The following is a 144179-nucleotide window of genomic DNA, read 5'->3' on the forward strand; positions in this document are numbered from 1 at the left end:
CTAAATGTAACAGAAGAGAATGTGGGAAATACCCTGGAGTGCATTGGTACAGGAGACAATGTCCTGAACAGAACACTTATGGCTCAGGCTCTAAGATCAACAGTTGACAAATGGAACCTCATGAAACCGATAAGCTTCTGTAAGGTCAGAGACACTGTCAATAGGACAATACGTCAACCTACAAGTTGGGAAAAGATTTTCACTAACCCTATATCCAACAGAGGGCTAATATCCAAAATATATAAGGAACTCAAGAAGTGAGACATGAACAACCTAAATAACCCAATGAAAACATGGGGTACACAGCTAAACAGAGAATTTTCAACAGGGGAATCTCAAATGGCTAAGAAGCACTTTAAAAAAATGGTCAAAGTACTTAGTCATTAGGGAAATGCAAATCAAAACGACCAGGAAATTCCACCTTATACCAATTAGAATAGTGGCAATCAGAGACTCAAGGAACAGCCCATGTTGGTAAGGATGTGGAGCAAGGGGGAAACTCCTCCGTTGCTGGTGGCATGAAGTTACTTACTTACAGAATTCTCTTCTGTGCACTTCTTGAGACTGAGAACAAAAGGCTGGACATCTTTGGTAAGTCAGTATCCATTGTGCTGTGCTGGGGAAGGACTTTCCCAATAGCCTCCATGTTGAATAGATGAGATCTTAGTTCTTCACACTTTTCTCCCTCACATCCTTCATTCTGACAATTTAAAATTAAACAAACTTTATTGTGTGTCTGTTTCTTATGCTGCTGTTTTTGTTTTATAATTTGCAAGGCAATGTGCCCAGCCAGCTCTGGTCAAAAGAATTTCTTTATAGTTTTCAAATAACTTAAGTCTATATTTTCTCACATAATTTTGGTTGCTTAAATAAGTATAGATGAAAGATATAACCTGTGCACTGAAGTACACACTACAATCAAACACACCAGTGGCTTCTTTCTCCCTTAGGGTATTTCAAATAGTCCTGTGTAGAGATCTGAAAAAGATAAAGTATACTTCTAATTTGACACTTGCTTAAATAGATCCATGACTTCACTTTCAGATAGTTGAAAATTTTTATCTATAGTGATTTTTTTTAATTTTAAAATTCCCAGACACTTCCTGTTAATAGTGGTGATAGCCATCGAAAACATTTTAAGCTTTTCCATTTTCAATTTCATTTTATCCTGATTAATTTGATAATTTGCTAAGTTCCTTTTCTGCCCATTGACTTGGTTACAATTGCTACATAGCAAAAAGAAAAATGGGATAACATTATAGTAAATTTTGAAGGAAATCTAAGGATAATCTAATCTAACCCTTTATTTTAAAAATGAAACTGAGGCCAAGGTTAAGTGACTCATCTTGGGGTCACACTGCTCCTTAGAGACAGATATTCTGACACTAAATCAATCATACTTGTTAACAAATCACACTGCCCACATCCAGCATGGGCTTTCCAAAACTGTGCTGAGATCTGTGGGTTGCAGCATGAATTACCCAGTCTGACTCCCACTGTGGCTGGAATGCTCTGCTCACTGCTGAGGTATTTCACTTCCCCAGTTTTTATTTGTGTGTGTGTGTGTGTGTGTGTGTGTGTCTGTCTGTCTGTCTCTGCATATGTGTGTGTTTGTGTGCCTGTGTCTGTGTGTATGCCTTTATGTGTGTGTCTCTGTGTGAGTATATGTCTGTGTCTGTCTGTCTGTCTGTCTGTCTGTCTGTCTGTCTCTCTCTCTCTCTCTCTCTCTGTATTTCTGTGTCTGTGTGTTTGTGTGTGTGTGTGTATGTGTGTGTGTGTGTCTGTATGTGTTGTGCAGAGACCAGAGGTGGACAATGACTGTCTTCCTAAATTGCTCTCTGCCTTATTGCCAGGTCTGCTAGGCTGACTGGCCCCCGAGTTCCTAGGATCCTCTTGTCCTTGCCCCCTGACCCCTGGTGTTAGGCACTGAAACCTTTTCCTCCCCTAATTGCTTTGTTCAGAGTATTTTATCACAGCAGCAACAGGAATGTAACTAGGAAGTGGGCTTATCTAAAACAGCTCTGTTCTGTTTCCTGAGCATTGAGACTCTTTTCCCTGAGTTTATCTTCATTTATTTTAAAGCTCTCTCTCCTTTTGTCAATGGTGACATTCTGTTGGAATCACAGTTATTTATCATTTTTTGGCTTTCTAGATTTGAATTTTTTGGGGGGGGTAGTTGATTTTTATTTTGGTTACAGAATAGAACAATGATGTCCCTACTCCTTATGTGCCATGATAATTATTTCATTTAAATTTATTTGCTTATTTATTTATTAGCATGAGTACACACATGCACAATATATGTGTGTGAATGTGGGCACACACGCATGCCACCGTGTGTATCTAGACAGGCGTTGTAGGCTCAGTCTGTCCTTCTACTGTGGCTTGCAGGCATTGAAGGCAGCTTGCAGGACTGCCTGGAAGATGGTCTTACTTGCTGAACCATCTTTTTAGTCTTGTGAATGTTAGTTTTGATTATCGAGGTAATGGGAATTAAAACCCCCATGCAAACAAAGCTGCATATGTGTTTGAGAATCACATCAATATCACCCACATGATGTTGATGAAGGTGAGAAGACCCATCCTGAAAATAAATATGGGTAGATTCATTCCCTGGGCTGGGATGCTGAGCTGAATCAAAAACAGGGAAGTGGAGTGGAGAGCAAGCATTCATTGTTCTCCATTCTAACCACAGAGCAATGTGGCCACCCTGCCCTGCTCTTACTGTCACATTGTCCCCACCACGATAGACTATATTTTTAAATGCTGAGCCAAAATAAACAATTTTTGTTTGTTTGTTTTCGAGCCAGGGGTTTCTCTGTGTAGCCCTGGCTGTCCTGGAACTCACTCTGTAGACCAGGCTGGCCTCGAACACTTTCTTTCTTAAGTTGCTTTTCACAGACACATTCTACATCAAGGAGAAAAGTCACTAGACAGTGTCCATCTTTAAAATGTTAAAAATGACACTAACTTTAGTCAGATGCTATTTCAGTTTAGAGCCACCAACATCATCCCAGAATTGAGCATCCCCTGTCTGCGTAGTAAAATAATTTTTGTTAATCAGGTTTATATTCAGATTCACCTTAATTTCCAATCTCTCCTCCCAGATGTCAAGAGATTAGACTGATTTCCCATGGCTCAAATGCCCTGCCTTTCAATATTATGGTCATCATTCCCATTTCCTGAAGGTTTATGGGGGCCCATTTTGAGTCGTTCACTAGCATAAACTCCGGTCTAATGTAAGGAACTCACAGACAGCAAGGACTTATGGTACTCAGTACATTCTAAAGATTTAGAGTACATCTCAGAAGTGAGAGGGGAAAAAAACGTCATATCTTTATTATACAAGTGCTATATTGCAAACTGTCTTAGGGTTTTACTGCTGGGAACAAACACCATGACCAAGGCAACTCTTATAAGGACAACATTTAATGTGGCTGGCTTACATGTTTAGAAGTTCAGTCCATTATCATCAAGGCAGGAACATGGCAACATCCCGGTAGGCATGATGCAGGAGTAGGTGAGAGTAATCCTTCTTCATATGAGGACTGTTAGCAGAATACTGACTTCTACGCAGATAGGATGAAGGTCTTGAAGCCCATGCCCACGGTGACATACCTACTCCAACAAGGCCAAACCTTCTAATAGTGCCACTCCCTGGGCTGAGCGTGTACAAACCATCTCACAAACCCTCTCTCTGAAAAGCTTTTAAAAAGGGAAGTTGTTTCCACTCTTCCATGAACTATAACTAGTGATAAACCCAGGTATTGTGTTTGAAGTTACTTATCTGGACCTGTGCAGCCCTTTATATCCACCAGTGTTTGCTTTATGGAAATGCCCCACAGTTCAGCACGTGTAGAGGTACAATTGCTATAGCTGTTTGATTAACAGGAGCTTCCCTTCTTTATCCCATCTAAATAGTTGTTTCTCGGAGTCTTCTTTATCAGGTCTCAGAATGCTGACACCAGCTTGTGGTTAGCTTCCATACATTTCATCCTTTAACTCTCAGTGGTTGTCTTTGCCAGTGAGGTAGATTTCTTGGAGAAATTAGTTATTGGATCTTGCTTTTTAATCTAGTCAGCTAGTCTGCTAGTCTTTTTATTAGTGAGTTGAGGTCATTTACATTCAAGGTTATTATTGAGAGATATTTGCTAACTCTTATAATTTTGTTGTTGTTCTCCTGGTTGGTTGGTTGGTTGGATGATTCTTGGGTTTTCTTCCCTATTCTTTCTGTTTTAGGGATTTGATGGCTTACTGTATTGGGCATGATAGATTCCTTCCTAGTCTGCCTTTGCTTATTTATTTCTCTCATGAAGTTTATTCTTTCCTGTGTTGCAATGGTTGGGATGGTCTTCTTTTTCTGAATGTAGTACGCCCTCAGGTATTTTCTGAAGTCATAATTGTCTTAGTTTCTACTTACTTTGAAGTGTCTTACTTCTCTCTCAACTTAAAGATAGTTTTGATGCATATGGAGATCTTGGTCAGAAGTTATTTATCTTCAGTGTTTAAATTAAATTGATGCATGCTTTGTTGTCTTTTAGGTTTAGTGGTGAAAAACCTAATATGTTCTGAGTTTCACCTTTAGAACTTTGTGTGTGTGTTTGTGTGTGTGTGTTAAGCTGAAGAAGTCTTGAATGAATGTGTGTTGTTGACTGAACACAGCCATGTCACAGACCAAATTCCTTAGATCTATGGGAGTGGCAAAGCCTTCTCCAGGCGAGGCTCAGAGGGATGACAAAAGTCTGAGTGTAGATTTTGACAGTGTGTATAGAAATTATCAGCCCCAGCTCCCTCTTCCAGGATGACTGCAGCCTGTATCTGCTTTCTTACTGAGGCTTCCTATTGAGATCAGCTAAACATGCCTCCTTATTCACCATCGTACAACAAACTCTCCGACCTCACTCGGATGTATTAAATAACTGAGTTGAGATTTTGGGTTGTTGCTATTGTAGTCGGTGCCCTCCATCAGAGCAAGCACAGCCCACCTGATGCCAGCTTTTCTGTGAGAACGTTTGTGTGTCTGTCCTTTCTTTGTTCCCTCATTGTCGCTGTCAGGTCTCAGTTGATGACCTTTCACTGAGCTAAGCCTCCTGCCTTCTGAAATTTTGAGCATGTGATCTCCCACTCCTCAAGATGGCTTCTGAGTGGCTGTCTCTCACCCAGGTATGTGAATGTTTAAATTCAGGCTTCTTGTTCTCTGTTCTCAGGCCCACTTTTTAAAATTATTATTATTATTAATTATTATTATTATTGTTATATTATTTACATGTTACATCCCATCTCAATTTCCTGTCCCTCCACTCCACCCAGTGCCCCTCCCCACCTCCCTTCTCTTTTAGATCCACACCTCCTTGTTTACCTTAAAAAGAGAAGAAAACACAAGGAACAGACCCACCAAACACAACAGAAGTAATTACAGTAAAGCTAAAAATCCTCACATCAAGTCTAGACCCAGTAGGAAGGAAAGGGACTCAAGAGTCTGTAAAAGCATCAGAGACATTGCCCACCCCCACTGTTAGGAGTCGCAGAAGAACACTAAGCTATACAACTTTAACATCTATGCAGAGGACCTAGTGCAGACCTATACAGGGACTGTCATTGCTGCTTCATTTTCTGTGAGCCCCTATGATGAACCCTGCGAGGTTGGTTCTATGGACCACGTTCTTGCGGTGAACTTGACCCTTCTGTTTCCTAGAATTCTTCCTTCCATTCCCCTCTTTTGCAGGGTTCTGCTATCTTTGTCTAGTATTTGGCTGTGTGTCTCTCCATCTGCTCCCATTAGTTGCTGTACAAAACCTCTCTGATGACCATTGGGCTAGGCAACAATTGATTTTTTAAATCAATAGCATCTCTCTCAAGGTGGTGCCTAGGGACTTCTCTAATTAGTATCCAGGTGGGAGATCACCTCCCAAACGTGCAACTGGGTATAAGACTTGTTTTCCCCAAGGGGTAGGACTGCCAGTCTCTCTTCACATCTCACCTTTATGTGGAATAGACTCTGCTTTTCCTTACCCAACTGCATGGAAGTTTCTAGCGCTCCTAGCTCCCTGAAGCCTATTTCATAGATAACAAACAATAGGCATCTATCAGCCCTACAGGGTTTTAGATGAGGAGAATTCAAGAAAGAGATATGCATATGTACTGTTCGATATGTATATGTATACATATCAAATGATATGTATATGAACTGTTTGCTGATGATAAGCAGAATTTAATCTACTCTTTAGAATATTTTACTTTGACCAAAAATCCCACTGACTGCTGTGGGGGTGGGTATCACAAGGCAACCTACAGCTGTGAAAGCTTTGATAGCTGACCAGTTCTCAGTACAAACTCTCTGGTGTGGGTAAGAAATTAATATTCGGGTGGGAAATATTAGACTATAGAAATTTGGGAGGAAAGTTCAGAACTGGATTTATTTTGTGTTTGGTGGTTATATTACCCAACACTGTGAACATATTTTATTTTGTTTACAAAAATGAATGCTGCTTTTGTGGGAGGATACCGTTTCATGTGGTGCTGAAATTATTCCCCTACGAACTGTATTTTATCTCGGGAAGTGATTGGTGTCAAAAGTATTGCTCGTATCAAGGTACATGTGCAGAGTGGAGGCTGCTGGGTAATATATTGCGCCCCAGTGCTTCATGCTGGTGGTATGCTGACATGATTTACATCAGCCATTCTTTTTTACCTTGAACTGTAAGGTGTATTAGCAGCTGGATTTATATTTGTAAGACTTTTAACCATTTAGGTGTTATTTTTAACAAATGCACACATATTTATGGTATGCTAGTTCTGAGTTGAAAATAAATACAAAATGGTGTTGCTTTCCGGGACATGAGCTGGTATAGAGAGAGGTTTGACAGGCAACAGTTCAAATGGGAGTCGTGACTACTCACTGATGATTGTTATTATTTTGTGTGTGTGGAGAGAATGCATGCCACTGGCTGCTTGTGGATGTCATATGACTTGATGGAGTCAGTTATCTCCTTCCATTCCATGGGTGGACCTTGGGTTCCTATCTTGGTGGCAAGCATCTTTATCCACGGATGCATCTTACTAAACTAAACATGACCTCTCATGATGGAGGATGGTGTAAGAACCAAGCACCCAGACTCTGGAGTCAGTGCCCAGGTTTGAATCCCAACCTATTGATAGACATATGGCCTAGGCCTGGTTGTGGAACTCATCATACCTCTGTTCTTTAAAATTGAAATTAGGGAAAAGAATATTATTATTTTCAAGACTAAATTGGATAACAGAGAAAACACATAAACTGGTAAGTGAATATTTTAATAATGGTGCTTTACAATAGCTCTAGTTCTTCTTTTAAGATGAAATTTTTATTTTTATATCCATGAATGTGTATGAATGTATGTTTTGTGTGTGTTTGTGTATGTGTGTGTAGTATGTGTGTTTGTGTATGTGTATGTGTGTGTGTGTGTGTGTGTGTGTGTGTGTGTGTATGTGTGTGTGTACTGTAGGGCTGAAGAGATGGCTCAGCAGCTAAGAGCACTTGTCGCTCTTGCAGAAGACTGGGTTCAGTTCCGAGCCCCCACATAGTGGCTTACAAACCAACCACAACTTCAGTTCCAGGGAGTCTGATGCCCTCTCTAACCTCCGTGGGTACCAGGTACATGTGTAGTGCACATACCTGCATAAGGCAAAATGCACATCAAAATTTTAAAAATCTATAAGTATTTAAAATTGATATTTGTGAAACACCTCTGTGTCTCCTCTGTTTCTGGACTGGTTACCGTTCTTCTTATCTACAGGACTGTGACAACTCTGGGTACGTTATGTAAATGGGATCATACAAAATTTGAGGTCCGTTGGGCGTGGTGGCACACACCTTTAATCCCAGCACACGGGAGGCAGAGGTAGGCAGATTTCTGAGTTCGAGGCCAGCCTGGTCTACAAAGTGAGTTCCAGAACAGCCAGGGCTATACAGAGAAGCCCTGTCTTGAAAAACCAAAAATAAAAGAAAAAGAAAGAAAGAAAGAAAAAAAGAAAGAAAGAAAGACTATTGAGGACAGCAAAGTCCTTAAAGTTTACTCACACCATAGTACGTGTCAGAATTTGTGTATTCATTTTGGGGATTTTTTTTTTTGTTGTTTTTCGAGACAGGGTTTCTCTGTGTAGCCCTGGCTGTCCTGGAACTCACTTTGTAGACCAGGCTGGCCTCAAACTCAGAAATCCGCCTGCCTCTGCCTCCCAAGTGCTGGGATTAAAGGCGTGCACAACCACGCCCGGCTGCCCAATGTGTTCTTATCACAATCTTGGTTGCTTTTTCCCTTCAAAATATAGATGTGGAGTGGGATCTCAGAGAAGTTCAGTACTGTGGTCATTAACAAGAGCTAGGGATTGAAAGGGATGGTTAGCTGGCCACTGTGGCTCTCAAAGTATGCAGCATGCTGAAAGGATGAGGCAGGGGGATCTTGAGCTTGAGAGATACATAATAAGATCATACCTCCAAACCACACCGAGGAAAACGAACTCAGCCAGAAATGAGTGCCCCAAACTGGAGCTACTTCCTCTCACTTTCTACAGCAGAGCTTGAAAGCAAACAGCATAGGAATAACTAAGCTCAATTCTCATGAAGGATCTTAACCCCAGATAAACAAATTATCTATTCTGTGTGGAAAGAAACTAATATGTGGCCTATAAACGTGTTATTTGGGGGAGGAAGGTTAATATTATTACAGAGGCATAAGTGTAAAATTTATGCAATATGGTCAAATTGGAATTTATTGTAATTTAGCGAAATTTGGAAGGATTTTATGAGCATGGATATTGCACACAAACTGTCACACACTCTAGAGCCAGTTTTAATTATGTGCACATGGATTACCCAATCTATTAGCTCTGGGAAATCTTGCTTTAAGTGCTCAGTAATGTAAATACCCATTTGGCTTCTTTCCCTTTTGGGAATCAGGAAGGGATCCTTTCTCTTCCACACTGCCCCTCGTACCTCCCAACCCTATGGTGGCAAACCCACTGGAATTGCTTCTTCAACAGCCCTCTCACTGTTGGGTTGAACACCGTGCGTTGGAGAGAGCTGGAATCCTTTATCCACTCTCCACATTTTCTGAGCTGTTTAGAGTTACCCCTGCCTGAGTGCTAGCTGTCTTTCTGCCACTTAACCCGCAGGTAGCTGTAGTTTGGCACAGAACACAATTGCAATACTAATTGTGTGCACATTGTTTGTGATGTTAGAGAGAAACAAATCAGTGATGGAAAAAACCTTATGGGATTTTTCAAAAGTTGGGAAGGCAGCAGAATGCTTTGTGATATCTTTATATTGAGATAGCCATATCAAGTTTTGACCTTTTCTTGTGGAACACCTTGTCTGCAGTGACTTTCCCCACCCAAGACAGATGAATTGGTTTCTTTTAAACAATTGTTGGTTCACACATATTTCTGCACATTTTTAGCGACCAGATTTTTTTCACTACCTTGAGTTGATTTTTCTTCCCTTCAACCCTTGGCCTCATTTCCATGCCATTTCTGTTTTATCTTTTATAAGTTTTCTATTATTATTAACTTTGCTGTTTTGGATGCCTTTACTATGTGGTTATAGGCAATGAAACATTTTCCTATTTTTGTTTAGATTGTTTTTTGGCTTATGTAAATAACATCCCTATATAAATTCCTAAGCATCTGTGTTCATTTTCATGAGTAGAACTTCAAGTTGCAAAATTTCTGCCATGTGGCATCCATAGCTTTTAAAGGTTTCAGATATACAACAGTATGTTTATTTTTGAGAGTTTACCAATTTATTTGCCCATCACTAATATGATAGTATTTACCTCACTAGAGATTGATTATAATCTAAAATAATTTTGTCAACTCAATAGATAAATTGCTACAGTGATTTCTCCCCTGCGCCCCGTATGTTTATTGTATTATAACCCAGGTTGGTCTTTAACTCTAGATCCTCCTAGTGATGGAAGTCTAAATGTGCTCACTGTATGAAGTGTAAGGTGTGTGATGCTTTTTTTTTAAAGTGGTAATGAGGGTGAACATTTTTGCAGGTCTGTGGCTTGTATCTCTAATACTTATAGCTTGTGACGCTTTGAAAATGTATTTTTTACCTTAATTATAAAACTGTTTTCTATTCTGAATTCCATGGATTTTTTTAATACTAAGATTCTGTCTTCTATAGTCTAAGAATGTGCACATATTATTATTCCTATTTTATAGCAATATGAAATTCAAACATTTGTCTCTTCAATTCATCTGAAATCCACTGTAGTAACTGTCTACTGCATTTCTAAAACTGATCAAATTAATTTTTTTTACAAATATACAATATTTCCTTAAAATTATAGAATGTTTACTGTTTATGATACATTGTACTTGGCCGGCATCTGATTACTTCCATTGATCAGTCTGATGGTTCTGCACAGGCTCATAACTTGTTTTGATACTGAAGATATCTTGTTTTACTGACGATAACTTGTTTTCGATACGTTGCATTTTGATATTTGATACATACCTGCTCACTATTTTGAAGCACTGTTTATATTTCATGTCTGTGTTGTCCATTCATCCAGAATTGGAGAATAACTTTATCACCTCCTTTCTAGAATATCCCATTAGGAACTACACATTCAAAGTATTTGTACCTTCTCATTTTGTTAGATAGTTTATGTTTTCCAGTGAAGTTGACTATTTTTAAACATGTAAGTACATTTTTATATTGACCTATAGCTTTTTTAAAACATAAATTTACTACAATTCTGAATGAGTCCCCCCCCCCCCCCCGTATATTTGCAAGCTCAATTTACTGGCACACATCTTTTACATAGTTTTTCTATAGTTGATTGAATAATTACCACTGTTGATTCTAGCACCAGAAGGAGCTGTAATATAGAGGGAAGAGCCCCCCCCCCCAAGGTGAGCAAGATGGAGTTGGAGGCCATGTTCTGTGAGCTGTCCCCGATCTTGACCAAATCATAAAATGGAAGCATTCCTCCCACCTCTCACACAGGGCTCAGCAAATCCTTTCAGCATGCCAGTGTTTGTGAATCCCTTAGAGGACCTGCAGGGACTGAGGACCAGAAGGGAGTGAAGAGGAACTTGGACTATATAGTGGGGTTGGGGTGGAGTTAGTCTGCATAGGTATTAGGTGAGAGTTAGTGGGGAATATATTGCTATCAGGAGGTGGGAGGAAAGAAACATCATTGGTGCCATTGAAGATTCCATGCAGCAGTCAGCTTCACGCTCCAGTTTTATGCATTGTAAATATCACTGTCAGTGAGATGGCAGGTGAGCTCCTCATCATGACTGTGGGACAGGTAGCTACCGGGAAGCCATGAAACAGGAGGTCTGGTCTCTGCTGTTCCCTCCTGTTGCATATACCTAGTCAGACCTCACTTGACTACTATATAGAGTAAAGTTTCCAGGGGGAGTCAAGACGTAGAGAAAAGAGTTATTGTCTCTGCAAATAAAATTAGAATGGTAGTGGCTTACTTGGCTTATTCTGCACATGCTCAATGGCTCTCTGTATTGTTTCCCAGTGGCTTGGTGTGGAAATAGGTTACCTCATTTGGGTGCATTTAAAGTCATCCTCAGGGTAGGTCAAAACCCATGGATCTTCTGAGAATGCCTTATTACACGACACACCCACACACCCATGAATGCATGTGTGCACACATACACATGCACACACACACATGGATATACAGTAATACTGAAAGGATGATAGTTGTTTTTGGTTTAAATATATTTTTAAGAAGTTGTCCAATCTTTCGTGTCTTTTAGCCTATGAGAGTGTTGATGAATTCTTCACCACAGCCTTGTGATGGGTAACAGTAAAGCCCAATGAATAATATCCACAGATCCAGGGCCACAGAGGAGATTATCACTCATTACCATTGTGAGAAAAGGATGATTAAACTAATAGTTACAGGGAGACCTTTCTGGTGACAGGTAGCTATGATGAAAATAAACGCACTTCAATATACACTTGGAACCACAGATAATGGGACATGGCAGAAAGCCAATAAATGAACGTGGCCCTCTGCTCTGATCAATGAATTACTTTCCTCCTTCTCTACTTTCTCTGGAGAGCAGCACAAGAGCCCTAATGAAAAATCAATAGCCCTCTGTAATTCAAAAATGGGATCAATCATTTGACTTGACTCTTTTCCCCCTTGCTAAGAGAATGGCTTAGTGCCAGAAAGAGTTCAGTTGTAAAGAGCAGTTCTTTAAAAAAAAAAATCCTATAGAAGACACCTGACATCAGTCCATAGCAATTTGTATGTTCTATGGACAGGGCTTTCCTCCCTCACCATCTTAAAGACAGATGAATCTGTTAGTTAATTCTCCCCTCTGACTTCTATTTCTGGTTCCTATCTTTAGAAGGATAGGCAACCATCATCTGTTTGATTTTCTTAATGGTTCTCATGGCAGTTATTGTTGTTAGTGTTGTTGATGTTTTAAGACATAGTTTATAGCTCTTGGTCCTATTGTTGGACCCATCAGGATGGAATGGGAACTCTATTCCTAGAAGTTCCTCTGGAAACCTTCCTTTGCATCTTTTAGCCATCACCTATGTGCTTAGAACAACACAAGGATCATGTGTCTGTGACATAAAAGCAACCAGGACAAGTGACAGGAATCTGGAGTGCTTGTTTAAAAATCATAGGCTACTTTTCATTTATAAGTCAATAGCATCTGTACTAGCTCAGATGCGGTGGTGTAGGGCAAAACTTTAGTCACTGGCTTTCAAGGTGGGGATAGTCCAGCTGTGAATTTCTGCAATATTAATAGTCCACCATGACTAATTTGGCGTTATCATAGTGAGCATTAATAAATATATGGTTAGGAGATAATAAAAATGGGCACACTTGGTGACTAGTGTGAGCATGCCACAGCACACCACAGTGGCCATTTGGTACCTTTACATGAATTAGAACCCAATAGGCTTTTCTGGGCAGATACTGAATGGCTTGGTGAGCTGTGTTGGGGTAGGTTTCAGTCTGCACACTGTCCACTGGCAAAATGACCCGCTGCTTATGCAGGTTAAAACTCTTAATCTTGGGTTCCCCAAAGGTTGCATGGATAGGTTTCCAATAGTCTACAGCTTTTTGTAAAGACAACTATGAGTGTGTCCATGTGGGGTGGGGTATGGTGAGGCTTTTGGAGAGGCTGGGGGCTTTTGTCAGATTTTTACAACAATTCTTAAGTTAAATCCTGAAAGTTTTCAATGAGATTGGTAGGAAGCTGCAGCTCTGGAACACTACTGCAGTGCAATGCAGCCCCAAAGGCTGTAAAGATGCACGACCAAGGAAGGGTCCTGACCTCGCAGTTTTCTAGGAAGAAAGAGAATGTAACTTTAAAGTTAGAGGCAAATGTGAAAGTTTGGTAGGCACAACCATTTCTGAATGCCTCACTGTTATATGTGGCTGTTATATTCTCCGTAATGAGTCAGCCAGAGGGCTTCTAGCAAATGTTAATCTCAACAGCATATACCAAGAGAACAGAAACGATTTCCACCTTTCTGTCTCCTCTAAACAACATGAAAAGAGCTCCCCAAGAGTCACAGAGTCCTTGTTTGCCTCTGCTCCAGGGCTGGGCTCATACCCAGTTCATGGACATCTTGGGCAAGATGGGTATTTGAAAACAATTTCTTTTGGCGTCTCTTTGGAGGAAAGCCATGAGAAAGGGAAGCCACTGATATTTGGTCTGGTGGATGAAAGTGCACAAATCCGAAATAAGATCTGAAGGTATCAGTATAAAGAAATTAAAACAAGTATTTCTGATGTGTTTTCTATTTTTTTCATGTCATCATTCAATGATGAGACTAACTAGGGGAGGTCTCTCCATCACCATTTATTTGAAATTCAGGAACGGAGATTGAGGAAATGTAAGACCACGCACAAGCAAGCCAGAGGACCCCACGTAGAACCATAAACCACTCTTCCCACAACACAGAGCCACAGAACAATCTCTATTCTGCAACTACCTTTGCACTGCGATGGGCAAGTCCCAGCCTGGAAGAATAAAGCCACCCTGTGTGCTGGTTTGGTGAAGGAAGGATGTGCTGATGGTGAACATTAGGACTGCTGAATGGAGAATGTAGGGTAATTTTAATATTCCTGATAAGTTTCTTCATACAGCATCTTTTATGACAAGGTTTGTGGGCCTGCCCTTTACTGGTTTCTGCACTCTGAGCCTCCCATCTTCTTTTGTGTGAGATGGGGTCATAGCATTCTCCTGATGACTCTAGTGAAGATGAATAGACACAAAGCACTTGGGCCCTGTCTCAAAGAACATAGTAAATATTCGCTCAGTGGCAGCCACGCTCATTCTTACTCTGGGCTTATAGTCTGATCGCTTTTTAATGGAAACAGCAGTACTCCAACTGCAGGGCGATGACCGCCACTTATTAGAAAGTTTTATTTTAAAACATCCACACTAAAATATGGATGTTTTAAAATAAAAATAAACTTGCAAACCAAATCTTTGATTCTACTCTGACACACTAATTAAGGCTATTCCACAGGAGCTCAATGGAACAACAACAGCAGCAGCAACAACAACCACAACAACAACAACCACAACAACAAACTTTCTACTCTTTCACACTGCAGCCCTTCAGGCACTGGAGCCTTTATTTCTGGTCCTGACTAAGTCTGGAAAGCTATGTCTGTTGTCTCTGCTTGCATTTGTGTGTGTGGGGGGGTTCTCTGCTGTGTTTACATTGGATGAATTGAATGCCTATAGGATACATATATTTCACATTTTTTTGCTAAGTTATAATTGTTTTCTCTCATGCTAAATACTCTGCTGCTACCCCAGAACCCCTACCTTCTGTCTTTTTCTCTGATAGTACTGGGATTGAACCTATGGTGCTATGCAATTGACACAGCTTGTATCTTGAATCAGAGCCCCAGCCCTCCTGGGAGTCTAGTCCTATCTCTCTTGACTCCATGGATATACAGAAGGTGTCTCCTCTCCAGAAGGATCATTTCTGCTTTGGTGCCTGCTGCGTGTGCTGAGCGTCTGGGCTGTAGGTAAGGAGAAAGCTTCCCCCTCACTGGCACGAAGCTGAGCACACTTATCCTAGCCAAATGACACTGCAACACTACCCTCCCATATTCTAGGCTTCCTGGTGTCTTCTCCCTTGACATCTTCTTAAGCCCAAGCAGGGAGTAGCAGTGTTTGAAGTGTTTGAGATTCAGAGGCAGATGGATGCATTCCTGGGAGGGAGGCCTTGTGAGCTGGCTCAAACAGGCTGGATCTGCGGTCCTTTCTCCTCCACTAAACTCATAATGGTGTTCACTTGGCACCAAGCCCTGCTTCTTCAATAAATAAAATCAGTTCCAGCTGTTTAAAAGATCGGCTTCCATTCTTGTGGAGCAGTTCTCAGATTTGTTCTGCATTTTAGAGGCAACAGCTATCTGACTTCCTCCCCCTTCAATCCCCCCTTCGTCTCTTCTTCCCTTCCTTCTCTCCTTCCATTTGGGATTCACAGTTTGAGATCATGGACTTTGGAAACAGACAGCTTGCGTCTGAATCCTAAGCCTCCACTCAGCATCTCTGTTATCACTGAAGTTATTAGACATCTCCATGACTCAGTGTAGTCACTTGTAAAATTCCAGGAAAGAGGCAAACTGAATTTGTAGGGCAGTGTGGGGGTGAAGAGAGTTACTGTTGCAGTGAGCAGTGCTGGCTATTCTTGCTCTTCATTATTTATTTACAGTTATCATCTAGGACCATGTCAATGTCCAACAAAAATCACATTTAAGATGCAATATGAAGGCAATACTAGTCATGTCAGCTATCAGGAGGCCAAGGCGGGTAATGGCTATGTGTTCAAGGCTAGTCTGTATTACCTAGTAAGTTCTGGGCCAGCTTGGGATATAGTGTGAAGTCTTGCCTCAACAATTAAATGAAAAACAAACAAACAAATGTAAGTGCAATTCATTTAAATGTTTTCTGTGTATATTGACTCTGTAGAGAAAAATTCAAAACATGTATTTTAATAAAATCACTTGTCAGAATGCTGACATTCCTACAAGTGAGAAGGCACTGTGAGTCAGCCCTGAACACTGTTGACTTTGACTGTGAGCATTAAGCTAAAATATACAGGTAAGTAAATGCGGCTGCAGATTTTTTCATTAGAATCTGCTCTATAGAGGTGTTTTGGTTTTAGTGCCAGCTGTTCTGTGTATACTTAGCTAAGTAATGTGGCTATGGAAGAGTAGGTGTTATGTCTATTTATAAAGGTGCATTGTTTTAGGTACTGTGCATGCATGTTCCATTTCCTTTGAATAAATAGAACTCAATCAAGACAACTGCATGTAGAACACATACGCATTAGATCCAGAGGTTTTTTCTTAAGCTTTTCCAAAAGCAAGACCACAGGCAAGAACTTTTTTCTACTCTGTGTGTGTATGTGCGTGCATATGTGTATGTGTGTGCATGCATGTGTGTGGATATGTGTATATGTGTGTACATGTATGTGCATGTATGTGTGTATGTGTGCGTGTGCATGTTTGTATATGTGAGCATAAGTATGTGTATGTTAGTGTGTATGTGTATGGATGTGTGCGTGTGCATGTGTGTGTATAAAACCATGTAGGCCTTCTTAGAGTTGTCACTAGCAGTTCTTTCACATTAGACAGTGGATCCCTCCACACAGGAGCTTTTAAAATATTTGATAAATTTCTCTCTCTGTGACCTCTTCACTCATCAGTATCCTGCCTGCACAGTGGAGGGAGGATGCTCATGTGTCTTGTCTCACCAGTTTGTCAAAGCTTAACAATCTGCCAGTCAAGTTAAAGACTTTTTTTCCCCTTTGAGACGATACTTCCAAATTATCACCATACATAGATACTAGGTAAGGCACATTTTTTTTTGTTCATATGCCGGGGAAATGAATATTTAAAATTAAAACTAAATTATCAAGTGATGTATAAACACAGCAAACACCAAAGTGTCTTTTTAATACTTTGTATATTCACAATGAGGCCCTGCCAATCAGCTCCTCTTTATGGATATCAGCTGGTTTCCGTCTCCCGTTAAGAACAAATGCCCTTTATTTTAATCAGTTTCCACTTGCCGACAGCTTCCTTTTTATGAATTCCAAGTGCACTATATTATGGAGAGTTCCTGGTTGCCAAACTGTGCCCACGTAAAATCATATTGGTCCTGTCAACTGATAGACAGAACGTATGAAAAGGAAACTCTAGGCTGGAAGGCGCAGAAGCTGAAAGTTGGCCATCAGTAAGATTACGTTTGCTTCCAACTCGGAGGTCTGGTTTTGATGCGTGCGAGAATGGAGGCTGCAGTTTCTGTGAGAAATATTTTTGGTCGGTACTAAAACATACACGGTATACCTTATTTACATTCTGCTCCCAAGAGTGAAATCCCCGGTGTTGTTTGGGGCTGAACAAGAGGAAAAAGGAGGGGGTCTGGATGATCCTGGACATGGGTATCAAGTGGTACAATCAAGCCACCTGCAGGGTTGTAGGCGTAGAAATGGGACAGAGGGCCTTTCACTGCAAATTGACTGTTTAAAATCTGGGCTGAGTCAGAAGTGATCTCTAGCCAGTAGTATTCTATCTGTGACCATGGCCCTACTGGAAACAAAATAAGCTTGAAATGGGCTTAGTGCCATGGTTGAAGCTCTCTCTCAGAGCTATCTCTCCATGCTGTACTTACTAACAATATCTTTGACGATAGACAATGGAGCAAGCCATGTTCTGACCATTCCTTTTCATTACGAATAGACCGAGGTGATGAGATAAAGCTTGATAGCCACGCCTGTTGACAGCCATAGGAGTGGTGAGTCCCAGGGACCCTCCTTGTCGACCTTTCCCAGATGAGAAACTTCACAAAGCATGCAGTAGTGTGGTTGGCAGAGCTGCTGACCTTAGGGGTACCTGAGCGACAGTGTGCTTTCAATTAGAGGGTGAGCTCCAAGGAGAAGCAGGTCTCATTAACATGCTAGCACTGAGTAACACTCCCCATGCATGTGGTCCTGCGGACACAGGGGAGGAAGTCAGCCACACTGGAATCTCAGCTGTTGACTAGTTTTAAGAGCCAGGCAGATCTATTTATTTATTTATTTATTTAATTTAGATTTGTTGAGACAGGGTTTCTCTCTGTAGCCCTGGCTGTCCTGGATTTCACTGTGTAGACCAGGCTGGCCTTGAACTCAGAAATCCACCTGCCTCTGCCTCCCAAGTGCTGGGATTAAAGGCGTGTGCCATCACCAGGCAGATCTTCTCTACATGGATTCCATAGATTTACTCCTTGCCCTTATGGACACATGCTTACTATAGAAAGCAGAGTGCTATTTTTTTTTTTTTTTTAATGATAAGGATACATTGATAAAACTAGGGCTACAGTGAGCCATTCCAAGATTCTAATGAGTTGGGAGCACTTTTTCTCATCTTTTATAATGCCATACATTCCCCCTGTTCACTTCACCTGCCCGTCACTTTACCTGTCCACTGTAATGCGTGTGATTACGTCATGGCCTGAATAAAAGGCAGAGACCCTCGACTCCTTGCCCTTTCTTCTTCTTTGTTATTCCTCTTCTCTTCCATGGTTTCCCCCAATAAACCTTTCCTGTGGAGTTGTGCTGAACTGGTATGATCTGACCCCGTATGAGCAGTCTTTCTGAAACAACAATGGGGACTACAATATTGCAACTACCGATGTCTGAACCTGGAAAGGGCTCAGGAGGGCGGCTTGATAGAACACACCAAGCTCAGATCTGGGTAGCAGGAGACTTTTCCCTTGGATTCTGGTGGCCCATCCTAGAAACTGAGCAAGAGTAAGAGCTATCTTAATTTTCCTGCCTTCTCCTGCTGATGAAAATGACCTGTGATCTCCCTTACGAATTGGGTTTTCCCCAGAGCATCATCAGCATGGTGGCCATGCTGGTGGGAAATGTTACCTGGGGCTTTATTTAAGCACTCTAATTTCTAATAACCTTTCTTTGTATTTCTCTTCCCAGGCAATCTTATCACTTCTTGTATTTTGGGGGGTGGGGGTGGGAGAGATGTGTGAAGAAAATGATAAATTGGGGAAAAAACAATACAACAATAAAGACAGAAAGAGGCAGAAGGAGTCATAAGATGTCAGGTAGGTTGCCAAGCTGATGTCCACACTCCAGATCAGCCTCCATGTCACCTGATGTCCTGGCAGTAGAAAGGAGTACCCCAGAAGGAGGGCCAAGGCGGTGTTCTCAGTCACAGGTACAGAGCAGCCTAGGGTTACAGCTTCCAGTTATTTGTTAAACAAAAGGAGATAATTAAAGGAATTATAAACATTCCCCTCCAGGTCCGTACTTTCTCGTACACTGGCTCCATTTATTAACTGATGCAGGTTTCCGGTTCAGTTCACCCAGTGTTCGTGGTTGGAGGATGATTTGTGTGGTCAGAGTATGTGACCGTGGTGGGCTGGGCTCCTGTCTTGCACGGAGTGAAGTAGGGTTTCTTTTCCCTAGAAAGTCAGTCATGGTGATGAAGACAGGAATCCAGATATTTAGGGCACGCAGGAGAGCGAGTGGGAGGAAGGCAGGTCTGCAGTCTCTTCTGAGACCCCCTGTTGCCCTCCGTCTTTTTCTTGTTCATGTTTTCCTGGTTCATTTTATGCTCCCTTTTTCTTCTCCCCCGTTCCCTTAAGTAGAGGTGACACAGATCAATACCTTTGATGGAAAGTAATAATCAGGCCTATTAAGTGACAAAGGTTTACTCTGTAACAGCTGTGCTGGCGGGAGAGGAGAGCTTGTCTGACTAATGAATCATGAAACAATCAGGCAGTAGCCATTTGTGTTTAGATCTGTAAATATGGCGTGGTTCAAGTGCCAGACCATGGCCGGCGCTCCAGCTGGGGGCACAGATGGTCTGTATTCAGAGCAGCGCGAGTGTGAAGAAAGGGTTTTTTCCCTTCCTCAGTCCCATGCCGCACCTCTCACCGCCGCTGCCATCCATTATCAGCAAGAGGAACGGAGAGAAAAAGAGTCCCTTAGGCAGGAAATCCTTCCATTGTGGGTTTCAAGGTAGGTTAGCAGGGCCTGAAGATGCCTCAGTGATAACAGAAAATGTTCTGACATGAATACCACTCGGAATGTCTGCTTTGGTTCTGCTAAACCTATTCTCTCAGGCTTTCCTTACACATTAATGTATCTACCCTACTGTTTTGTTGTTCTGTGCTAAAAACTGAAAAAGTTAGAAATTATATATATATATATATATATATATATATATATATATATGTGTGTGTGTGTGTGTGTGTGTGTGTGTGTGTACATATACATACACACACATATATACATTTTATACATTACATACATTATATATACTTGAGATGATGCTATTTATTCATCATGTGTGTTAGATTCCATCTCTTAGATCATCAAGGGAGTATCCTTACCTTCAAGAGATAGTTAATATCAAGAAAGTCTATATCAATGTTTAAGTGAAATCTGGTTGTTCTTCCAGTTATAATATTTGTGACATATTTTAGAGTGCAGAATGGTAATAGAATCACCCCAAGCACACTCTGAGTAATTCTGCCAAGCTGTCTAGGGCTGGCTTACTTTCTTAGGGATGGGGTACCAGGATGATACCTTATGTTTGATTTGAAGTTGGTGAGAAGGGCCCATGGCTATGTTGGCTATGGGATCAGGAAGAGACACGATGAGATGGGGGTTCAAGCACGTAGATATTTTTACCTTTGCTTTCTCACACCATCTCCTCAAGCAACACTGCCCTTGTGGGAGGGAAGGGCCAAGTCTTCCATGCTCACCTTCCTCTTCAGGACTTAGACTGTTGCCACTTCGGTACCACACTTTTGGTATGAAGTAGCTTGTGGTACCACAGCTCTGTTGATTTCATACACTAGCTGGGCTTAGCTCTGAAGTCAAGGGAGGCCATAGTCTTTCTCAAGACTACTCTGGGAACCTCTGGTAATGAGGCCTAACCTGCCCTTCACTGTTCAGCTCCACAGAGTTGACTCCTTCACCATCGTATTTTAAGCACATGGCTGTTCCTGTTCTTGGCAAGCTTGAGACCACCCTGTGTAGACATGTGGCCGTTAGATATTTCAGTTAACTGGTCTGTGTCAGTTAGCAAGACTTAAACATTTTAGGTCACGAATCTCTAATCATTTGAGGGAGCCATGGGCCCTTCTCAGAAACCTGTTTGCTCTGGTATTTCCCTATGTAATGTTGCACAGTAGAGCTTGTAGAGGTTTATAGAGTTCACCCATGGTCCCTACACCAAAAGCATGTGCCTTTATCCTCTTGTGCTCAGCTGCTTGGGCAGACAGGCCTATCTGGTACCAGACTCTAAAGTGTTATTACAAAACCATCCTTTTGTCCCATGATCCCTGATTTTCAGTTTTATTCAGAACTGTATCATTTTGCTTGATCAGCTTTCTTTGTTTCCTTTATTCAGTTTTGCATGAATTTATTGTCATATGACAACTCTACTCTTTTCTTTCTGTCAATTTTATAATAGTTTCATTAGGTTTTTTTGCCTTGGAAAAAAAATGTCCCCAAAAGTACACAACATTTTTGCTAGTCTATGCATGTGTTGTGTGCTTACAAATTGATGATGATGATGACAATGATGGTGATAGTTGATGCAAATGATTGAGGATTTTCTAGTCATTGCTCTTGAGTTCTATCAATACCTACTGCTAATCAGCCTGGGGACCCAGAAAACAAGTGGATTATATTCCACTGTGTTGATTTGGGATCCTAAGCAGCCTTCTACCCAATACTTTCTCTTGTGAAGGAGAATGAGCTTGTTAAAGTAGAATGAGAATCGCATTGCTTGCTGCCTAAAGGCATTTAATCACTTCTGATCAGAAGACAAATAGGCAATCCCCTCATTAAATGGCACTTACAGAAACTGGATGGTTGTCTTGCCTGTGTTCTAGTGTCATCTCCCTCTGTGTCTGTCTCATCTGTGAAAATGCAGAGACAATAACCTGTTCTGTGTTCATGGAACATCCATTTCTATCTCAGGAATATTTTGTTTACTCTGCCTTTTCCTTCTGTTAAATTTCCCTATGGCTGTCTCCTTATTATCTTAGATTAACTTAAGTGTCACTTTGCTAAATGCAACGTAGCCCTCTTTCTTTTGTCTGAGAGAGAGAGAGAGAGAGAGAGAGAGAGAGAGAGAGAGAGAGAGAGAGAGAGAGATATTTTACTCTATGGCTACTGTCATTGGAATAGGTGAGCAGTGGGGTAGCACCAGATATGAAATATGAGAAGTCTGGATTATTCTGTATTTACAACATTTGTGATGTTTGCCACCTTGATAAATCATACAATTTGCTTTGATTTTGTGTGTGTGTGTGTCTGTGTGTGTGTGAGAGAGAGAGACTTCAATATTCACTTTTAGACCTAATTATTATTGTTCAACATTGAGTTTGTCCTTTCTTATCAAGGTACATCTACAATTGTATAAACTTTATACCTTAAAAACTCTGGACCCATACCTACATAATGGTAAGAGTATTTAAGGCATCGAGAAACACACGAGAAGCACACACTAAAACAATTAATAAAGCGAGACATGTTGATAAGTGCCCTGAAAGGGGAATAGGGAAGTTTCCCAGGTAGGAAAGATGGTTGCAGTGAACAGCTCTGTGAATCCCAGGTCTCGCCTCTTTATCACAAAGGCTGTCCTGAAGTCTAAGTCAGATCCAGCAGCAGAGGGGAAAAGCAGATTAGAAATAAAGAGTTACAAAGATGACAGATATGTTTTAGTGTCTGTTTCTCTCAATGGAATATAATTAAGTCTGAAACCTGAATGCTACCCATTTTAGTCACTGTTATATTCTTGGTGCTTGGGGACAAAAAGATGTCTGATATGTAGTAAATGTTCAAAAAACATTTGTTGGGACAATGGGGACAGCTCAGTGGGTAAGAGTGCTTGTTTGCAAACATGAGGACTTGAGTTAGAATCCCGAGCATCTTGTAAAGAACTGGACATGGCTGCATGGGTCTGGAAGCACAATTGAGGGTGGACACAAGTGGATTCTGGCAGCTCATTGGCCAGCCTGATGAAGCTGAAATAATAACTGAGCCTGTGGAAAGTGAGAGATGCCTTCCTCCAGCCTTCCGATGCATGTGCCCTGTACTTATCTGCAAATACCACACATAGAACACCACACCCCCTGCTTTTTCTGTTAATGAATTAATGCAGATGCCTATAGACGGACTGTGGCAAGATGCCATACTATTAAATCAAGGTTCAACTTAAAGTATACATCCCTTGCTTCTTACACTGAACATCTACCACCCCCTTTCCACCTCTATGTCCCTGCCATATCTTACCACTGAACTGATCATTAATGGGGTAGAAATTAATTCATTAATAAAGCATTTGAATTTAATCATTCAAGGAGAGCATGATTTTTCTGCTTTTTTTTTTCTTCAGTTTTCAAGACAGGGATTCTCTGTGTAGCCCAGGCTGTCTTGGAACTCACTCTATAGACCAGGCTATCCTTGAACTCAGAAATCTGCCTGCCTCTGTCCCCCAAATGCTGAGACTAAAGGCATACAACACCACTGCTATCCCTATTTCCTACTTTTGAAAAGTGTTATTTTATTACATTGTTGTTATAAAAAATATATTTTTGGTTGTGAGCCTAGCCTTGAACAGCTGACCCATCCTGACAAATACAGAGGTGGATGCTTGCAACCATTGGATTGAGCACAGGGTTCCCAATGGAGGAGTTAGAGAAAGGACTAAAGGGGTTTGCAACCCCATAGGAAGAACAATAATATCAACCAATCAGGCCCCCCCCCCCAGAGCTCCCAGGGACTAAACCACCAACCAAAGAGTACATATGGATGGATCCATGGCTTCAGCCACATATGTAGCAGAGGATAGCCTTGTCACGCGTCAATGAGAGGAAAGGCTCAATGCCCCAGAGTAGGGGAATGCCAGGACAGGGAAGTGCGTAGTGGGTCTCGGTGGGTGGGAGAACACCGTCATAGAGACGGGGGAGTAGGATGGGATAGGGAGTTTTGCGGTGGGGACCTGCAAAGAGGATAACATTTGAAATCTAAATAAATAAAATATCCAATAAAAAAGAATTTATTATCATAATTATAAATCAAACATGTCAGGGTTATGTAACAGTTTCTTTCCTCTGACTCTACTACTCTGAAAACACTGACCATGGATAGACCCTGTTCTAGAGCCTTCTGAGAATTTTTTCTTCCTTTCAGCCACCGTCATCTAATTAGTCAGACATGCACATTAAGTAGATGGAGGCTTACCCTTAGGAAAAGAATGTATGGCGTATGACCTTGGGGAATATAAAACTCATATACAGACTTAGTCTATGAAGAAAATACCTTTGAACATATTTGTAGGTGTTCACCAATTAACTTCACAAAGATGAGGGACAGGGAGTGTTAGAGGACAAAGCCAACCAAGCAAATGAAGCCAAATGAGATGAACTGAAGAGTCTCTGCTACCCCAGATGATGACAGAATACTTTTCACAACACTTTTCCTCCAAACTGTAACAAGTTTACACATAAATTCTCCTCATAGAGTAGGTAATTTTAAAGAGAGGTTATTCCTTCTTCAATATGTGACTACCATGGCTGTAAATCTTAAATTACCCTAAATAACTATTTCTCAGTCATGCTAAAAGGATATATAACTGGTGAATAAAATTCTGTCCATCCTTCTATAACCAAGAAGAGAGAAAGAAGTCCTCTTGGGTAGCATGGCTAAGGCTTTACTTCTATGTAGATTATAATTTAAAATTGACTTCTGAATTTGTTAAGCCTTTTGACCCGTATTCAGAGTGTTGTGAGAGGGCTCATGCCAACAAGTAACAATACTGTATTTATCAGCAGCCACCTGCAAGGCTTTAGAATTCAGCTGCTGGTGTTTTTTTTCCACAGGCCATAGACACTTTTTATCTAACATCGTTGCACACCCAACAGCATTGACTAAGAAAAGAAAGCCAAAGGGTAGATTTCCTGAAAACCACTATTTTTATCGGAACAAAGGAGCAAAGTTTTCTGAATCAGTCTTAAGAAGTACAGATATTGAACATGCTGACAATACTAGTGTTATTCTGAAAGCCACATTACACCCCACCTCACTGGGTCTATTGATTGGAAAGTCGTCCAGAATGAAAGGACATAAAAAAAGGCCAAACTGCTTCGTCTAACAAGGTGCCATCAATAATGCCCACATAGGAGACCATTCTCTGATTTAAGACCTTGTCTCTTCGTGCATCCACTTAAAGCTGTGAGGGTAGAGGAAAGCTCGCACACCCAAAGAGAAAGTTAGGAGAAGGCTGTCCAGTTCCTCACACAGCCACTGTCTTCTGGCTTTCCTCCTTAGAGCATTCATTCTCATGGGCTAGGATGAACCAGCGCTCAGTGCCCTATGTGTATCAGCACTCCCGTACTTAGATATGCACATGTATATTTATATAAAGAGGAAGCTTTGTTCTGATTTGTACATACATAGGGAAATTTGGGCTTTTTGAAGACATCTTCTTAGGAAGATCAATCAAGGTTGAACACAGCTGGCTTTTGAAAGCTGAGTTTCTAACTGAAAGTTTCCTGCTATTATCTTGACAATCTTATTATTATCAAAGCATTTTAATATTGGGTATGACAAGGAACACTCACTGCAGGGAAGAGTGGGTCAGGATCATTGATGGGAGGGGAACACTAACAACTGTGCCCCCTGTAGCCGCCATAATAATTTAATACTGTCATACTGGGAGGCTTCATTTTGCTTGGCCCACATTGAGCCTCCCAGTATATTGTTTCCTTTTGGCCAACTATCAGGGTCTCCCTTGAACAGCCTGAAAGACTTCAAATGAAGAATCCTGCTGATAATTGCCTAAGGGTAGGATTTTTGTTTTGCCTGAAAGTCGGTAATTTAAGCATTATTTTAAATCAGGCTTCTGGGTTTGGGACAGAATTTATTTCAAGGTTGTATTAAAGTTGTTAGTAGATCAATAATTTTTCTTCCCATTGACTACTTGTCTCCTCCCCACACCTAGGGATGGCATGTTCACTAAATGGTACAGACTAGCTATATTGGAGCTGCCACACGCCAGCATCCTTTCTGTTTGCTTTGTATTTTAAGGCTGATACTTCTTTTTTTCCCTATTGGGCTTAACTCTTTCACCTACATTTCTGCTCAGTATCAAAAAACATTTAGAGCCATTGTATCCAGGAAGAGGCCAGTTGTTCTTTGTTACAAGGGAAGGTTCTATTCATGGGATTTTTCCTGGTATCTATGCAGAAGATAACTAAATTCACAGAAGTCTTAAACTCACGAACATTCTAGAAAGGAATTTAGGAGTCCAGTGAATCTCGGAGTAATACAGTATAGAATGTATTTTGAGCAGAATTTGTCTTAGGTGCTGAATGACCTGGAAGATTGTGTTTTTATAACATACTATCATATGACTAAAAACATTTGTGAGACTCTTATTATAATAAAAGAGAAACAGCAAAAAAAAAATAATCGAATCAAGGTAGATTTCGTTTTTTCTCTAGAGCTGATTTATACAGAGATACAGAATTCATCCTAGGCCGTGGATGCTAACAAAATGATGTCTTAAATTATTGTGAACCGGTCACTCTGTGGTTTTGATTTTCATGGGTTGTCTCCAAGACATACTTTCAAAAGAACAAGAAATATTAGTAGAGCTGTTAGCCATTTGCTGCTTTGTTTTGATTCCCTTTCTAAATAGTGGGATGCTCTGACAAAAAAATGCCTCACCTCGATTGCTTATAATGCCACGGCACCATGGGAAGGTGGATATTTCAATTGCTTTTTTCAACCACTGAATTTATTTTCAGATTTTGTAGTCTTGTCTGTTGATTAGACGTTTTTCCTTGGCATATACCTCTGACCAGTTTAACCACTGTGAGCTCAAAAAAGTAGAGCTGGGTCTTAATTTGAAAGGTGTCTTTGTGATTTCCATGACCACAGGGGTCTTATCTCTTGCTTTGGAGCCCATGACCTTTGACACAGAGGTCAGAGGTCATAACATGTTCTGCATCTGTTGTCTGCATCTCTCTACTTGGGATGGTGAAAAATAACCTGCTCTGAACAGCCTTCCTTTCCAAGTTGGGTTGACAGAACGTTTGCATTCTTGTTACTGGTATTCGAATGTGGCATTCCCAGTGGAGGGAACAGACTCATTAGGAGACAAGTCCTGGTGGTTAATGTGACCATTATCATAAAAACAAATGATGTAGTTCAGGTTCAGGAACAGACTGTCAAGATAAACACCCTCTCCATAACCCAGAGTCACCTGGTATCTTAGGGTTTCCACTGCTGCTAAGAGACTCCATGACCAAGGCACCTCTTATGAAGGACATTTCATTGGGGCTGGCTTACGTGTTCAGGGGTCTAGTCCTTTATTGTCATGGCAGGAAGCATGAAGGTAAGCAGGCAGACATGATGATGAAGTAAGAGCTGAGGGTTCTACTTCTGGCTTGGTAGGCAGCAGAAAAAGAGAGTCAGTGGGCCTGGCTTGAGCTTCTGGAAGCATGAAGGCCCCCCCCCCCCCCCCCCCCCAGTGAAACACTTCCTTTTACAAGGCCACACCTATTCCAACAAGGCCATAATCTCCCTAGAGTGCCACTCCCAGGTGACAAAAGATTCAAATCTTTGAGTCTCTGAAGGCCATTCTTATTCAAACCACCTCACAAGAGAAAAGGAAGCCTCAGTGGAGGAATTACCTCCATCAGATTGGCCTGTGGGCGTGTGTGGGGCATTTGCTTAATTATTGATAGGCATTTGAAGGTGTAACCCATGGTGGAGTTACCATCCCTGGGCAGGTGAACCTGTTTTTTGTTTTTTGGGTTTTTTTCTTTTTTTCTTCTTTTCTCTTTCTCTCTCTCTCTCTCTCTCTCTCTCTCTCTCTCTCTCTCTCTTTCCTTCCTTCCTTCCTTCCTTCCTTCTTTCCCCCCTCTCTTTCTTTCTTTCTCTCTTTCTTTCTTTCTTTCTTTCTTTCTTTCTTTCTTTCTTTCTTTCTTTCTTTCATTAGAAAGCTCACTGAGTAAGCCAGAGGAAACCAGCCAGTAAGCAGTGTTTCTCTGTGCTCTCTGCTTTAGTGCCTCCATCCAGGTTCCTGTTAGGGTTCACTCCAGAATGGACTGTAACCTGTAAGATGAAGTAAGCCATTCCCTCCCTGAGCTGTTTTTGGCCAGTGTTTTATCACCACAACAGAAAGCAAACTAGGACAGTAAGTGTCATCTTACAGAATAAAGTTGGCACAGATATTACAGCTAAAAGCTATCACAGTCACCAGTGCCTAGGCTCTGGATCTGACTATTCTGGGCTCAATCCCAGGTCCATCTGGTTAGATCTACCTGTGCCATAGTTTTCTTCACCAAGAGAGATTGTTATAAAGATAGAATAGGTCACTATCTAGACAGTGCTGTCATACTTAGCACATTCCATGTTACTCCCTGGTATCCATAGGGGGTGTATACTTCGATTATAGCAGATGCTAAAACCCAGACACAAGTCTCTAAGTGACACGCATTTGCAAATACATCCTCCTGTGTGTGATCACCCCAAGGTTACTTGTAAAATTTAATGTCAACATTTGTTCTCTTGTTTTGTTTAATATGACTATAATAATAAGGAAAGGTGGCCTGCGCACTTTTGGTGCAAGGCACAGCTTCCCCTCACATTTCTGAGACGGTTGTCTAAATCTTTCATGTAGAACCCATGGATTTCTGGACCAACTGTAAATCCTTTAGGTCTCTGTGCTTTTTTTTTTAACTTATCTACAAAGTAGAGAGAGTAATGGTATTTTTAACATAGAAATCTAAGATACTGGATTAATGACATACATAAATAGTGCTTTGAATTGTATCTCGTGTTATATAATTGTCAGTAACTATCATTTTTCAGAATTATAGATGAGATTTTTTTTTCAAATTTCAACTTTGTTCTTTTAGGAAACTTAATTCACTTAACTTAGGAAACTAACTTCAAGAGGGAGGATGCTCTGTTCCCATATAATCCTTTTCTTTTTTTTTTTTTTAAAGAAAACTAAATGAAAAAAAATGAACCTTTTTAAGGACATATTCCCAACATCCCCACTTGATTTCATGTTGACTTGAGTACATTCTGGTGAACTTGGTGACTTTATGACCCAAAGAGCACACAGTTATTAAAGCCCTTTGCGTTTTAACATAGCATGTTCAATGCTGAGCCTTCACACTACAGGATGGGCATTAATGTAGAAAGGGAAGCTATGCGGGGAAAGTGCCCAAAGGAAGAGAAGACTGGAAACAAGAGAGAAAAACTGAACAAATAAATGCATCCTGAAAACAGAAGGGGGATAGTTGAGGGCGCAGGAGACCAGCAAGAGAGGAGACAGGGTAGAGTTGTGGGGCAGGGTGAGCAAGGACAAGACATAATGTCATATACGTTTGAGGATGTTACAATAAAGGACTGCGAGATGGCTCAGTAATTCAGAGCACGTGCTTTTGCAGAGAACCCAGGCTCTGTTCCCACCACACACAGAGTGGATCACAACTGCCTATAACGTTGGTTCTAGGGATCTGTTGTATTTGCATCAGCCACACCCATGATGCCACACCCATGATACTCAGATGTGCATGCAGGCAACACACACACACACACACACACACACACATTAAAATTAAAGAAAATATTACAATGGAACTAATTCCATTGTGTGCTGCTCGAGGTTATTACTATGATAACCATACACAACTCATTCATTTACTCAAAAGGCAGTATTAGGATTCTCATGGACATGACACCAAGTATGGACACTAGGTATGGGCATCTTACTCCAATGAATGTATGGGTTCCATACTGTCACTTGTGACTGGTTAGAAGGTATAAAAGGCGCCTGATAGATGGTGATGGAATTTTGTTTGAAAAAGAAAATACAAAATTAAGAAGAACAGAGTTCACTAAAAATAGCATCAATATTCAAAAATAAGTTTTCAGTATCTATCTGTAACACTCACATGTACAGACATAAAATGATGACTTTGGATTGTCATCCAGAAGGTTTTAAAGCCTTTGTCTTCAGCAACATTATCAGTCTTTCTATATTTGCCCACACCTGTCCAGTCCCTCCTTCTGCTCCAGACAGGCCCCTTAGCTCTCCTTCACCTGGCCTTAAACATTCCCAGAAAGGAGCTTTTCATTCATGATCAGCTGCCATCCATGTCCTTTGGGTTGCACAGATCTCACTGTCTTGGGAATCCTTGTGGTCGTCACTGTCACTTTACCAAGCAGCACACCATTGTTCTAGTCCTGCACCTCATGTTTGATCCCATTTCATAAGCCCTGACTCATTGCTGAAAACCTGAGCTCACTGACATGTGACCAATCTTGCTTCTGTCTACTCTTTCTGGCTTCGTGAGAATGAGCCAACATTGGTTCTGAGCCTTCTGCTTATCACTGTACATCTCAGACATCTAGAACCCCTCCTTACTTGTAGCAGATGCTAAAAATGTTTTTGAAAAGGAGGAAAGACTAACAGGCAGCGTTAAAGTGGCAACCTCGCTTCTTCTTTTACTGTGTAAAACACAGGAAGAACCGCTCACTTACACAACCACAGATGAGTTGACTGAATGAAAAAAAAAAAAGAAATAAAAAAGAAAGGCCATGCCTATTCCTAAAGTGGAGGAGAAGGTGTATTGTGGGTATGTGGGTGTGGGAGAGCATAGAGTCAGACACAAATAAGGAAGGGAGAAGGGGGTCTCAAAAGAGAGAAAGGTAACCAAAATGGTTGGATTATATAGGAAAGGGCAGCTGGGGGAAGGGCAACCCAGGCTCTGGGCTGGAAAAGTTTAGGGTAGGGGGCAGGGCATGTCCCCCATATCCTGCAACAGGTAGGGACTGATGGACCTGGGAGAACCTGGCTGTCAGGTCTGCTTTTCTGTGTTAGGGAGGTACTTCAGCCTTTTGCCCTGCATTTGAAACCTAGCATTGACCTTCATGGCTCTCTGGTTTTATAGATTGCTTTATCTCTTCCATTTCTTGTTCCCCATGCTCATGATTGCTGTGAATCAAAAACTTGAGACCCATCCCATGGGCAAGCACCAATCCCTGACACTATTAATGATACTCTGTTATGCTTGCAGATAGGAGTCTAGCACAGCTGTCCTCTGAGAGGCAGCTGACTCAGACAGATGCATAGACCTACAGCCAAACAGTGGATGGAGCTTGGGGACTCTTACAGAAGAATAAGAAGAAGGATGGTGGGCCCTGAAGGATCTAGGAACTCCACAGAAAGACCAACAGAGTAAAATAACCTGGACCCTTGCAGCTCTCAGAAGACTTGAACGACCAACCAAAGAGCTTACCCAGGTTGGACCTGGGCCTCTCTGCACATATATAACAGATGTGCAGCTTGGTCTTCATGTAGGTCCAAACCACTGGAGCAGGGGGCTATCCCAAAAGCTGTTGCCTGTGTATAAAATATATTCTTCTAGCTGACTGTCTTTTCTAGCCTCAGTGGGAGAGGAAGCATCTAGCTTCACTGAGACTTGGTGTGCAAGGGTGTGGGAGTGACACACAGAGGACACCTACCTGCTCAGAGGAGAAAGGGGTGAGGATTGTGGGAGGGGGTGACTGAAAGGGAAGCAGTGAGGTGCACATAAAGTGAAAGTAAAAACAAAACAAAACAAAACAAAAAACAATTTAAAGATGTCTGGATTTTCAAATACATAAAACTGTGTCACGCGCCAGCCCCTTGTTCTTTCCTTTTTCTGTCACCCGGAGCCACTTTCCATCCACTCTTACTGCCTCACCAGATTGACTGTCAGCTCTCCAAGATTTTGAACCTCGTATTTCTTTACGCTACCCTTGTCTGGGAAGTGCCTTATCCTGTAAGCTTCAATGGCAGGGGTGCAATTTCAATTTCTGCTTGTACCTCCTTGCTTGTGAGTTACATGAGTGGTGAGGCACACAGGAGCTCATGTTCCTCCACACCCCACAGAGCCTTGCAGAGAATGGGGACTTGATAGATAGTTGCTGAACCAGAAGAAAACATGGAGGAGTAATGAGGGGAGGTATTGGTAAGTATGGGACTGGAAAGAGAGGATGGGGGAGGGCTATGAACGGGACATAAAGTGAATTTAAGAAAAAGAGAAGAGAGTAAAGAAAAAAAATAAAACCATCACTGCTTGTCCTAAAAAAATATTCAGGCACATTGTTTCTTAATTGATTGGTACTTTATTTTCTTGATATTAACAACTAATCTTTGGCAAGTGTTAGAAGATCCTCAAATGATTAACAAAGACTGCCCATTTTCAGGAGAGTTCTGTTGTTTTTCACTTCTTGAAAAATTAATTTGAGTGAGAGAGGAAGTTAGATGATGTGGGTGGAGGGAAAGGACCGAGAGGCAAGCCACACCCTCTTTCAGACCCATGTGTCCACTGAGCTTCTTTGGTTATCTGAAGATGGGGAGCCTACAGGTGAATTCTTCATGGCTTCCTTTTTTTCTTGTTATAACTACAACTTGAGAATTCATCTCTGAAGAGAATAGGGTGTGCCCAAATGTGAGGTTGTCTTTGAGAATACTCTGGGGAGAATATGTGGATAAAATGGATACTATAAGATCACCCATGCCTTGCATTTATATGTAATGTTTTATATTCTTTCCTGCACATGATTCGGGGTTGACCCCACATGTCAACTGCTCACACATCTTTATGTTTTGCCAATATCTTGTTTTGAAGAAGAAACAACGCAAGTAAGCAAACAAACAAAAAGCCTCAGGGAAGATTCCAACAGGCTGGAACTTTAGTAGGTCATTTCAGCTGGCGCTTCCCTGATAACACCAAGAAGACAATGCAGCGATCAAAAGCAGTGATGAGATTTTTTAGCAGCATTAACCATCATGACCTAGCAAAATGAAAGAAAATGGTTTAACTGAACTGTCAGCTTCAATCTAGCTAATAAAGGCATGGATAAATGTTTATTACATAGCGGAGACAGATCATTTCTGTGCTGAAATGGAGGATGACCTTTACCGATAACTCTTATCTGCCTGTTATCCCGAGAGAGAGGGAGAGGGAGCAGGCAAGAGAAGCATATTTGCTGATATTTAAAAGGAGAAATTACCATTTGCAAATAAAACACTTTAGTGCTGGTGAATATGTCAAGTCACCCTTCTGCCCTCTCTTCTGCCCTGGCACACAGAGATTTCCCCCTAGTAGGCTATGACAGTGGCTTTACTAAATCCTGTAAATCCACTATTTTAAAAGCACAAAAATAATAGAAACACATAGAATGACTAAATTATAGCCTCTTTATTTCTACAACATTGCAGAGGAATTACCCTTACATTGTTACCTTTTAAATAAGAAGGTCTCATTCTAACTATGAGTTTCAGGAAAAGCAATCATGAATCCAAGGCTGTTCCTTCACTATACTTTAATTATTGATTCTATGTATTTAGACCTTTCCAATTACATTGTTTTTAAAGCACTCTCAAACCCTGGTGTAAGTGTTTTTTACTCCTCAAGGCCTCAAGGAAACTGTTCTGGTGGAGGTGGACAGGAATGTGGAAGAGTTTCATGGATGTGTGTGTGTATTTATAATCGTAAGAGATTTTTTTAATATTTTGGTTCAAACTGCAATTTGAATTGTCATCCATGCAGTAAATAATGTTTGTTGCAGAATTTGGATAATTAGGAGAAAAGAAGTAGATAATTTGCCTGAACTATTTAAACTTAAAATTATTTAAAGCTATCTATCTATCTATCTATCTATCTATCTATCTATCTATCTATCTATCTATCTTTCTATCTAATCTACCTACCTATCTACCTACCTGGGGATTGTCTTTCCTTTTTAATAATAGTTTATTTGACCAGTTTTGACAGTTCCATGTAGGTATGTAATGTGTTCTGGTTATTCTCAACCCGTCCTCCTCTCTCTCTCATCATTTCTACTAACCATCCTGGGGGATTTGAAATGTGCTTTGATGATGTTTTGAAGTGTGCATGTATATATAAAGCTTATTTCAGCCCAGACTTAGTTTTACAGGAAGCCTAGACCTTAACATACATAGTAGGTTACGTGTGAGAAGAACATACGTGCAGCAAATGGAGTTCATGTCATGTCATGTTGAGCTTCTTACTTATTTTAATCTATTTGATTTAGTAACAGTGACAGCACTTGAAATCTCCTATTCACTGAGCTCAACAGCTTAATATAGCATCTTTATATTTAAAAACTATTTGCACATGTGTATGATGCGTATGTGAATGCTCAAATGTATGAATATGAGTACACACGTGCCTGTGTTAGAAGGTCCCGATGTGGTGCATCTTTCATCCTGTTTGCTGCTGGCCCACAACCCTCCAGGGATTCTCCTGTCTCTATCTCCCATTTTGTCACAGGAGTACTGGGAGTGTGGATGCCCTACCGTGTTGAGTCTCAAACGGTGCCTAGAAAGCTGATGGTCACAGAGAGCCCTTTCATTCCCTTCTTCCTACCTACCATCCCTTCAGAACTCTAAAGAGCACTAGATAAAGTCATAATGGGCAGAGTTGCCATGGAGGAGTCACCATAAAAGGTTTTCATTGGAGTAACCTCTGATCTAGTCATAATTTTCTGTTGAAGTTTAACATATGTTAATATACATTGCAAGAATGTATATTAACATGTATATTGACTTGCTGTCATGAAAACTGAAAGTCTTAGCAACTTTTTCAATTAATTATCAAAAATGTTTTTCCTTAATGAGTGCTGTTCTATTTTCTTTTCCTATTGCTGTGATAAAAAACAAATCTGGAAAAAAAAATAAGTTTAAGGGTGAAGGTCTTACTTGTCTCACAAATCCATTGCAACGAATACACCAGAGAAGCCATGGCAGCAGAAGCTGGGGAGAGCCCGTCATATCCATGGGTCTGCAGAGAGGAATGAATCGAAGTGTGCTTCTCAGTGCTCAGCATGAGTGCTCGGCTCCCACACAATCCTGTATCCCATGACCGTAAAATGGTATCACCCACATCTGATGGGTCTACCCACTGATCAAGATAATTCCTCAAAGGCACATGCACAGGCTGACCCGAGCTTGACAGCCAGCCCCCTTTTGAAACTTTCTTCTCAGATGAGCCTAGATTGAATCAAGTTCACAATAAAAACACAAGCTTAGGATCTTTTTGCCAGGACAAATGAGTCAGGCAGTAGGTAGGACTGTCCAAGACCAGGGTCACAGATCTGATGTCATGATTATAATACATATGAATCAAAAAGTAAATCTGCTGCATGCTCTGAATAACAGCATCTTTAGTATGTATTTTCCTTTTACACCATTAGCATTCTATGGGTTCCTTCTTATAGGTGTTTTGAAGATTTGCTGCATATGTACTTTATGTTTGAGTAGACAGACACATATGTTCCTTGTTACTGGTTCTATAGGTAGTTAGATTCCTAATCCCTGGCTGTATCTTCCTCTAATGTAACAATGAATTGGACCAGAGTGAATGTGTTTAAAATACATTGTATGAAATTTCCTCAAATTACTAAAGATATTGTTTTAAAGCCATACCTTTATAATAGAGTGTAGCAGAATGCACAGAGCTTTGAGAAGTATGGTCTGAGTAACAGTTGGAAAAGAACAGTAAATGACTGTGACACAGTAAATGCCTGGAGCTGGGACACGAAGGCAAGGTGAAATAACACCTCCCTTTTCTGTGCTTATGAGACTGGAGTGAGAACAGGTTGCAAAATATCTTATCTTTGGTAGATGAGAGGGCACAGCCTGTAAAGGTGCTTCCCATTGCATCCAATGACATGACATGAGATCCTTTGAGCACACAGGTAAAAGCAGAACATTGATTACATCCACATTGCCCTTCAACCCCACCTTTCAAGTGTCAGCACTCATGTATACATGCACACATGCATACTTTCACATGCATGTAAATGCACGAGTATATACACATGCACACATGCATACTTTCACATGCATGTAAATGCACGAGTATATACACATACACACATGCATACTTTCACATGCATGTAAATGCATGAGTATATACACACCCATGCATACTTTCACGTGCATGTACATGCATGAGTACATACACATACACACATGCATACATTCACATGCATGCATATGCACAAATACATATATATGTACACACATGCACACTAAATAATTGTAAAAATGGGTGCCTTTGTTACTCCAATTTTTAGTACTATTTTGTTCCCTGGATTGATATCTATGTGTCTTTTTCTGTTAGTTTCTTCCTGTCAGCCTTCATGAGGGTCCAGGACTCACACAGAGCCCATAGCCCAGTAGGGAGATATGGCTAGCCAACAATTACATGAAAAGAAAATATACTGATGCCCTACTATCCTCACCCCCACTACATGGGAAGTAGAAGTAGGATCCATACTTGGATTAGCAAGGCCAGGCTAGGATGCTTGGATAAAAATTTGGAGTAAGAGACAAAGAAATAATAAATTTATAGTCTTTTAAAAGTTTTTATTAAATTATTTTATTTACATTCCAAATGTTGCCCCCCTTCCTGGTTCCCCCTTCCAGAGTTCTACATCCCATCTCCCCTGTTTTCCTCTGAGAAGTTGCTCCCCACTACCCACATCCCCTTACCTCACCTTCTCCAGCATCCCCCTTCCCTGGGGCATCAAGTCTCTATAGGATTAGGCATATCCTTTCCCACTGGAGTCCTCTGCTACATATGTGCTGGGAGCATGGACCAGCCCATGTATACTCTTTGGTTGGTGGCTTGGTCTCTGAGAGCTTTGAGGGGTCCAGGTTAGTTGATACCGCTGTTCTGCCTGTGGGGTTGCCATCCCCTTCAGCGCCTTCAGTCCTTCCCCTAACTCTTCCATAGAGGTCCCCATCCTAAGTCTAATGATTGGCTGCTAATCTGTCTACATCTGTCTCAGTCAGATGCTGGTTGAGTCTCTCAGAGGACAGCCATGCTAGGCTCCTGTTTGTAAGCACAAAAAGTAATTTCTGATCATAAACATAAGTATTCATTCTGAAAGTTTTAAGAAGTGTTGGAAAGGTAAGAGGAAAAGATCAGTTTTCAAACTCAGGACTGAGGAAAAAAAAAACCCAAAAACCTCAGAAAAAAAATTTGGTATACTTCTAGACATCTTTCTCACCAAGACCTGTGACAGGTTTTGTTTTGTTTTTATGATCTTTGTGTGCTAACAGAAACCTAGGTTGTCTCCATGTATTCACTATCATATTACAATAATCATGAACAACATTAAGCTGTCATGGGCAAAGTTTTGAGTAGGCTGCCATCCTGAAACTCCACTCAATTTTTGTTGACACAGAGTAGAATAATTATGAGTCTTTTGTATATTGTGACCATTGTCAGTCTCATGTAAGAATTGATATGCTCTTGACAAATACTGAGTATCGCAAATTAAAAATGCTATCAATTTTATGCTTTAATAATTTCTTGACAACACAGTGAGTTTTTAAAACTCCCAATAGAACATAGTACAATGAAAAATAAAAAGGTACTACATAGAGATTATCTTAAAATAAGATTTTTGTTTATAGTTGCATTTGGAAAGACTTAAACAATGTTAAAGTCTATCTTGCTTCACATGATATTTCACCATATGTATAAATTGTTTAATGACTAAATTCAGCTAATTAGTGCTTTCATTGCCTCATGTAATTACTTTGTGATTAATTATTTGATATTGACCATCTTTGCAATTTTTAAGAGTTCATGTGAGCACAAAATATTTTTAAATGCATTGATTGTGTGTTTAAGACTACTATATGTGTTTGTAAATATATATAAACATATACAATATAATGTTTATTTTTATTTTATGTGTATAGTTGTTTTGCCTGCATATATGTCTGTACACTACATGTGTAGAGTGCCCACAGAGTCCAAAAGAGAGTGTCAGAATCCCTGAAACTATGGTTGCATATAGTTGTGCACCATGATATGGGTGCCGGGAATTCAATCTGGAACTTTTGGAAGAATGGCCAGTACTGTTATCTTCTGAGCCATCTCTCCAGCTGTGTGTGTGTGTGTGACTAAGTGATTATCTTATTTAATTTTCTTATTACTTTCATGTACTTTTCTGTCTTTTGGAGGTTGTTTGTGAGACAAGTTCTTCTCACTGTGTAGCCATGGCTGGCCTGGATGTCATAGACCAGGATGGCTTCTAACACAGAGAGCCACTTCTGCCTCCTGAGTCCTGGGATCAAAGATGTATGCCACCATGCTTGACTGGGGGCTTCTTTAATATATGCTGTATTTTGCAGAAAGGGTGTGTCTCCCTTTCTCCCTTCATATTCATATTGATTTTGTCTCACTATAGTAGTAAACATTTGTTCCACAGATTTGATAGATTGTACAGCAATTGGGACATCCTTGTTGACCTGAAGGAATGCATATCAATTTTTTTGTACTAATTTGATCTCAACTTCTTCAATTTATTAAAAAATGTTACTTACTTCTTAGGTTCACATACTTCAGTGAGAAGTGTTGCTCTTTCCGTGAAGCCTTCTTAGCCAGTAAGTAGAATGCAGCCTTTCCACAGGTTTTGCTTGGTGAGAGCATGCAACACTGCTAACAAACTAAGGACTAGACTTCAACACTTTAACATCTTAGCTGCATAGAGCTGAATTTGCTTTTTTTTAATATATGTTATCTTTACAAATTTTAACTTCTTTTCTTGTCTTGTTTTCATAAACTTAATTACAGTTTGTTTTTTGTGTGTTCTGGAACCGACACAATCAGTTCCTCAAAAGACTAAAGACTTAATATCCTCATTAAGTACTCTTAGGAATTACCTTTGGGGATCTAAAAATTTATCTTTTTCTGCTCTTTGAGTGCTATGTGTCCTCAGTCATGTTCTTTTTCATGTTTTCTTATGAGGCAAGAGTATCATGAATGTATCAAAGTTAATTTTCTTTCTCTCTCTCTCTTTCTTTCTTTCTTTTTAAGATTTATTTATTATTATACATAAGTACACTGTAGCTGATTTCAGATGCACCAGAAGAGGGCATCCGATCTCATTATGGGTGGTTGTGAGCCACCATGTGGTTGCTGGGATTTGAAATCTGGACCTTCTGAAGAGCAGTCAGAAGTCAGCAGTGCTCTTACCCACTAAGCCATCTTGCCAGTCCCCACCCCCAAGTTAATTTTCTTTTTGCATATAAAGGTGTGTATGTCTATATGAGTGTGTATCTGTGTGTGTTTTATATATCTGTGTTTGTATATGTGTGTATCTATGTGTGTGTATATGTGTATGTGTTGTATGTGGGTGTGCATATATGTTTGCCCAGTAAGATGTATGTAGAGTCTAGAGGATGAGATCAGGCATCTTTCATATTTGCTCAATTGCTCATCATTTATTTTATTGAGGTAGGGTCTCTCACCCCTTCTGAAGCTCACTGTTTGGGTAGAACAGCTGGCCAGTGAGCCTGTAGGTTCATGTGGCCATGCCAGGCTTTTATGTGCATTCTGAAGTGAGGCTTGTGAACATAGACCTTTGACCTACTGAGCCATCGTCTCAGACATTAAATTCATTTTCATAAAACTAGTCACAGACTCTTCCACAGTAACTATTAAATTTTTGTACATCCTTAATTAACTCTGGCAATTAAAAAATAGTTGATTTGTGGAACTTAAGTTGAAATAAATTTTATTGCTATATAGCATAAATACAACAACTGCATGTTTTTTAAATTTATTAAATTTTGACAAATGCACATAGAACCACTCCCATTCATCTATTTTAATATCTCATAAATTATTTCCTTCCTTTATAAAGTTTATTTAAGACTGACCTTTATTTTCCAGTATAGGAATTTTAGCCAATAAATTTACTGTAAGCACTGATTTAGATGCATCCTAAAAAATTAATATGCTTTGTTCTCAGTTTCATTAAGTCAAAATATTTTATGATTTCACCTTTTAATTTTGTATTTACTCCAAAGATTCATTTAGGCAAATTTTATTTAATTTCCAGATATCTTCCCATTTCCAGACTTTTTAATGAACAATTTAAAAAAAATTGACAGTTCCCTATATTTATAAATTGAATTGTAGTCATTTTCTATCCCCATTACTTCATTTATGTTCTTCCTTTCTAGGTGGAAGCCCCCTTTCATCCAGTTACCTATTACTTTCACATCTTCTTTTTGTGTGTGGTCTGCTGAGTTGAACTAGAGTTTCAAATTGCCAGATTTTAAATATTGATTGTCCAGCTCACTTACACTATGGTCATAGTGCATACAATTTCATCACTTGCTAGTTTATTCAAGCTTGCTTGCTGGGCTTTTGTTATGTAACATTAAGTATATCTCCTTGTTTTACTGTCTTTTTTACACTCTTAATATTTATTGCCTGCTTATTCTCCTTATTGGAGTAGAGTATTGAAACTCACAGATGTAATCGTAGGTGTGTCTCTTCTCGGCCTTGCTTTACTATTATTCTGAAATCCATTATTTTGCATCTGGAGCAGAGATTATCAGAGTGTGCCACCATGTCCAGTGTTATAATAATAACTTTTTGCCTTTAGTTTTTTTTTTCTAGATTAATTCTATTGTTTTTACCTTTTTAAAAAATTGCTTTAAATGTTTCACTGCTCTTGTTGCTTGGGTGCATGGGGTTTGGCATTGAAGTTCATTCTGATCTTTGTTACTCTGTGGTATGTAATAGTTTCCTCCTACACTGGCTGTAGTTTTGATTTTTTTTTATGACAACAGTTAAAGCCTCTAGATTATTATGTACCTCAATGTGGTTTTATTAATTTTTAACCTGCCTTTTGAACTCAGAATTGAAACTTACAATTTGCAACTATCTTGAGAAAATTTAAGCATTGTTTCTTTAAATGCTCCCTTTTCAAATATTTTATTCTGTCTCTATCAGTCATTTTTATATTTGATATTCTGTGATATATTATGACCTAATAGTATTTGTTTATAAATTGTTTCAGCCTATATTTAATACAGTATTTCAGAAAATTTAAAAGTAATTAAAGTTGACAGACATCAAGAAAATGTTGGTAATATGTTGTAATCAGACCTAGTATTGGAGTTTCTATTTTTGTACTATTGGAAAGCATAAAATGGAAAAACTTCTGTAGGTGAGGTGACCAGTCAGAGAAAAGTAGTGACATTTCAGCTGGGTATTAAAGAATGAAAGTAAGTATGCTTGCTAGAGAAGGAAGAGACTTTTATCAGAGAAAAAGCAAAACCCTGGAATGGCTTTGCAATGTAAACCAGCTTTGCTTCTTGGGGAATGATGAGCCATTCACTGTTTCAGAAGTTGGCTTGTGAAGAAAGGAATGCTTATCAAGTGGTTCCAGATTGTGGGTATCTTTGATCACTATCCTCATAAGTGTGGATTTGAAATAAAAGTAGAAATTCGACTTTTGTTTGGAAAATTATTTTATGTGAGTGTTAATAGGACAAAGACTCAACCAAAGGAACAAATAATCTTTTTTTTTTTTGGTCTGTCTGTTTGTTTTTTAAGAAATTTAATCTTAAGGATGCTGTCCTGCTCCCAGGTCTCCCAATCTGTCTTTGTTTTACTACTTGGACAAGAATGTAACTATTCAGTAGGCCTTTGTTGGCAGCATCCTCTCATGCTACAAGTGAGAAAATGTAACAGATCAACTGGACACAACTGGACAACTGCTTTAATATTACTCACGTGGTCACTTGGGACAGAACTTAGTCTTTTACATTTCATATATTTGGGGTATAAATAGGCCCCCATTAAAAAAAGTTAATGACTTAACTTACTAAGTAATGAAGGAATGATCTCAAGCTAGCATTGATTCTTACTAAGGATTATCTATGGAAATAGTAGATTTCCCCCATCAGTTTCAATCTTTTTACCAGATAATTTAGAGGAGAAAAGAAATATCCTAAAAATTAATGGCAATTTTGAAATAGAATATTTTGTCAAAATCAAATTCATTTCATTAAATGCATGAGAAGAATGCAACGAGTAAATGAGGTATGAATAACTGTAAGATGGGACAATTACCACCTCAGAAACAATATATTTGTGAAGTTAATTCCTCTTGAACATGAACAATCCCCTTACACTTGACCCCTTCCTATTGCCTCTCCCATGCTTGAACTCTCCTTGAACTTTGAAGATCCATCTTGAGGGTATGATATGGCCATCTCTTTTGCATCTGGTTATTTTAGCTCCAATTTGCAGCCCTAAAATGGCAATTATGGTGATATATTGCTCAAGTCACCCGACATGGATTAGTATCGGGATCAGCACATTTATGCACAGGAGTAGTGAATGGAGACTGTGGCTATGATTTTAAATGACTTGATTAATTCTGAAACAACATTTCAGAGTCCATTAGGTCCAGCAGGTGTTGGGGTGCACATTGTGTTTTTCCCCTAAGCAGCTGATTTGGTTAAAGTGTCAAAGTATTTTGGACTTATGTGTTATGTTTCCTAAGGTTTCTCTTCACTCTGCTAACTCCTTCTAATGCCCACCACCTCTGAAAGACATCCTCAAGTTGTTTAGCCTCAATGTGTCTCCTTTGTCTGTTACTTGTACAATGTGTTCTTTTCTTGTAGCAGAACTAATTTGCATGACAGAAGTCCAAGTACCCCCTTTTGCTAAAAGCCCCTAACCACTCAGGTCAAAATCAGGCCAATTGTGCTGTTTATCCTGAGGGCCATTTTATCAGCAACTTGTGTCAAGGTTAGCAATGTGTCTACTTAATGTCTTGCTTCAATGCTTTCTTTACTACTCGGAATACATGTGCATGACACTATGCATCTCCCCTCTGCCCTCTACTCCATCTGGATGTCACTGGTCTAATAAAAATGTGTATGGATGGGTGTTACATTTAAGGTCTTTGGACAATTAAAACCTTAGAGTCTTTGTTGGTTTTCATTGAATCTAAGGTGACTTCCTTTGAAAAATTCTTACAATGGGCCTTTCATGCTTCATTAGTTCCAATTATTAACAACATAAAGAATCTTATAATGGGTATATAGTACAACATTTGTAGAATAATCTCAAAACATGACTCTGTGAATTGCCCCATTGTTTGATCCCCTGGAATAATGTATGTGTCTCTACCACATTGTGCATCAGCATATATTCTAGAGATTTGTGTATTATTTTCCTCAAGAGTCATATCTTGTTCTATCTTTATGCCTGTGGCATCCTTATCCATCATCCATTCATCTATTTAACACAGAACCATTTTATTGCTGTTATTTAGATCCTGGATTAATATTCAACTAAATACTTTTAATCACATGTACATACAACTTCTTGGCAGCCAAAAATAGGGTAAATCATGCAGTTTTATCCACTTACAGTTAATACTGTCTTTATAAAAACATTGATGTAATGAGAAGGTGATAAGTGTGTAAACATTGTATAGAAATAGAAGAACAAACATTCGTTGGCCAGGATCAGTCTTTTCACTCTTGTCTGAGTAACCCACGGATGCTATATACTCTTTCTCATCATCAAAGTTGAGGTAAAACTATTTGTCCTACCCAATTTATGGAAATGTTGAGGAGGATTTAATGAAAGAATAAATATGAAAACATTTTGAAAACTGTTGAGATGATAGCAATTGAAAGTATCTGTTTAGGTTTCATATATGATATGTCATATATGAATAATATCACCAGTCACAGGAAATTAATGTTATAGAGTGATGCTTTCGTTATCTCTTCTTTCATTCCAGAAATCTAAGGTGGCTGGTTTTAAATGATAGGTGGCCATGTATCTCAAATATCTAAATGGATGCTGATCATTAGGTTGATCACTCACTGTTGAAGTAGATGAAAAATATTTTGTGCATGATATTTTAAAAACTTCCATAATTTTGATAGTGTTTTAATTTTATACAAAATATATAGGTAGAAAAAAGACTAAAATTTGCACACATCTTATGAAGTCATTGTGCCAAGTGCATAGAACATGAAAAGAGACTAAGTGATAAAGTTTTCTATATACTGAATCTAAACAAGTTTATATCACGGTAGAAATACATTGAAATAAGTTCCAATCCTGAGAGGCCAATGGTATAACTCAGAGTCTAAAGCAAAAACTGAGCAGAAGCCTGAACTGTCCCGATAAAAACTAAAGAAAATTAAAGGGAAGCACAATGCCAAAGACATGGATCCAGCCAGTGGGCAGTGCGCTGGATGGACTGGCACACAGAATACATTGAGATATTATACAGCTGGGAATAGCACAACCCCCTACGTTCCCAGCAGAGCTCGGAATAACCATGTTTTTTCATCTGGAATGTGTGGGAGGGAGGAGGAGAATGTATTATAAACATGTTATTTATATTTTATCCCTGAGTTTTCAGTTGGAACAATAGGTTCCTTGTCTCCTTAAATGAGAAACCCAAGTTATTCTAAGTAGGTGAGAGACTCCATAATGAAACCTGAACATCTTTATGCCACAGGGAATTTCCATAGAGTCTCTTTGTATTATAGCATAGCACCATTTCTAGGTTTTTAGTGTTTCTTTAAGCAAAATTAAAGTCCTCATCATTTTTTTCCCAGTTAGAAAAAGAACCAAATTCCATGATGAAAATATCCAACAAGATTGCAGCCTGCATTGAGCATGTTAACTTCAAGCAATCAAATGCTTGTTACACTTTCATTTGCTTCTTAGAGTTTCTTAGTTGTTAACTCATTATAGGATGCTTAAAGTTTGAAATAGATTCAGTGTTAAAGGACAAGCGTCTCTCACCCATCTCAGTAGTGTCTTCTGCTAAAGTGTCTCTCTAACCTCGGGAAGCTTGTTACATCTGGAGCTACCCATCGTTCTGCTGCCTTTGATGGTCAGATGGCTCCTCCGTTGAAAGAAAATCTTACTTCCCTTCTTCCCCAGTCTGGTTTCTGAGCTTCGGACAGGTTGTCCAGAGCCACACTTCTCATCTGTGGACTTGACTTCCTCCAGGGCCTTGACTGTAACTCCAGCATGTTTTTCCTCAGTTCTTCAGATCACTCATGTTCACAATCCTCCAGTCATTCTTTCCTTAGCCTATTTTTCAGAGGTGTCTTAGGGATACTCTTTGTTATGTGCGACTTCATTAATACTGGCATCCCCTCTCTCCTCTCCCATACTTTATATGAAACTATTTTCATTATTTTTATTCATTAACAACTGAAGTGGTGGATATTTTTCCTTTCTCCTTCTCCCTCTCCCTCTTCTTCTCCCTCTCCTTCTCCTCCTTCTTCTCCTTCACCCTCTTCCTCTTCTTCTCCCTCTATTTCTCCTTTTCCTCTTCTTCCTCCTCCTCTGCCTAACTTCCTGTCTTTCAGAGATAGCTTGTCTGCAGAACACAAGCCTCTTCCTGTGTTCAGGAATCTGTTTAGTGGGGTGACTTGAAGGACTGAATAGTGTGACCTTTGCATGTGGTGAGTGGACTCACTTTCAGGGTTTGAGAGGGGAATCAGAGGGAAAGTTGTTTTTTAAGTGGATTGTGCTATGACCCTATTATGGACCGTTTGCTAATCAAACAGTTCCAAGTGGGCCAAAAACACTGGTAGCTCTCTTTTTTTTTTCTTTAACGTTTAGTGGTAAATATTTACAAATGATATGTCTGTCATTCCACAGGATTAAGGTCAGTATTTTCTCTGTAGTAAAGCACCTTGTCCTGAGATTCACCTGGTCTGAAACCATGCTTACTCATTGTTCAGGAATGAATGAAATTAAGAAATGAAAAAGAAACCAACAGACAATGGATACATTTATCACTGAATTTTCCTTGCTTGAGAGTTGAAACACAAATATTAATCATCACCCAGACATAAACATGTAGTCACTATAAAAGAAACTGAGAATCTGACCTGTATGTTAAAATTATCTTGCCCTTTGAGAGTATGTTTCCTTTGGGGGTTTGAATCATAGCGGATTTAGTCAATCAGGAATGAGAAGGTTTCCTTGACGTTCAGTATTAAGGGAGAAGAATCCAAAATAACGTAGACAGATGTTCTAGCGAGTTTAAGGAAACATTCGTATGAGTGGAGGTAAACTGAGTCCTGCCTGCCAAGGGTCAGCAGAAGGTCGGATCTGAGTCTGAAGTGGTGTCTGTATCTTAAGACAAGACTCCTGTGTTCGAAAGCTTCAGTTCATGTCTTCCTCAAAAAAACAGCTACTTCTTAACATGTGTGTCTGCAGAGAATCGGTTGCAGAAGCTGCAGGTCTCTCAAAACAGGGAGAGCCGACTTTCAGGCTGTGATGCACAGCAGAGGGACCCTGTTTCAAGTCTGTGCTAAACTCCTCTGAGCCTTCCCACCATCTTGCCAACCTCCAGCTCCCTGAAACACCACCTGACCCTGCTCTGCTCCTATCCATTGTAAATGAGGAGGGGGGTAGCATCCCATTCTCTGCAGAGCTGTGAATCCCCATTGAAAACGTCTGAGGGAAAATCCCCCAAACACATCCCCCTTTCCACATTCCTCTCTGTTAACCACAGAAGGGGTGGATTTTTAATGCTAGAAACTCAAGAAGAGCATAAAGACTAGCACACAGATATACAAATCCTTATTTTATTATTACTGTGAATTCTTCTTTCTTAGAATTTCCATTTTTTTTTTCTTGGTGGCAGCATAAAGGCAGTTAAAGAGACTTTTGGTGACATTCTCTTTGTTTAATGAAGCTTGGACTTATGGGCAAGTGCCTTGAACTGCCGTTATTATCTGCATGAGTGAAAAGGGCTGAGGGTCCAGATCTGTGCAAAGAGTTTTATTGCAAATAGGCACATTGATCATTCATAATCAGACCTACCAGGTCAGCAGTGCCGCAGAGCAGCAGGCGCTGCAAAAGCTGACCAAGAGAGCAGGCGAACTCGTAGATTAACGCGGCAGTCAAGCAGAATGGGTTTTCTTTTCTCCCACGGTGGTCTTTTCTGCTTTCATCTCGTAGAAAGCGGGTGAGAACCAAACACACTTGAATCTCATCCTATGCAGCCTATCACTGGTCCTCCGAGGGATCTCCATGTTTCGGGAACCCTGCTTTGGTAAAAGGTGCATCCCCGTGACGCAGGTCTGTGATTTGTTTCCTTGTTGTCAGCTATTCAGAACACTGTAGCGCCATTTCGTTGTCAAGAGCTTTTTCTTCATTTGCTCAGAGTCACATTTGGAAAAGACTACAAGAAAAAGGCTCTCATCTGAAGCCTCAGTGTGATCGTGAAAATTAATGTTCTTGTTCATCGTTTGAAATACACTTTTAATACACACGAATTTCATTGAAATTCACCGTTGTGTAGATGGCCGTGCCTGTGGAAGCCTAGGGAGTATGCTTCTGTAATGATCCACTGAGAAGATTTTTCCTCGGGGCTGTGTCTGTGTAGGTATTGGATCGTCAGTAACACTGTGATGGGTGGAGAAGGTGAGAGTCTGCCTAAAAGTTCAGGAGACCTGAAAATACATGCATTCTTAGGTTTTACACCTACCAAGCCTTTGATAAAGAGTATCAGAAGTATCTTCTCAGTGCCTCATTACAGAAAATAACCACAGGAGGCAGAGGGAGGAAGAGACCTGGGTGGGAGAGAGGAGGGGGAGGGGAAAGGGACAGGATCAGGTATGGGGGAGACAGGAGAAAAGTCCAGATGGCCTTAAGAATGAATAGTAATAGGTAGCTATGGCAGGTGGGGGAGGGGGAACCTCTAGCAAGTCCCAGAGACACGGGATGTGAGAGGCTCCCAGGACTCAATGGGGGTGACCTTAGCCAAAATGCTCAACAGTGGGGAGAAGAAACTTGAAGAGACCATCTTCAGTAGATAGACAGGTTCCCAGTGGAGTGAATGGGGCCACCCTCGTATTTTCAAATATTTTGCCCCAGAAATGTTCCTGTCTAAAAGAAAAGCAGTGACAAAAGTGGGACAGAGACTGAAGGAAAGGCCAACCAGTGACTGGCCCAACCTGGGATCCATCCCATTGGTGGTCACTAATCCCTGACATTTCTGATGCCATGTTGTGCTTGCAGACAGGAGCCAAGCATGACTGACCTCTGAGGGGCTCTACCAGCAGATACTCACAGTCAACAACTGAACTGAGGTCAGGGACCCCTATGGAAGAGTTAGGGGAAGGATCGAAGGAGCTGAAGAGGATGGCAACCTCATAGGAAGAACAATAGCATCAACTAACTGGACCACCCAGAGCTCCCAGAGACCAAGCCACCAACTAAACATGGGCTAGTTCCTGCCCCTGACACATATGTAGCAGAGGACTGCATTGTCTGGCCTCAGTGGAAGAGGGTGTGCCTAATCCTGCAGAGACTTGATGCCCCAGGGGAGGGGGATGACGGAGGGGTGAGATGGGGATGAGTAGGTGAATGAGGGAAAAGGGTATGAGATGAAGAACTCTGGGAGGGTAGACCGGGAAGCAGGGGACAACATTCAAAATGTAAAGAAATAAGATAATTTAATAAAAAATAAAATGAAAAAAAGATAGAAAACAAACAAAGGGTAAGGACGTGAGAAGGGAGTTTTCAGTTCTCACCTAATGCTGCAATTGAACTGGCAGGAATATACCTGAACAGAGTTTGAAATCAAGGGGCAAGGATATTATTGAGCAGAGCTTGAAATCTAGGAGAAGGGTTTTCTGTTTCATTTTCTTTTTTTTGCAGACTAAACAGCATATATTGTAAACTTAATTTGGTGTCCTGCATTTGCTCATAAAAGTGATACTTCTAGCCCACTGTACACTGGGTGACTTAGGCCTTCTATTGTTATGACAAAACCACAACCAAAAGCAACTTGAGAATAAAAGGGCTTATTTTCTGTAGGCCCCTCCCTTTATACTCCACCACCAAGGACAGTCAGGACAGGAGCACAGTTAACAACCTGGAGGCAGGAACTGAAGCAGAAGCCATGGAGGAGGGGTGCTGCTTCCTGGCTTCCTTCCCATGGCTTGCTCAGTTTGTTTCCTTACACACATCAGGATTAAACACCAGTCCAGAGAGGCACAACCCGGAGGTGGCCTGGGCCCTCCCATGTCAGTCATTAATAAGAAAATACCCTCCCAGACTCACCTACAGGCCAATATGATATAGACATTTTCTCTATTGAAGTCCTCTCTCCCAGATGACCCTGGCTTATGCCATGTTGACAACAAACAAACAAACAAACAAACAATACCCTCACCCAAAACTAACCAGCAAACTGGATATGCTCTGCTTTATTTTTCTATTGGTGACTAATTGGCAATGAGGTATTCACACATGGCCACTCAATTGACCTAGTGACTTATGCCAATGGATGCCAGATGGTTGGCAAGACTGAAGATTTTACTGAATCATGTAGATGATGACTCCCTTAAGTTTTTGGTGTCCCCTGATAATCAGTATGCTAAATGAACACTGGATACACGGCAGGATTAAGAAGGAAACTAGAACCAGTTTGTCAATCAAACCTCGGACTTGATCCTGCCACTGAGATGTCTACTACCATACTGAGAAATGAATAATGATTTCTATTCTAAAATAACTGAAAGTGCATGCCTTACATATGAAAGTAATTCCTGGTTATTCCATAATATTAAACAAACAAAAAGATGCTAAAGTCATCACAGTCTAGCAATCCTTAGTTAGTCATTTTATGTAGGTAATTGATTAGTCAATACTTAATAGTAATTTTATGTAAGCCATTAAGTAGAGGAAGTTGAACCTTAGGATTTCAAACTAAAACACACTTTATAACTTCAATACTCATAACTAAACGAGCTTAAGGCTGAGACAGGATAAGTGTGAATACATATTGTAACCTACAACAAACCACAAAATATGCACGATAAATTCAAAAAAGTAAGATGACATATTAAAGTGATAGCACCGAGAGCTACTGTGGGTGTAAGTGGAAAAGGAAAACAAAACAAAACAATAAGACCAGTGATCAATATTGATATAATAGGAAAAACAGAACAGTGAAAGATTAGAAAAGGTTACACTAGAGATGGGGCAGGTGATGAGGGGGCTCTGGTCACAGGTAGAATAAAGAGAAGTGAAGAGATCCAATTAAATAATTGAAAACAATCTTGGCTTTCAGGAGGCTGAGGCAGGGCAATCCCCCAAAGCAAACCAGCTTTTATTCCTTGGGAAAACTTAACAAAAGGAACATAAGGATGAAAAGAAAAGAGGAGAGGTTGGGGTGGGCAAAGGGGGGACAGACAATCAGACATCACATCACAGAGTAGGAAAGCTGGCCTGATGAGTAGGCACCATTATTAGGTAAAGGAGCTATGGGTGTGAGAGAAGTGAGAGCTGCTGGGAGCAGAGATCTGAATGTGGCTTCTCATTGCTTGCTGGTGCTGCCCTGGACTCTCAGCATGCATTCTTGAGCTCCCAGATGCGTGTTCTATTCTATAGTCAGGCCCTTAATTTGGTTATGAATACTGTTCCTTCCAGGCTTCCTCAAGGTTAGTGGTTAGCATGTGCCTGAAACCTCTGTCCTGGCATGACCAGGGTTCAACTTTACTAAACACTATGTGGTTCTGACACTACGTTTTTTTTTTTTTTCCTACAGGAAGTCTAGAGGTACTGGCCAATCTTAAGTGTATAGTCCATATGTGATACTTGTTCTGAATTTGGCCAAGCTTCAGTGTGTAGCCCACATATGATGCTTGTTCTGAGTTTTTCTAAGTGTGTGCAATTCATGAGGGTGTGGGGTACCTGAGCCACCAACTCAGTAACTCAGTAGGTATCTTTTAAGAAAGGATATTTAGGGGCTGAAGTGATGGTTCAGAGGTTAAGAGTATATATTCCTCTTGCAGAGGAACTCACTTTGTGTCCCAGCACCCACATAGATGGCTTACTTCTGTTCGTAACACCAGCTCTTGGGAAAATCAATGTCTCTGGCCTCTGTAGGCATCCATACTTATGTGTATATATCCATAAGAATACACACACACACACACACACACACACACACACACATGCACACACACACCTCTTAAAAATGACATTGACTGAGTGCCTGGTTTGCTTTGTACTTCTGCCAGTGCTGTTGTAGTGTTTCTTTGCCTTTTATTCTTCTTCTTTTCTTTAAAATTTCTATAATCTTAGGGAAATAATACCATTATTCCCTTGTTTTTTTTCCAGATATCCTTGGTATTATTTTATCTTCCTTCCTTTTTCCTTTTTTTTATATTGACTTTCCATTTCTGTCTCCAGTTAAAGTGGCCTCACCACCAATTTTACCCATCTTTTTGTTAAAATCATGTGTATCCTGCTATTCCCCTCTCCATATAAGTCTACCTATATACATATATTAATATACATTACACAAAAAAATCCCACTTGGGTTGACAATGCTTCCCCCAAGAGCCTTAGACTATCTAATAAAACCTCCAAAGAGAGAAACCCTTTGCATGAGAAAACCCCCTTTGAATTGTTTATCAGAGACTCCCAAAACAATATAGGCTATTGCTGCTGTTGCCCTTGGTTGCTTTCCAGAGGTTGAAAAGTAGGTCTCTGTCACTGAAGACACCATGATATAAGACCTGGAGAACCTGAACGGGGTCTGACTCAAAGCCCCTTTCCTAAGGACTAGCCTCCATAAAAGGTGTTACATAAGCTGCCGTGGGATGGAAGTAATATTTCTACCCAGCTATGAGCTACAATGATGACTGGCATGGTAATGACAACCCTAAGTGTCATTTATATCTTGATGGTAACTAACATCTCTCTGATTGGACATAAGGGCAACTCAATAGGGAAGAAATCTTTTCTGGAAATGGAAACCTAGCCATCTTTCTGGAGCTAGGCAGGTCATGGATTTTAGAGGAGAACCTATCACTACCAGTTTATAAGTCATCATAAAATCTAACTGTATTAACATTTACCCTATGTCCACAGATAAATGTAGCCCTCACTCATTGTAAATGTATCTTTTTAACAGATGGAGACCATTACAGAAAATTGTAAATAGTCAAAATGCAGAGAGCAAGGGTGGTTGGGAGGCATTCCCTGTCAATGAATCTACAACACAGCTCCTGCCCATGAGGCTCAGGGAACATCATGGAAGAGCAGGAGGAAAGATTTTAGGAGCCAGAGGGCTGTGAAATCTGATGTGAGATCGGATGTTCCATAAATGAAAGAGAAGCTTCATCCATGATATCTCAATCATGTGGCTACCTAAACAAGGACACCAACAGACATGCTAACACAGAAGGGGGAAATCTAATAGGGCCCAACCCAGACACAAAGAATTATAGGCAACTCAAGAGTGTTGTGATCAGGACAGTTCATCTTGGAAAAATAGTCTTCCCTATAGATGAGTTCTCTATTTGATTATTCAATACCAAATGTTCTGTGCTGGAAATATATACATACAAGTAATGTTAAATGTACTGAGAAGGTAGTAGATATAGATATATATATATAGATATGTAGATATCTATCTATATATATGTATACATATATATAGATAGATAGATTAGATAGATAGATAGATAGATAGATAGATAGATAGATAGATAGATAGATATACACCCACATACATATTTAGATGTCTGTCTGGTGTATGTCTGTGTGTAAAACAATAACAAAAAAAATAAGCCGTGATTCCAAGAGGGAATGGGGGTGTACAATGGGTGGGATTGGAATGGAAAGTCCATATTTTCCTTTTTAAAATTAAAAACTCTACGTTACTGAGCACATGAAGATTGCTTGCATCTCCCTCTGAGCCCTGGCTCCTGCTGTCTTCTTGGCTGACTCTCCCTGGGAGAGCAGAGATCATGAATCTCCCCAGTGCTTTCTGGTGGAACTCTAGTCTCTCCCCTGTTCTGTCATAAAGTTTCCCATTTCCCTTTCCGTTCCATGTGGAGATCCTTGTTCAGCATCCACTCTTCTGATGGCTGCTAACCAGCTTCCCCAGATACATTCCTCAGACATTCTCGCAGAAAGTAACTGTGTGATGTCCGCCAGCCTCTCTCTACTGTGATGTCCGCCAGCCTCTCTCTACTGTGATGTCCGCCAGCCTCTCTCTACTCTGCTTTGTTCTTAGTCTTTGGCATTTTCCTGAGCACACTTCTCCCCTTCCAGTGGCTTAGGTGTTGGCATTCCATGTCACACTTTCCTACAGTCAAGTCTGTCCACTTTCTTCCCTTTAATGTGATAAACAGTTATGTCCATTGACACCTTTTATTTTCTTTTTCAAAACAGCTTATATTTATTCTTTTTTCCTCATCATGTCAGAGACTTTGGAATGAGCACTAGGGTAACGGCAAATACTGACTTTCCAATCTTGATACAATTTCAAAATTCATTATTTGGATATGACATCATCTTGATACTTCATGAAAATTAATAATTATATTGTTTTTTGCAATCCAAAACATTTTGAGGGGCTAGAGATATGACTCCATAGTTAAGAGCACCTATTGTTTCATAGAGGCTCTCCTGGAAGACTAGAGTTCAGTTCCCAACACCCACATGTGGAGTCTCAAAATTGTTGCTAACTCCAGCTCCAAGGAGATTGAATGCTTCTGGTCTTCTTGATACCTGTACTCATGTACACACACACTCACACACCACACACATTAACACTCACACACACTTACACATCACATACACTCACATACCACAGAAACACACACCACACACACTCACACACCACACAAACTCACACACTACACATACTCACATACATACGTGCCACACACACACACCATACTCACATAGAGACCACACACACTTATACACTCACACACCATACACACACACACACACACACACACACAAACACACACTCACACAGACACCACACATACTCATTCACTCACACACCATACACACACACACTCACACAGATACTACATACACCACACACACATACCACACACTTGTACACTCATACACATATTTAAAAATAATAAAAAATATTAATAAAAATGTTTTGAATTACTTTTTAGAACCAGGTTAAAGTAAGAAATATGTAATTAATATAAAAGTTCTCAGAATGTAATTAGAATTACAAGGTTATTAGAATGTTATTAGAATTAGGACACAGCTTATGCTAATGAACTGATTCTTCACCTTCCTTTCTTATGTTTCTAGAATCTGAATATCCTTGTCTTCTCCTAAACAATTTTAAGTAACCCTTGTTATTTCTATTCTTTTTCTACATTTACAAGAAGACTTATTTGTACACTTGGTTTTATTTTCAGGTGTAGCTTGCATACACACACACACACACACACACACACACACACACACACACACACACATGTATGTCTTGTGGGCATGCACTTTGCATCCAGAGAAGCAAATCTAGGGCTTTAGCACTGTTGATTAACATCTGTATCTGCTTCACTGTTCTTGGATTCAGTATACTTGCAATGAACAAGGGAACTGACTCACAAGCCCTAAGGCCAACTCTCTTATCTTAAGCCAAAAAGTCTTATGGAGGCTTTTAAAAAGGTATAACATTAATCTATCTATCTATCTATCTATCTATCTATCTATCTATCTATCTATCACCTATCTATAAAATATATGTATATCTATTTTCCTATTACTAGCAAAGTATATGATACTCACATTTTGTCTTGTTTATAAGAACACTATGCTTTGAAAAGGGTTTCTTTTTCCTAAAAACAACTTTTAAATACTAATGGTTATCATTAAGATGTAACATTTCTACTCTTAGGTTGTTTATCTACTGCATTTTCAGATATTCTCAAGCAGGATTTGTAAGCTGTGGCTGCACATAACTTTACAAACGAATGCTGGTGTTTATTGCATGTAACTGTGCTACTTTGCTGCTTTTGAGCCCAGTAGTTCTAATAGGTAACTAATTGACTGCCACTGACACCCATAAAAATGGCACAATGAGAGCGCTCAAACATTTAGATTAGTCTGTTGAGCACTTTGCTTTGTGTGTGAATTATACTCTTCACAGAAATAGGTAAGTGATGTCTACAAGTAATTACCGCCCTGTGCACTACTTTATTTATGAAACATTTAAGAATATGGCTATATATTTGTAATTAAGTACTGATTGAATGCTATGTAAATACTCATCTATTATCTCAATGTTTCCTAAATGATAGGTACTTGAAAGAATTATATAGAAATAATCCTACCTCATCTTTATTTGAATAAGTTCTTTGATATATTTTCTTTTGCAGTAACATTGACATGGCCTACAAGTGCAGATTAATATTTTTTGAAATCTTTAGACAATTTTATGTTCATTGTTCTGACTTTGTGATTTGATCTGTCAATACAATTATTAATTTATACATTTTTATAATTGGTAGATATACCTTTTTGTTTAATTCTGTGCTATTTTTGAAATATTACTTTATCTTCATATCACTACAAACATTTAACTATTGTAGCAAATCTATAGTGATATCCAAAAGAGGGAAATAATTATTTCATGTTGTTCCCTTTACAAAAAAACCAGTGAAATATGCAGATCGGCAGGTATTTCTGGATTTCTTCATTCTCCAGGTGCAGCAGGATTGCATTCACCTGCCCAGCCCCTGCTACTGTATATGACTGTGTATGCTGTATATGTTGTATATGACTGTGAATTTGCTTCTTGTTAAGTGATTTATGTTACATACTTTTGTAAAGACCAAGAACCTGTACTTGTCTTGTGATTCTTTCTCCTCATTGCAAAGATTTTAAAATTATATACTAAGGTTCAATTTTCATCACTAAGTCCTTGAGAAATCTTGATAAATGTATTGCTGTTGGGTTAACAGCCCCATTGCAAGCACATGTTGACGATGAAATATTCCTATATGTGCTAAGCCATGGAGTCATTTTTTTTAAAACACAGCATATCCTACCTTATTACAACAAAACAAAAGTTGGTATCCAAAAGAACATAAGTAAAATTGACTTAGATTTTTGATGGGAAGCAAACAACAAAAACAAAAACAAACAAACAAAAACAAAACATAACAAAACAAAAAACACCCCAAAAAACAAAAATCCCTAACCCAACCAAAACAAACCAAAATAAAACCCCCAAAAACCTAAAAAAACTATTTAGGGATGGTGAATTAAAAAGGGTGTTATGATGCTATGACGTCCTATGATACTTGGGTAAAATTTTTGTTGAAGAAGTTGTGAAACAAGATGACTCAATAACTCTGTAGTTCTCAGGGAAAGGGTTAAAGACATTTTTAGTAGTTTTAGTGGCTGCATCTTTCATATTCCCCAAGGATGGACCACTGGTATGTTGAGAGAATGAAGAAAAGACAGACAGATACATGGACACACAGAAAAGCTCTTATGTGGTCTGGGCTTTTGAATAGAGCATCCTGGAAGCTCGGTGTGTTTGTCATACACAGTTGAGCAGAGTGGTGAGGTGATTACATACAGATGAACGAGGCAGAATGGATAGTATTCAGCTGAATCAAAGAGGCAAGGTCATCTCTGTCAGAGCAGTCTCTGCAGGGGAGGAGTCCTGAAGCCATGAATATTCAGGGGTAGAAAGCTATAGTGCATATTTTCTGCACACACTAGCGACACACTCACTTGACAACTACTTCTACCCTAATTCTTTGCCTTCCTGCTGAGCCTGAGGTTAGAGGGTCTTTGGTGTAACCACACCCACATCAGCAGAGCATGGTCAGTCTGGAATCCACTCACTCAGGAATCCCTCTGCTCTCTACATTTAGTCATGTATGTTGGTTGGTGTTGGGTGCATTGATATGGAATTATATAAAAGAAAAAAGGCAGAAACTTACAGGAATGAATGGAAGTATAATATATGAATATTATGTCCCATAGGGTCCAAAAGGTAACATTTCCCTGAGCTCCAATCAGGAAAACAGAAAATGAGGAAGCTTATGAATCAAAAGAGCTAATGATATCTCAGTCTGGTGGCCATAGTGAAATTCAGATAAATTGCTATGTTTTTTGTTTAGAACCTCCGATTGTATTAAGGTATTGTTTTAGTTAGGGTTCTTATTGTAGTGATAAAAGACCATGGCCAAAAGCAATGTGGAGAAAAAATGGTTTATTTAATCTTATAGCTTGTAGTCTAGAATTCAGGGCAGGAACTCAGGCAAGGAACCTGGAGGCAGGAACTGAAACAGAGGCTCTGGAGGAGTTCTCTTTAGTGGTTTGCTCCTCGTGGCTTGCTCATCCTTCTTTCTTATAGCATCAAGGACCACCAGCCCAGCATTGGCACTGCTCTCAGTGAAATGTGCCCTCCTACATCAATCATCATTCAAGAAGAGAACCATAAACCTATGGCCTATGTCCATGGGCCAATCTGATAAGGGTATCTTCTCAACTGGGGTTCCCTCTCTCAAAATGACTCTCTGATGTCAAGTTGACACAAAACGAGGCAGCACAGAGTAAGGTTCCAACTGAGGGTTAGCTACACTTTCATCATCAATAATAAACACGATGGTTTAGGCATATGGAATTTCCAACAAATTTTTATGGATTCAAATGACAATAATGGCTGAAAATATGGCCAATTGAGGAAATGATTTTAAGAAATAGAAACTATAAAGAACTGTTTAGTACTTGAGGGTAACAAAATGAAATAGATAAAAAAAATTCTATGAATTTTATTAAAGTGGAAAAATTTGGCATGTTTCTACAGAAGGCTTGTGGATTTATACTCTAGTTGGCAGAATTTGATTGACTATCAACTTATATGTCTCAATACTGTTCATCTTAAGCTTGAAGAAAATTCATAATATCATACCACATCACGAGGGATTTTCTATTGATAGTCTTGCTGTGCTGTATTGTAGCCATTTTTAGTACTGAAATAATATCAATGTTTGTTTCACATTGCAAGATTTATAAATTACATACCTAATTATATACATTTATGTATATAAGTTACATATAGAGACTTGAAATTTTCATATAATTTATATATTGGATACTTGATATATATTGATAATATACTATAGCAATTTCAAAGCATTCTGTCAATGTATCTTACCAATGACAATCAGTATGATTTCCAATTGGCATAGATTATGTTCAATATATAGGCTCGATTTCTAGGTATAATTTACACAGTTCTCTATTGTGTTTTAATATTTGAAAGAGGAACTGTTACATATAACCTACGTTACCTTTTGTTTCAAGGGTCACACAGCTGCTGATTCAGAACTCTAGCTTGTGGGCTCTAGAAAACAATCATTGTTGGTCATTTCAAAAGTTAAATATAGGCTTTGATTCTTTTGAAAAAGGGCTATCATAAAGAAAGGCCAGAGTTTCACATTCCCACAAACAAAATGTGCGTCTGTAGTCTACTTTAGAAGGCTCCACCAGGAACCTGAAAGTGGCATCACTGAAAATGTCCACCATAAAACTATTCAAGAGCCACAAGAAGGCAGTGCTGTGTTGATCCTCATCCTCTACTTTTTTCTTGTTCTCTTTCTCCTTCTTTTGCCTTTCCCCCTTATTGTTATTCTTTTGCATTCCCTTTTGATCTTTTTAATGGTTAAAAAATCAAAACAGAATAATGGTACTAATCATATTACTACTAAAATTTGGTTCATAATTATTTTCCCCAAACCATGGTCATAGATGTTTAAGACAAAACTGTGACCATAATAACTGCGTAATATTAACAACTCCTCCAGGAAAAATAAAAGGCTTCCACATAAAATGGTGCCCTGGGTCTAGTAACATAAGTCCAAGAAAATGTAGGCTAATTATTGAGTTTTATGTTTCTGAAATGCCTTTACAAACTCACAGATCTATATCTAATACTAAGCTTTGTGATTTATAGATTAACTAGGTAGCCCCTGACCTTAATAAAAGCAATAAAATTGTTATGGCTTCTTTTGTGCTAATCAGAAAGTCTGCAAGTAACAATTAATGAACTCCAAGTCCATTAAAATTTATAAGGCAAGATATTATCATGTGGTAGTGGAGCTAGGTGAGAGTGCTGTCAGGTTCAGCAAAGGTTGCTGCAGTCTTGTTCAAATGATGCAGTTATAAAACCAAGACAACCTCTAGCTTTTAGAGGGGCCATTGACAGGACTGCCCAAGGTAAGAGTAGGTGGTGACTCAAGGCAAGCCATCACATGATACTTAAATAGTATTCACTATGAATGAGTGAATGAATGAGTGAAATTGTAAGCCAGGGATGGTGGCGTGCACCTCCAGAACTTGGGAGGCTGAGGAAGGAGGACTACAGGTGAGACCAGCCTTCACAGCATAGATAGCTCCTGCCCAGCATGGATTATATATAAGACTGTCTTACAAAGCCTACACAGAAACCAACCAACCAACTAAATACACAAAACAACACATAAAAGCAGGTAATGACCAATTAATATTCATATTAAAATTGTGAGATTATTCCATAATGATCCAAAGATAGAAACAACCCAAAATGCCCAGCAACTGATAAATAAACAAAATGTGATATATATATATATATATATATATATATATATATATGTATATTTGATGGGTTATTAAAGAAACAAAGTACTGATTTTTGCCAACTATGAGTAGACATTGAAATTTTTATGTTAATTAAAAGACGGCAGGTAGAAGAGCACATATAAATGGCCCAGAAAAGGAAAAACTTTAGGTACAGGAAAACAATTAATAATTATCAGAAGGTAGGTGAAGAAGGTAAAAAGGAGTGACTGCTAATATGAGGCTTGCTATTTACAATTACAATATATGATAAGCGTGCCATAAAATTAGATAGCATGAATGGATTTAAATATATTAAATCTATAATATATAAATACTATGTATATTAAAATATGCTGAATTCTATACCTTGAAAGGAAAATTTGGATGAATGAAAGAGAACAATGCCTGTGGATCACACAGCTGATAATCCAGAAGCCTAGCATGTGGGTCACACCTACACAATGACCAGTTAATAGCTCTTGGGAGTTATTCACTCCCAAACATGGCGAGTTCTTTGTATATGCCTGCATGTAAAGACATATTTTTAAACATAAGTATGACCAATATCATGAAGGAGTAATTGAAAGACTGCTATTAATAAAACCAGAAAGGGAATATTTAAAAAAACATAATATAGCAAACCAGAATGGCTAATATGAACAAATCTGAATTAGAAACATTGGAACTGAAAAGGCGTCATACTTGTAATGATTTATTTAGCAGATGGAGTAGGTAAATGGTATACTTAATGCCTAAAACCTAAAGGAGCATTAATAGAGTAAAATAATGAGGAGCTGACAGGGAAGAGAACATGAATGAAACATAACCCTGTAGGGCTAAGGAAAGACATGAAGACCATGTGTGAATGCTTGACAGTTACTTAGGAGGGAAGAAGGGAGTAGAATAAAGAAAGTTGCAAAAGGGAAAAAACAGTATTTGAGTACTTGTCCTGATGTTTAAAATAGTGTGTCCACATAATGTGCACTCAGACTACTATGGTGAATCAATGTCTTGGTAAGACCAGAGCATGTCGCAAACACACAGACATATCTTAATGTGACTGGACAAAGGTTTCTTAGAGAAGAAAGGCAAATAGGACTGACAGGTCCTTGGTAGAAATGTGTCCTACAGAAGAACGGGATGTAGGTTCAATGTGCTAGAGGATGTACCTGCAAATGTAGAGTTCTTTACACCTCAGAGGGAAATGTGGGGAGCGTACAACCTGTAAAGATTTTCCTGAGTGATACAGTCATCCACAAATCAGCAAGAGCAGATGACAGTGACCGAAAGAATGAATCAAAACACCAAGAAACAGGGCTGGCCAACAGAGCAAAGGGGGCGATGAAGCTAGCAACTTCAGTTTTGTTGAAACATGGCAGAAACTTATTTCGGAGAAGAAGAATGGGGTGTTCAGAAAGTGTTTAGAGTGTGCTGATAGCTGTTGTTTTGCAGTGAACATACCAGACGATTCATTAAAGGGCACTTCTCAGTGGACAGGACTGGATCAAAGAGGAAGAAGGCATATCAAGACACAATAGGTTCATGCTCTGGTCCTGTGTAAGTTTCAATGAGACTGGCTAAGTTTACAGAATTCTATCTTTGGTGTCCAAAGTTCAAGGCTCTTGAAAGAAAACTGCATTTAGCCTGTTGCTGAGGCAAATCAGAGGTGGCTATTTACACAGTAAGGTTCCAGGAGACAGTGCAGGTCCCAGACAGAAATGATAGAGTGTATGCAGTGTTTGGAGCAATGCCATTTAAGTGGCAGGCTGCCCTAAGCTTCTAGCTGTGTAGTGGTCAAACTTGGAGTAGAACCACTCAGTGACAATTTCTGAGTAGCAAATTAACCAGGCCATCGGGGAGCAGTATGTCATCTCTGTCCCAGGCACCATCAAAGATGACAAGGCTATCAGCTCTGTGTCTCCTTTACAGATTCTACACACTGCTCTGAACCCTTCCAGCTGACCTGCTTGCTGTGATAACAGGGAGGTTCTGGGGCGAGCAGGAGAAGCTAACATCGATACTGAAAAACAAGAAGATCCTGTCTCCCAACTCATCTCTATCTTCCTAGCTCCAATTCATAAGCACAGGCTTAGTGGCCAGAACTCTGATGACATATTAAAAAGTCTACCAAATACTATGAGAAGAAATCCAAAACCAAACCAAACCAAAACAGCAATCAACAACCAATCAACCAAACAAAAACCAAGTGCACAAAATCCCTGGAGTTTCTAAGGCTAAACATTGAAAAGGGGCCACCCAGACATTAGTGGCCCTGGGAGGGCACAGGAACCTTTGCCTGTCTGGGAGGCAAGAGGGCTGCTGAGGTTCTGATTCTGTTGAGAAACCTGGAGAGCGGGTAGGACCTCAGCTCCATCATTTCCCAGTTCTCTAGATTCAAACCATCTCCTTTCCTTGACAAATGAGCCATGCCTCCTGCAGAAAACAGTCAGCTGCTCCTGCCGAGGTCATCTATCACAACCTCTAGCAACAGCTCCAACAGATAACCAGAGAAGGACATACCTCCCGCAGCATACTGGAGGAAGGCATACCACGCACAAGCGTGCCCCTTCTAGCATTGTCAGAACCCTTGCCTTGCCCTAGCAGGGTCTTTTTCTGCTCTTAACAGACCCAAGCAGTCTGGCTTTGGACAAGAAGCTAAAATGATGACAACCCTTCTGAAGCATCAGTACCATCTCCAGGGATAGATTCACCTCAATACATTTTTGGCGTGGGGTGGGGTGGGAAAGGATGTCCTTTGTAGGGAAGTTCTAGAAATGTCTCCTTTCCTTCTTTTCCTTCACCTCTGTAGAGAAAGCTTTGTTAGCTTTGTATCGTTTCTTGGACAGTTTTGATTCTCATGATCTCTATCCAACTTCAGGCACCTCTGCTGCTAGACTAATGACTCCCAGTCAGTGGGGGAGATGAGTTCTGACCCTGGAAAGGAGAAGGTGGAAAGAGAGAACCAATTAACTCTTCAAGTTGTCCTGCGACTTCCACACCTGAGGCAGCATGCACATACCCCCACACAGGCACACAAGCACTAAGACTTTAAGTCAGTGTCAGTTATTATTGTATCATCATTTAGCTATTCTAAAGCTATACATGGGCCAGCACACTACTGCTATGGTCTCTGGGTTCAACACAATTGGGCCTTCACAGCTCTGTGGTGCTCCAGCCTCCTCAAGAGCTTCTGAATCCCTTTGTCTTTTCTTAGAAAAACAATTTTTCCATTCTTCTTCTACATAGATTTTTCTGGTTCATCAAAAAGACTTGACCCTATTTGCAAGAATTTTCTGTGCAACACTCAAGGTAGAACCTTTCTTTCATTTTACTTCAATGCTTAAATTAAGAACTAAGTCACCGGCTCAGTGGCAGCTTTGATCACAAAAATACTACTGCCCCTGTTGTTGAGATTTCCCGACATGCTCAACAACTCTTGGAAAATTCTAACCAGAAGGAAGTACAAGCATCCTTCAATTTGTATGGTGTCTGTGCTGGTGGAATACTGAGTGCCAATTGTCACCTGTGTGAAAGTTTAGTAGGATGCTTTCCAATTTTTGACCTCACACTTTTACAACAGTTTTCTTCAGTTATGACTTTTTTTGATGCCATCATAGATTTCTAAAATTCTTTCAAACTTAAATGGCATCACCTCTCATTTAGAAGCTACAATTTAAAGTTAAAAATGAAATTACAGTCAGATGGGGTGACCCAGGCCTCTAAGTCCAGCATTTGTGAGATAGAAGCAGGAGGATTGTTTGAAGCCAGCCTGGGCCACATAGTGAGTCCTGTCTCTTTAAGATTCTACATGGATTCATAACATCACATACAGATGATGTGAATGTAGAAGTACAAGTGTGCGGAGGAACAAAAGGAATAATGGAGGAAGAGAGAAGAAAAGGAGACGATGTCAGGGCCTGGGTTGGGGGTTGTTCAAAGTATATTACTTTCAATCCTATGCAACCCAGTAATAAAAGTAGAATTTGAAAGGTTAAAAAAAAAGAACTAAGTCACCATTGTTTCTTGTAAAAATGAATTCTTAAAGAAGAAAGCTAACACTGCTTGCAGAGGGAGATAGCCCCCGTGGGCAAGCTCAGAAAAGCACAGATCTCTGGATCTCTTTTACCATCAAGAACCATGGAGGTTGTCCATCAAGAATCAGAGTCTGGCATGGAGGTTGTCCTGGCCCATCAGCAAACACTTGGAAAGGTCATCAGGTCCAGACTCAGAGACTTCCATGATGACGCATCTAAGCCTTTAAAACTATCACAAAAGCAAAAAGAATTACTCTAAAGGAAAGGCTGATTATCTCCCTGCACACAGAGAGGGCAGAATTATGATTTGGAAAACAAAAATGAATGGGAGGTCTCATCCAAGTGTTACTCCTCTCAGAAAGCAAAGAAACAGAGATATCTTTCTGAATCAACTTGCAGAGTTGGGTAGAAGTGGCCACACAGCGGTTGGGCTCTCCTTGAGCCCTCATTCAGCTTTCACCAAAGCGTTGCTATTTCTAAGCAACCGGAGTCCTTCCTTAAGCTCCAGCACAGTGGGAAGTGTAATGCAAATATTTTCAGATGAGTCACCTCCTTTTATAAGTGGATTCTTAATATTTTGATTTTCTAGGGGATGTGTGGCAAAGCAAGGGGTGTTTCTCAGATACAGAGAATAGGGGAGTATGTACAGGCACCCTGTTGTCTTATAACCTGGTCAGACACTCAACTCTAATTCAAAGTATAGGTGTTACTTTATTCCATAATTTTTAAAAAGTTGCTTATGTGAGTTTTAAATGGGAATTTTCTTGATTCTGGCTGAATATCTTTTCAATTGAAAATTCATTTCCAGAACAAATATCTATTTTTACACTCTTTATTATTCATGATTTTTTTGGCAGTAGAGGTCCAAAAATGTATCTTATTGTTGATGCTATATATTTTGTTCATAGATTGTTATATAGACTCCTAGGGAAGACACATGGCTTAGAACATCCAGATACTCTGGAATGCCAGGATTACCTCCACAGTTGGGGCATATCATCTTGTAAAGTCCTGTGAAGCTAACTATTGAATTACTTCTTCAGGGAAAGGTTGTAGCCCTGAAGAGTATAGTCTTGTTGCATTAGATAACCTCTACCTATTATTTCAGGACACACAAGTTGCTATACATTCTCTCATCACTGGAAACACACACACACACACACACACACACACACACACACTTTCTCTCCTTCCCTCTCTCTCTTTCTCTCATGTGTGTGTGCATACACACATGTGGTATAGATATTCATGTGTATTTACGTGTAGAGACCATAGTTGAATATTATGCACCTTCTTAACCATTGTCCATCTATTTTATGAGACAATGATCCCCATTGATCCTGGAAACCACCAGCTTGCTTAGACCTGCTGGCCAGTGAGTGAGCTCTTAGGAATTTTACAGATCTTTAATTATCACATGCATTCAAGAAGCACAAACTTGCCAGGCATGGTGGTGCATACCTCTAGTTCTAACACTTTTAACACTTGGGAGGCAGAGGCAGGTGGATGCATGTGTCTTCAGGCCAGCATGGCTATTTAGTGAGGCCTTGTCTCAAAAACCAAATAGAAGAAGGAGATGAGGAGGGGTGTAGGAGGACAAGAGGAGGAGAAGAAAGAGGAGGGGGAGAAGATTAAGAGGAAGAAGACAAGAAAGAGGAGAAATAAGAGGAGGGGGATCTAGAGAAGGAGGAGGAAGGAAGTGGAAGAGGAGGAGAAGAAGGAAGAGGAGGAAGGGAAGGAGAAAGAAGGAAAAGGAGGAGGAGGAGGAGGAGGAGGAGGAGGAGGAGGAGGAGGAGAAGAAGAAGAAGAAGAAGAAGAAGAAGAAGAAGAAGAAGAAGAAGAAGAAGAAGAAGAAGAAGAAGAAGAAACAATTACTTTTTCACAGGCTCAATTAAAAAGATTTTACAAATGAAATCAGGAGTCAATTCAATGTCATGGTAAAACATCTAGAAACTACAGTGTGCAAAGTATTTCTCTCTTATTAAGAAGTGGTAATTTATGGTCACTTAATCTTCGACAAGGGAGCTAAAACCATCCAGTGGAAAAATAGACAGCATTTTCAACAAATGGTGCTGGCACAACTGGTGGTTATCATGTAGAAGAATGCGATTGATCCATTCCTATCTCCTTGTACTAAGGTCAAATCAAAGTGGATGAAGGAACTCCACATAAAACCAGAGACACTGAAACTTATAGAGGAGAAAGTGGGGAAAAGCCTCGAAGATATGGGCACAGGGGAAAAATTCCTGAATAGAACAGCAATGGCTTGTGCTGTAAGATCGAGAATTGACAAATGGGACCTCATGAAACTGCAATGCTTCTGCAAGGCTAAAGACACCATCAATAAGACAAAAAAACCACCAACAGATTGGGAAAGGATCTTCACCTATCCTAAATCAGATAAGGGACTAATATCCAATATATATAAAGAACTCAAGAAGGTGGACTCCAGAAAGTCAAATAACCCCATTAAAAAATGGGGCTCAGAACTGAACAAAGAATTCTCACCTGAGGAATACCGAATGGCAGAGAAGCACCTGAAAAACTGTTCAACATCCTTAATCATCAGGGAAATGCAAATCAAAACAACCCTGAGATTCCACCTCACACCAGTCAGAATGGCTAAGATCAAAAATTCAGGTGACAGCAGATGCTGGCGAGGATGTGGAGAAAGAGGAACACTCCTCCATTGTTGGTGGGATTGCAAGCTTGTACAACCACTCTGGAAATCAGTCTGGCGGTTCCTCAGAAAATTGGACATAGTACTACCGGAGGATCCAGCAATACCTCTCCTGGGCATATATCCAGAAGATGTCCCAACCGGTAAAAAAGACATATGCTCCACTATGTTCATAGCAGCCCTATTTATAATAGCCAGAAGCTGGAAAGAACCCAGATGTCCCTCAACAGAGGAATGGATACAGAAATTATGGTACATTTACACAATGGAGTACTACTCAGCTATTAAAAAGAATGAATTTATGAAATTCCTAGCCAAATGGATGGACCTGGAGGGCATCATCTTGAGTGAAGTAACACAATCACAAAAGAACTCACACAATATGTATTCACTGATAAGTGGATATTAGCCCAAAACTTAGGATACCCAAGATATAAGATACAATTTGCTAAACGCATGAAACTCAAGAAGAATGAAGACCAAAGTGTGGACACTGTGCCCCTTCTTAGAATTGGGAACAAAACACCCAGGGAAGAAGTTACAGAGACAAAGTTCGTAGCTGTGATGAAAGGATGGACCATTTAGAGACTGCCGTATCCAGGGATCCATCCCATAAGCAGCTTCTAAACGCTGACACCATTGCATACACTAGCAAGATTTTGCTAAAAGGACCCAAATATAGCTGTCTCTTGTGAGACGATGCCGGGGCCTAGCAAACACAGGAGTGGATGTTCACAGTCAGCTATTGGATGTATCACAGGGCTCCCAATGGAGAAGCTAGAGAAAGTACCCAAGGAGCTAAAGGGATCTGCAACCCTATTGTTGGAACAACATGATGTACTAACCAGAACCCCGGAGCTCTTGTCTCTAGCTGCATATGTATCGAAAGATGGCCTAGTCGGCCATCAATGGAAAGAGAGGCCCATTGGACTTACAAACTTTATATGCCCCAATATAGGGGAATGCCAGGGCCAAAAGAATGGGAATGGGTGGGTAGGGAAGTGGGGGGCGCTATGGGGGACTTTTGGGATAGCATTGGAAATGTAATTGAGGAAAATATGTAATAAAAATATTAAAAATTTAAAAACAAAACAAAACAAACAAACAAAAAAAAGATCGAGAATTGACAAATGGAACCTCACAAAACTGCAAAGCTTCTCTAAGGCAAAAGACATAGTCAATAAGACAAAAAGGCCACCAACAGATTGGGAAAGGATCTTTACCTATCCTAAATCAGATAGGGGACTAATATCCAATATATATATAAAGAACTCAAGAAGGTGGACTCCAGAAAATCAAATAACCCCATTAAATAATGGGGTGCAGAGCTAAACAAAGAATTCTCACCTGAGGAATACCGAATGGCAGAGAAGCACCTGAAAAAATGTTCAGCATCCTTAATCATCAGGGAAATGCAAATCAAAACAACCCTGAGATTCCACCTCACACCAGTCAGAACGGCTAAGATCAAACATTCAGGTGACAACAGATGCTGGCGAGGATGTGGAGAAAGAGGAACACTCCTCCATTGTTGGTGGGATTGCAAGCTTGTACAACCACTCTGGAAATCTGTCTGGTGGTTCCTCAGAAAATTGGACATAGTACTACCGAAGGATCCCGCAAAACCTCTCCTGGGCATATATCCAGAAGATGTTCCAACCGGTAAGAAGGACACATGCTCCACTATGTTCATAGCAGCTTTATTTATAATAGCCAGAAGCTGGAAAGAACCCAGATGCCCCTCAATAGAGGAATGGATACAAAAAATGTGGTACATTTACACAATGGAGTACTACTCAGCTATTAAAAAGAATGAATTTATGAAATTCCTAGGCAAATGGTTGGACCTGGAGGGCATCATCCTGAGTGAGGTAACCCAATCACAAAAGAAGTCAAATGATATGTACTCACTGATAAGTGGATATTAGCCCAAAACTTAGAATATCCAAGATATAAGATACAATTTGGGAAACACATGAAACTCAAAAAGAACGAAGACCAAAGTGTGGACACTTTGCCCCTTCTTAGAATTGGGAACAAAACACCCATGGAAGGAGTTACAGAGACAAAGTTTGGAGCTGAGACAAAAGGATGGACCATCTAGAGACTGCCATATCCAGGGATTCATCCCATAATCAGCCTCCAAACGCTGACACCATTGTACACACTAGCAAGATTTTGCTGAAAGGACCCTGATATAGCTGTCTCATGTGAGACTATGCCGAGGCCTAGCAAACACAGAAGTGTATGCTCACAGTCAGCTATTGGATGGATCACAGGGCCCCCAATGGAAGAGCTAGAGAAAGTATCCAAGGAGCTAAAGAGATCTGCAACCCTGTAGGTGCAACAACATTATGAACTAACCAGTACCCCGGAGCTCTTGACTCTAGCTGCATATGTATCAAAAGATGGCCTAGTCGGCCATCAGTGGAAAGAGAGGCCCATTGGACTTGCAAACTTATATGCCCCAGTACAGGGGAAAGCCAGGTCCAAAAAGTGGGAGTGGGTGGGTAGGGGAGTGGGGGGGGGGTATGAGGGACTTTTTAGATAGCATTGGAAATGTAAATGAGGAAAATACCTAAGTAAAAAAAGTGGTAATTTACTTAATCTTATAGGAATGTAGGAAGATTCCTGCTGAAGCCTCTAGGCCTTACCATCTGTGGGGGTTTGAATGAAGATAGCCCTCAATTGGCTCATAAGGAATGGCATTATTAGGAGATGTGGCCTTTCTGGAGTAGATGTGGCCTTATTGGAGGAACCATGTCACTGGGGGTGGGCTTTGAGGTTACAGATGCTCAAGGCAGGCCAAGTGTCACTCTTCTTGTTGTCTGTCAATCTTGATGTAGAACTCTCAGCTTCTTCTCCAACACCATGTCTGCCTGCATGCTGCCATGACAATAATGGACTAAACGTCTGAACCTGTAAGCCAGCCCCAGTTAAATGTTTTCCTTTATAAGAGCTGCTGTAGTCATGGTATCTCTTCATAGCAGTGAAGGCCTAACTAAGATACTGTCTCTTAGATGCAGACGAAGTTACTACAATCTTAATGCCTGAATTTGGTGTGCAACATTTTGCCGTAAGCCTAACTAACTCTGGGAGTATAGCTACCTCTAGGACCATAGAGGCTTACTCAGAATCCCCACAGGTATACTCTAGCGCTCTCTTTTGGGATCCTATACACCTACATCTTCTGACAGGACCATGATGACATCACCACTGGTAATGGTGCCCCTGCATTTAGTTGCCCTGTTCATTGTCCAACAGCCTGTATGCTAAACCATTAAGTACCCACAGAACGCCACATGGCCACTGGGCTGGTGTAACAACAGGCTGATTTTGACTGAATGTGAAAAATGCACTGAGCTGGACCTCTGTTTCAACATGTCAGTTGCTGAGTGGCACTGCCGATGTCCCATGCCTCACTAAATGTCTGCTCTGTTCTCTTAGGACAGGAGAGAAATAGACACACATTCTCTTCTCTATTACTTTCTCTTTTTCGTCTTTTCTAAAGAATTCCTCATCATAGTGGTTTGCTCTTGATGGATGCAAAATAATTCACACAAATAGATGACCAAGACCCTGTGGCTAGCAATTCAGCAGGCACAGAAGCATTCTATACATTCAAGGACAAATTAACAGGGTGTTGCCATAGAATAGTTCGTAGCTGTGATGAAAGGATGGACCATTTAGAGACTGCTGTATCCAGGGATCCGTCCCATAATCAGCTTCTAAACGCTGACACCATTGCATACACTAGTAAGATCTTGCTGAAAGGACCCAAATATAGCTGTCTCTTGTGAGACGATGCCGGGGCCTAGCAAACACAGGAGTGGATGTTCACAGTCAGCTATTGGATGTATCACAGGGCTCCCAATGGAGAAGCTAGAGAAAGTACCCAAGGAGCTAAAGGGATCTGCAACCCTATTGTTGGAACAACATGATGTACTAACCAGAACCCTGGAGCTCTTGTCTCTAGCTGCATATGTATCGAAAGATGGCCTAGTCGGCCATCAATGGAAAGAGAGGCCCATTGGACTTGCAAACTTTATATGCCCCAATATAGGGGAATGCCAGGGCCAAAAGAATGGGAATGGGTGGGTAGGGAAGTGGGGGGCGCTATGGGGGACTTTTGGGATAGTATTGGAAATGTAATTGAGGAAAATATGTAATAAAAATATTAAAAAAAAAAAGAATAAATCTAAATCTATCGAAGTTAGATTTCACTTCGTAGGTTCGTTTGCAAAGTGAGAGGATGGAACTAGATGACTCACCAAACACCCAAGCTGAGAGAATAACTCATTGTTATTAGAGTATTAGCTAGGCTAAGATAATGTGTAGACAGTGGGGAGGTCAAAAGGCAAGCAAAGAGCACACATGCTTTGAAGGGCAGACATGAGCCTTCTGTAAAGCCCAGGCTACAAATCTTTCAGAAGCCCTGTCCCCTCACCTCCTTTTAGCTAGTCATTCCCGTTTTGTGTGTAAAACCTTAAACCTACTGTAGTCATTGTGAGCCTATGCATCTCCCATTACTAGTAGATAAGTACACTGTGGGATCTGTTGGTATCTCACTTCCTGCCCATTAGCAGTTACAGCACCATGCTTGCAATGGTGCTTAATTATTCTTCAAGTGACTGGAGGTGCCTAGGAAAACACAATTCCTGAACTAATAGAGTCACATGGGTTCTGGCTAGTGATGAATGATGGGAAACATGTTGGTTCTAGATAGAAAACACTACACATGCTCTTTGTCTGTTAGAATAACTCCCCAGTGATTGAGAGAGTGATAATTCAGTTTTTTTGTACTCATTATTTTATGAGCATTGACTGAATACCTACTTGTGCCAGACACCACGATTTCCCACTTTAAAAGTCAAGTAAATGATTTGTACACATACACATGTGAATCTATTATTGCTTTGTTGGCATACTTTTAGGGCTATTTTATTGGGTTCTTATATTTTACCCTTCCAAACCTTATCCTATCTTAATCCATTCCAAACTCCCCACCACTAAGTATGAGAGAAAGAAAGTTAGAGAGGATGGGAGCATAGACCTCTTTCGACCACTTCCTGCTGATTAGGGGTGTTGAGTTCCTTGGGCCAAGTCCAATCTCCATCATCAGGATATGTCTAATCAGCAATCCAGCAATGGCAAAAGCAGCAGCAGGAGCCAGCAGTAGCAGGGACCAACAGCAGTGGGGTAGCAGCAGAGGGAGCAGCAGCCACCCAGGCCTTTCACATCTATACCCTCTCAAACATAAACTATCCGCAGCTGACAAAAATCACACCACTCCTAGAACAGGAGGCAATCACAGTGATTGGGTGTGGACAAGCTGAAGCAGCCCACACCCCACACCTGGGATTAAAACAAAACATTTATGTAACATAACTGGGTTTGTTAAGAGATCAAAATTCTCACTACGTTGCGTGACCCACAGCTTAAGAAGTAATGTATAACCAAGCATTATAATTAAAACTTTTTTTATTCTAACTAAAAAGAAATCCAAGTGGACCGCTGGGTTCTCCTTCAGCTCTGGGGACATTAAAATCTGGATACATGAGCTTGAGGGGACTAAAGTAGTATATCAGCATATTAAAGCACTTGTCTCTAACAGAAAGGTGTAAATGTCTTCTAAGGTAAGAGTCCTTGTTAAAGGAGCAAGTCATAAAAAATGGACATAAGGAATAAGATTCTACCCGTCGGAAAGAAAGAACGATGAAATGAAATAGGAAGCTAACACAGAAAACACAAGGTAATTTAAAAATGATAGCAATATTATGTCCACAAATAGTGAAAATTATCATAGAATTAAATAGATGAGTCAGGTCAATGAAAGTCATACACTCTTAAGATGATTTAGAATGCTAAATAGCACATTTTTCTACAAGAGATATAACTTTTTAAAAGAAATATTGATGATAAAATCATGAGAGCAGGTCTTCCCTAGTCACAAGATTCACATGCATGGATTCAACCAATCATAGAACAAAAATATTTGAAAAAAAACCCTTATTTGTACTGATATATTTCTGTCATTATTTCCTAAACAACATAATTTAGTACCTACTTATTTAATACTTGCATTCAATGAATAATATTTTCCTTGCAAGGAACTGTGAGTGATTTGGAGATGGTATGTGGTGTATGGAAGAATGTGTGCAGTTTATATAGAAATAGGAAACCATTTTACATATGGTGCTTTAACATATCAGGAGCTTAGCCTCCACCAAGGGTCCTAGAAAAAAAGCTGGGTATTTAAGAAAGGAACAAGGAGACAAACAGGTATGTACCTATGTGTGAAGCCCAGAAGACATAATTATAGCATGTACTATATAATATATAGCACACATATTTAATACCTATACACACATATATGTGCATACACATATAACATATATAACATACATATAATATGATATATTATATGTGTGTATATATGCTAATAATATATTATTAGTAACTGATGCTCATACTGTGAAGATTACATTCTCTTTCTTCTCCCAACTCCTCTAGCAGCAACCACTGCTCTATAGTTTGTATGCTATTTATGTTTTTTTTTTTTAATTCTACCAGATTATCACAAAATCAGGGGGTTAAAACATCATATTCATTATCTCATAGCTGTGCCAAGGGTATGAATGGGTGTCCCTTAGCTGGGTCCTTTGCTCTTTGACAAGAATTACGTTAAGAGTTCTTTGGCTGGGCTGTGTTCTCATGAGAACCCCCATGAACACAGGGCTCCTTCCAGATCCTGCAGGATGCCAGCCCAGTTCACCTTCTGGTGACCACAGGACTGAGATTCTGATCTTTGATGGCCTCCAGGCTTGGGGTTTCCCTTGGCTCCTGAAATTCTGTAGCCACTCCAACAGACATGTAGACTGCATATACTTTTGAATTGACCCAAGTGGGACCATGATGCATGGATTAGCCTGCAATCTGATTTTTCTATGCACAATTATATTTTATTCTCTCATGCTCAGATGTAGGTCCCATCCACAGTTGTAATTTTCATTTTTATACTGTAGTCTGTTGCAAAACTGTCTCCAAATCAATTTATCATTCTGCTGCTGATAAAGATTTATTCTAGTTCCAGTTCTTTTTTTCAGCTGTAAAAATATTTTTTTCTATCGGCATTCCAACTCTTACTCTCACTGAAAAAGTGTAATTTTTCAAGGATTATAACCCCTTCTTCACAGAGTGTTCAGGGTAAGTAATCTTTTAAAACGTCGATGGGTTAAAAATTCTCCAGCGACATCTCACTGGGTTTGGGTGAAATCCAAACTGCCTTCCTTCTCTGGCTTCATCTTTTCACTTTGTCCATTTTGTTCCTCTTTTTTTTTCTCCACATCCACAGTTTTTCATGTATCCCCTCAACCCCCAGTTTTTCTTATCCTATTTCTAGTACGTTCTTCTGTAGGGCTTCTGAAGGGTGACTCCATCTTATCATGTAGCTAACCTCAGATAGCCCAGGGCAGCCTGCTCTAGTGAACAGATCTCCAGTGTCATTTAACATTTACTTCCTGTTATATGACTGTGTTCGTTATTTTAATGGAGTCTGTTAACAAATCATAGTTCTCTTCTTCAATTTATTGATGGCCAATGTGGTTATTTTCTGCCTCTGAATGTAGCTGCCCTGAGAGCAGGGATCTCTTTCTTCTGCTTGCAGGTACAGCTAAAATACCCCTCTGGGCTGGTTGGTTGGCTTTAACTTTAACTCGATCAAACCTAGAATCACAAGGGAAGGAAGGGAAGGAAGTCTTAGTGAGGAATTATGGAGAGCAGGTTGGCCCGTTGGGCGTGTCTCTTGGGGATTGTCTTGATTATTAATTGAGGTGAGAAGACCCACCCCTGGACCAATGCAAGAGTAGTGGAAGGTAGCTGAGAGCAGGAAACTAAGCAAAGGCCAGTAGTGGCTTATTCCTCCTCTGCACAAGACAGTGGAGGCGCTGCTTTAGGTTCCTGCCTGAGTTCCCTGTAATCATGTATGTAACTACCTGCAGTTGCATGTGGGACAACCACAACCCCCCCCCCCCCCCCCGGTCAGATTATTTGTTACAGCAGCATTGGGAGGAAACCAGGAGACTGAGTGTGTGTGGTGTTAAAGTATCCAAACGCTATTCCAGCAAATGAATAAAATAACCATGGTCCTCTGGAGGCTCAACGATCCCGAATAAGGGAACGTTAGGGTGCTGAGGCAGAGGTCGGTGGGCAGGTGGGGAGCACCCCCATAGAGGCAGGGGAAAGGGAGTAGGGGAGAGGGGTCTCGTGGAGGGGAAACTGGGAAGGGGGTAATGTTTGAAATGTAAATAAATAAAATAACTAATGAAAAATGAAAAAAAAAACAAACAACAACAACAACAAACTGCCACACCAGTATTTGCCGAAGGGAGTGGCACAGATATAAGGTAATGGGAGGGGGGAGACTGTGGGATCCGCCCAGTGGCCATCTTACCAGGGGCGCTGCCAAAATAGAGAATTTTCTATCCGACACATTCAATTCTAAATTCAGGGGTGGGGGGGAACATAAGAATGCTGGGTGAGTGATTCCAGGCAAGACCTGGGGAAGGCTGTCCTCCAGACCAATCACTTGACATTTAGTTGTTGACAGGTTTCCAGGCTCCCTAATTAGAACTGTAAAATTTCAGGTGAGTGACAGCAGCTTCAACGCTAATTCTGATTTTTGCAGCTGCAATCACTGGGCAGCTAATGGTGTAATTGATGGATGCTGCCAGTTGCTGAGATGGATGGAAATTAATACTTAAATTACCATTGTTGGAGGTCATAATCACATTTCCCATTGCATCCAAAAGCTGTGTGTTTATATCGCCTCAGTCAATAAAATGTCAGATATTTTGGGGGGGACAGAAATGCCTTAAATACATGGGCTGTGGGATATTATAAATATAAATGTAAAACTGCATGCATTACATTTTAATTTCTAATCTGTAATATGTCCAAGTTCTCTCCCATTATCCAATTAATAATCCTCTAAGGAAAAAAAAACACAAGGGGGAAAATTTATTAGATAAATCTTCAAGAAGAAAACTCTTGATTATCTTGAAATTCTTATAAACGTTGCACTTACCTAATAAACAGGAATAGCATACATTCCAAGTTTTAGAGGGAATTAAACTTTCAGGGATCCATTCATAAGGCACTATAACCAGCCTGTGGCTTCTGTATTGGTAACCAGAACTGTCAAACTAGGATGCTGTTGTAGCGGTTAGTCAGCGGTTACTCAGTGGAAGTGTAGCCCTGTAGCTTACAGCTTACTCTTAATACAATGACACTTGCCATATTCGTCTTGTCCTGGTGAATATTAAAGAGTACAGACCAAAGAGGTGGCCTATGTTTTCTTCCTTCTACTTTTCTTCTTACTTCGATAACCATTTCTTTTCCAGTTTTCTCCACGAGTCTTGGGAACACCTTTATTTTTATTGAACCCAGCAATTCCAGCCACTGCTATGCCAATAAACCATGATGTAAGAAGCCAGGAGGAATGCCTGGGCATTCACATTTATTTTTCAGTTGACTCTAACATAGTGGCGTTGAGAACTTGCATCTGTACTGTTTCCCAGGAAAGTCCATGCACTCTCTGCCTTCCAATAGGCACTGTACGGTGATACTTAGATGAAGAATTGGTTTTAACCTTATGTGAATTTCACATTTCCGCACACAATGCATGCTTTCTTTCTCATCTTGGGTAGCCTCGATGCAACAACGTTGAGCTCATCACTTGCCAAGTGCTCTTCCTCTTGTCCCTTGCTCCCTTTTGCCCTTCTTTCCCTGTGGCTTTCCCATCCTGTTTAACAATCTTGCTCTCTTACACTCTAAACGTTTCTCATCTTTTTCTTTCCCCTCACCTCGGCTATTTTTGTTTAGCTAAAATACTTCCTTCTCATTTGTGAGAGAATTAAAATACAGAACAACGTAAAAAAAAATTACCTAGGCTAATTCAGCCAGTAAGAGTTGATTTGGTTTCCTGATGGAAAACCACTTCTATTCCTGAAACATTGTGTTTATTCACTTCCTATTTCTGAAACATTGAACTCCTTCACCAGGGAAACACAGTTGTTGCTGGATTCAGGAGAGCAGTTGATGCTGCCTTCTAGAGAAAACAAAGATTTGAGTTTTTGGTTTGTGAATGCTAAAATGACTTAGTTCTTGTACTGTGCAGAAGGGATCTAATAGCTCTTGACTATTCCTTCAGGCTTTGTTTAGAATGAGAGGAAATTGTGTGAAGGATCGTGGTGAAAATATAAGGACAAACAGAATAGGAATGCAGAATTCACAGAAACCACTGCTGGCCGCTGGGTCACCACTGCACACATTATTATCTTATCATGAGAGGTATACGCTGTTATACCTCTGAGTCTGCCCTCAGGTCTTTCTACAGAATAAAAGCCTCCAGACTTAAAAGACTGCGCTGCTGTATCTAGATGCTGTATTTAAATATAGATGATGGGCAGGTAGCTGGGGAGATGGAACTTGACTGACAGGTCTGGAGGCTGAAGAGGAAGTATTAGGTCCTGAAGCATGTTTTATCCTGAGTCTGCAGGAGATAGGAAGAACAACCTATTTGTTATATTTATTGGAGATATTATTATTTGTTTTATGCCACAGGCAAGGAGGGCCTGAGCTATAATCTATTGGTCATTTAGTTTTATGAAGTTCTCAAATGGGTGATCTGGTATTTTTCTGACAGAGAGGTTATGGTTCCTGAACACCAGTAATAAGGGTGTCATGTCATTTTCTTCTTGTGCTTTTTATTGCTTTTTATTTCCTTGCTGATATTACCTCTCACCCTGCCCCCACACCTCCACGGGAACTGACTCCTGATTTTATTTTCCTTTCTTAGAGCTATGTTTAGGGTCAGCTTGATTAATCTATCAGAAGCCATTCCATGCTTTTAAAAAAGTCTTCCTCTTTGATCCTAGGAAGCTGTCTGCCTACTGCAGTCAGTGTTAGGAAGTCCTTGTTGTAAGCACTATGCTTTCACTGGGGAGAAATAGGTCAGGGAAACAGAGACCAAATGTTCATTTTGTCACTGCAACGTGAGCAGAGGGATGACAGAAGGAAGTGACTGTTCTTGTGGGACTTGGTTTTCTGTGATGTCTTTCAGGCTCTCCTGGATTAAAGGGTGGTACTAGGATCAGGGATGCCTCCATCCTGTCTATCCTGTTACTGTTCAGAGACAAAGGCAGAGAGCTACATTCCTATCTTCCCTTCATTTACCTAGAGATGTGTTAATGAACCAACATCTCATTGAGAAACACCCCTGAAGAGTTCTGTTCTCCACCAGCAACAAATCAGAGGTTGTCAGTGGCCACAATATGGATAAAACTCTTTCCTGCCCTCATGAAGAGTAGGCAATGAATCAGGTAAGATGGCTTCAACCTATAGGTTGGCCACACCTTTGCCTGCAAAGAGAAAGAATATATTAATAAAGCCAAAATCAAGTGTGTCTTTAAAGAATAGCAGGTATACAACAGTACTGGCCACAGCAGGAGTGCCCAGACTAGCAACGCACTAAGCATTGTGAACAACTGTGGGAGGCTGGTGCTATAGCTGAGGAACAACTGCCTAATGTCATTCAACTGGATTGTTTAGCAAAGCTTCATTATGATCGTAATTGTGCGCTTGCACGGGCGCACCACACAGAGGGAGCGTTCAGAGTAAAGGTATGATCATATTGCCCGCTGCCATGCCAATTACTGGATATTAATGGCAGGATGGCATGCATATGCCAGAGAGAGGAAGCAGAAGGTTAATAGACGAACAGCACCAGAAGAGCCCATTTATCAGTTTCTATTTATCTCTCCTTGGGAGGTGGCAGGTTTACAGTAAATACCTTCTGTCCTCCTAATTTCCTAATGATGGGGATAATGATGGAGAATGGTGAAGTCATTAACTGGGACAGGCTCTGTGCATCACTCTGTCAACCACATCTCCCCAAGACCTGCAATGAGAAGTGATGGGCCCCAGCTGTTCACCACGATCCAGGCTCCTCCTCTCCTCCTTCCCTCCCTAAACTGCCGGCTGGGGACATGGTGCTCCAAGTGAAGAGGAGGGAAGCCCAGGGTGAAGGGAGACTTGTGAGAGAAGAGGAACTGGGTACTTCGGGTGGAGAGCAACTTAGCCCTTTGCACAGAACCTCTGTGAAGTAGAGCTTACCCATGCTGACTGGTCCTGAGCCACAGGCACCAGGCAAGGGATGCCAAACCGGAAAAGAGTCAGTCACTGAAGTGAGTGTTCTGGGGTTGGGGTGGGGTGAGTTAGCAGATTTCACCTAGTGTTCCTTTTGCTAAAATGGAAAGAGAATGAAATGACATCTAATTCGTTTTCTTGCCTTCCTTTAAGGAGACTGGAGTTACTGGGAGAAAAGCACCATTTTTAAAGGGTAAAGGTGTTCAGTCCAAGGTCCTGAAGATAAGCTAAAATGTTTTAGCTTGACTTGGGTTTGGCTTTGTTCTTCCTAACAATGAGCGCAAGGTGCCAACTTCAACCAGTTCTACATACACAGAATTTTAGTTCCTGGTTATTGCTTAAAAAAAAATGACTTGGTCATCTACAGAGCTCTCCAAAGCTACAACATTGGTTTTCTAAACACACACACACAAAACAAACTACTTATTGAGGGAGCTTAAAAGCATTATTTATCTATGTGCTTATCTCTTTTGCATGTAAATTATGGACTGAGTATGGTGAAACAAGAAAATACCTCCTAGTGACATCACAGGATCTGGGATGAAGTTAGGCTAATGCTGTCACAGGATCTGGGATGAAGTTGGTTGGGGCTAAGAAGTTGAAAATTATATGAATGCATTAGTTTCCCCCCCCCCCACACTCCATTTCATTTTTCTTTCTTTTCTGCAAACCCACTTTTCATTCTCTTCAGAATACAAGATGGAAAAACTGAGCTCTTTAATGTACCCAATTGAAACCTAGAAGAAATACCAAATTAAACCAGTTTCACCTCTCCTTTGCTCCCTGTCTTCCCTTCCAAAGAGACTGGTTCAGCTTATATCAACAAGACACATTATTCATGTGATTATGTACAGTGGAAACATCATGATGTATGAGGAGTCAACATACATCATGGAGGTAATTGTGTGCTATCTTCAAGGACTGCTTTTGGATATGTAGTCACCTAGTCCTTATGGCAGTAAATGAAAGAGCACAGCCATTCAATCTTGGGAAAAATCACTTCAACAGCATTAGGTACTGTTTCTACCTGGGGAGTCTCATGGGGCAGGCTTATGGACCAGCTGTTCTGAACTCAACACTCTGGAGAGGCTGAGCAGAGATGACAGTAGGGTAGGCAGTCTCTATTTAGGAGGTCCTTTTTACAGAGATGCATTCAGGGCGCATCCTACAGGATGAGAGGGAATCTAAACAGAACTGCTGGGTAGTGTGCCTCTGGCAGACTGCTGTATTCAAAGACCCTTGAGAGTCCTGATGACTTTTGCATCTGTGCTCATTGCAGGAGCCATGATTAAGAAAATTGTTTATAATTAGTGAAATTTTTGGATAAAAAACCTATAAAAATGAGAAGCAAACGTAAAGGGATGTGTTTCTTTCTCTGGAAATAGAGGCACAGAGATTTCCTTTGGTTCGTTACTTGATTTTCTCTTCATTCTGCCCGTGTCTCTCAGTACTTTTGTATCTGTGATCTACCAGATCAGTAGAAGGTGTTTCTTTTTCTAAATTCCATTTTAAAAAAAGAATATACTAGATATTAGAGAAAACCTAGTACATATTAAGATGCTGATGCTTGTAATAAATCAAGGGAAAACTTCCTAGTGACTAATTAAAATGTCTCTGTAAAGTAGCATTTAAATAAGAGAGCATTTTTGAGCTCCCCCACAAGAGTTGGTTTCTGCTTCAATACACACACACACACCTCTATCTATCTATCTATCTATCTATCTATCTATCTATCTATCTATCTATCTTAATGCTATATGCTATGTTCTTTGGAAGAATGACATAGACTGCTTTCCTGATACATTTAAAGTCTGGCTAAAATACAGACTGGTTAAAATACAGACAAGTAAATAGCAATTATATAGATATAATGTAGGAAACATTATGGAGTGGGGGTTGGGAGTTAGATACTTGGAGCATCTGATATGGATTTGGAATAAAACCAGGGATTACTTTCATGTGACTGCTACTATTGGATGGGCTAGGTAGAGCTTATCATTTTGGTGAAAACGTTATGGCGGATTATTTATTTACCTTGTAGCTTATCCCATGATCAGTGATTAATCTTAGATTGCCCTCTCCTCTTTCTCAGGCATGTATTTAGGAACACTTAGCAAATGACAACTGAAAGGCCAAATCTACTGTAAAATACTATTAGCCAAAGTGAATTATGAGAAATAATTCAAATAGCATTTGCTTGATACCCTGCTGAGAAGTTTTAAATAAGAAAGTGACTATTTAAAAGTCTAGAAAGTGAGTTATAATTATTAGGGTTTTACTCTTTCTTCTTTTATGAAGGGAAAGGTCAGCTGGTTCAGCACTTAGGACATTGAGAAGAGTATAAAATGTAGCAATGTGCAAAATGACCTGGAAGAAGTGAAATAAAGACCTTGCCTGTCCTGTGAGTCTTTTTCTAATACTGTGTGTGTGGTTTTATCAATTACACATTGGGAAAACAGCACTTCCAAGGACTCCCAGAGTACTGGATATAATAAGAATAAAGTGGTAGGGAAATGCCATTTCAATAATAAAAATGCCCTCTTGAGACCCATTTGCTGACAATGGAATAATTTCCCTGAATTGTTCTTGAAATTCCCTTTTCAAAGAAAAGTGAATAAGATACCCAAATTGTGTTATAAAATGACATAGTGACCTTTTTCTAAGGGAAGATAGTTTTCTGTGCGAATGCACTCGTTAGTTTTGTCACACACCTTCCCACAGATACCATGCAACTCTTTGTTGTTCCTATTTTCTCCATGTCTCTCTGGTTGTCTGTACACATGAGCTGTATCCAAACACAACACTCAAAACTCATTTCCAGGAATGCTTTCCTTGACACTCCCCCCTGAATACAGATGAAGGGTTTCCAACTGGGACAGTAACACTGTCATCAAGGTTACCAGGCCAGATGTTCAACCTATCCCTATGTTCTTTCTTGGGATAGAGACACTTTCAGACACCAAAGAAGAGTCATCATGCCAGAGACCCTGTATGTAACCCAAGGATCTCAGATTTGTTAGGACTGTGTCTTCATTTGTCTTCCATTAAGGTGTAGATAAAGTGCCCTGGCTCTGAATCTGCCTGCCTGCCTCGGCTACTCACTAAGTTCCCATCTGTACTCATATGATGTCAGCTTACATCATATTCTGGGCTTACATCATAGTTCTGGGCTGTGACATCCAGGAGCTCTTTTGGGAACAAAGGGCTGTGTCACCAGAACTCTTGGCAGGTAGCTCTTACTTGTTATTTCCCTTTAAGAATAATAGTAGGGGCCAACATGGTAGTATTGATGTCTTAGGAGAATCTGGGGGCCCACTGTTGTTAGACTTTGTGTCACTGTCACAGAAAATACCTGACAAATTATTTGTAAGACAAAAGATTTTTGTTGATAGTTGCCTGATGAAATTGGGCAAAACAGTTGTGGCCAGAGTATGTGGCAGAAGAGAGACAAAGAGGGAAGGAGGAGGAGGAGGAGGGAGGGGGGAGGAGGGAGGAGGAGGAGGAGGAGGAAGAGTTTTAGTTAAGATATAGCACCAAGGACACACTCCAGTGATCTACTCTATTTAGCCAAGCTTTATGCATTCAAATTTCTAGGACTTTCCAAATTTGCAGCACTATCTGGATACCAAATGCTTAACCTGTGAGCTGGGTGGGAATACCAGAGCCAAACCAGGAAGCTCATTAGCAGTTGCTCTTGTGAAAGGAGCTTAGACTACACTGGTGTCAGATGCATCATCACCTGATGAACTAGGAGAGCTGCCCTCTCTAGAGACCCTGTTACACCGTGGGTCTCATGAACTGGGTTGACAGGGTTCCAAACAGCCATGGGCAGGTGATGGTTTTTAACCTTCTGTGGACAAAGTGGCCCTGGTTATTGTGACATACAAGTGTGGGGAACAGAGGAAGATGAATCAAGAATGACTAGCATGTTTTCCCCACTGGGTCTCTGTACTGGCTGGTTTTGTGTGTCAACTTGACACAAGCTGGAGTTATCACAGAGAAAGGAGGAAATGCCTCCATGAGTTCCAGCTGTAAGGCATTTTCTCAATTAATGATCAAGGGGGAAAGGCCCCTTGTTGGTGGGACCATCCCTGGGCTGGTAGTCTTGGGTTCTATAAGAAAGCAGGGTGAGCAAGCCAGGGGAGGCAAGCCAGTAAAGAACATCCCTCCATGACCTCTGAATTAATTCCTACTTCCTGACCCGCTTGAGTTCCAGTTATGACTTCCTTTAGTAATGAAGGGCAATGTGGAAGTGTAAGCCGAATAAACCCTTTCCTCCCCAACTTGCTTCTTGGTCATGATGTTTTGTCCAGGACTAGAAACCCTGACTAAGTCAGCCTCCATGTACAACACGCCATTGGGCACAACACTAGAAGGTCTAAGTACGATTTACTAAATATCACCAGGTTCTCTGGTGAGGTGGTACTAGACCTCCTGGAGATTACTTTTCAAGAAATTGAAAGTACAGGATTAAAAACCCAATTTGTAATAAAAGCCTTATTATGATAAATGACCTTATTCCAAATTCCAAGTTTGATGCATTGACTAATTTCATTTTCTCAAATAAAATAAATCTTTAAGCACTTGATAAAGCCAGGCATTCAGCTAATACAAACACAATCATCTACTTCATTATCAGTTAATGTTTTTAAGTTTTTATTTTTATTAATGTTATCTTTAAATAATTATTCAGGAACAGTATTTCAAGGCATACAGAAAATTAAAAGCATCAAAACAAAAAGAAAGCCACCTACCTCACTCTAAATTCTTAGGACCAAAAACCATAGATCAGAATAATTTGGGTAGTTTTAAAAAATTATTAGAGCTAAATAGAAAGCAATCACATAGAGCTGGTAGCTTTACCATTAGTCCTGTGTGGAGCTGGAGATATGGTTCAGCAGTTAGAGCACATGTAGTTCTTCCCAGGGACCCCAGTTCATTTACCAGCACCCACATCAGGTGTCTGTCATACCAGCTCCATGGTTTCTGATACCCTCTTCTCTACTTTAGGTTCCTGAACTTATATGCATACACCCTCCCCCTCATATGCCCACCATTAAAAGAGACAAACTAATCTTTAAAAGCTAAAAATGCATTAATAATACCCTCACTTAACCCTTTCTTCACAACTAGGCCTGCTGAAGCACAGGGCTTAAAACCCTACTTGACAGAATTTCCAGCAGAGCCCTGTCTCCTTACTCTGCTTACTTCAGAGGATGTATGTCCTACCCTTGGTTCATATTGACAGTGTAACCAACCCAAAGCTGCATAGGAATTTTAACAAGACAAGGGGACATAGATTCATAATGAAAGTAAAGGATATATTTGAAGATTTGCCCCAACCCCAATAAGAGACAGGATAATCTATCAGTAATTTGGGTTAGATGAAAATGCAATGAAAAGGAATTGTGGGAGAAATCAGAGAAGCATGAAGATACAGGCAACGGTGATCTTCTACAATGCATCTCCAATCATTCAATCAACCATGCACTGAGCCAGACTCTACAGTAGCTAACGGAGGTGGTGATACTTCTCGGCTGATACCATGTTTCATAGTCTCACTGGGAAGTGTTTAAATACATGAGCTATATTGAAATTGGCCAGTTTGTTACTCGTCATAGGATGATGTCTGTCTTGTTTACAATTTGCCTCAAACCATGGAACAGTGTGTGGTATAGAGTTTGTGCTCCATATATATTTATTTAACAAACTACTACATACCCACACATGAAGGTCAGAATCTAAATTCCCTGGGAGTTTGGAAAGAGAAGAGGTACTGTAGGGTGTAGTCATCTGGGTGAACTTCTCAGGAAATGACAGCTAGGGATAGAAGCAATTCAACCATTGAGAACATAGGAGAGCAGAAGTGTTCAGTATATTTGGTTGGGGACAGTGGATTGGGCATGAATAAAGCCTACTCCTGGACACTGAGATCTGATGGCCGCTTTAGTTATTTTCACTTGGAATAGTATGAAGGGTGCTATTTATAGATTAAGTCAGACTTGAAGACTTCTTGGCCTACAATGGCTCTGAAGTTAGGAAGACCCTGGCCTGAGAGACTGGACAATGGCATCAATGCCTTTGAATTTCCCTGAGGGTTGTCACTTAGGGCCAAGTCTCTGGAGGGGATCTATTGCACAGGAAGACTAGATAGTCAGAAGGCGCTCTCCTCATGCCCCAGCCTCTTTGCTCCGCCCTGGGCTCTTGAACAGCCTACTTCTTGCCGTATCTGACTCCACATTGATATTTGGGCAGGTGCCATAGGTACTGTGGAGAATAATGTATCGCAATTGGACGGGACGATTATCTGGTGAGTGCTGTAGACTAGACAGATTATGACAGTTTGAGAAAATACATCAGGGTTTGAAGAGAAGTTCAAATCGCTTCAAAGATGAAATCTTAGTGCAATTTCTGTAAAACCTGACACTTGGAACTATTTTGATATCTGCTTATGTAGTTCTTAAGTGTGGCATATTCCCGATATTAAGGAATGTTTTTTTAAACAACGGTGAAAGAAAAGGAGATAGGGAATTTCTTTAAAAATATTCACTCACTCCCTGAATATAGCCTTATCTTCGAAAGCCCCACAAGACTGTGGGCTGTGAATTACTGGGAACAATAAAAAGTAAGTCTCAGAAGATACAAGTATTATTCTCTCTGGGGTTGCTGTTCCTTCAGGTCGCAGGCCATTGGCTCAGGCCACGTAGATAGCAGAGGAAATAACAAGAACACTTACATTAAAAAACTCCAGACTTGAGAAGCAAATTACCACAGCTAAGTTACAACCAGTTGCAGTAGCTCACATAGCAATTGCCTTCTTCCTTCAAACATCAAGTATGACAAAGATTAAGATGCACATTAGCTAAGATAGTAAAAAAAAAAAAAATCTGTGAATGCTAAATAAGGGGAATCACATTAGTCACCAGGCAAACAATTCGTGCATTAATTTATACAAAGGCAGAAGGTATCCAGGAACTCAACTCAGATACAAGTAGAAACTGACTTTTCTCTCAATGCAAATAATGTGCAAAAGGAAATGTTTATATGTTTTATTTATTAAGTTAGAGTCTCCTTTAAAGAAAAGGGAAACAGCTGGGTAGTGGTGACACATGCCTTTGATCCCAGCACTTGGGAGGCAGAGGCAGGCCAATCTCTGAGTTTGAGGCCAGCCTGGTCTACAGAGTGAGTTCCAGGACAGCTACACAGAAAAACCCTGTCTCAAAAAAGAAAGAAAGAAAGAAAGAAAGAAAGAAAGAAAGAAAGAAAGAAAGAAAAAAGAAAGGAAGGAAGGAAAGAAAGAAAGAAAGAAAGAAAGAAAGGAAAGAAAGAAAGAAAGAAAGAAAGAAAGAAAGAAAGAAAGAAAGAAAGAAAGAAAGAAAGAAAGAAAGAAGAAGAAAGAAAGGAAAGGAAAGGAAAGGAAAGGAAAGGAAAGGAAAGGAAAGGAAAGGAAAGGAAAGGAAAGGAAAGGAAAGGAAAGGAAAGGAAAGGAAAGGAAAGGAAAGGAAAGGAAAGGAAAGGAAAGGAAAGGAAAGAAAGAAAGAAAGAAAGAAAGAAAGAAAGAAAGAAAGAAAGAAAAGGAGAGGAGAGGGGAGGGGAGGGGAGGGGAGGGGAGGGGAGGGGAGGGGAGGGGAGGGGAGGGGAGGGGAGGGGAGGGGAGGGGAGGGGAGGGGAGGGGAGGGGAGGGAAACAATATCTTTTAGCACCAGAAAATCCTCAAATCTCTAGCAAGTGAACCTCCAAGCATCATAGAAGTCATGAGCTGCCATGGCTGGTCTGTGGCTGTTTGCTGGCTTGTTTCTAGATGGTATCTCTGCTCCTAGAACTTTTGACTGTAGCTGCAACATCTCTCATCCAGATGAGCACCAGGGTTGATTCCACTGCCTGGCTAGGGTGAGTATTCACTCTCTCCATCCTCTTCCTCACCACTCCGTGTCTGTCCCTCCTGAAGCTGCAGGTTCATCTGCTTTCCTGGAATAGAAGAGGCCCTGTTTGTGGTCAAGAATCCAGGAGAAACTGCGTTCCCCTGCCAGGACATCCAAGCTGAGATAGAAAGATGGGTGCCGACTACCCAAGGAAGCAGGAATTCTGATTTTAGGCATAAGCTTTTAAAAGCATTTTTGGTAACTATGTGCCCAAATGCTGTCATTGTTAGCTGATATGTCATCTGTCAGGAAATAAGGACCAGATATGGTATCAATAGAAAATTTTAAGTTATCTTGCTGTTTTCTTTGGATCATATCATCCCCATTTAGTCATCGGAAATTGCAGGTATAGAGTTAAGAGGAAGCAAGTAATGCCTACATTTTCCTTTGTCCTTACTAGTGTGTGTGTGTGTGTGTGTGTGTGTGTGTGTGAGAGAGAGAGAGAGAGAGAGAGAGAGAGAGAGAGAGAGAGAGAGAGAGAGAGAGAGAGAGAGAGAGACATTGTTTGGGAATGTGTTTGTCTTTCTTAGTGTTAGTATGTGTGTGTGCATACTTGCACATGTGTCTACAGATGCACATGTATGTGCGTGTGTGTGTGTGTGTAGATCAGAAGTTATTGTCTAGTACTTTTCTTCCTCCACTTTATATATTCAATTAATTCAGAGCTCACCAATTCAACTAATTCATCTAGTCAGCTTGCTCTGGGGAATTTTTTTTCTGTATCAGGAGGGCCGGGATCCCAGATGGGCCAGTATGCCTCCTGGACATCCGTGTGCGGACTGGGGATTAGAACTCTGACCCACAATCTGACACAGCAAGTAATCTACCAAGTGAATCAGTGCAGCAGCCCTGCCCTAAGTGCAAAACTTATCTCAGGGTTGATATCCAGTGGCTGGTTTGAGCTGTAATTTTTGCCTCATAACCATGAGAATGATATTTTTAGTATTGTTGGTGGAGCAGCTCATTCCTTAGATTGTCCCCATGCAAGTTTCAGCTCTTCTTGTGTTCCTCCTGATACCATGGAGACCTTGAAGCTGAGAGTTCTAACTACAGCGCTCGACAGCTTGAGTATGCAGCCTCTTCAGAGGTGACCACTGCAAAAGATCAGCACCACTGTTATTCTTTAGTCTTATAATTATCTCTCGTTTCTTTTGATAACATTTAATACAATGAGAATTCATGTGGATTCAGCCAAAGGCACTTTTTTTTTTTTAACCTCAGGATAGAAGCTGTGTCTAAGGCTCTCTCTGGATGCTGGGTTATCCTTCCCCATAATTCCAGCTGCTCTTGCTCAAGTAATATGTACAAGATTCCAAGACACTGCCCCTCTGGCTTATAAATTTTTCAGGGTGGACTAATTGTATCTTTTGGTTAAACGTGATCCTTCCTTTAGGAGTATCTAAACTAGGGATTTATCTCACCCTCTTGGGCTTCCAGTTTTGTCATCATTGTTGTTCTGGTCAATATAATAAAATTTACTTAATAAATAAGTTGTATTATTCTTCTTATTATTATTATCCACAAACTAGTCATACAAACCTAGCAGTGCTGTAGTTTACTAAAGAAGGGAATGAGAATGCTGGAGAAAGTAACTGTCATTGTGTGCCTACACTGGAAAATAGAAGTTCAGTCTGCTTCTGTTTTTGAGAGTGGACACTAATTAGCTCATCTGAGGAATGTGATTAATATTAATAGCATGTAAATGATCATACAATTAAATGGATCCACTCTAAGCTCAAATCTGTTGTGTATCACACAAGACTTATGATTATAGCGCACAGAACTGGTCAATGTATCCTGTAGAGAACAGAGAGTGTAGGATGGATTTTTGTGAAGGGAATTATCTCTAAGGAGTGATAATTAATTGTCTCTTTCAAGTTGGCTTCTTGAGAAAATATTTCCTTTAACTTAGATGACAGGCAAAGTTTATTGCTTGTCTTACTATGATTGTGGCCAGGTTTTATAATAACATTTGATAACCAGGTGGAAATCTTATAAAGAGTTGAAGTTAATATGCAAAGGGATAAATAACATTTGAAAATATTTCTCTGTAGGATTATCCCCCATGCTTGGGGAATGGTCTGTGCATCTGAGCAAAGAGTGAAGGGTAAAAATTGAGAAAATGTAGGGACAAATGTCCTTTTATTATTAATATTTAGTAATCTTTGGATCTAATGATCATGACAAATTTTAAATCTCCTTTGCCAACTGCCATGGTCCAGATCTATGAGTACAGCCAAAGTCTGATTTTTTTCTTAGTTTTATTCTTTTATAATCATAAGGTATGTCTTTGAATCCTGGACCTTTTTTTTTTCTTTTTAAAAATAGATGGTATAAGTCTTACATATGAACCATGGAATTGTTAAATTATATATTTAATAATTGCCTAATTGGGGGAAGAATGGGTATTAAATTTAGGATATTTAATATCTTCTCAGATATGAACATATACGTTGCTAGACCAAGTCAGCAACGTATATTTGCAAATGCTCCTTTTGCATATATATAGAACTGCAAAAAAGAGCCCTCCCTCCCCATTTGAAATTCTAGAACTGCCAATCAATGAACTCTGTATATCTGTATTGTCCTAAAACTCTAGTTAAGAGGTTATTAACTAAAGCATCCTGATCTGCACACCCAGTTTTCAGAAGATAGTCTGCAAGACCATTTTATAGAAATCAGTTCTTGCTGTTTTGTATGTGAGTTCAGAAGGTCGGAGTCTTCTGAAGCTTTGAGTAAAATAGCAAAGTGAGAGTTAAGACTGCTGTTCCAAGTGGAAACCTAGATGCAACAGTGAAAACACATTAGCTCCCACTCAAGATGGCAAGAGGGCTTTGGGGTCATACTGAGATCATGTGTGCTCTTTAAGTTAGTATGTTGTAGATGAAATATTGGAGTTTGTCATGATGAGTGAAGAAATGGAATAGCGACCCTTCAGATCTCTCAGACACTGAGCCACCAACCAGGCAACATACAGGAGCTGGTCTGAGACCTCCCCTGCCCCACCCCACCCCACCCCACCCACCTTCAGACACATATACAGCAGAGGACTGCCTGGTCTGGCCTCAGTGAGAAAAGATGCTCCTAACCCTTGAGAGACATGAGGCCCTGGGGAGTGGGGAAGCCTTGTGGAGGTGGGGGGTTGGGGACATTGTCTTGGAGACAGAGGAGGTGGAGAAATGGGAAGAGGAACTGTGGGAGGGCGAACCAGGAGGAGGGTAATGAGTGGACGGTTAAAAAAAAAAGTAATTAAAAAAGAATTTATATTCTACCCTTTAAAAGAGAAAATGTGTTATACTAAGAGGAAACTAAATATAAGACAGAGAAATATACATATTCATATATCTGAGGGATGTGTATATATATATGCATGCACACATATATGGTACATGTGTTTTCTCTATAAAGACAAAAATATTTTATGAGATCACAAATTTATAGTTTATGTAACTGGCTGTGTGCCTGAGTTCTAGCATTGTTTATGACCTTGAAATAGACACACAGCATGTCTGTCAACTCCTCTGGTCTGCAGCACACAGTTTTCTGTTCTCTCTATATATATATATTATAAAGGATACATTAGCTAGGAAGGCACCTTTTCCTGTCATCTGCTTACACCCCATGACTCTTCTCCTAGGTGGATAATTTCTCTGAACAACTCAGTCCATACCCTGGTGCTTCAGGGACGTTGTGAAGTTTGGGGTAGAAATTTAGGGCAGTCCTTCCTTTTCCTTCACATTTTGGAAGTTCAAAGAAGAAATTATACACACATGCTGTGGTCATGATTAACTACAGTGAACAGCAAGGAGACCAAGAGACCATAAGGTAGTTTCCATTAAGGGGAAATTTTACTCCAGGGGCTCATTACAGTTAAGTTCCTTGCTTAACAGACTTGTAGTTTATGAGTCTCTGACCTTGTGTTGTTGACTTTCCTTATAGAATCCGATACTGTGCTGTGTCCTCTTGTTTCACCTGCTCTGGATATAAAGAGAATAAACAAACAGTTATGAGCTTTGTACTGGGAGGGGGAGTGAAGTTGATGTGTAATTCATTTCTTAAAAATGTACTGTTGTTAAAATCTACTTCCTGATTCTCTCACAGCTGTGTCACATTTCCCTTAGAAAGTGCCTCAATAGAAATACCTGAACACATCTTGAGTGAAGTCAGCATGTGGGTTCTCTGAACTCAGTTTTAAAGAAAACCCACAAGCCAGATCATATCCTAATTTTATAGGCAAAACTCAAAACAAGGATCAGATCGAATGCACTTCCCAGGATGCAGGGAAGAGTGGTTGGAGCAGAAACTGTCTTATGCCTGATGGGATTATTGGCCACAAGACAGTTTATTTTTCTTCCTTTTTTTTTTTTTTTTTTACCAGTATGCTGGACTAATCATTTTTGCAATGTTAAATACTTGCATAATGAGGACACAGAACAATCAGACTAGTAGCATACATATTTCTCTTTAAGGTATTAAAAAAACTCTATTGTCTATTTATGGCAACAATTAAAATCCTGGTCAGGCTAAAGGGTGAGAATCTTAAACGACTCTCTTCCCGACACCCTTTATCAATCTGGAAAATTAATACTAATAGGGGAAGCATAGAGCAATAAATAAGTTTGTTATATGTGATCAAAAAAAGGAATCACATTGACTATGTTAATGTAGCTTTCAATTTATGGTGACATTTACTGAAAATATTCTGCAATATTTGGCAAAGTTAAAAGAGAGATTATCCCCAATTAACCGAAGGATCAAAGTGTGAAGGTTAGGGGGAAAGTAGCATCTTTCTCTCCCTCCCTTTCAAATGTAAGATGTGAAATGTTTAGAAAGGTCAGGCTTTGAGTGTGTCAACTTTCACTACCTCGAGAATGCAGGCTGACTAATGAGCAGCATCCTAAGAACTGCATTTATGAAAAGAACAAAACAATTTCTCAGGAACAATGGCCAACAGAGACTCTACATACAAACAAAGTAATTATTGTCTGCTATGCTTAAAAAAATCCAACTCATCACAAACTATAATTTTTACTATAATGTGTTTATTAAATATTTAGGTTATTTTATCTAACTGATAATTCAACAAATACCTACTGAGTTTTATGGTTATTTTTTTCTGGATGCTACATCTTATTCTCTATAGACGGAAGAGATAATTGTACATGAGAGGACCCTGACATCACAGAGTTACTGTGGAATTATGGAGAGAGGCTGAAGAACATTCTTCTTTGTATCCAATTCTCATTCCTGTGGCTGAAACACTGTCTTCTCTAACCATAGAAGCTGAAGTCTGTGGAAGCTGTGTCAAAGATTCTCATAGCCCATCAAGCACTCTGTGAGTGATCCCTGTAGATCACCTCTGAAGACGGCTGCTCTTCCATTCCACCTTGCGGAAAGGTTGCTATCTTGGCTTCATGCATTCATTTCAATTATGTCAAATAAAAGAAACAAAGTCTTTCAGGAGGAAACTACAACTTCAGCGTCTTAACTGTTTGCTATGCAGGTTTCAAATAGAGTTTAGGTAAAGATAATGGTCCTAAGATACATAGTAGGAATATCTGCTTCTTTTGACATCTAAGGATGGTGAATGTTTGCTACTTCATCTCAAAGAATTTCATTTCATTCATAAAGAAGTTTAGAAACTCAAACTAAAAAAAAAATCTTATTTTAGGAGATTCATTTTGACATTAATATATTAATGCTTTGAGAAGCCCTGTGTGGTGGATTGAATAGGTTTGGCCCCCATAGACTCATGTGTTTGAATGTTTGACCCACAGGGAGTGGCACTATTAGGAGGTGTGGCCTTGTTCCAGTAGGTGTGGCCTTGTTGGAGGAAGTGTGAGGGTAGGCTTTGAGATCTCCTAGCTGCTTTCAAAAGACTCCTTTAGCTGCCTTCCAATCAAGATGTCAAACTCTTAGTTCCTTCTTCAGTATCTTATCTACCTGGATATCTCCATGTTTCCCACTATGATAATAATGGATTAAACATCTAAAACTGTGAGCCAGCCCCAATCAAATGTTTTCCTTTATAAGAATTGCTTTGGTCATGTCCCTTCACAGCAACAAAACTCTAAGACAGAAGTTAATACCAGGGACTGGGGTATTGCTGTGATATGTGGACTATGCTGACTCCACTCGATTGCTGTTGCTGTTCTGGGTTGTCATCCCTTGGTTCTAGCATCTCCAATACACTGCAGTGTTCCACAGCAACAAGGCTATGCTTTCACCAATAGCCTCTCTCATTGGCTTTCTTCATGGTGTCAAGCTTCAACATCTAGGCATGACCCCTTCAGTTCTGGGCTTTCAACTGCTATTGAGGCTGTATGTCTCACAATGCCAGGCCTCAGCTGTTCTCTGCGACCTCTTTATGCCTTCAAAACCAGTACTGCCTGGGAGATTCTTACATATTGGCAACTATGGCTTCTAGCAAGATATCTATCTCTGAAACACAGCTTCTTTGTGCTCTGAAAATGCTGACGTCAGTGATGCTGGTCTCTTCTTAATCACCATTAGTTTCTTAGTACTAGCTAACCATCATCAATTGTCCCAATAACCCCTTCCATTCTTGACTTTAAAGCCAGAGCCATATGGCTGAGGCTGCTTAGTTCTGATGCTTTCTGGGGTCCGAACATGACCAACTATTACATTCTTCACAAGATTTCTATTTTTAGTGGTTTCCTTTACCGTGTAAGCTCATCTATCCTGGAACTTGCTCTGTAGACTTTGAACTCTGAGATCTGCATGTCTCTGTCTTCTGCGTGCTTGGATTGAATGTGTGTATCACCATGCCTGGATCTAAGCTTTTTCCTTAATTCCTTTCCATAAAATCTAACTTCTGGATTGTAGTTCATTCCAGGAATAGTCAAGCTGACAACTGACTACAGTGCTACAGAGGGCAGAGCATGAGAACTGACTGAAGTCCTCTGGAAGAGCACAGAAGATTATGTGTGGATCCCAGATGTTAGGACAAGAATATGTGGAGTTGAAGTTTTCTTGGAGACTCCAAGACATTATAGATGCCAAATCTGTGAGACACCTGCTGAGGAAAGCTGCTAACAGAAAATGGAAACAGCCCAAGAGAAAGAATTATGTTGCAGTCAACAAAGCCGAAAGGAGTTGAACATCAGATATGGAGATGCAGAGTTCGGAGTTTTCCCTGCTGGTCTTTGGTCTTGCTTTGGTCTAGTAGTCCCTCACTATGCTGTTTTGGAATGGTGATGTATATACTGTGATATTGTAAGGATGTAGTCTGCTTTTTGACTTTCATTTCAGACTTTAAATTATTAAACACTGTTGAGACTGGGATAGACTATGGAAGCTTTGGAAGTTGGACCAAATGCATTTTGCATTATGTTATGGCTACAAGCCCATGGGGTCTAGGGAGTGGAATGTGGTGGTTTGAATAGGTTTGGCCTCCACAGACGCATGTGTTTGAATGCTTGGCCCATGGGACGTGGCACTATTAGGAGGTATGACCTTGTTGGAGTAGGCATGGTCTTGTTGGAGGAACTATGTCACTGTCAGGTGGGCTTTAAGGTCCTATGCTCAAGAGACCCTTCTGTTGGATGCCTGTAGAAGTTTCCCTGGGTCAAAATGTAGAACTTTCAGCTCCTCTTGCACCATGCCTGCCTGAATGCTGCCATGCTTCTTGCATGATGATGATGATGGACTGAACCTCTGAAACTGTGAGCCAGCCCCAAGTAAATGTTGTCCTTTATAAGAGTTGCCTTGGTCATGATGCCTCTTCACAGCAATGGCAACCCTAACTAAAAAGCCCTCCTTCCTTTTTGTACTTTATGAACATTTATAACATAGAAAAAACTATACATTTATACATTTTTAAAAATGTAGCTTTTGTGGCTGCATTTTGTGTTCCTATTTTTTTTTTTTTGTAGTTGTTGTTTTGTTTTTTTAAGTTTGGAAGCCTGGGTCACATTTCATTTGCTATGATTATTATAAAAGATTTTCCTCTCATTTTGAATTTTTAAAATTTTTTATCTGGTCGGTAGTATTGTATTCATTCTATGTTTTAGATATATACTACCATATTTTGTTTCATTTTCCTTACTAAAGAAAATGTCATGATGTCATGTGTTCAAAGTCTCAAATCTTTCTCAGAACATAGAATGCCAAGCTGCATTCTTCTCTCAGTTTCTCATCCTACACTTCCCTTTTCCTTACCCAACTCATATGCATAAGCTGTGGGCATGTGTGTGTATACATCTCTGTGTGTACATGTATGTATGCGTGTGTGTACGTGTGTGAGTGTGTGTGCATGTGTGTGAGTGTGCATTTGTATATGTGTGTGTGCATGTGTGTGAGTGTGCATGTGAGTGTGCATATGTGTGTGAGTGTGTATGTGTGTGTGAGTATGTATGTGTGTGAGTGTGCTTTTGTATATGTGTGTGTGCATGTGTGTGAGTGTGCATGTGTGTGTGAGTATGTATGTGTGTGAGTGTGCTTGTGTATATGTGTGTGCATGTGTGTGAGTGTGAATGTGTATATGTGTGTGTGTGCATGTGTGTGTGTGTGAATGTGTATATGTATGTGTGTGCATGTGTGTGTGTTTCTAAACATGATGCCTGCTGAGAATGTAATGGGAGGATGCATATTGGGAAAGTTCACAAGAGTGGTGACTGTGATTGTTCAGGAAGGGTACTTAGAGCTGAGTTTGAAAATGGGGGTTTTATAGATGATCTTCAAATTATTTGAGGAAAGTTGCGATTTCAATGAGTAAATAATTCCACTTTTTTTTTTAAAAAGACAGACTTATTTTTTTTTGTAAAAGCTATTTCTATGTCTTTCCTCACCAATTATAAGTTTGTCATTCTGTAGAGGTGGCTTTCATTTGAAGCAATATGGTATTCTTTCCCCCACCCCATTCTAACTAAACAAACTCTGTAAGAATTAGCTTTGAGTTATTCCATCTGTGAACTTTTAATTTTGTCACAGAAACACAGAAGCCTGGCAGGGAACTCTTTCCAACTGGCTACATGTATCATCTTGTCTAAAAGCTGGTTAAGTAAGTGTGGCATTTAGAAGGAAATGAAAAAAGCCTTCGTTTATGGAGCTAGTTCATACGACGTGTTTGCCCACTTCTTTGACCATCTGTTTATGTTGACAGCCACCGCCCCACATTGTGCCAAAGCGCCCTTGGCTATTAAAAACAGTGTTTTGTGTGTGAATAGTGTGTGTGTCCTCACACATATATGTGTTTGGGGGTGCCATTTTCTTGAGAAATGTCTTGTTAAAGGTTGCCTATGATCCATGTGGAGATATTTCAGGTCAGTTGCTGTTCAGGAAACACCGCATTAAAAATGCTCTAAGCCCTCTCACTATCAAACATGTTCCCTGTCTCCCCAACATATTGAAACTTCTTTAAAAAGGCAATAAATATATTAGCAATGTACCTGTTGCGTCCGGCTACCGTGGCAATGCTATCACGTGTTGAAGTAGAGTCCAAATATTAACCTAAGCGACTCTGAAGACAAATGCTTGAGAACGACTCAGGAGTCTGAAGCTGTTTACAGGATTCTTCTTGCCAACAGGAGTATCAGAGTTGACATTTAATTCATCAGATGACAAGAGAATCGCTCTTTCATATTTAACAGTGTAAATAAAGTCTCTGTGGGTAAGATGGCCTTCTGGGAGAGGGAGAACTCTGGACGCACGGATGGATTGTCAATCTGCCGCCATCTTAGCAAGTTTTTTTTTTTCCCCCTTTCTTTCCTGCTTTGAACAACTATTTATTCAAGCTGAAACGCATACTTTAAAAAAGCCATGAAGCACTCGTGGGGAAATGAGAAAGCATGTTCTCAGACGTGCCAGCACTGCAAACATAAACAAATGAGATAGGTTTTGTTGAATGGAGATAAAATAAGTATAGGAGCTACAGGGCTTGATTGGTGCTGGTGGGCTGGTGGGTTCCTGTAGCTGGGCTTCTATTCTGGGAGGGCTTTGCCGCTTCGTTCCTCAAATCACTGAATTGTCTGGACTGTCGCATGAACAATTGTGGGACTCTTACACTCACCCGAGCTTCAGAATATATGGAATATCCAAGGATAGTAATGAGTGCTGTGTGCTGTGCAGTTTGTATATTGGAGAGACTCACGGAGAGAGGACGAGGTTAGGAAAATTAGGTGTATTATCTGTGGGCTGGTGTAATCAGTTGTCATAATCCTCTCAGGCCAGGTTGAATGTTTATCCATTGTTTGACTCTAATTTGTAATTTTTTTTTAAAATTACATTTTAATACTCCAACAGTGTGCTAATCGCCCCTCCCACCACCTCCCGGTTTTGCTTGTCAGATGTTTTCAAACAGTATTTTTCCTCAAACAGTGTTCCATGTTTTCCATCAACATTCTTCGGCTTCTTCCTCAGAGCCCAGGTCTGTGCTGAATAACATATATTGCTTCTGACAGCTGTAAAGTGGGGCTAACGACTGTCCCAGGGAGCATGCGCAGTGCCAGGTTCACCCAGCCAGCTGGTTTGGCAGTGAGTGTAAATAGCTGCTCACCACAGCCCGCTGCTGCCCAGGTCTATCCTCATTTATTTAATAACTCACTTTGCAGGCCTTATAGGGGAACTGCAGCATTTCCAATTATTCAAGACAAATAAGAAATTAAAAAGTGCTGTACAAATAAAAGTAGCATTGTCGTTCTCCTTGATGACTGGGACAGGTTTCCTGGGGTTTAAGAGCTCTGCTCGTCAACCTTGTGTCTATTGATGCAAAGTAATTTTACTTGGCGAATGCTGGGGAGGATCTGAATCGTGTTTATTTTTCTAACATCTAGTATTTAAAGTACAGGCCGTGTAGGCTTTTAGCAAATGGGACTTGCTTCTTCTAATATTTCTTGAGGACTTGTGAGACACATTTTAACAGAATCCGCTCCAGCTTCGAGAGTGGGTGGTTTGCTTCCACTAGCGTTGAATTTTCTCACCTTTCTTACAACCTGTTTGTCTCCCTTCTGTTCATCTAAAGTGACACTGGGTACCCAGTCCTATTTTGAAGACTCCAGAGTCCTTTCCGAAAAAGCCAGCTGTATGCATACTGTCAACAGCTTAGCTTGTTAAAGATTTATTTGTATTTTATTTGTGTGTGGATGCCCTCGGAGGTCAGCACAGGGTGTTTGTTAGAGTCACTGAAGTGAGATGCACACAGAGTTTTGAGCCACCTACATGGATTCTGGGATCTGGATTCAGGTTCTCTCCCAAAGCGGCGAGTACTCTCCACCTGTGCGCCATCTCTTCTGCCTGAAGATCTTACTCTAGATTTCCTCATCGCAGGAAACAGTGAAAACAGTTCTCCCCTTTAAACATATAACTGTGGTGGCGACTTCATTGTTCTCATGACCTATCTGACAGATTTTATTTTGCATCATAATTTCTAATGAAGAAATGAGAAAGTTACTATCATGATAGAAACACACAATGGAAATAAACTATGAAGAAGTCTAGATTTGCAAAGTGAGAGTCAAGGTAACTGACTGTGCCTTCATTTATTTTTTTTTCCCCTAAATAAAGGTATTTTTCTACAAAAGAGATTTTGGATTACTCAAGAGTATGTCTGTGCTTAGGAAAAGATACCATTTGGGGAAGTAAAAAACTTCTGGTCACATGTTACCTTTCCTAACTGTAAATCCTTGCAACCTTGTGACTATGGCTTCTTTGTCAAGCTGACCCTGGATTTTATGCTGTTTATGCCTCTCCTTTTTTCTCTATGAGCTCCTCCAGACAGCCCATCTTCCTCATTTCTGTAGTGTCCCCTCTGAGAGCATCTTTGAACAAAGTCATTATGACAGTACAGTAGAGAGCATCAAAACACTCTGGTGGACGGACAGCCTCGTTTGTTGTGTGCTTGCTGTCTTTTTCTTTTAATTAATTTGCTTAATTGATTGATTTCAATATGACATTTCCACATGTGTACCTTGCTCTTCCCCAAGTAGGCCCTTTCAGCTTTTCTAGGGTATGTGTATGTGTGTATCTGTGTGTATGTGTATCTGTGTGTGTGTGTGTGTGTGTGTGTGTGTGAGAGAGAGAGAGAGAGAGAGAGAGAGAGAGAGAGAGAGAGAATTCTGCATATAAGAGAAAAATCAGTATTTTGACTTTCTTTCCCTATTTACCCTGTTCTGGTTTTCACTCCATCCTTCCTTTAGACACCCCCACCCCATTGTCTCCATTCTGCCTTCACTTATGTGTGTGGAGATAAACCTAGATTGGGCATGAGAGAATGTTTGTGGCGTTTATCTTTCTGATTCTAACTTACTTTGTTTAGCATGATAACCTTTAGTTCCATCTATTTTATTGCAAATGACATTATTGCATACTGCCTCATAAGTAAAACAAAGCTCTAGTGTGTCTGTGTGAGTGTGTGTATGTGTGTGAGTGTGTGTCTGTGTGAGTGTGTGTGTGTGAGTGCATGTCTGTGTGAGTGTGTGTGTGTGAGTGTGTGTCTGTGTGAGTGTGTGTCTGTGTGAGTGTGTGAGTGTGAGTGTGTCTCTGTGTGTGTCTGTGTGTGTGAGTGTGTGTGTATGTGTGTGAGTGTGTGTGTGAATGCATGTGAGTGTGTGTCTGTGTGAGTGTGTGAGTGTGTGTTAGTGTGTGCCTGTGTGAGTGTGTGTATGTGTATGTGTGTATGTGTGTGTGAGTGTGTGTGAGTGAGTGTGTGTCTGTGTGAGTGTGTGTATGTGTATGTGTGTGTGTGAGTGAGTGTGTGAGTGTGTGTGTGTATGTGTGTGTGAGAGAGAGAGGGTGGTGGTGGTGCAGAATGTCATATTTTCTTCATTCGTTCAAGACAAAAAGGAATGAGATGGGTAACTTGAAGAGAGCAAATTGCAGGAGGCCAAATATAGGAATCAAATAAGCTCAACAGTTTCTAACACTTTGCTTTGAGGGGAGTCTTGGAAAGAAGTGTGTTGAAGAGAGGCTGTTGGGATAATGTATGGATACAGATGTATCCAGCCAGCAACATTCTGGGGAAGAGACAAAGGAAGCAAAATATAAATACAGCTTATTCCTTCTGAATATTTGGTTTGAATGGGAGGAGAAAGAACGGGTGCTAACAGAAGGAGGAGATGCAATAGTGAATGAGACACAAATGTGAGTGGTGAACGGTGCTCTTCTAGGTTCCCTTGATCCTCACTATGTCTGTCGTAGATAGAGCTTCTATTGCTGCAAAGAGACATCATCACCAAGGCAACTCTTATAAAGGACAGTATTTATTTATTTATTTATTTATTTGACAGTGTGAGAGATCTTTTATTTTATTTTATTTTTTGGTTTCTTTATATTTATTTTTTATTTTTTATTAATTATTTTATTTTGTTACAGTCCAAATATTGCCCCATTCAAGTTCTCCCTCCTGTAGTTTTCTGTCCCATTCCCCCTCCCCCCTGCCTCTGAGAGGGTACTCCCCCTTTCTACCCCCACCTCCCCCGGGGGAATCCCCCAGCTTGGGGCCTAAATCTCTACAAGATTAGGTGCATCCTCTCCAACCTAAGCCAGAAAAGGCAGAAAGGACAACCTTTAATTAGGGTTATCTTATAGATTCAGAGGTTCAGTTCATTATCATCAAGGCCAGTAACATAGCAGAAACCAGGAAGGCATGGTCCTGGAGAAGCTGAGAGTTCTACATCTTGTTCCAAAGGCAAACAGAAGAAGACTGCTGTCTTCCAGGCAGCTAGGAGGAGGGTCTCAAAGCCCATCCCCACAGTGACATACATCCTTCAACAAGGCCACACCTACTCCAACTAGATCACACTTCTTAATAATTAAGTGCCACTCCGTGGGGCAAGCATATTCAAACCACCACAATGTCATTGACTATATGGGAGTCACTCTGAGCCATAGCTTCTGCCCTGAGAGAATGGAGCTGCAGCTGAGCCATGTGGTTATGTGTTCTTCTGCTCTTCAGGGTCACATTGCTGTCTCTTCCCCAGTTCCCTGGTATTGCCTCTCATATATCCTACCTCACTCCTTGACAAAAGACTGCTTCTAAGGTTCCCAAACTGAAGCCAAAAACAAGCTAGAAGTCAACAGAAGGAGAACGTTTCAAGATATAAGAAAGAGAAGAAGTAATAGACAGAACCAACTTCCTTAGTTGAAGGAGTCTTGATGAGAGTAAAGTGGCTGAAATTGAGGACAGAAAAATGTGGAAGACCTACAGACATCACAATAGTAATTTCCAGAGAAATAAGAAGATTCTCTAAGCCACTACGCAGAAAACACATCCGACGTCATCTATTCTGTTAATCTGCTATGATTTCAGGAAAACTCAGTTTCAAACGTGATGAGACCACCAACAGTAGTCCTTTGTGAAATTCAAAACTAAAGAAAAAATTCCAGCGTGGTTGTCTGCAGAGGTTCTTATCATTGCATGGTTTTTATAGGCATGAGACTTTGCAAAAGTATTTTAAAATAAACACTTTTATTTGGCTCTGAGTAGGCACTAATTAACAAAAAGTATTACCACATGTGAAGAAACCTTAAAATTAAACTGTGAAATATATAACAGATAGGGTGTGGCATTTTAAAACACTGACCCGCTTTCTTCTTGTTGGTCTTTAACTTCACAGATTAAACTGATATCATCTTCAGCTGGGTGAACTTCTGGCAGGAATTAGTGTAATTTATTCATTTATTTAGCATTTTCTGATTCATTCATTCACTTATTTATTCATTCATTCATTCATTCACTCATTCATTCTCTCATTCACTCACTCACTTATTCATTTGCACATTCATTTACAACTGACTGCTAGTCATGTTTCTGTGCCGGTTGAGCAGACATTGAAAATCAGTGAAAGAGTAAATATCCACTAGAGGAGACTTTGGTAAGAGGAACTTACAGGTAAAGAGATGATTCCAGGCTGGCTGTGGTGAAGCATGCCTTAATCTCAGCTCTTGGGAGAGAGACAGAGAAAGGTGATCTTTGTGAGTCTGAGGCTAGCTTGGTACACATAGTAAGTTTTAGGCCAGCCAGGGCTATGTGGATGGATTCTGGAAAGACAGAGAGGAGAGAGAGAGAGAGAGAGAGAGAGAGAGAGAGAGAGAGAGAGAGAGAGAGAGAGAGAGAGAGAGAGAGAGAGAGAGAGAGAGAGAGAGAGAGAGAGAGAGAGAGAGAGAGAGAATTATAAAGGTTACTTGCAGCTCACCAAGAGTTGAGACTATTTTCCTGAATGATGTGGTGTTCCAGGTTTCAGGTGTGCCTTTCAGAGAAAACGTGCGATTCTGAGAACCTGAGAAGCAAAGTGGAGAGAAGAACAAAGTGTGAGGTTGGAAAGGAACTAGAGGGCCACACTCTGAAGGTCTTTATGGCTGGCATGTAGATCACTTAGGCTACATTCTGGTGTAAGTAATGAGAAATCCTACTCTTGAAGTTTCTCTCTCACCTACCTGGCAATCTGGCTTGTTTATTTGATAATTTCACAGTGTTGGTTTTAAGCACATTAAACTCTGACCTCATCTGATATGTATAATGATGCTTTGTAGTGGTGTTTTTAGCCCCACTGTATTGAGGAGGAAACTAGGATGTAGTATTTAAGCTGCTCAGAGTCAGACACAGGCTCAAGTGTGCGTGGTTTGTCCCAAGAGTATTCTAACCACTAGGTTTCTGCCTCTCTAAACCGGTTTAAAAAACCCAACAAAACCAACCAAACAAAAACCCAAGGAACAGAAGACAAAGGGAATAGGAAGGAATACCGTGGTATCTAAATATTATCTGTGTGCAAAGATCAGCAACTCCATGAGAATGACACATTCGTGTTCTCTACAATCAGAGATAGAATGAGATTAATTTTAGCAGTGAGATAGCCAAGAATGTGGAGTCTAACTACTAAAACCACCAATCAGAGATGTAGAAGTGGGATCTAGGCGAGATCTAGCTCTCTCTCAGCCTGCTGCTCAGTGTGATTTTGATCTGAATGCCATCTATATGTGTGATCTTTCTCAGTTTATAAAGTTGAAATTTTAGAAGAGTTTAAAATACGCTTTTATTCTAAATAAATGAATGCATAGGAAGATCTAAGTAAGTCTGAATTTGTAAGTCTAAGTGCAAGCATCAAAGTTTGAAGGCTTTGTAGAAATGTTTTTGTGATAGCTGAATGGTAAGCTAGTGTAAGGGAACATTGGGAGCTAGGAAACTAATGATAATTAGTAGGGTGACTAAAAATAATGCTATCTGCCATCCCAGCATATGATCGTCTTTGTAACACACGAGAGAGACAATCATATTTTATTTTATAAGACATTTACTAATGTTTCTCTTTGGCTGTAAAATACACAATTATTTGTCCCCACTCCATGTGGTTTTTCTCTCCCTTGCTGACTTCATGACCCAGATTGGCTATATTCTTATTCTGTAGGTGTAAACTTGCAGCTCAAATTTTCCATGAAACCCAGATAACTACCCAGAAATCATTAATGATGACCCCGCCATTGTTTCCAGAACACTGCATGGCTCTCTCCTAAGTGTTTGCTTCTATGATGATGAATTAGGCTTTAATCTCTTCTAACTCAAAGGTTTAATTAGATGTACTGTATTCACAGGATCCAGAAGATTTGAATTGAGAGTAGCAGTAGGGATCAGCAAGGACCAGCCTACTCACTTTACCAGAAATAATTGAAAATTTGAGGAATGTGTCCAATTTATTATTTCTGATTAGTCATAGAGCTCACACCAGAACAGTTCCTGGGATCTGTGCTTGCTTCCTAGAATAGGTTGTTGCCATGTAGCTCAGAGGGGTCCTTCTATGTTTCTGTGAAACGAGGAGATTTGAGGTGGCATGGCACAGGATAGTTGAGCATGTGAATCGAATCAAGGCTGTTAGTTGGATAAAGTTAGCGTTGATGAATCTAGATTATCTCTGCAGAAGCCAGTATGGAAGGCAAAGGCTGTCAGGAAGGTGAGACATGAGAAACCCCCGGCATGCCAGCACTGCCTTTGGAAATGAAAGGGGGCATGAACTGAAGTATGTATAGCACCTGGAAGCTGAATGAGGAAAGAAAACAGACAGACTTTACTCCCTAATCTCCAAAAAGAACGCCAACACTGGCACCAGGCTAGTGAGGCCCATTCAGATCCAGTATTCACATGGTAAGATAGCAAATTCACAGTTGCTTGAGCTGCTAACTGTGTAATAACTGTATATAGTAGCAATGCGGAATGGATGCAAGTCCACGTAAGGATAGATCATAGGCTAACAAAGAGGAATTTAAACAATGTGATTTCCCCCATTGTTTATTTAAACAATGTGTGTATATCTTGTTTTCACAACTTTTGAATTTATTCTGATTTTTTTCTTCTTTCATTTATTCTTCCAGTTACAAGACATGATGGTAGATTGATGTTTCACCCTGTGTTTTCCTCCTCAACATGGGCTCTTAAGGGTGAAGAGTGCTTTCTTAGATTTTTAAGTAGCTATCTTTTGAAGATTCCTCATGGTCTGGGTTAATTTTTCTCCCTCCATCATGGGATGGATATCATCCTTACTTTTCTTATGCACCAGAGAGCACCATCAAAATCCTGCTGCTTTTCTGAGATTACATTTTAATGCAGGATTATTATTTCCAGCTGAATCTTCCCTGGATTACTTGGATTGCCAACCGATATTAAGCAAACATATAAATTAATAACCAAGAAAGTTTGATGGGTTCTTAGGAAGATCATGACTATTATTTGTAAATTATGTCATGCGTGATGTTCACGAAACAGACTAGTCATTGCTAAGGTCTGGAATATTCTACTGTACTCTAGCCCTTGTTAGTCTGTTTCTGCACTTCTTGGAGGGGTGTTAGGGACCAAAGCCCTGGGCCTATGAGATGGCTCAGTTGAGTTCAATTTCCAGAACCCACAAGGTGAGAAGAGAGAACTGACTCCTTCCAGTCGTGTTCTGTCCTCCCCATTGGCACTGAAGCAGGCACGTGCCCATACATACATACATACACACATGCATACAGATAAGTAATACAATGTAAATTTGAACCTAGGGCTTTCTGCATGTTAGAAAAGCCTATTACCAACCTGTTAGTCATTCTCATTAAAAATACTTTTATTAGTTTTATGAGAATTTTCATATGTGTTCTGATCAAATTCATCCAACTTGGTGATATTTTCTTCTCAATCAATACAAATGGTGCTGCCCCAATATCCTTGGATGTGTGGCCTTCCACTGGAATGTGGTCAGCTTACTAGGGGCTATACTCCTAGAGACTTTTCCTCTCCCAGCACCAAACAGTTACCACTAGATTCGCAGCTAGGGTTGGGACTTGGTGTACAGTTTCCTGCTCTGTGCAGATATTTGGTCTGGTTTGGACTTGCTCAGGTCTTGTGCGCTGTCCCAATGGTTGTGAGTTCATAGGTACTGCAGTCCTGCTGTGCCCTGAAAATGTTTCCCGTAGTCATCCAATGCCTCTGGCTCTTGTAATCTTAATACCTCCTCCTCTGTAATGGCCCTTACACCTTCAGAGAAAGAGGTGCAGTACATGTGTTCTATCTATAACTGAGCATTCTACAGTCTCTTCTCTGTATTTTGGCCAGATGCAGGTTTCTGTGCTAACCACCATCTACTACTAATAGATGCTTTTTGATGAGATTAAGATATACATTATGGGTATAATGACAAGTCATTTAGCGTCAGTTTAATAATATATCTACTTAGTAGAATAATAATAATGTTTTCCCCAAGGGCCAGAACCAGTCTCTGTCGATCCATTAGTTCTTGGACGGATAAGAGGCTGGGTGTGAGTTTCAACAATCTACTCAGAAAATGGTTAGTTACTCCCAAGATGCCTGAGAAGGCATAGCCATGAGGCTGGTCATTGTAGTTCACAGCTAAGCCTGGGGATTACTTCTCTGGTAGTTCTATAGACCACTAAACATCATAGGTTAACAATTCCAAAAGAGATAACCCACCCCTAGGTTCTGCTGTTTAGAAGGGGCATTGCTGATCTGTTACGCAGCAATTCTATTTTAGGTATGTGTATGTATTGTGTATGCATGTATGTTTGTGTGTATGTATGTATTTTAACTATTTGTATTGTATATTTGTTGCTGTTATAGAGCAACTCTATTTTAAGTATTTGCATATATGTGTGTATGCATGTATGTATGTTTGTGTGTATGTAAGTATGCATGTGCATGGATGCATGGATGCATGGATGCATGGATGTATGTATATGTATGTATGTACTTTAAGTATTTGTATGTGTGTATTGCTGCTCTGTTATAGAGCAACTCTATTTTAAGTATTTGTGTATATATATATATATATATTTGGAGAGAGAGAAAGAGAGAGAGAGAGAGAGAGAGAGAGAGAGAGAGAGAGAGAGAGAGAGAGAGAGAGAGACATTAGGAAGCATCTAAAGTAGTAGGTTTCCATTTGATTTTTTCCTGAGGTCTTTGGTATTGTGCATCCCTCTGGTATTCCCTCCTGTACACTGCCCTCCCCTCCTCAATCCCATCACAAGCCTTCCTGTCCCGTTGTTCCCCTTTCACCACATGCACCAGTGTGTTCTGCCTCCCCTCCTTGGGAAGACCCTCCCCATGGCCCTTAGTAGTTTTCTGGGCTCCAAAGGTATACCAAAAATATGCATATCTGAAAATTCAAAACTAACACCCTCCAATGAGAGTAAATGTAAGACACATGTCTTTTCAGGTTCAAGTCCTCAGCTAGAAGGATTGCTTCCAGCTCTGCCAATTTACATGTGAATTTTATTTTTCTTAGTAGCTGAATATTTCAGTGTAAATGCCCACATCTTCATTACCCATTTATCTGATGGTGGGCGGTTCTGTTTTCTTGATTTCCGTGATGTTGTGAAGAAAGCAGCAAAGAATGTGGGTGAGCAGCTGTCTCTATTGCAGAATATTTAGAGAGTCCTTTGGACAGATGTCCAAGAGTGACATAGCTGAGGTAGAGTTATCTTTACTTTTGTGTTGACCCTCCACATTGGCTTCTATAGTGACTGTGCCAGTTTGTACCTTCACCAGCAGTGAGCAGTGTTTTACTTAACCACAGCCACAGCATTTGTTGTGGATTTTTGTTTGTTTGTTTGTTGTTTGTTGTTTTTGTTTCTTTTTTGTCTTAGCCATTCTGACTGGAATAAAATGAAATTTCAAAGTGGTCCTATTTTGCACTTCTCTGATGGTGAAGGATGTTGAACATTTTCACAAAGTTCCTTTGTGTTAGTCCCTTTTTGAATGCACACTTGTAGCTACAAGAAAAGAGGGGGCCTTCAGAATCCCTTCCTTCCTGGGACCACAGTGACCATTTCCAGGTCAGCCAGGCTCAGCAGCACCTTCTTCCAGGACAATAGCTTTGTGCCATGATTCAATAGCGTTCTCCAAGAGGAGCAGGTCAGCAACTCTGGAAACACTGGTCAGTTTTGTGATGTGTGTTGAACATCACCAATTACCTATGGCATTTCTATTTTTTTCCAATTTTTTTATTAGATATTTTCTTCATTTACAATTCAAATGCTATCCTGAAAGTCCCCTATACCTTCCCACCCATCCTGCTCCCCAACCCACCCACTCCTGCTTCCTGGCCCTGGTATTCCCCTGTACTGGGGCATATAATCTTTGCAAGACCAAGGGCTTCTCCTCCCAACGATGGCCGATTAGGCCATCTTCTGCTACATATACAGCTAGAAACAAGAGGTCAGGGGGTACTGGTTAGTTCATATTGCTGTTCCTCTTATAGGGTTAGAGACCCCTTCAGCTCCTTGGATACTTTCTTTAGCTCCTCCATTGGAGGCCATGTGTTCCATCCAATAGATTACTCTGAGCATCCACTTCTGTATTTAGCAGGCACTGGCATAGCCTCACAAGAGTCAGCTATATTAGGGTCCTGTCATCAAAATCTTGGTGGCATATGCAATTGTGTCTGTCTTTGGTGGTTGATTATGGTATGGATCCCTGGATGGGGCAGTCTCTGCGTGGTCCTTCCTTCCATCTCAGCTCCAAACTTTGTCTCTGTAACTCCTTATATGGGCATCATTTCTAGTTTAATTCATTTAATTCATATGTAATTTACTTTTATAACCTAGAATAGTTTATATCGGGCCGAGGAGATAGCTCTGTGAGTAAAATGCTATGCACACGTGAAGACCTGAGCTAGGATTCCCCTGAATGCATGTACAAGCTGCATGTGATGTCATACTGGGTGCTGAGAGGCTGAAAGGAGTAATTCCTAGGGGCTTGCTGGCCTAGCCTAGCTAACTCAGCAAGCTCGGAATTCAATGAGAGACTCTGTCTCAAAGAACAAGATGGAGAAGGAATTGGGGAAGAGATCCTGGTATCAACATTTGACCTCCACACAAGCCCTCACAGGTGAGTGTACTGACACACACACACATACACACACACACACACACACACACACACACACACACACACACACACGCGCGCGCGCGTTTATATCCACATATACAACTTATACACAACCTGCAGGAAAACACACTTCTTCTCTCTCTAGGTAAAACGGCATGCAATCTGGGCATAAACAGGCTTGAGGATGTTGATGAAACGTCATCTGCAAGTGTAACTAATATGATCTCATATTTAAATGATTCACAAATAAATACCACGGTTGGATTTAGACACCAGATGTCAAACCACACAGTAATGCAGATACAGTTGCTTGCTTCCCTGTCACTGGTCGCCAGGAAGAAACAGATGGTTAAAAAGATATGTAACCGAGGCAAGGCATGGAAATAGGAAACCATGGAGCAGAAATTCTGCCATTTAAGTAACAGTAATTTTCTAGTCTGGAAAACCTGGCTGTTTATACCTCTACTTATGCACTTACGCAGTTTAAATGTGAAACATGGCAAAAATAGTCCAGGCAAGGCTGGCGACTTGCAAATTTTGCAATGCATAATTGCATCTCAACAATCTCCGAGGCAGACGCACAGCAGTAAAAAGTAAACACTTGCATGCAGTTGAACACAATTACATGCTGCTTAGTGCCTAAGCTCATTACCGCTTCAGAAGGGGCTCTGTGAACTTGTGCTCTAACTAGTAGGTCAGGCGAAATGCAAATCAGGACTAAATTTGAAAGCAAGTGACAGAAAACCCAGATACAATTTAGACTGGGAGTCTATAATTTGGCTTTTTAAAAATAAGCCTTAGCAAGAATCATCCTCATTACAATAATGGCTTGATTATTCTGCACAACTTGTTTGCAATTACGGACCCTCTTTTAAAGCTGATTTTAACAGGAAATAAGAGCATGCTGAGAGAGAAGGAGAAAGAAAGGAGAGAGAGGGAGAGAGGGGGGGAAAGAAGGAGAGAGAGGGGGGAGAGAGAGCATTTGAGTGAGCTTTGTGGTTGGTCAGTTGCTATAATTAGTGCTGCAGGTGCATATGCGTATTACAAAAGATATGTGACTTTATTTAAACCTTTTAAGCTTACATTCCTGCCATTGGAATTGAAAATCCCAACCAGTCTATTCTTCTCAAGAATTCATTATAATAGAATTTTTAATGAGGGTGTCTATGGGGCTTTGTTCCTGGTGTTTCCATAGTAAGGCTAGGGTCTTCTGCCTCTTTTATGGTCAGGTGACCATGAAATGTGAGCTACAGCTGCTACAGGGCATGTCCCTGCTGGTGCTTAATTTATAGCAAGTACACATTTTACTGCTAATGTGTTTCTCATCCATCCTTCTAATATTTATGGGGAAAAACCACACTAGGGAGGCATAGATTCAGTTAAGGATGCTGGGTTAGATGAGTTTGAATCTCTTACTGGGTATGAAACTTTGAGTCTCGGTGCCTCAGTTTACCCCCTTTTGAAGCAAGGAAAGTTTGCCTGAGTGTGTGGCCCACGCCTGTAACATCATCACTTGGGTGGCCATTGCAGCAGGATTACCAGTAGTTAGAGGACAGACTTAGATTATGTCATGAGTTCTAGGCTAGAGTGAGACTCAGGTGCCATTTACCCCACAAAAGGATAGTTTTGTTAATAGGACATAGATGTTGTGAAATTTAAATAAGTCAGACATTTCAAGAGTGCAGGATTGTCCCAAATCACATATTTCTTTGCTGTCTGCTATTATCATCTGGTGGTTCTTGCAGACACAGAGGTGAGTAAGACAGCCTTGGTCCCTTCCCTCATAAACCATAGATTCTGGAGAAAAGATAAGGCTATTGGTCATTTACTTAATCACATTCTTGATAAGCATAAAAGGGAGGAACAGATTTTCATAAAAGCCTTTCTCTGGGCAGTGTTCTGCTTTACAGAAGGGGGTGGTGTTTGAGATGGGAGGGATGGATAGGTGTTACTTAGGAGAGGAAACATCAGGAGAGTGTGAAGAAAGTTGGTTTGCACACAGAAGCCATGGGAGAGACAGAAGGCTTAGTGCTGAGAACTCAGAGTTAGAGATCTTGTGGCAGGGAACAAACTCAAACAGCAACTCCCACCCTGTGAGTTTTCTTGTCCTCGATTGGTGTTCATCTTTCATTTAGACTCCTAGGTCCTTTGTGAAACTTTCACCCAAGAGGCTCAGGGCAGAATCTTTGGCTTTGCAAGATTCCATGTCTGTTTTCTGTCTAATTCCCAACAGGGATGTTTTCTGGAAATCAACTAAATATCACAACTGAAAACTATGTTAATAAAGGTGTCACATGCTATATATGCGTATATAATACATGAGGATTTATATACAGTTATATGAACTATATAATGAAAATTGGCATCATACTGTATGTATAATTTGTCCTCCTCCTCCTCCTCCTCCTCCTCCTCCTCCTCCTTCTTCTTCTTCTTCTTCTTCTTCTTGTTCCCATGATTTTTTTTCTCTGTATGTGCATGCATATGTTGGTGTGCATTCCTGTGTCTAGAGACCTAAGGACAACCTCAAACGTTCCTTAGAAACCATCTTCACTTTTCCACATGGTTTCTTGCTGCCTTGGAGCTTGTCAAGTTGACTGAGCTGCTTGGCTGGCCAGCAGACCCCAGTGATTCTCTTGTTTCAAACTTCGTGCTGAAATTTCAAGCAAACACTGTGCCCAGTTTTTCCATGTTGGGTTTGGGGCTCTCACTCTGCAGTTGGGTGCTTCTGCTTGCATGACAAACACTTCGCTGATTGACCCATCTCCCTGACCCTCCTGATGCTCTATTAGCTTTTTCTTCTGTTGGTATTCTTTCAACATAAATTTTAAATCATTTAAAAATACAATGTACAGTTGTTCATTTATTTGTTCAACATTTGGATTGCTCACAAGATTTTATACTATAATAATGTCATAAGATACTCCTGTGTAACTATAAGGAAATCTCCCTGCTCAGTTTCAGAGGAACAGTGCTGCTCTAACAAGGACTTACTCTTTTCTTGGGAATGTTTAGAGATGGGCCAAGGCCACTCTACAGAATTAGCGGATCAAGCTTACCAGGAGTGAATGAGATTGTGGGTCTCAGTAAATTTCAACAGTGCTCAGTATTGCTACTAAAACATGGAATTTGATTCAATTTACACAAAATATTAATGCTTGCTCTACAGATATTTATGTATCTTTTCCCATGAATCATCTGATCTTGCCTTTTGCTTTTTCCCTTCCTTCCTTCCTTCCTTCCTTCCTTCCTTCCTTCCTTCCTTCCTTCCTTCCTTCCTTCCTTCCTTCCTCCTTCATTCTTTTTCTTTCTTTCTTTTCTCTTTCTTTCTTTCTTTCTTTCTTTCTTTCTTTCTTTCTTTCTTTCTTTCTTTCTTTCTTCTGTCTTTCTTTCTCTTTCTTCTTTCTTTCTTTCTTTCTTTCTTTCTTTCTTTCTTTCTTTCTTTCTTTCTTCTTCTTTCTTCTTTCTTTCTTTCTTTCTTTCTTTCTTTCTTTCTTTCTTTCTTTCTTTCTTTCTTTCTTTCTTTCTTTCTTTTGTCCTTGTAGCATGATACTAAAATTGCCCACAGCAATTCCTTAGACCCTCTTTTCTACTAGAGGCTATTCATTCTCTAAGGCAATACCATATGGCAGATTTTTTTCTTTTCTTTTTTTTGGGGGGGAGGGAGGTTCACTTTATCTTTGTTCATGTTGTTTAGTATTTGAGGCTGTGCATTTAAAACATATATTTATTTTATCCTAAGGTATGTGTGTGAACCTGTGTTTCTCTGTGTGGGCAGCACCCACAGATGCCAGAAGAGGGTTTTGGAACCAGCGTATGGGTGCTAGGAACTACATCAGAGTCCTGCAGAAGAGCAGGATGGACTCTAAAGTGGTGAACTATCTATCCAGCCCCAACATTGTAAATTTTATGTGTTTGAATCTATGGTAATTTTGTTCACTTCCGTTTATTTTTGTGGTTATGTCTCTTACTCGACTCCTTAAGTATTCCCTCTAAGTATTTCATGTGGCTCTTTTCACCCTCTACTGCATTACTCCCACACATGTGTTCAAATCTGTGGACATAGAATTAAGAAAAAAAATTCAGCTTCAAAGTGTCTATCAAGTTACTTACATGTGTTTGCCTAAGTACAACATTGGAAGACTCTCGGTGTCCTGACCCTGACTTCAGCCTATGCTTTCCTGTTTAACACAGCTGTTCTCTCTGCATTTCTCCACTGCTGTGCCCTGTTAGCAGTTGAGCTCAGTGGTAAGATGGGAGGCCCGTATATGTAAGGTTCTCAGCTTCATTCTGAGTGCCCTGATCCATGAATAAGGATAAAAAGCCCGAATGTGTCCTGAGATGCGTAAGCAGTGTTTACCCTTCCCTGAGTTTTATACTGTTGCTCTTAATTGAACTTCAGGTCTCCAGTTTTATGTGAACATAAAATGGAATTCATCTTTGGAAACTCTTTTTAGTGGCCATTATGTGAGTATACACAGAGCGAACATTCCAAGATTAAGGGGGAGCTGGTAAATGACAGGACCTGCTTATAAGGCTTCAGGATGTCTTGTAATTTAGGACTGCCGACACTGATACACTCATGTACTAACTGTCATGTGTCTCACTGCAGTGCCGCCCTTAGAATAATTCAAAGCTGCAGAGCGTTTCTATGGCCATTCAAGTTTCTGTTCCAGCTCTATCATCGCTTGTTACACTACTTAATGTAGCCTTCTCATTAGCTAAGTCAACTAACAAACAGTGCCTCTATTTTACTTCAGCAGTCTTATGAGATACATGTATACACACACACACACACACACACACACACACACAGCCTAGATAGGTGTTTTAATGATCCTGCACGTATAAATTGTAAGAAAAATTTATTGCTACAAGGTTATAAAGTATAGTGGTTTTTGAACATGTATTTGTAACACTTTAAAAATTTGTGCTTTTTATGAAATTATTAATATCTCAGCAACAGTAGCCCTCTCATTTTGGATCTTCTTTTTAGAATTATATTTAAATGAATGTAAAAGCTATGGAAAGCTAGAAAAGACTCAACAACAAAAGAAATAATCACAACGGAATATTTTCTTCTTAATATTTGACAACTACAGGTGATTCCCTAATATTTGATTAAGTAATGAAAATTTGATTCCATTAATGGAAATAAATGTATTCCAAAATCCAAAATGATTCAGAGCACTCATGAACATATACTTGTATGCACGAGCACATATGTACACATACTCCAAAGTGTCACACATGGTTTAGGAAACTTTTTTTTTTTTGTTTTTTAGAAGTAAAGTCTCCATTTGTAGGCTGGCCTGGAAATAGCTCTGTAGCACAGGCTAGCCTCAAACTTTCAGTCTTCCCATCTTTTCTTTCTAAGTGTTGGGATTTCATGTGTGACTTACCACTTCTTGTCTGAAGAAACATTTAAGAAAATGCCAAAGAAATGTCTTACCAAGTATAACTATGCACACTGTGTCTTTTATAATGTGGGTCTGCTTATAAGCTGGTTTCTAGTTTATTTATTATGATCAACAGAGAGAAAAGAATAAACTGAGTCTACAAGATACACATAGTTCAGAGGATAAAAAGAACTTGAGGCTTTGTTGTTGTTTTTAAAGAGGAACGTATGATTGTGTTATCTTGCTTTTCTGCCCAGAATTCTAGAGGCAGATGCCATAACGGAGAGCCCAGCAGAAACGTCTATGTTTAGAATAATCTGTAAAATATACACAGAATACACTAACTGGGAAAATGTTTGAAGCAGTTGTAACGTTCAGATGGTTAATAGCTCTCTCGAAGTTCAATGACAGAAAAGTCAAATCTCTCTAACCATAGTAGAGACAAGGCAACCAAACAGGCAATTCCCCAAAGCGGAAAAACAAAAACTAAATTTGTTCTCTTTAGAAGTTGTAAGAATGCAAATCGTTCCATCAAATAGAAGTCCATTTTCACATAGTGCAACAAAATTAATGTTCATAAATGAAAATAGTCATTCTTTGTGGGCATTCATAAAGGCTTGGCTCAAGCAGAGCTGGTGAGAACATGAAGTGAATTATATTCTGAAGGATGTTTCAACAATGATAACAGTAAGTCCACTCACTGTTCCTCTGCTAGAAAGACAGTGTTCATAGATAATTTAAGAACTGATCAAAGACTTCATAGGTGCAAAAAATTTTATATTTATATATATATAAATTATATATATTGTAATATATATAATTATATATATATATAAAATTTTTGCTACAACAAAAATTTTCACAACATGAGAATTCAACCATACTCAATAAAAGCTTTATTTTAAACACTGATAGCTAACATAACGAAATGACACCAAGACATAGACAAACCTTTCTCAGAATAGCAATATGTGTACGAGACAATGGCTAGAGAAAAATCTAGAGAAAAGGTAATTATTCCATACCTACTGTCCTGGGTTGAGTCCTAATACCTCACCATGGTGAGGCCATATCCTCCCATTGTGACCATTCTGGATGTCAGGACTGGAAGAGGGTAATTGAGGTTAAATGGGGTCAAAGGGGTCAGCTGCTGATCCCAAAGGACTGCCATCATTGTGAGACAGGAAGAACCACCAGAGAAGACTGCCTGGCTGTGAACAGAGAGGAAAGACACACCTGAGGACAGAAGAGAGGCCTCACCCTGAAATTAAGCCAGCCTTGGGTTTCCAGATTCCAGAGCTGTGAAAAAACACAGCTATTATTTAAGCTGCATAGCATATAGTGTCCTGTTAAGTCAGCTAGAGTAGGCTAATATGCCTAATGTATTTGTGTAATTGACCAAGAAAGCCACATTTCAAAGGGTTATCACCGTAGTGAGCAGGGATGGTGGGAATAGGAGGCATTCTTGTAACTGCTCTCTTCATTTGTCTTACCATCTGCTGAAAACCAGCCTCAGTCATTTCTGGGTTCTTGAGAATGGGAGGATTTGGTTTGGTGCAAAAAAACCAGAGTCTCAGGCAATGATGCATGTGCAAGCTGATACAAGTGACTCATTGGTGTTCTGAGACTGCTCAGAGACAGCTTTCAGGTTTGTCTCTCTTTTTTTTTTTTTTCCCTTCTGAATTCACCTCAGTCTTTTATTGGTTAAACTCTTCCTTATTAAATAATAACACATAATCAAAAGCCTTTTCATTATTTCCCTCAAACCCATTAATTATCTTGAAAAACCCCATGTAACTATGCCACCAGAAAGCACAATGCACACACAAAGTCACAGTTCAGCGTCTGCTAGAGCAAGTTATACATTAACTTTTAACTCTCAGAAAAACCTCCACATCACAGGTCATCTGGGCATCATCGTGTGTCTACAGTGGTAGCCTGTAAACAGAAAGGTGCTGAACAGGTGAGAGGAATGTTAGTTTTTAACTTGTCTGAAAGCAGAAAAATCTCTTTATTAAGCTCATCCAAATATTTATTTCTACAGCACTTTTCAAACTGTTCTCCCTATGCAACATTCATTCCTTTTGCAACTTCCCTCAGGGCTCATTCACTAGCCTGGATTCTACCTCTTAAATCTTGTACCCTAATTTCTGTAGGCTGGCAATACCAGGGGGTTAAATCAGTATGTCTCAATATTTCCAGGAAGGTAAGTTCAGTAATTTAATGGACCCCCTCACAGGGTCCAGACTCTTCTAGGAATCCTTTATCTTTTTTTTTTTTATTATACATATATCTGTCAGTTTTTCCCAATAATATTTTTGGATCAAACTTTCAACTATTAGAGATTTCCCCTCTTGGGGCCTCACCACTGCTCACTCATCCAATAGACCCATCTATTTCTTCCTCTGTCATACCCCTTGTATTTTCTATGGGCATCCCTGTCCTTAGTGGCCCAGGCCCACTATTCCCTTTTCTTTGGGGTCTTTAATTCCTCTAACTATTGAAACTTGAGGTTTCTCAAAAGCATTTTCTGCTTCAAGTATATCCTGGTACAACTTAATCATCATGAGTTGGCTAAGATTTCCCAGAGAACATCCGAGGAAGTCAGCCTCCACCTCCAGAATCCCCTGTCCCATTATGCCTGGGTCCGTTGCTTGAATGGCCAGGGCCAGAAGAGTTTGTTCCTAGTTGACATCAAAGTCATTTCCTTCTCTAGTAATACCCTTAACCCCATTTCTCAGAAATTTTTACAAAAATCATATTGAGGACAGCTATGGTATAGACAAAGGCAAAACCAACAAGCACACAAGAAAGAACAATGCCACCTGTATACTAGAAATCCAGAGATGCAGTATTCAGGTTGACGGTGCTCATGCAGCCAAAACTGTGTCATGCAGCCATTCCTGCAACCATGTCACACCTGACAACCATCTTCTATCTTTTGTTTACAATAGCTTTTATTATTCTATAGAGAAAAATTTTAGAAAGGTATTACATTCATAATAAATAATTATAATAATAAATTCAAAAAATAAAGCAAAGCAAACAAAACAAAAAGAATGACTCTCTCTCTCTTTCTTTTTCTTTTTCTTGCCAGTGTTAATGATGCCTTGAGCAACTTCTTTAATATAGTTATGAGTTTTCTATGTCTGCTTGTTAACACTCTTTACTGTAGGCTGGCTTCAAACATGGAGGTGTAATTTCTATCCCCTTGAAAGCACTGGGCAAACATGAGATTATGACTTGCAAGCAGGGCAAACTCGTACAGTTTGAACTTAGAAGAACCACAGGGTCTGGATGAAGGTAAACCTCATTAATTATTACTACAATTTGCACCAGAATGATAGAAGTCAAGGTGATTAACTTTGGAACCAGATGGCCTGGATTTTATTCCTGCTTGTTCTCTCCATTAATGGGGTCATTTGCAGAAGAGCATTTAAACTCTCTGGATCTCCATTTCCTCATCTGAAAAATGATATAATAATACAAAATGTAAAAATTCTCCTAAGGTTGGTATAAAACTGTGATAACACAAAGCAATGGTCATTGGACTAAGTTCTTATATAATAAGTACTTACTGAATGTAGGTTATAAAACAGCATGCTTTGTTATGAAGGACATTTAGTAGAGATATTCTGAATGGCTGAATGAAGCAGATGTGTATGTTTTTTCATCTCTGTTGGACAAGGGTATGGCTTCAGCCTACATATGAGCTGAACTGAAACTCTCCACATTAAATTTGTTCTCGAATAGATGATCATTAAGCATCTCTAAAGAAGAAGCTAGGTACAAACAGTGGTTCTAAGTTTGCAGGAAGAAAGAAAGAAAGAAAGAAAGAAAGAAAGAAAGAAAGAAAGAAAGAAAGAAAGGAAGGAAGGAAGGAAGGAAGGAAGGAAGGAAGGAAGGGAGAGAGAGAGAGAGAGAGAGAGAGAGAGAGAGAGAGAGAGAGAAAGAAAGAAAGAAAGAAAGAAAGAAAGAAAGAAAGAAAGAAAGAAAGAAAGAAAGAAAGAAAGAAAGAAAGAAAGAGGGGGAAGGAGGGAGGGAGGAAGTTCTTGAGTGTGCAAGGCAGCTTTTTGTTACTATAAAAATGCCTGAGATAATAAGCCTATAAGTTTATTTTGCATTTATCAGCAAGTAATTGACTGGCTTTGTTGCTCTGGAGCCTGTGGTGAAGAAGTGCATTGTGGAGGGAAGGCATGAAGGAACATCCTGGTCTCACAGAGAGGACTAGGGAGACTGCCACTGTGTCCCTCAAAGGAGCATCCACAAAGCCTGGACTCCTCATAGGAGACCCTTGAAGTCTCCACAGCCTCCCAGCATCACTGGGACCAACCCTTTAACATATGGCCCCTTCAGGAACATTCCATATCGCTGATTGCATGTAGCATTTGATTTTGTTTCTAAATTGGCATCAATGATAGATTTATAACTTAGTATTTTATATCTGAGGTAATTGAGTTATGCATCATTTGCTTGAGTACTTGGACTACATAAAATTATCCCTTCTTTTAGAAATTCTTTGTAGATTGTGGTATTAGATACAAGTATCTAAAAATACTTATTTGGGTTTTATGTAACAATAATAATAAACCCCACCTCAATATACAGGTCAGATCTTTGGTGATCTACCAATTCAGCATGAGTACTGAAAAATAGCCTTTGTTTGTACAGCATCATTGCTAAGCTTGTATAGTTTGTGTCTGATAATAGCATTAAGGTTTATATACTAAACCTACTTATCTTGTGCCCAAAAGGGAAAGCTTGTGAGAAATTTGTGGGTTGGACAGTTTTTTGAATATATTGGATAAATGACATCTTTTCATGAATACATTTCTCAAGTCTTAACAGTACCAAGTGGCCTAAATGAGTTAAGATCACTCCCCCAAACCTTACATTAATATCAGGATGCAATTTAGACACCAGGGAGATTGAGCTCAATCTGTATGAGATGAATAATGGAAGCGTTTGAAGAGGTCATAGATCTTACTAAATGATTGCTTCCTTATAAATTCCCAAACAAGAAATCTTCTCTGAGAAATGCTGTAGGATTGCCGCCATTTGTCACTCGGCCCATGCATGCTTAATCACCTGCATTTCCAGGCCACTAAAGGCACATTCCGTGCATTGTGGAGGCCTGGGATAGCTAATACAAGCATTGAAAACCCAACACAGTTCCCCAGGGCACTTACACACTGGGATGGAATTCTGCTATTGTGTTCTGAGTCAATAGGTCCCTATTGTCTTGATCGATTCCAATAAAAGTTAATTTATTGCTAGGAAAAGTAGGATTTAAAAGATGGCTTACTTCTCATTTATGTTTACATCCTTGGAATTCATCTTTAAATTAGAAATTTTTATATAGGATTTATTGTAACTGAACCTGCAAGGACTGGATTTAGATTACATTTGTCAAATTGTATGTTGTAAATGAACTTACTTCCCATTTATAGTAAAGAAAAAAAAGATAGAAGAGAAGTTAATAGAATGGTTAAAGTCTCTATCTAGGACCCTCTCATGTGCTCACTTCTCCATGAGCATCTTAAGATGTCTTGCATCAGAGGCAGTAGAAGCTGGCAAGTGGGTAGACAGGTGTGAAGGCAGATATAATATGGCCAGATTCTGGTCTTTCAGTCACCCAGTTCATCTCTTTAAACCCCCTTTCTATTATCTGTAAGATGGCAGGAGTTGTGACATTTCCCACCCACAGCATGGGAAGGGTTAAGTGACACAGAGGATGCCCAGAGCCTTTTTGTAGTGACCTGTACACAGTGACTATTGCATATGTTTGCTTGGAGACCATTTACCCATTTACTTGACACTATACAACTTTTTGCTCATTTCAACATCTATACAGCTACCACACTGTACTTCATGAAGAGTGCATTAACATCCGTTACCCTTCTGAATGTACTTGCTATCAGTACAGAGACAGGACAATAACTGGAGGACCAGGATAAAATATAAAAATTAAATAAGGACCTCTGTCATACGCTGGCCACTGTGAAAGAATAGATATTTTCTGGAGCTGAAGAAGTGTGTTCTAATAAAGGCAGGCAGCAGATGAAAAGAATTTATAATAGCTAAATTCCATATATTCTTGTTTCTGCTTGATAATCTGTCTTTCGTGAGTATGTAAATTTTTTTCACAGTAGTTATTCCCAGCTGCATATGTGTGCTGCAGAAAGAAAGAGCATATGGATTATATACCGTGTATATATACATATAGGAATGCTGGCAGGGGGTGTGTGGATTCACATGCATACACATGCACACACTTTCCATATCAGTCTATGCATGTCTATATGTAGAGAGAGAAATATATATGTATAGATACATATTCCTTCTGCTCTTTTCATTGTGTTACACATGTCAGAAGCAGGAAGAGCTCTGTTCCCCTCCCTCCTCCCCACCCCCCCACAAGCTGGAGGGCCAGAAGGTGGGGCGGTACCTCGGGATAATGTCGGCAGAAGGCAAAGGGAGCAGACAGCTGGCAAGCTCTGTCCCAATATGCTTCCCTGAAAGAGGCGAGGAAATTGGAGAAGATGCAATGCCTGAATGGCTCACTTTGCAGAAAAACAGAAGCAGCTAGGTAAAATTCCTTAGAATGCTGTCCTTTCTAAACAGATCTAGAATTGAGGACAGACAGCGTTGCAACTCCGTAGCCTTCCCCAAGGTCTGTTTGTCAACATTTTATCTTGGAAGATGTTCTAGAAAGCAAAGCCAACTTTATGACCTCTTGAGAGCTGTCCTCATAAACTTATGAACTGCCAAACGCCAGGTGTCTCCTTGGAATTTTCTAGAACAAAAAATGTACAATGAGACCTCTGCTTTCAAACACTGAGAGTATAATAATTTCTGGATAGCAGATGTCCCCATAACGAGCACTACAATGTAAGTCCGTTAAATGAAACATTTTCAAAATGCCTACTTGTCATCTGAAACAGATTTTTTTTTTCTAATTTCATACTTTCTTGAAACCGTAGGGGTCATCACTAAAAAGAATTATCAGCAAATCAAATCACGGAGCTCCTAGGGGCTGCTGGGATTTGTGGAACTGTGTCTGTGGGCCACTAGAATGAGTAGGCCACTGGAATGTGTGGGACTGTTTCTTGTGGAACACTGGAATGTACCGCACTGGTTTTCTGTGGCGCATTGGAAAGAATAGGCTGTGTGGGTCTGATTCCTGTGAGCAGCTGAGATGTGTCCGACTACTTCCTGTGGGCAACTGGGACACGTAGTATTGGTTCCAATTTCCTAAAGCTTCTTCTTTCTTTTTGCTCTGTGCTATTATTTCTCCCAAGGTCTATTTTGCTTCTTTTTATGTCAGATGTCAATTGAGTTCTATATCCTAGTTGTGGTGAAATTACAAAGGTAGGAAACTGTCTCCACGTAAGGACTCATGGTTCTCACTGCCCAGGCCTCATTCTGCATAGTGTAATAGCTTTCTCAGTTGCTTGTTTCCTGGGTGTCAGCAAAGAGGCTAATGAATTGCTGAATTCTGAACAAAAAAGAAATATTTTTCTTGACCGTTATTATTGTTTTAAAGTGCTTGAGTGTTGTCCATGAACCTTAATTTTCTTTTCTTATAATTTTGTATGTGTGTGCATGCATGGTTATGGGAGCCCACTTGCGGATGCCAAAGGACAACTTTGGATATCACTCCACAGGCACCATCTGTCTTGTTTTGTGAGACATGTAAATAAAGATGTAATGTACTCTATATGTATGTGTGATAAATATGTATATCTTATATGTATTTACATATAATTATATGTAAAATGTATAACTTATTTTTACAAACTTACAAGTGTAGAGTTCTTATTGTGCTTTTATTTCTTGAGATTTGTATATGTATGAGTATGTGTGTATGCATGCATGCTTTTGGGGGATGTATGCATGCATATGTGTGTATGTACTTATAGGGGCCAATGGTGGGTGTCATCTACCTTCGGTTTTGCAACAGAGTTCCTCTCTGTCCTGGGGTTGTCAAGTATGCTAGGCTGGCTTGTTGCCAGTGACCCTAGGTGTACACATATATCTGCCTCTGCCTCTCCATCACTAGGATTACAAGTAGATGAAACGATGTCTGGATTTATTTTTTTTTTAATGTAAGTTTGGGAGATCAAACTCTGGCCCTCATGAGCATGACAAGCCACTTTACAGACTTGGGACACAGTCTATTTCATATTCCATCTTATTCTTCAAAAGCCCCTAAACAATGCCCTCCATGTAAAATAGATACTACTTACATATTGAGTCCAGGGTGTTAATAAGTACAGGAGTTAATTTTACTGGAGTTATAGAATAATGTGCTCAGGAATCCAGCTGAGCAACTTCAGCAGGGAGAATCTTGCACTCATTGGCTAGGTGGGAGTGTTAACAGAGTTAGAGTGTTGGCAGATAGTCAGTTGCTATGTGCTAAAGATAGTCACGGACAGGTATTAGTCAGGGTTCTCTAGAGTAGCAGAACTTATATAATACATCCCTATGTATAGGAAGGGGTTTATTAGAGTGACTTACAGGCTAAGGTCCAGCTAATCCAACTATCACTGCCTATGAACTGAAAGCCCAAGAATCCAGAAGTTGTTCAGTCTGCAAGGCTAGATGTCTCAACTGGTCATTAGTCAATGCTGAATCCTGAAGAAATAGATCCTAATTCCAAGGAAGGAGTGGGCTTGCTGACACGGCAAGAAAGAGCAACCAGGCAAAGAGCAAAGCTTCCTTCTTCCATACCCATATATAGGCTTCCAGCAAAAGATATGGCCCAGATTAGAGGTGTGTCTTCTCATCTCAAAATCCAGAAAAAAGGGTGTGTCTTTATTCCAAACTCAAAAAAATCTGGATTAAAGGTATGTCTTCCTATGTCAAAGATCTGGGTTAGAAATGAATTTCCCTACTTCAAATTAAACAAACAAACAAACAAACAAACAAACATCCCTCACATGTGTGACCTCCACTTATTGATTTTAGTTCATTCTAAATGTAGTCAAGTTGACAGCCAAGGATAACTATCACACCAGGCAAATATGTGAAATTGTCCATTTTCCATTTATACTTGTAAAAGACATTTTATAAAATTAGTAATAATCTTAATCACATGTACAAACTGTGGGAAGGAAGGAAACCTTTTGTTCTCTACTTTATGTGGCTTCCTTGTATCTACCAGAACCCCACAGGATGACAATAGAGTTGCACTCTGTATTCATTTATTCTTATTTTATTATTCATTTATTATTCTTATAGCTGTTGTGCTAACATGCATGTGATTAAGGAGCAGCTTTCCTGCCTGTCTTTTTTTTTTAATATACTTTTTATTAGGTATTTTTCTCATTTACATTTCCAATGCTATCCCAAAAGTCCCCCATACCCTCCCCCGCCACTCCCCTACCCACCCACTCCCACTTTTTGGCTCTGGCGTTCCCCTGTACTGGGGCATATAAAGTTTGCAAGTCCAATGGGCCTCTCTTTCCAGTGATGGCCAACTAGGCCATCTTTTGATACATATGCAGCTAGAGTCAAGAGCTCCGGGGTACTGGTTAGTTCATAATGTTGTTCTACCTATAGGGTTGCAGATCCCTTTAGCGCCTTGGGTACTTTCTCTAGCTCCTCCACTGAGGGCCCTGTGATCCATCCAATAGCTGACTGTGAGCATGTACTTCTGTGTTTGCTAGGCCCCAGCATAGTCTCACAAGAGACAGCTATATCTGGGTCCTTTCAGCAAAATCTTGGTAGTATATGCAATGGAGTCAGCGTTTGGAAGCTGATTATGGGATGGAACCCTGGATATGGCAGGCTCTAGATGGTCCATCCTTTTGACACAGCTCCAAACTTTGTCTCTGTAACTCCTTCCATGGGTGTTTTGTTCCCAATTCTAAGAAGGGGCAAAGTGTCCACACTTTGGTCTTCGTTCTTGAGTTTCATGTGCTTAGCAGATTGTATTATATATCTTGGGTATCCTAAGTTTCTGGGCTAATATCCACTTATCAGTGAGTACATATTGTGTGAGTTCCTTTGTGATTGGGTTACCTCACTCAGGATGATACCCTCCATGTCCATCCATTTGCCTAGGGATTTCATAAATTCATTCTTTTTAATAGCTGAGTAGTACTCCATTGTGTAAATGTACCACATTTTCTGTATCCATTCCTCTGTTGAGGGGCATCTGGGTTCTTTCCAGCTTCTGGCTATTATAAATAAGACTGCTATGAACATAGTGGAGCATGTGTCCTTCTTACCGGTTGGAACATCTTCTGGATATATGCTCAGGAGAGGTATTGCAGGATCCTCCGGTAGTACTATATCCAGTTTTCTGAGGAACCGCCAGATGATTTCCAGAGTGGTTGTACAAGCTTGCAATCCCACCAACAATGGAGGAGTGTTTCTCTTTCTCCACATCCTTGCCAGCATCTGCTGTCACCTGAATTTTTGATCTTAGCCATTCTGACTGGTGTGAGGTGGAATCTCAGGGTTGTTTTGATTTGCATTTCTCTGATGTTTAAGGATGCTGAACATTTTTTCAGGTGCTTCTCAGCCCTGTCTGTCTTTTTAACTCCTGGTTTATGTTGGTTTGGAATTGAGTTAGGACTTAAGAAGCCCTGTCATGTCTCAGCTCTCACTCACTGATTTGGCATGCCCAGCCCTAAGTCCTCCTAGTTGTCAGCCTTGCCAAATGCCTTGTTTCTGCAGCAGTGGCCACTCATGTCTCCGCGTTGGAGGACCCAATCTAAACACATAGACAGGTTGCCTCTGAAAGGTGACTTATTGAAGCTGGCTTTCTGCATCAACTATTCTATTTTCAAGAATTTACTGTAGTCTGGTTGGTAAATTGTTTTAAATTAACCAAGGTAGGATGGTATCTACCTGTGCATGGAACAAAGAAGATATCACAGATACTCTTCCCTAATCCAGTGGTTGAACATTCAAGGTAAATAATGTGCAGATGGAAGTGTGCACTGCAGACTAAACCTCTGTCTCACTAATCGGCTATATTTCCAGCCAACGGTTGAACATTTAACCACATGTCATACGTGATGCTGGGTTTAAGGGAAAGTGCTTAGTTCTCATCAGCTTTGTGAGTGTGTGAAGGGAGGTTCACTTTTACTTCTGAAAGAAAGGGAGAAGAATCTTGTGTGGAAAAATAAATAAATAAATAAATAAATAAATAAAATGCAAAAAAAGATTACATTAAAAAATTTATATCCCTTCACATGTGATTACCTTTACATTTTAATGATCTGATGTGCTTTTATCTCAATTATTTCAATAATTTTTACTTTTTAAACTTTGTCTGATCCCATGGGAAGCAAGGCAAGAGACAAGTGAAGGAAAAATGAAATGGGCAGAAAAGTTGTAAAGTACCAGTAAGAGTAATGAGGGGAAATGTATCCAGTGTTGCATTATTTAGAATATCCACAAATGCTATTCAGTTCGCTACTTGCAGAGTTTTTCTTGAGATGTTTTTATGGCTTTTGATATCAAATGTATTTCCTTCATTTGTTTGCAATTATATCACAAGCATTTGTACCAGAATATTTCCTATCTTTTTTTTAAGAACTCAATGCAATTTTGAGGAATATTTTCTTTTAGTGTAGAAGTAAAATTAATATTCAAATCCCTATTGATCCTTGATATATGTCTCCTTTTCTATAAAGTCACCAAGTGGCTCTCATGCTGTTGTGTACCCTTGATATATCCTGGGAAGAACTTGGTGACCACTTTTCATGGTTTAGGCTGAAAAGCCTTTAACATTTACTTTAAGTAATCCACATTATATTTTCTAGACTCATATTTTGAAACATTACTACTTATTAAAAGCATGCTATTATCGTATTGTTAGAATATAGTAAAGTTGGAGTTTATAGTCACTTGCTTATTGGTTATGTGTTTTGCTTCTTGATGGAACTTATGACTTTGTGGTTCTCCTGAGGGCCAGTAGCTAGATGGCATTCAGGTGCATAACCATGCTAGTACCCAAGCAAGGCTCTGTCAGCATGTGCTCTGGCGTTCCTTTCAAATTGGTGGGGGTTTTCCCCCTCCAAACATATGCATATCTGAAATTCAAATTGAGTGCTCCTTACCTCATGCACTCCTCCGTATCTCTAATGAGGTGGAAAAATGTACATTAATGACGGAACGTTATTTAGTGCTGAACAGAGTTAATTGCTTCTAATCACTGCTTACATCCATCTGGTTCTATGGTAGACAACAAACCTCTTCATTGGGCTTGCTCATTAGACATACTGTAAATCACAGCAATGTACTGGCATCTCACATATTGTTCACCTATTAGTGAAGCTGAGCTTTCATATAGCCCAATGGCAACATCAAGGATACAGACAATGTCTCCGTCTTCTGTCAGAACTACAGGGAGTCAAGGGTGAGCTGGTTCCACAGCCTCACTTGGGAGGCAATGGAAAACTATTGCCTACTGAACTCAGAATGGAAAGGCATGGAAAAGCTAGCAGAAACTGGGCAGTGTGGTAACATTTCTGTTAAACAGGAATAGAGGAAGAAATACTGGGAGGTGTCCTGCTGGTTTTTCTATCTTCCTCAAAGCTTGAGGTAAAGCTTCCTTCTACTGTTATCTTTGGCAAGCACATACAATGACTGAGTTGCATGAATGAAGAATCAGGGTTCCAGGAGTTTGAGTGATGATTTGGTGCTTATAAGCCTGCGTTGCTTATCTAGACAACCCAAGTGTGGTTCCAGTCAGGTCATTACAGCTTATAACTCTAGCTCCAGGGGATCTGATGGCTTCTACTGTCCTCTGTGGGATGAGCCTCCACACACAGGTACATACACACAAATAAAGGTAATAGTCAAAATTGAGTCAGAGTTTGAAACTCAGCTAGGTGGAATATCCCTCCTCAATTTTCAAAAACGAATTCAAAAAATTTTCCTGATTTTTAGGAGAAAGAGGTAAGTGTATGAAGTGTGCTGGTCAATAGCTTTATCACAGCACAAGTATGCCAGTGGTAGAACTAAGTAATAGAATTATGCATTGACAGGTATCTACCATCTACAGACCATGAAGATTTAGGCAACTAACAGAGAAATATTATGCAAAGTGATAATCTAGAGAAACCAAGAGATTAGTTACCATGATATATTACATTCTTGGGGCCTTATGTTGCTTAAAAAGGAAACCATACCTAAATTGAAAGAAAAAAAAGAATAGAGAAGAAAGGAAGGAGAAAGAGATAAAAGAAAGAGAGGAAGGAAAGAGAGAAGGAAGGAAGGGAAGAAGGCAGAGAGGGAAGAATGGGAGGGAGGGAAGGATGGAAGGAAAGGAGAAAAACAACTAAGTCACTGAAAGCACCTTTCCTTACTTGGTACTTACCCGATTCTTGCTGTTAAGGATCAGTGACTTTAGGGAGCTCACTAAGTCGTCAAAAGTTCAAAATTAAAAACTGAGCAGGAGCATAGGTTCCCTATGGCAATGTGTACTCAACTCATTTCATTCAAATTAAAGTGACTTATCCAAGGCATAGAAATATTAAGATACATGTCCCAAGGCAAGTTAAGTAGTTTCCTACATTGTAGAGAAGGAAAGGAGGTACTGATGTGATAGTCATCAGGGCACTGATTGTTTATGGCCTCAATGAGCAAAGGCACTTGAGTGCACACATTTTGCACTCCACCTTCCATTTTTCTACTTTTATGCCCTGCGTGGGAAACAAACAAAGAAACAAACAACAGAATTAATATCACCCCTTTGTTGGGAGAACAGCTTAGACAGTGTAGAGTGTGATAGCCATATTCAGCTCTCTTTGAAAGCATTCTTCTAATAAAGGTTGTGCAACTTGAGGCTAATCTAAAATTTATAAAACTAAGACTTATTCAAATTGGTAATTTACCTATAGAACATATAATAATTGTCAGCACACATATATCATTACTATCAAGAGAATATGAATAAAATTTTACCAGGTTTTAACTTTTAATGAATTTTTGTAACCTCAGTCACTCATTTCATTTTCTGTTAACGCCCTTGTTAAATTGAATTTCTGTGTATTCTATTACTCTTAACTGAATTGAAACTGAGTAAAATGAACTATTGTACAGGTATGATATTTGAATATGAGGATTTTGCTTAGAGTTTTCAGTGATCAACCTATGCTTAATTCCATTCCTGCCTGTTCAAAATATTGTTCTTCTAAGAGGCAAAATATTGCCTCTTCCAAAATATTAATATTCATCTTTCCTCTTTTTGTTGAGATTTTATTCATACCACATGCATATGCAATGCACTACAAACAACATATACCTATATATAGATAGATGTAAGCCATTGGGAACAGATCTATAAATAAAATTGTACATTTTATGCTATGCTTAGTTCTTGTAATAATAGTTCAATATATTCTATGCATAGGTCATCACTTTATGAGTGGTTTGATTTGATGACTGAAACGAGATTTCTTTCTTTCTTTTTTTTTTTTAAAGAGCTGTTTGGTCACTATCTCTTCTCTCCTCTCATCCCTTTAGCATGCATCTTGAGTGGACGTCCAGTATGAGCTTGGGTGACTGGATGAGAGTAAATGAAGAGTACCCATTATTTGCATTGCTTTAATTATGCCATACTCACACCATGATGGACCTTGTTCCATTTCCCTCCGGTAGACCTGACAGACTATAACTGACCTAATTGATACCAGATGACAGCTCAAATAAGGCTTAATAAAGAAGTAATCACACTAATCTAATGAGCAAGCTGTTATGATATTGGCTTATAGGAAGCTGTTGGATAAGCCCTTCATTTTTCTTCACTCTCCACCACCAGTGCTCCCAGTGTCTATCTGGTATGCTAGAATCATGGGAGTAAATGGGCTCAGAGCAACACATATCCCCTTGCCTACCCTTTGCTCTGTAAAGGACACATTGACAGATTGTTCAGAGTTTCATGTATGAAGAAAATTTGAAAGGGTAGCACAGCAATCACATACAACTACCCTTCAATAGTGCTTGTATTTTGGCAAAGACTCTACCTTGCTCTTTCTTTATCTCCTTCTCTCTTTGTATGTATTTGGTTTTTTTTCTGAATAATTTGAAAATTATGTGAATCCTAGCACCCCGTCTCTGAACACTTCATATATTTCCTAATAATAGGCATTCTCTTACATAGTAAGAATAAATAACTATCAAATTAACAATACTATCCAGTCTATGTACAAGCTCCTACAACGATCACCACATAGATTTAAAAGACCTACTTTGTTTTCAAACCATATCTAGGTAATGTAGAGAGAGATAGATAAGAACAAAGAAAAATGACATGGGTGTATGAAAATGCTGTAATGATCCCTATTAATTCGTATGTTACTTTAATAACAAATAAAAAATCATAAATATAAAACTGAATATCCAATGAAGATATTGGAACATTTACTTGCAAAATAATGTCATGACCTCAACTTGCATCTTTTCCAGTGGTCTCAGATCTTCCATTATTCTAGAGAACCAAAAAACAAAACCTAAACTTCTTTCTACAAAATTTCATTGTCTATATGACAATTAAATGGAATAATATGTTTGTGTGTATGTACTGTTTCTAGGAATGATTCCATTTAAAATATAGTTTGAATATGGCTTATTAATTTTTGATATATATTATATACATATACACATATATGCATACACATAAACATATATGTATACATAGACACTTTTGAGAAGTGATTGGGCCATAAGTATGCTAACTTTACTAGTGGATCAACTTGTGTGTGTGTGTGTGTGTGTGTGCTGCATATTTGAACAAATAGCACCTAGTATCACTGACATTGAGCTGTGTTTTCCAACAGTATATATAGAATAGTTTCTAAAATAGCACCAATAATTTCTAAATCAAATTAAAAATGTATCTGCGACCTTTTTCCCTTACTGCTTTTAATGTTCTGTCTTTATTTAGTGCATTTGTTGTTCTGATATTATGTGTCGGGAGGAATTTCTTTTCTGACCCAGACACTATTGCATATGCCAGAAAGATTTTGCTGAAGGGACCCTGATATAGCTGTCTCACATGAGGCTACGCCAGTGCCTGGCAAATAGAGAAGTGGATGCTCACAGTCAGCTATAGGATGGAACACAGGGCCCCCAATGGAGAAGCTAGAGAAAGTACCCAAGGAGCTGAAGGGGTCTGCAACCCTATATGTGGAACAACAATACGAACTAACTCGTACCCCCAGAGCTCGTATCTTTAGCAGAAGATGGCCTTGTCGGCCATCACTGGGAAGAGAGGCCCCTCGGTATTGCAAACTTTATATGCCCCAGTACAGGGGAATGCCAGGGCCAAGAAGCAGGAGTGGGTGGGTAGGGGAGCAGGGTGGGGGAGGGTATAGGTATATAAAGAAAATATCCAATAAAAAAATTAAAAAAAAGAAAAAAAAGAAAAAAGAAACACACACACACACAAATGTATCTGTGAGTTGCAGGTTTGTCTTTAGAATACCCCCACCAGAGGTCCATCCAGAATACTGTGTAAAGGTCACTTGTTAGGTTATATTTTGTTGAAGTCAGAGTTTCAGCATTTCTTGATATAGCAGAGGCTGCTGTGAAACTTATGATGGTTCTCTTCCATTCACGTCCTTAATATCAGTGTTGCAGGCATGCACTGCCATGCCCAGGGAGAAACAGCACCTTGGAGTAAGGTTTTCTGCATGGTTAAGTTTATTCATCTGAATCTGCAAGAAGTTATATTTATTTGTTTCCCATCAGGGAATTTCCTTTTATTTAATTGGGTTTCATAAAGCAAGCTTTACATGGTTTAAAAGTTTCTAAGTAGATAAGAGTACATGACAGATAATCTTTGTATCATGGTGGCTCTCCATTTCTATGAATTCTATGTTGCATGCATAACAATTTTAGTTTCCATTTTATCCTTCTTGTGGTTTCTTTATGAAAGCAGACAGCAACCGTGGTGTAATATTTCTGCACTTTGCAGTTCCATAGGCATATGTGAACAGCAAAGTTTTGTATCTGGAGTCCAGAAAACATTAAAGAAATGGTCACCTGCTGGGACATATGTGATATGAGAGTCAAAGCATTTCCATGAGGACAGCCTGACATGATGGGTTCCTAGTGACCCAAGGTCAGGGCCAAACAAGCAGCTCTTCTGAGTGTTGCTAAATTCAAAAGCTAGATCACAGAACTCAATCCACTTTCAGTCACAAACATCATCCATAAATATCATGCAAGCTTTTGTCCTAGCCATTAATTTGCTTCTTCACTGAAATCCCACTCTCTTTATTCACATTGTGGATGTGCTAGTGTTCAGCTTACTGAAGAGCACTGTTTTTCTTAGGTTCCCAAATCTCATATTTTCTGACCAGTTTCATTTTGTTGTTATTGTTGTTGTTGTTGTTGTGTTGTCAAATCTGATATTTGTGCTAATGTTTAATTTAAATATTTCTCTAATTATTTGTACCCATGAAGCCATTATGATAGGTGCACACACAAAAGGACTTCTGTCAGGAAGGTTTTGCTCTCAGCTTGTATGCTTTTGAGAGGTGATTGGGTCACAAGGGCACTAATTTTGTTGGTGGATCAACCCCCTGATGAGGCCATGCATAAATGGCCTTCTAAAGGGCTCCATTTGAAGTGAGTGTGATGCTAAACATGAGTGTGAGCCTTTGAAGGGTTTACCCTGTATCTTATCCTCTCTAAACTTCCCATACCTTGCAAGGTGAGCAGCTCTGTATTTCTCCTTTCCCTCAACTATGATGCTCTGCCCACCCACAACCTACTACAGTGATGGGGGTGTGGGTCCATGCACTGAACCATCTAAAACCATGTATCCCAAAGAAATCTTTTCCCTTTAAATTGATTTGCTTAGGTGGTTTATCACAGCAATGTGCTCAACAGCAGTTTTCTTGGTTCCCTCTAGGAGGGAGTGGTTAGGTTCATGAGATGCAGAAATACACAAACTTCACTTCTCTGCTAAAAATAAAACTTGCAACATTTGCAGGGACCTCTTCCAAGAGTTCTGCATACAGGAGCACTGAACACCTGTTAGAGAGAATGACCAGATGAGCTGCCAAGAGATTCTCAGATCTGTTGAGCTGCATATAAGTAATTCAGAGAGCTTAGGGATGTAGCTTTTATGAGTCATGTGTTGGGGTGGGGATGGTGCCTTAAGTGAAGATGGCCCCATGAGCTCATCTCTTTGAATGCTTAGTTGCCAGGGAGTAGAACTGAAAGTGTGGCCTTGTGGAGTAGCTGTGTCTATTTTGGAGAAAATATGTCACTGGGAGTGGGATGTTTTGAAAACCTATATGGAAGCCTACTATTACTCCATAAGCTTCCAAAATATTGAATATTTTATATATATACATATTCATATAAAAGTATTTAATGGGTGATACTAGACCCAGGGGATAACATTCTTATATAAGCCATAGTTCACTAAATAAAAACTCCAGTGCCAGGTCTGGCTATTTCCTTTCAAGTCATTGCTCAAGGGTGTTCTGGAAACTCACAAAGCAAGTCAGGCATTGTCATTGCTCTTGGTTTCCCATGAGACTTTGATGGTAAGACTCTATTTCTGAGGATCTCACACACTCTGGTCACATGACTTGGAGAAATCAAGCTATTATTGGCCAGGATACATTCTCTCTGCTTGGTAGTTTTCATAGTCCCAGAAGGAGCTATGCAGGCTGCTAGGTAGGAAAGTCATCAACAGTCTTACCAAGTTGTGGAGCCTTTAAGCTACGATATTGACTGGCCTAGAAAGATATGTCCATGGGTATACTAGTGGCATGGCTGTTATGGGGATAATCAATAGTTTGTTTGGTTGGGTTTAAGATCTACTCAACACCAGGAATGCTTAGTACTGTAAATCTGGCCAAGAACCCATGTCTTGGAAGAATTTATAGGCCCCAGAGGTGAACATATTAGTGTCATTTTGTTAAGTGAACACAGTATCAAATGGACCCCCTAAAACACATATACCTCTCTCCCAAATAGTGTAGCTCTCAGACTCCATTGGAGAAACTTCTTTGTACAGTGGATGCAGAAACTTGGAACTGATCAATGTGTGGAGAAATATCCATGAAATGCGCAGCTTAAATGGAACATCTATACCACACTCCCTACCCTAAGGCTCAAGAGACCACTGAAGCAAAGGGGGGCAGCAAAGATTGTAAGAGCCAGATCTTGTGAGGACTGGAGTGGAGCAATGTCCTCTGACCATGACAGGATGAACTGCACTCATGAACTCACAGCACATGTTGTCTGCACAAGACCTGAACAAGAACAAGCCAACCGACATTCAAAAATGGAGGAGAGGAGAGCTCATGAGCTCTCCGCCCTAGCTGAGGAGCTGTTGGCAGCTGATAACTGCTAAGAGGGACAGTGGGTTTCTTTTAGTGATATGATCACAAGCAGGCAGATCATGCTTTCATGGATGGTCCCACATCCATGCACATGTGGGCAGTGGGAATTGGACTATGTGTGTTACGACCCCTCCTCCAAAAAAGAAGAGCATGGAGTAGCTATGGGAAAAGGAGTTAAGGTGAATAGTGTAGTTGAATATGATCAAAGTATATTGCAATATGTATATAAAATAGTCAGAGGGTTAATAAAATTATTACATAATTTTTAAATTAAGGAAAAATAGCCTATATGCTTAGATAATCATACTGTGTCACTTAGTATATTAATCCCAACAAATGTACCAGGCCATTGTGAGGTGTTGCTAGTAGAACTCATAGACTGTGGGGTGTGTGAGATTTCTATGTTGTCTTTTTAACTATTCTGTAAATATAAAACTGTTCAAAGGTGTTAGTTTAAAACATAATGCTGTGAAGTTGGCAATTGGAGATTGGACCTTGCAGTGCTCACAGATCCTTAAAGTTTTTGTTTTGTTTTGTTTTGTTTTGTTTTGTTTTGTTTTGTTTTGTTTTGTTTTGCTTTGTTTTGTTTTTGTCTGAAAACACTTGATATAGCTGTGATATATTAAACAGATCGCCTATATGGTTAAATTTTAGTTGGTATAAAATCACTGTGGGTGTGAAGCCAATCCCTGAATGGTTAGTGTGAAGGCAGGAAATCTAGTTTTAAAGTGTTCTCAAAAGACTTAATGACAGCTTGATCAAGAATGGATACCATGAGAGGAAGATGAGCTGTGCTGAGCTGAGCTGGTATCAGTTTTATGTATAAAATTATCAGCATTAGGTGACGGCTGTGACACCATCAGAAATAATAGGCTAATGAGTAAAAACAACACTCTTAATCTATGTTCTGCCAATGGGCTGGATTATATTTTCTGACCTACAGGACTTAATGGGTTTAATGAAAAACTGTTGAAACAGACCTTGAGCCTCATTTCCTGCTCTTTGGTGAGAAGTAGTTGGCTTTTCTTTATCTACAAGACTGAAAGTTCATAGCTTTTTGTTAATATATGTTATAGGCTAAGGTCTTGAAGAGAGGGTTATATATCCTTCAAAAACCTACTTTCTTTCTGGTCACTTGTCAACTCCTAGTTATATAGTATGTTTAAAAAATCATGGAAGATACATACACATTATGGATCTTTCCAGTTGCTTGTCCTCATGATGAAGGTTTTATAGAAGAGCAGTTAGTACATGTACTGGCTGGTTTTGAGTGTCAACTTGACACAAGCTGGAGTTATCACAGAGAAAGAAGCCTCCCTTTAGGAAATGCCTCCATGAGATCCAGTTGTAAGGCATTTTCTCAGTTGATGATCAAGTGGGGAGGACTCCTTGTGGGCTGTTCCATCCCTGGGCTGATAGTCTTGGGTTCTATAAGAGAGCAGGCTGAGCAAGTCAGGGGAAGCAAACCAGTAAGGAACATCCCTCCATGGCCTCTGCATCAGCTCCTGCTTTCTGACTTGCTTGTGTTCTAGCCCTGATTTCCTTTGGTAATGAATAGCAATGTGGATGTGTAAACTGAATAAACTCTTTCCTTCCCAACTTGCTTTTTGGTCATGATGTTTGTGCAGGAATAGAAACCCTGACTAAGGCAGTAGAAGTGTCAGCTTTATGAAGTTTTTTTCTTACTGTGGCAAAACAAATGTCATCAACTTCTAGAATGAAATCCACGCTGCCATTTCCCTTCCTCCAGAACACTGATGGAAATGCGTAATTCAAGATGGACATGTATGGGCTCATTTCATGTTCCCTGCTTCTCCAGTTTTATAAAGGAAAATATTTCATTGGAGTTGGCTTGCAGCTTCAGAGGTTTAGTCCATTATCATCATGATGGGAAGCATGGCAGTGTCCGGGCAGACAAGGTGCTGGACAAGGAGCCTAAAGTTCTACATCTTGATCCAAGCTTGAACACGAGGAGTCCTCAAAGCCTGCCTAGATAGTGGCACCCTTCCTTTAAGAAGGCCACTCCTAATAGTGCCACTTTCCATGAGCCAAGCATATGCAAATCACCACAAACCTCAGTTTAGATTCAAGACTACTGTGCTATGACTTGCAGTGTTGTTATAGTACATACAAATTTTTCTGCTTTCATAGAAACATGGGAGTTTAATTACAGAAAACAGGCTTTTAATAGTTTCCTATCATTTCTCAGCATGCAATTACCAAGTTAGTTTATCTTTAGATTATATTTTTTTAGAATGTTTGATTTCAAATATTGCTGCTTGCTTGAGTTCCCTTAAGAAAAAAATCATTGGGGCCAGAGGTATGTCTCTGTGGTTAAGGGTACTTATTGCTCTTGCTGAGGATCCAGGTTTATTTCCCAGCACCCAAACAAAGGTTCACAGCCATCTACAGTTACAGTTACAAAAAATCCAATGCCTTTTTATGACCTCCTCAGGCACACATGATGCACAGGCACGTGTGTAAGAAAAGCACTTGTACATGTAAAACATAAAATGAATATTAAAGTATTTTTTAAAAGAATTAAGTTGGTTTTTACACCAGATTAAGACAGATATTAAACCAATTTCTGAAATTGCCCTAAGCATGCTTCTGCCACTGAGTATTGTATATTTATGTAAAGGGATATTCTGGGAGTATTAATGATTATAGCTCAAAATATCATTCAACTCTAAGAAAAAACAAAAACAAAACAACAAAACAACAACAACAACAATGGCAAAGATTCTGTAGACTGAGCCACATCAAACATTCAGACAAGATAGAATTTTCTGTAAAAATAAGTGCTCCTGTCTTAGTGTTCTATTTCTGTGAAAAGACACTATGACCACAGCAACACTCATAAATAAGAGCATCTCATTGGGTCTGGCTTACAGATTTAGAAGTTTAGCCCGTTTTCATCATGGCAGGAAATAGAGTGGCATGAAGACAGATATGGTGCTAGAGAAGGAGCTGAGAGTACACTGGGAGTTGCTTGAGCATATGAAAACTCAAAGCCTGCCCCCCACATCAATACAATCTTTCCATATGGCCACGCCTACTCCAAAAAGGCTACACCTCCTAATGGTGCCATTCCCAAATGACCAAAGATTCAAATATATGAGCTTTACTTAAGTGTTCTTTATCTAGTCATTTAGTTAGATATCAAATTAAGTGAAGCCAATATATGGTTATTCAAATCACCACATCTACCTCATTAACTTATACATTTGCATTTGTCTTTAATAAATATTAAAATTATATGCATTCCAAAAATCAGTAGGAAATAAAATTCTTCATGATTTGCTGTCAATAAATGTTTGGTTTGTTTTTCTGCTTTATAGACTTACATGCCTGAAGTGCACTGAAGATTTCTCAGACAAAGGGGATTGCTAGTAGAAAAAAAATCAGGAGGCCTTCCTTATGGTGTGCTGTCAAGACTATTTATAATTTTTGTTTTGTTTTTAGAAGGACAAAGAAGGAGACTTGAGGCTAATAAGTTTCTTTAAAGGGATATAGAAATTGTACACATCTTCTGTGCTTGTTACATATATAGACCTGGATATAAGAACTAATTTAATGGCCAGAGATAATGTAATTTTTATTGGAGAAGTAGTGAATGGATTTTGAGAACCAACCAATGACCAATAGAGACTGAGAGGAATCATCAAGAGACAGGAAATTTAAAAAGAGAGTCTCAGGTGTCCCAGAAACCAAAGAGAAGAGATGGCTGTCTGAAAAAGAAGGGACTGAGTGCTGTCCATGCAAACGTAGAAGTGGTACAAATAGAAGACATCATTAATGGTAACATGAATGCTATTGGTGACCATAGATGCCACTATCTGATTGAAGTTAAGCAGAGCTGTCTTAGTTACTGTTCTATTGCGGTAAAGAGACACCGTGACCAAGACAACTTATAGAAGCGTTTAATTTGGAGTTGTTTACAGTTCTAGAGAGTTAGTCCATGATCATCATGGTGGGTAGTAGACAGATATGGTACTAGATCAGTAGCTGAGAGCTTTACAACCTGATCTGCAGGCAACAGGCAGATATAGAGACATTGATTCTGGCACAGACTTTTGAAACCTGAAAGCTCATTCCCAGTGACACACCCCCTCCTCCAAGGCCACACCCACTAATCCTTTCCCAAACATTTCCACTACGTAGAGGCCAAACATTCAAGCCTATGAACCAATGGGGGTCATGTTCATTCAAACCACAACAGGAGCTAAACCGAGTAGGTAAAAATAATAGGAAAATTTATTTTAGTAAATTGAGAGTGATATAGAGATTAAGGAGCTTATGTCTGTGGAATAAATTTTGAGAATGTTACAATGCTAATAAGAATAACTAAATGCATTTGATTCTAACTTAGAAACTGCACTCGTATTTGGCTTTGTTCATTTTGAGAGAGAACAAATCTCTCAGGAAACAGAGATAATTTGAGCTCTAGCTAAATGGCTAGATAAGGAGCCCTTAAGTGAAACCAATACATGGTATGGACCAGGCATGCCCCACTGACTCTTCAATCTGACCACCTCTCACATCCTCAATAGTTCTTCTTGCAGTGCTGTTCTGCTTTGGTTATTTCATCTTGAAGTCCAGTCTAAATTCTCAGTCTCTGTCTTACTGGGTAATGTGGCATGTAAGTTTAATGGCTCCCTGTAACTGTCATTACAGTATATTAGTTTAAACCAACATCATTACAACACAAAATGCATTTCCTTGTGATCTTAAAGCAGCTACAGTGTCAACAGGTGGCAGAAAGTGCAGTTCTTGATCATCTCCTGGAAACACCATCATGTATTCTGTCTATGGTTGACTGGGAGGTAGCATACCACTGTATAGTTTTATGAACTGCCCTTCTAAATTATTTAACCATCTTTCACTCTCATTGTTTATTTCTTTAATATGGTTAACATTTCTTCATGTAGTTTAAATTAAGTCTTTTACTACACATATGATCTGCAAGCAGTTCATCTCTATCAGTTGCTTTCCATTTTCTTTGTACTAATGGTATCTTTATAGATCAGAAGTTATTTGCTTTGTGGTACCAATTTATTCAATATTGCTTTCTTGTATGGGTTGTACATTAAGGATTCTATGTAAGAAATCTTTGTATAAGTCAAGACTACAGTTATTTCCTATCTTATTCTTAGGTTTTATGTGATATATTTTGTCTATAATGTAAGGTAGAGATTGGTGTTTGAGTTTATCATATGCACACCCAATTGCATTTGCATCATTTGTCCTTTATTTCTGAAGACTGCCCTTTCCTCACTTTTACTTTAGTATTTTATAAAAAATAAGTAGTATATGTTTCTATTTTACATATTTTCTCTAAATATTTATATAATGTATTTTAACATATATAGCTACATAAATGTGAAACTAGGGTCTAAGAGAATAGGCAACCTCTCAAGCATATAAGAGTTGAGATGATTTAGTTAATCATGAAAATTCTGTTTAGTAATAAATAAATGTAGAACTCACAATACGATCTGGATTTTTGAATTTAAAGGATACACCTTTTAGTAATAACAACATGTAACATTTGGCAATAATTTTCACATGTCTTCTGTAATCTTTATTCTTGGGAAGCAGCAATATTTCACATAAGCTTTATTATATCCCTTTTGAGGGGTCAGTTGTTGGACACACACACACACACACACACACACACACACAAACACAAGTGCTGTGGTGTGGTGTGGAGATAGCTTATAACTACTTTCAGTTCACACAGCTTACAAATAGCAAAGACTACGTCCTCTTACTGACTTTTTCTCCATTATACTATTTTGAAGAACTGAAAGTCTGATCATGGTACTGCCTATATTTTCTGGTGTCCAGTCAGTGTTTTGTATTACATCCTTCCAGATGTTTCAAAAGATTTTGTAAAATGTATAACAGTTCAAGATGGATTAGCACTTAGCCCTTAAACAAGTCCTTTATATTCCTGCCTCCAAGACACATATCGTTCAGGAAACATTGCTGAAGAGAGACAGAAAGGATGTAAGAGCTGGGAGATAGAGAAAGGGAAGTGAAATCCCTTCTAGACATTACACAATCTATGCAAAGATGAATCCGTAGCAACAGTGATCACTTGTTCTGGGCCTGCAATAAACAGGCCCTTACAGTAGTCTATGATTGTTAGAGGAGATATTCATAGGATCTTCTCCCTTACTGCTGAATTATAGACTACTGATGGATGCAAAGAGAATGAGCCACTGTTTTCAATTTTATGATTGGTGCTTTCATAAGGCTCAAGTGAATATTTCCAATCCCATGGTCACAGACAAGACCCTACTGAAGTCCAGAGGTACATAATCAAAACAAAAAGACATTAAGGTAGAAAGATATTGGTCAGATGAAGGGTGTTATACCTGGGGGAGGGAGTTAAGGGAGGGTTAGGGTCGAATGCATTACATACATCTTTGAAAGTATCAAAGAATAAGTTAAATTTTTAAAAAGCTGAAAGAAAAAAAGAAAATTTAACACAACCGGTGTTCCCAGTTTTCTATTGTGCCTGCTATGAGGATTACTTATGAGAAATCTTTAAAAATGAGAGTTGGTCTTTTTACAAAAATGCTATCAGACAGATCAAAATATCAAAAACAGAGCTGTCATGCACCTTATTCAAAAGCTTTTCATGCAATAGCAATGTACCTGATTCTAATGTTTCTATGTGATGTTAACTGTGAAGTCTCCTGGGTTTGAATGCGAAGGTCATATGACAGGATGATCATGGTTCAAGAACTTTCAAACCCTCTTGGAAATAATTGAATATCAGCTTCACAGTTCTTCAATCTTCTGGAATTAGGTATTTTAGGAAAACATTGTACAATACTGTGTGGAAGGCCCTGCACTTTATGTTCTGTCACAGAATACCTTATGGCCTTAGCATTGTTTACAAATTTTAATTCTTATTCTGATTTCTTCAAAGTGTACTTTTTCTGAAGCATTTCATGAAGGAATTTTGTGTCTGCATCATCAGAGCCTAGCATGATAGCGTGAATACTCACCGTGAGTATTCCATGTCCCAGAACTGTCTTCTAAAAACACTTCCAGTATAGACAGCAGTTAGAGGCTATAGTGGCACTCGCTCTTTGAGTCATGAATTCTTGGAAATTACATATCCTCCTAAACCAAGAAGTATACTGGGCTGCCATAGTGTTAGTTGTAGAAAAATTGGCAAGCTTCTCTTGGCAAAGGGGGCTGGGAGGACCTGAAACATAGAAGGAACTGCTGAGGAGGGAAGTACCTCGTACCTCAGTAGATCCCCACTGGCTTCAGAATCCTGAGTGTTTCAGGGGAGAGTACCTCAAGCAGCCCCTAGTCCCCAGCCCTGGCAATCTTGGGCCTTATTCACTTCTCATCTTGGAATCTTTGCAACCAGATCTCTTGCCCACAGGATCAGCATTTGTAGGAACTGTTAGTCCTTTGGGAACAGAGACAACTTTCCTCTTGTATTTTTATAGCCTCAAAAGCCTCCAAAGTCGCTCCACACTCCCCAGTGGAAGAGTCAGTTTGACAACAAGCTGCTTGTTCCAATGCCATGAAAACAGAAAATGTCTTTTAACATGTGTCTGTTGGTGAGAGACAGTTAGGAGACAAAATGTATGTTTTTAGTTTATATTATTGCCAGAAAGTAATTAAACTCAAGTGTGACTAAGTTTTTGAATCTCCTAGCAGTTTATTAAAATTACAAGGAAAGAGAGCACGTGAAATATCACTAAATCCTGCATTCAACAAAGTTTCTGTATATGAAGCCGTGCCTGGTAGTGTACACCTGTTAACCCAGTGCTTGGAGTGTAGAGGCAGGGTGGTAAGCTATATAACCAGTTTGAAGACAGCTTGGGGTACATTTCATTCTGTCCTCCCACTCCTCCCAAAAGAGTGAAATCCTATATAAGCAACATTTATATATAGATACATATGTGCATACAAAGAGACATATATGTGACTATCTATACATATATAAATATATATGGAGTACACATGACCTAATTAATGGTGGTATTTCTTGTCTGGTGCTTAGTGTTCATTTTTCAGGTATGACAATATTCATGTGACTATGCATGTTTTAAAATATGTTTCTCATCTTTCATGGATACATACAATTCCAGTTTATTGTTGGGCATTGTTTCAACCACACATCAAACAGGATAAAAATATAAAACAAACAGCAATGTCATAGACCCCCTCCCCCCAAAAAATGAAAAAAAAGAGAGAGGTTTCATTATTGCCCTTTTTAACCATCTCATAAAAACTAACTAGTTATAGTATAACTAGCTACATATACCAAAAAAGTTACTGGAATGCTAAGAATAAGATTGGTTTTAATTTTTTTTGTTTATTTTTCTTTCTTGTTTGTTGTCATTTTTACAAGTTTTTTTTTCTAACTCTGAGGTTATAATGAATATGGTTACACCACAAGTAAATCTAGAAGTAGGACAGAGGATTCTCTAAGGGCTGGACTGCTCACACATCATCAAAAATAGCTGATCCCTAATAATATGTACAAAAGTATAAACTATGAATAAAAGACCCAAACTTTCTTTTTTAAATACTTCAAATACACACACACACACGCACACACACACACACACACACACACACACACACACACACAGAGCCATGCAAGTTTTGGTTCTTTCCTTACTACAAATCCACATTGTAGTCACTGTGCATTTCTCATAAATTAATAAAATCATATAGTGTCTGTTTCTCTTTTTAAATAACCTGTTGGAGGCAGAATACTGTTAAGGTTACTAATAAAATAGAACTGGAAATGCCTTTATAATTACTTGATCTAGAGCATGGTGCATGATAAATTATTATAATAATTAAGTGAATTATTCACTTTCATATGTTTAATCTTTCTGTAATAATTTTATAATGATTAAAATAGAAGGTAGTTCTAGGTCCTTAAAGAAAACAATTTAGTCAAAGAACATAAACATTTTAAGCAGAAAGTTACAAATCAAAACAGACACTACAGAGAGAAAATGAAGTAGACAGTGGCTAGTGGAGTCTATGCTGGAGATTTTAAAGACGATTTATGCATATTTATGACTATATTATTCATGAGGTATGATGCTGCTACTTTCCTCTTCCTGTGGTAGACCAGTTCTCCCATCTAGGGTGTTTTCCCCCCTCCCTATGACTTTCTAGAAAAGCCTATGGGGTGGGATGCAGGGTTCAAAACTACAATGTTAATGGTATGATGGTGAAGCCAGAGTCTTTGGACGATGCAGTCTCTTCATGAACAAACATAGGAAAATGCATGAGCAACCTGGGTTTAGGTTTACTAGCAAAAAAAGAACCTATCTGAATTTTTAAAATTAGAAATTCTAAGAAAACTCTCTTTCAAATCTCAAAACCAGCCATGTGTACTTTTCTTCAATCAGTTCCTAAATCCTATGAGCAACATTAGTCATGCATTTTTTTTGTTTTGAACAAACTAAGACTTGCTTTAGAAAGAGCCGAAGAAGCTGAAGTTTTCGAGAACTATCTTCCAGTCTTCTTTTACCCTAGTCATTATTTCAATTTTATTTCCGTTTCCTAATTCATTATAATTTACCATATACCATTGTGCTGAAATAAAGACTCCTTGCTGATTAGCCATTAGTGAAATATTAGTGACCTTGGGGGTCAGGCATAATGAAAGGACTTGGAGGAGTGTTCCAGAAGGTGTACCTTTTTGTTTAACAGCTTTTTAAAAATGTCTTTTCTAATCTGCCACTAGCTTTCCTCTCTGGTGTACAGGAAGCCAGCTGCAGTCCCAGTTTGCATCACTTTAAGCATGTGCTGACTCGAGAGGAAACCCTGTCCCTTTGGAATTACCAGCCCCGGAGTTGAGATCACCCACAGGATTCATGCTTCCCTGACTCCAGGGTTCTCTTCAGGGTTTACCAGATGGAAAACTAGCGCCTCTGAGCCAGTGTGATGGTGAGTTAACAGGCTTCATGGACAGATGGAAGACCCCAAGTGTGAATGGAAATAGCTTCAGCTTGAAAGGGAAAAAAAAATCTGAATCCAATCTATGTAAGCAAATACCCATATCAAACCAATTACCAGAGCAACCAGTACAATGGCCATCACAATGTCTCCATGCAAAAGATAGATAGTAACCTGTCTGATATCTTGTCAACATTTTTAAACAGATTACTCTAGGTTGAGATGGAGTAACTCCTTTCTGTCTTAAGTGTGAACTTAATGAAGTATGTATAGCTCCCTCTTTTTGGTGTCAACAGGATAGTTATTGATAATTTGGAGGAAATAGAACTTCTGTCTACCTATCACACATCACTCTGAAAATCTCTGGCATAGCCTATGCTTGGGGTGTATGTCGACGTACAGTCGTAATTCTATCCATGTGGCAATTGGAACATAGGTAGAACATAGCTGAAGTTTTCAACGCACACCTGAAATTTGGAAGTGTTTACCCATAAGCTGATCCAACACTTGTAAATGTGTTAATATTTTCCTGAGATTCAAATTTTGTAAAGAAGATACATTAAATAACTGGTTTAGTTCTTATTGCTAAAAATGACTATAGATTAATTTTTATAACCTATCTTGATTAACTACCTATACAAATCTTATCATGTATATGTTTTTTTGGTTATTAAACCTCCATTTTCTCAGTTTGAAAGTAGCTCATATCTAAATATTGCATTTTGCAATTTCTTAGATTATTACCTGTAAAAGTGGTTCTCAACCATCCAAATGCTGTGAGCCTTAAACACAGTCCCACATGTTGTGGTGACCCTCACCCATAAATTATTTTTGTTGCTGTTTCATGAATGAAATTTTGCTCTGTTATGAGTTGTAATGTGAAGATCTGATATGCAGGATGGTCTTAGGTGACTCCTGTGAAAGGGGCATCCAACCCCCTAAAGGTCTTGAGTCAGGATGAGAATAGCTGGTCTAAAAGTTTCTGTGAGTGAAATCAACTCCAAGTAAAAATCACACAAGCTTCCACCTGAATTTAAAAGGATCTAAACAAACAAACAAACAAAAAACACAGAATGCACAGTGATGTAGAGTCGTGCATGCCTGCAATCCCAGCACTTAAGAAGTTGAGGCAGAAGGATCAGAAATTCAGAGTTCGTCTCCAGTAAATACCGAGTTCAGCGCAGGCCTAGGTGAGGGCCTGTCTCAGTGAAACCTTTAAATTGAGTTAAAATTATGTGCAAAATACATTTTGTGAAAAAGAATGTTGTCCGTTAATTTCAGAAAGATCTAAATCTAAAATTAATTTTAGCCTGATTTTAAATTCTGAAGAAAGCACACACCAGTCCAAGGACCAGGTGCATTTATAAATCCTAAATTAGAGGAAACTTTGATTTGCTTAAGATCTTTAAAATAATTTTATGATTTTTCAAAAAATTCATACAGACATGGAAAGTATACTGGTCATGTCTACCCACCATGACCCCCCTCCAGCTCTTCCTTGGGTTCGCCCATCTCTCTCTTTTATTTTATTAAAATCTTAACTGATGTTGTGGACAGTAACTCTAGTAGGATTTTGTTGTTAGAATATTCTGTTTAAGCAGAATCACTATTTTTAACATTTTCTCTTTTTTTAAAACGTTCCCCTCTGTGACGTTTCCTTTCTGACACCAGCAAGGAAAGAACCCCACACAGCCAAGGGAGAAAGAACTGGAAGGCAGAGCCACATCTGAATCTGGAGCAGCTTACTGTGGGTCCCATGCATGAGAGGCAGCATTGGTCACAAGGGTGAGGGGTCCACCATCTGTCTGATAAGTCAACTCAGCATGCCAAGTGTTATTAACAGGAAGATGGGAAAATTGCCTACTTTTAGGGGGCTCTGCCTGACCCTTTCTCAATGCCTGGCAAAGACTCCAAGGTCTTTTCTTCGGCATGAAATACCATCAACCCGCCTCCCTTGAGAGTGCCCCTTTCTTAC

Source organism: Mus caroli, unplaced genomic scaffold, assembly GCF_978045245.1.
Source record: "Mus caroli unplaced genomic scaffold, Mus_caroli_1 scaffold_4, whole genome shotgun sequence".
NCBI classification, from domain to species: domain Eukaryota; kingdom Metazoa; phylum Chordata; class Mammalia; order Rodentia; family Muridae; genus Mus; species Mus caroli.